The sequence below is a fragment of the Pongo abelii genome, chromosome 6, assembly GCF_028885655.2.
Source record: "Pongo abelii isolate AG06213 chromosome 6, NHGRI_mPonAbe1-v2.0_pri, whole genome shotgun sequence".
Lineage (NCBI taxonomy): Eukaryota > Metazoa > Chordata > Mammalia > Primates > Hominidae > Pongo > Pongo abelii.
In genome coordinates, this window is record NC_071991.2 from 47,148,711 (window position 1) to 47,281,849 (window position 133,139).

Consider the following 133,139-nt stretch of genomic DNA (forward strand, 5'->3'; position numbering starts at 1 on the left):
TATCAAAGTGGGTGTACACACACACACACACACACATCTCAGGGGATATTACTCCTAACATCACAGTGGGTGTGCCCCCAGTTATATCACAGTGGGTGTATACCTGGTGTTTACGCCTGGTGATATTATTCGTAATATCTTAGGTGGATATTCCTTATAATACCACAGTGGGTGTAAACCTTGTGTTATTATTCATAACATCTTCAGGGAATATTTCTCCTAATATTACAGTCAGTGTATCCCCTGAGATATTATTCGGAATATCTTAGGAAGCTATTCCTCCTAATATCACCGTGAATGTACGTACACCCTGTGATATTATTCATAATATCTTAGGAGGATATTCCTCTTAATATCACTGTAGGTGTACACCCTGTGATACTATTTGTATTATCTTAGGGGGATATTTTTCCTAATATCACAGTGGATGTATACCTGGTGATATTATTCGTAGTATATCAGGAGGCTATTTCTCCTAATATCACGATGAATGTACACCTGCTCATATTATTCGTAATATCTTACAGGGATATTACTCCTAATACCACAGTGGGTGTACAGTGGTATTGGAAGTAATTTATAACATCAGGAGGATAGTACTCCTAATATCACAGTGGGTGTACATCCAGTGATAGTATTTGTAATATATCAGGGGGATTTTACTTTTAATATAGAAGCATGTATACACACGGTGATATTATTCTTAATATCTCAGAAGGGTATTACTCCTAATATCATACTGGGTGTACACCCGGTGATATTATTCGTAATATCTGAGATGGATAATACACCTAATATCACAGGGGGTGTACACCCAGTGATATTATTTCTAATATCTTAGGGGGAAATTACTCCTAATATCACAGTGTGTGTACACCTGCGGTGTACATGCTGCAGTATTATTTGTAATATTTTGGGGGATATTTCTTCTAATATCACAGTATGTGTACAACCTGTGAAATTATAAGTAATATCTGAAAGGGATATTTCTCCTAATATCACAGCAGTTGTACACACTGTGATATTATTCGTAATATAATAGGAGGATATTCCTCCTAATATTAGAGTGGGTGTACACCCTGTAATATTATTCATAATATGTTAGAAGGATATTCCTCCTAATATCACAGTGAGTGTACACTCTGTGATATTATTTGTAATATCTTAGGAGGATATTCCTTCTAATATAACAGTGGGTGTACACTCTGTGATATTATTCTTAATATCTTAGGGGAATATTTTCCTAATATCACAATGTGGGTACACCTTGTGATATTACTCATAATATCTTACAGGAATATTCCTCCTAATATCACAATGACTATACAGCCTGTGATATTATTCTTAATATCTTAGGGAGATATTCCTCCTAATATCACAATGGGTTTACACCCTGTAATATTATTCGTAATATCTTAGGAAAATATTCCTCCTAATATCACAATGGGTGTACACCCTGTGCTATTATTTGTAATATCTTAGGGGGATATTTTTCCTAACATCACAGAGGGTGTACACTCCATGATATTATTCCTAATATCTTTGGAGGATATTCTTCCTAATATCACAGTGGGTGTACATCCTGTGATATTATTCATAATATCTTAGGGGGATATTCCTCCTAATATCACAGTGGGTGTACACTCAGTGATATTATTCATAATACCTTAGGGGAATATTCCTGGTATCACAGTGGGTGTACACCCTGTGATATTATTTCTAATATTTTGGGGGTATATTCCTCCTAATATCACAGTTGGTGTACACCTGGTGATGTTATTCGTAATATCTTAGAAGGGTATTCCTCCTAATATCACAGTGGGTTTACACCAGGTGATATTATTTGTAATATCTTAGGGGGATATTCCTCCTAATATAGCAGTGGGTGTACACCTGGTGATATTATTCCTAATATCTTAAGGGATATTACTCCTAATATCATAGTGGGTGTACACCTGGTGTGTACACCCATTGATATTATTCATAATATCTTAGAAGGCTATTACTCCTAATATCACAGTAAATGTACAATGGCGTGTACATCTGATGATATTATTCATAATATCTTAGGAAGATTTTTTTATAATATCACAGTGGATGTACACCCTGTTACATTATTCGTAATATCTTTGGGGAATGTTCTTCCTAATATCACAGTGGGTGTACACCCTGTGATATTATTCGAAATATTTTAGGGGGATTTTCCTCCTAGTATCACAGTGGGTGTAGACCCTGTAACATTATTCGAAATATTTTAGGAGGATTTTCCTCCTAATATCACAGTGGGTGTACACCCTGTGATATTATTCAAAATATTTTAGGGGGATTTTCCTCCTAATATCACAGTGGGTGTACACCCTGTGATATTATTCATAATATCTTAGAGTGATATTCCTCCTAATATCACAGTGGGTGTATGCACTGTGATATTATTCACATTATCATAGGGGGATATTTCTCCAAATATCACAGTGGGTGTACATCCTGTGATATTATTTATAATATCTCAGGAAGATATTCCTCCTAATGTCACTGTGGATGTACATCTGATGATATTATTCATGATACCTCAGGGGGATATTACTCCTAATATTATTGTGAGTGTAAACCGGTGATATTATTCATAATATGCCAGGGGGATATGACTCCTAAGATCACAGTGGGTATACACCAGGTGATATTATTCATAATATTTCAGGGGGATATGACTCCTAATTTCACTGTGGGTGTCCACCCAGTGATATTATTCATAATATCTGTGGAGGAGATTATTCCTGTTATCACAATGGGTGTACACTGGTGATATCATTCATGATATCTCAGGGAGATATTACTCCTAATATCACATTGCTGTACACCTGGCGATACTGTTTGTGATAACCCAAGAGGATATTACTCCTAATATCACAATTGTTGTACACCCGGTGATATTATTTGTAATATCTCAGGAGGATATTACTCCTAATATCACAGTAGGTGTACACCTGGTGATAACATTCGTAATATCTCAGGAGGATATTACACCTATTGTCACAGTGGGTGAATGCTCGGTGATATTATTCATAATATCTTATGGGGATATTCTTCCTAACATCGCAGGAGCTGTACATGCTGCAATATCATTTGTAATATCTTAAGGGGATATTCCTCCTCACATAACAGTGGATGTACACCCTGTGATATTATGCATCATGTCTTAGAGTGTTATTGCTCCTAATATCACAGTGGGTTTACACTCTGTGATATTATTCGTAATATCTTAGGGGGACATTACTACCAATACCTCATGGTGTGTACACCCTGTGATATTATTTGTAATATCTTAGGGAGATATTACTCCTAATATCACAGTGGGTGCACACCCTGTGAAATCATTCATAATATCTTAGAAGGATGTTACTCCTAATATTAAAGTGGGTGTACACCCTGTGTTATTATTCATAATATCTTAGGGGGATATTACTCCTAATAATACAGTTTGTGTACACCTTGTGTGTATGCCCTGTGATATTATTTGTAATGTATTAGTTGTATATTACTCCTAATATCACAGTGGGTGTACATCCTGTAATACTATTTGTAATATCTTAGAGGGATATTACTCCTAATATATCACAGTGGTTGTACACCTTGTGATATTATTTGTAATATCCTAGTGAGATATTACTCCTAATATCACCAGTGGTGTACACCCTGTGTCATTATTCATAATATATTAGGGGAATATTACTCCTAATATTCCAGTGGGTGTACACTCAGTTTGTACACCATGTGACATTATTTGTAATATCTTATAGGGATATTACTCCTAATATCACAGTGGGTGTACACCTGTTGTGCACATCCTGTGACATTACTTGGAATATCTTCTGGGGATAATGCTCCTAATATCACAGTGGGTGTATACCCTGTGATATTATTCATAATATCCTAGGGGGAATTTACTCCTAATATCACAGTGGATGCACACCCCGTGATATTTTTCATAGTATTTCAGGGGAATATTACTCCTAATATTATTTTTTATAAGGATATACTTTACCATAGTCATTTGCTAATCATGATCAGGGCAGGCAATGAGAGCAGTTTACTGGAAACAAGACTTCGCTAACCTCAACAGTCTTTAAAACCATGTGAAAAATGAGGATGTGAGAGAATACCTTTAGAATGAAGGCTCACAAGGAGGAACAATGAAAATGAAGAGCCCAGATGAACCATCCCAGCCACAAAGGAATGTTTATCTCTACAGTTAGTGGTGAAACACATTCGAGAATATTCTCATAAGTAAATGCTTCATTTTCACTCTCAATGTCTTATTTTCAGAAATGTTTCTTATTAAAATGAAACACTTAAAAGGTATTTTTCAATGCTGTTTCTCATTGTTCTTTTATATATTACCCCAAATGTTTCACATTCAGAATGAAAACGACCTGTGGCATGACTTCCTGTGAGACTTTTGTATTCTCAGCAGTAAGCATCCAATACTTATAACTATAATTTTCCATTTTCAAAGGTCCCTTCTCTCATCAACTGCCATTTGGACATATGGTTTTCTTTGAAGTCCAATCCTCTGGTGATGTAACTTCAACAATGAGGGTTGTTTTCCTCAAAAGTTTTTAATTTTCATATGTCAACCTTCTCACTTTCTGCCCTAACTTCACAGTCATCTGTAGCTGTGCTAAGACATCAAAGCATAATTTTGAGGAAGTATTGGGTGACTACACCCTAAAGATGGAAGGAACTAGCAGTTACAGGCAAACTCAGCACCAAATCATATTACTGCTCAGCTACAGGAATTCAAAAGGACAAAAATGCATAATGCAAGTGCGTTATGGCCTACATTTAGGTAACAACTGATAAAGTTCTCATTTGCTTTGGAAAAGAGTAAGTATTGTCCCCACCTGTGCCATCTGCTCCACAATCATCCAACAGTGCTTGTGGCCACAGAGATGTAAAACAACAGAGTCCAAATGTTATGGAGCCATATGCTTAATTATTTCAAAAAAAGCTCTCAATAAAAGATAAGATTTCAATTCTTATTATCAAAATCAAATATGTACCAATTCAACTCAGCTGGAAAATTTCACATGAAACCAATTTTTCAACTAATTTTAAACAACTCTACTTACATGAAATTAATTCAAAAATATAAAACCTGGGTTATAGTCCTGAATTTGGACATATTATCTGACAGTTCCTTATTTTTCAGATAAAATGTGTTCCTGGAATCTTCAGGAGAATGTATGTTCCCATAGAAACCGTGCTATATTTAGGGATTGCTCGTCTAACAAAGGACAAACTAAGAAATAAGTTAGATGTGACCAACAGTGGAGTATAAAAATAAAAATCAGCTACAATTTGGAACTGTGACCAACACATACTTTAATTGTTCACATTGATGATATTAGGATTTCAAAGTACTAAAATCTGTACATGTTGCATTTGCAACACAGCTAGAAGAATGCAGGTGTTTCATATATTTTCTTACTATACTCAGAATTCAGCACTTTTTTCTTGGGTAGTGCCAAGATTTTAAAGAAAACTAACAATTCCTTAATAGGAGAGCTTAGAAATAATTTACTCCAGAATAGTACAATTATCTTATTTAAGAGATGAAGCCACCCCAATTTGGAGTTTAGGAATTTACCACAAGGCCACAGGGCTACTTAGGGAGAAGATAAAGATGAAAACCAGGGTTTGTGTTCCAAGTCTTCATTTCCACTGCATCGTGATGTACACATGGCAAGGAATTTGAGACAGTCTCTGGCAGACATATTAACAATCTATGGCTTCATTTTCCACCTTCTTTTTGCTAGCTGGAATCTTATTTTTGAGTTGGAACTTAACCTTTAAGTAGAAGTATATTTTTAAATCCTGGAGAATTAAAATTCTTTAAATATAATTATTTTCCGCCTCTAAAATGTTAAATTAAGACATTAACATAAATGACTAGCCTAATTTCATTTTCAGAAGACAAAGTCAATCTGTCTTCGGCTGAGGCAAGTCCAAAGCAAATGCTGCTGGAGATGCCACCAACTTGCTCACTTCTCCTTTTCCATGGAAGTGCCATTTGAAATGGCCATTGCTGGGCAATCTCTGCTCCTAAAAGAATGGGTGGAGGTCACTTTTCTTCTCTAGAGTCCTTAAATTGCCACTCTGAAGTATTTTTAGGAAAGTGGTAACAAAATCTGCAACTGCCGATTTCCAAACCTATTTACACTCAAAAGTCATTAGCCAAAAACTTGAGATGCCAGGCTTGATGCCCTGTTTGATCTAAAAAATCCCAGAGTCTTAGCCAACCGAGAAACTGGGAGTAGTGTGTAGGCTCTTCACACTAGGCACCTGCATTCATAAAGTATCTCTCTTTATTCATCTTTCCTTCTCCACGTATGTGCATGTCTCACTCTGTCTCACTCTTGATTGAATGTATCCATGCTCTGGGATGCTTCCAAAGTGTTAAGATATACAATGCCCTAAAAAGGCCATCTTTGGAATTTGGAGAACCCTCCAGCTGTAGTGGATTTGAGATAGTCACGTTGGGTGGCAGAGCTGGTTAAGAAAGGAGGATGAACTGAGAATCTCAGAGCCAGGGCATTTCAGTGCTTTCCACTCAGGCTGACTCTCTGGGTTCTGTTGCTAAAGTATTTTACAGGGAAGAAACAGAACCCAGAGAGGTAGCCTGAGGAGAAACCACAAAACAGAGATTTCCCAGCAATGGTACAATAGACCTTTCTTCCATTGAGACATGAGATTTCAAATGAGAAGAGTCCAGATAGGTTATCCCATCCCTGTCTTCCACTTTGCAGATGAGAGATGAAGGCCCACAAAGGACATTCTGTCTCTCTCACTCCTCCCCCAGAGGAAGGTGATCCAAGGCAGCATTTCTTAGCATCCATAGGACCAAGAAAACAAGCATGTTAAAAAAATATATTATCTGGCATTTATTTTCTAGTCTAGATATAGTCTCAAATAATGAAATCATAGTTGGCACGCAAAAGTCTTGGATGGTCGAAAGCTGTGGATATTAGTCTTCAAATATTTATAAATGCATACCCTGCCCTATAAGAGCGCTCTCTACATCTAACAAAATGATAAATGATTTTAAGTGCAGCAAGAGAGTTGAGATTAGCCACCAAGAAGGGATCTCTAACGAATACAGAGAGAGATTTATGCTGGCCTACAACACCCTCCTTTTATATGCTTGACCATAATTCCTACCATGCCACGCTCCATCCCTTGGATTTTATTTTGCTCCTGGAGCCCACCCAGCTCTTTGTGCCTTGTGATCTTTGCACCTGTGGGTTTCTCTGCCTGGAGTGCTTTTCTCATTTCCACATGTGGGGCAGTCCCTGGTCATTCCATTCTCAGTATTAATGGCACCTACTTGGGGAAGCCTGCTTTGACTGCCACTGTGTTAGGAAACTGCTCAAGCACTATCACATTGTTCTGTTTGAATTCTTTGCATATGACTTTCCACCAGATGTTTTTATTGCCCTATTACTTGGCATGGGTTTCTTGTCTGCCTTGTGCTGAGATATTCTGCCTCCAGTATCTTAGTGGACTTAGCCACTATACTTTAAAATCAAACAAGGGACCCCCACCTGGCATTTTATAGTCTTGATCAGTGTAAACAGGGAGGGTAAACAGGTTTGAGAATTAGCAGTTGCTGATTTAGCTAACACTTTTCTAACGATATATTCCACACGGCCCTAACTATATTGTTTATTGTTATTTCCCAGTGCCCAGAATAATGCCTTGCACATATTTGTTCAAGTAATTCAATATTTTCAATGATGGTCTAATTATACATGATTTTCTGAGAATAGTCGTGGAATAATCCTTCTTTTGTAGATAGCTATTTAATCATTCTTGATTTTCAAAACTTTTCTGGGATCAGGGTTGAATGTGAGGAGAATTCACCTAAAAAAAGGCTCTATCAAATCCATCTACATTATTTTGCAGGGAAGGAACAGAACCCAGAGAGGCAGCCTGAGTAGAAAGTATTGAAATGTCCTGGCTCTGAGATTCTCAGTCCATCCTCCTTTCTTAACCAGAACTGGCACCCAAAGGGACCATCTCAAATCCACTACAGCTGGAGGTTTCTCCAATTCCAAAGATAGCCTTTTTAGGGCACTGTATATCTTTATTTTAATATTAATATATGTGTTTCTTTATTAGTATAGTAAATACAGTATCCAGTGACAGGTTTAATGGTCACTGTAATATTGAAGTCATGATTTGCATAAATGGTATTCTGAGAATTTGCCACAGTTGCAGTGTAATGTCAAATGATCTGTGATTCCTACTGGTGACAGAGTCACTGGTTTCTCTAATACAATTCTCCTTTTTTGTCTACATATATAATTGACGGAAATGACAGATTTAGTTATAGATGAGTGAAAAATAAAAGTCAGTTGTTTTCTGATCCCAGTTCACAGTTGAGGGCATTGTATATCTTAACACTTTGGAAGCATCCCAGAGCATGGGTACATTCAATCAAGAACAAGAGAGGGAGGAGCAAGATGACTAAATAAAGCCCTCAATTTATCATCCTGCCAAAGGAATATCAAATTAAACAATAATCCACACAAGAAAGTACCTTCTTAAGAAGCAAAATTCAGGTGAGCAATCACAGTATGTGGTTTTAACATCAGATCAAGGAAAGGGGAATGGAAGAGGGTAAGAAAGACAGTCTTGAAACACACCTTTCCCATCCTTCCACAGCACCATGTGGAGCATGGAGAGATAATTTGTGTGCTTGCAGGAGGGAAAGTGAGTGATTGTGGGGCTTTGCATTGGAAATCAGCGCTTCCCTGTAACAATGGAGAGCAACACCAGGCAGAATCCAGCTTGTGCCCATGGAGGGAGCATTCCAGAGGAGAATCGCTCATCTTAGTGGCCTGAACCTGAGTTTCAGCTAGCTTCACCACTGCAGGTTAAAGTGCTCGGGGTCCTAAATAAATTTGAAAGAAAGACAGTCTAGGTCACAAGGAGTGCAATTCCTGGGCAAGTCTTGTTGCTGTCCTGGGTTCAGAGCCAGTGGACTTGGAGTGCATGTGACCTAGTGAGACACCAGCTGAAATGTCAGGGCCAAGAGATTGCTTTCATCACCCCTCCCCCAACTCCAGGCATCACAGCACACAGCTCTGAGACTTCTTCCACTTGAGGGAAGAGTAAAGAGGACTTTGTCTTGTAGCTTGAATATCAACTTAGCCACAGTAAAATAAAGCACCAAGCAGAGTCCTGAAGCCCCTGTTCCAGGCCCTAGCTCCCTGGGCCAGAAAGGAATCTGCTGTCCTGAAAGGAAGGACTCAGTCCTGGCAGGATTCACCACAACCTGCTGGCTAAAGAGCCCTTGGGCCTTGCATAAACATCAGCAGTAGCTAGGCAGTAGTCAGCGTGGGCCAGGGCAGTGGTAGACACAGGGAGATACTCTTGCTTGAGGAAAGGAGAGGGAAGAGTAAAAGGACTTTGTCTTGCAACTTGGGTGTGAGTTCAGCCATAGTAAAATAAAGCACCAAGTACATTCCTTAAATTCCTGATTTCAGTCCCTAGTCCCCAGATAACATTTCTAGGTCAATCCTGGGCCAGAAGGGAACCTGTTGACCTGAAGGAAAAGACACAGGCCTAGAAGGATATACCACTTGCTGACTAAAGAGCCCATGGGCCTTGAATAAACATCAGTGATAGCTAGGCAACCGTCACCACAGGCCTTGGGTGAGACTCTACTGTGTTGGCTTCAGGTGTGACCCAGCAATGAAGGCCACAGGAGTGGTTCCATCACCCCTTCCCCAACTCCAGGCAGCTCATCACAGAGAGGGAGACTCCATTTGTTTGGGGGAAAAGTATAGAAAGTGAACCAGAGACAATGCTTGGGAATTCAGGGAATTCACCCAGATCTTACCCAAGACCACCAAAATGATGCTTTTACAAATCTGCAAGAGTCACATTGTTACTGGGCTTGGGATGTCTCCTAATGCAGATGTGGCTGCAGTGAGTAACCAAAGACTTAAATCACAACACTCAATTCCCTTTGAGTGTTTACTTGGAAAGCCTTCTCAAGAAAGACAGGTACAAACAGGCCCAGAGTGCGAAGATTAGAATAAATATCTAGCTCTTCAATGCCCAGATATCAGTGAATGTCCACAAGCCTCAAAATCATCTAAGTAAACGTGACTACACCAAACAAGCTACATAAATTACCAGTGACCGAACCCAGAGTAACCAAAATATGTGACCTTTCAGACAGAATTCAAAACAGTTGTTTTGAGGAAGCTCAATGAATTTCAACATAACACAGATAAGGAATTCAGAGTCCCATCAGATAACTTTAGTAAAGAGATTGAAATATTTTTTTTAAATCAAGCAGAAATTCTGGCATTAAAAAATCAGTTGACAAACTGCAGAATGCATTACTGTGTCTCAACAGCAGAAATGATTAAGCAGAAGGAGGAATTCGTGTGCTTAAGGATAGGCTATCTGAAAACACACAGATTAAACAAAAGAAAAAAGAGTGAAGCATGCCTACAAGCCTAGAAAATAGCCTCAGGGATCTAGAACTAGAAATTCCATTCGACCCAGCCATCCCATTACTGGGTATATACCCAAAGGACTATAAATCATGCTGCTATAAAGACACATGCACACGTATGTTTATTGCGGCATTATTCACAATAGCAAAGACTTGGAACCAACCCAAATGTCCAACAATGATAGACTGGATTAAGAAAATGTGGCACATATACACCATGGAATACTATGCAGCCATAAAAAATGATGAGTTCATGTCCTTTGTAGGGACATGGATGAAATTGGAAATCATCATTCTCAGTAAACTATCGCAAGAACAAAAAACCAAACACCGCATATTCTCACTCATAGGTGGGAATTGAACAATGAGAACACATGGACACAGGAAGGGGAACATCACACTTCGGGGACTGTTGTGGGGTGGGGGGAGGGGGGAGGGATAGCACTGGGAGATATACCTAATGCTAGATGACTAGTTAGTGGGTGCAGTGCACCAGCATGGCACATGTATACATATGTAACTTACCTGCACATTGCGCACATGTACCACAGAGCCTAAAGTATAATAATAATAATAATAATAAAGAGAGAAAGAAAGAAAATGGCCTCAGAAGGGCATATCTAAGAGTTATCGGCCTTAATAAGGAAGCAGAGAGAAAGAGATCAGGACAGTATGTTTATTCAAATGGATAATAATAGAGAACCTTCCCAAAATATACAAATATATTCATGTTTAAGTATAAGAATGGTATAAGCCACCAAGCATGTTTAACCCAAATAAGAATACCTAAAGACATTTAATAATCAAGCTCCCAAAGGTCAAAGGTAAAGAAAGATTCATAAAATCAGCAAAAGAAAGAAACAACATATAAAGGAGCTCCAATACACCTGGCAGCAGATTTCTCATTGGAAAGCTTAGAGGCCAGAAGAGAGTGGCGTGACATATTTAAAGTGCTGAAGGGAAAAAAATTTTAGCCTAGAATAGTACATCCAACAAAAATACCCTACATAAATGAAGGGGAAATAAAGACTTTCCCAGACAAACGAAAGCTGAGGGATTTCATCAACACCAGACATGCCTTACAGGAAATGCCAAGGGCAGTTCTTTAATGTGAAGGGAAAGGATTTTAACAAGCAATAAGAAATCATCTGAAGGTGCAAAACTCACTGGTAATAATGAGTACACACATACAGGATATTATATCACTGTAACTGTGGTGTATAAATTATTCATATCTTGAGTAGGAAGACCAAAAGTCACACCTATCAAAAATAGTAACTACAATGATTTTTTAATACAGAGATAGTATAATAAGATATTAATAGAAAAGCAGTAAAAAGTTATAAAGTGGTGTGAATGAAGTTAAAGCATAGAGTTTTCATTAGTTTTTGTCTTTGTTTTTGTAGTCAGAGTTAAAGTTTTATCAGCTGAGATAATGATTTATAAGACATTACGTGCAAGCCTCATGGCAACCTCAAATCAAAAAACCTGTAACAGACATAAAAAATGAAAAGCAAGAAATTAAAACATACCATCAGAGAAAATCGCTTTCAGAAAAGAGAAGACAGGAAGAAAGGAAGGAAGGAAGACAAGACCAAGAAACAACCAGAAAACAAATAGCAAAGTGGCTATACTAAAACCTTACTTATCAATTAAAAACATTGAATATAAATAGACTAAATTATATAATCAGAAGACATAGAGTGACTGAAAGGATTGAAAAAAAAAAAAAAAAAAAAACAAGACCCAGTGATCTACAAGATACTTCACCTGTAAAGAAGTACATAGACTGAAAATAAAGGGCTAGAAAGATATTCTATGCAAATAAAAATAAAAACAGAGCAGAAGTAGCTATACTTATATAAGATAAAATAGATTTCAAGACAAAACTTATAAAAGAGACAAAGGTTGTTATATAATGATAAGGGGGTCAATTCAGCAAGAGGATATTGGGTAAATATATATGCACTCACTGTTGGAACACCCAGATATATAAAGCATATATTATTAAACCTATATAGAGAGATAGATCACAATACAATAATAGCTGGAGACTTCAACACTCTCCACTTTCAGCATTGGACAGATCATTGAGACAGCAAATCAACAAAGAAACTTTGGACTTAATCCGCACTATAGACCAAATAGACATAATAGATATTTATAGAACCTTTCATCCAATGGATGCAGAACACACATTCTTCTCAGCACATATATTATACTCAAGGATAGACCATATGTTAGGCCACAAAACAAGTCTTTAAATATTAAAAAATTGAAATCATATCGAGTAACTTTTCTGAGCACAATGGAATATAACTACAATCAATAATATGAAGAACTTTGGAATCTATACAAACTCATGGAAATTAAACAATATGCTCTGAATGACCAACGCTTCAATTAATAAATTAAGAAGTAAATTTCAGCCGGGCACGGTGGCTCATGCCTGTAATCCCAGCACTTTGGGAGGCCGAGGCAGGCGGATCACCTGAGGTCGGGAATTCGAGACCAGCCTGACCAACATAAACCCTCTCTCTACTAAAAATACAAAATTAGCAGTGTGTGATGGCACATGTCTGTAATCCCAGCTACTCAGGAGACTGAGGCAGGAGAATTGCTTGAACCCAGGAAGCGGAGGTTGTGGTGTGTCGAGATCGCACCACTGCACTCCAGCCTGGGCAACAAGAACAAAACTCCATCTCAGAAAAAAAAAGGAAATTTAAAAATTTCTTGAAGCAAATTAAAATGAAACCACAATATACCAAAACCAATAGGGGTGCAGCAAAAGCAATACTAAAAGAAAAGTTTATAGCAATATGCACCTACCTCAGACAAGTAGAAATTCTTCAATAAGCAACCTAATAATCAGTAAACAACCTAATAAACAGTAAACAACTTAATGATGCATTTTAAAGAAATAGAAAAACAAGAGCAAACTAAGCCCAAAATTATTAGAAGAAAAGAAATAGTACAACACAAAAGCTCAATGAAATGAAAAGTTTTTTTTAAGATAAGCAAAATCAACAAATCTTTAGCCAGACTAAGAAAAAAAAGAGCAAAGACCCAAATAAATAAAATCAGAGATGAAAAAGGAAATATTAAAACTGATACCACAGAAATCCAAAAGTCATTAGTGACTATTCTGAATAACTATATGCCAATAAATTGGAAAAACCAAAAGAAATTGATAAATTTCTAGATACATACAATCTACCAAGATTGACCAACGAAGAAATCCAAGTTCAGAATAGAACACCAACAAGTAATGAGATTAAATCTCCTAGCAAAGAAAACTCTGGTACTTCATGGCTTCCCTGTGGAATTTTACCAAACATTTAAAGAAGAACTAACACCAATCCTACTCAAACTATTCCGAAAAATAGAGGAGAAGGGAATACATCCAAACTCATTCTATGAAGCCATTATTACCCTAATGCCAAAACCAGACAAAAACACATCAAAAAATGAGAGAGAGACAGAGAGAGAGAAATACAGGCCAGTATCTCTGATGAAAATTTATGCAAAAATTCTCAACAAAATACTAGCAAACTGAATTCATCTGAACATAAAAAAGATGCATTATAATCAAGTGGGATTTATTCCAGACATGCAAGCATGGTTTAATGTATGCAAATCAATCAATGTGATACATCATATCAAAAGAATAAAGGACAAAAATCATATAACCATTACAATTGATGCTGAAAAAACATTTGATATAATTCAACACCCCTTCATGAGAAAAATCTCTCAAAAAAACTGGATAAAGAAGAAACTACTTCAACAAAAAAAAAAGTCATGTATGACAAATCCACACCTAGTATCGTACAGCATGAGGAAAAACTAAGTCTGTCCTCGAGATCTGAAACAAGACAAAGATGCCCACTTTCACTGCTGTCATTAAGTAAAGTACTGGAAGTCTCAACTAGAGCAAAGATATGGGAGAAAGAAATAAAGTGGATCTAAATTGGAAAGGAAGAAGTCAAATTATCCTTGTTTGCAGGTAACACGATCTTATATTTGGAGAAACCTAAAGACTCCACCAGAAAAACTATTAGAACTGATAAACAAATTCAGTAATGTTTCAGGACACAAAGTTAACATACAAAAATCAGTACCATTTCTATATGCCAACATCGAACAATCTGAAAAAGAAATTAAGAATATAATCCCCGGGGAGGAGCCAAGATGGCCGAATAGGAACAGCTCCGGTCTACAGCTCCCAGCGCGAGCAACGCAGAAGACGGGTGATTTCTGCATTTCCATCTGAGGTACCGTGTTCATCTCACTAGGGAGTGCCAGACAGTGGGCGCAGGTCAGTGGGTGAGTGCACCGTGCGCCAGCCGAAGCAGGGGCGAGGCATTGCCTCACTCGGGAAGCGCAAGGGGTCAGGGAGTTCCCTTTCCAGGGGTGACAGACGGCACCTGGAAAGTCGGGCCACTCCCACCCGAATACTATGTTTTTCCGACGGGCTTAGGAAACGGTGCCCCAGGAGAGTATAGCCCGCACCTGGCTCAGAGGGTCCTACGCCCACGGAGTCTCGCTGATTGCTAGCACAGCAGTCAGAGACCAAACAGCAAGTCGGCAGTGAGGCTGGGGGAGGGGCGCCCGCCATTGCCCAGGCTCGCTTAGGTAAACAAAGCAGCCTGGAAGCTTGAACTGGGTGGAGCCCACCACAGCTCAAGGAGGCCTGCCTGCCTCTGTAGGCTCCACCTCTGGGGGCAGGGCACAGACAAACAAAAAGACAGCAGTAACCTCTGCAGACTTAAATGTCCCTGTCTGACAGCTTTGAGGAGGGCAGTGGTTCTCCCAGCATGCAGCTGGAGATCTGAGAACGGGCTGACTGCCTCCTCAAGTGGGTCCCTGACCCCTGACCTCCGAGCAGCCTAACTGGGAGGCACCCCCCAGCAGGGGCAGACTGACACCTCACACGGCCGGCCAGGTACTCCAACAGACCTGCAGCTGAGGGTCCTGTCTGTTAGAAGGAAAACTAGCAGAAAGGACATCCACACCAAAAACCCATCTGTACATCACCATCATCAAAGACCAAAAGTAGATAAAACCACAAAGATGGGGAAAAAACAGAGCAGAAAAACTGGAAACTCTAAAATGCAGAGCACCTCTCCTCCTCCAAAGGAACGCAGTTCCTCACCAGCAACGGAACAAAGCTGGACGGAGAATGACTTTGACGAGCTGAGAGAAGAAGGCTTCAGACGATCAAATTACTCCGAGCTACGGGAGGATATTCAAACCAAAGGCAAAGAAGTTGAAAACTTTGAAAAAAATTTAGAAGAATGTATAACTAGAATAACCAATACAGAGAAGTGCTTAAAGGAGCTGATGGAGCTGAAAACCAAGGCTCGAGAACTACGTGAAGAATGCAGAAGCCTCAGGAGCCGATGCGATCAAATGGAAGAAAGGGTATCAGCCCTGGAAGATGAAATGAATGAAATGAAGCGAGAAGGGAAGTTTAAAGAAAAAAGAATAAAAAGAAATGAGCAAAGCCTCCAAGAAATGTGGGACTATGTGAAAAGACCAAATCTACGTCTGATTGGTGTACCTGAAAGTGACGGGGAGAATGGAAACAAGTTGGAAAACATTCTGCAGGATATTATCCAGGAGAACTTCCCCAATCTAGCAAGGCAGGCCAACATTCAGATTCAGGAAATACAGAGAACGCCACAGAGATACTCCTCGAGAAGAGCAACTCCAAGACACATAATTGTCAGATTCACCAAAGTTGAAATGAAGGAAAAAATGTTAAGGGCAGCCAGAGAGAAAGGTCGGGTTACCATCAAAGGGAAGCCCATCAGACTAACAGCGGATCTCTCGGCAGAAACCCTACAAGCCAGAAGAGAGTGGGGGCCAATATTCAACATTCTTAAAGAAAAGAATTTTCAACCCAGAATTTCATATCCTGCCAAACTAAGCTTCATAAGTGAAGGAGAAATAAAATACTTTACAGACAAGCAAATGCTAAGAGATTTTGTCACCACCAGGCCTGCCCTAAAAGAGCTCCTGAAGGAAGCGCTAAACATGGAAAGGCACAACCGGTACCAGCCACTGCAAAATCATACCGAATTGTAAAGACCATCGAGACTAGGAAGAGACTGCATCAACTAACGAGCAAAATAACCAGCTAACGTCATAATGACAGGATCAGATTCACACATAACAATATTAACTTTAAATGTAAATGGACTAAATGCTCCAATTAAAAGACACAGACTGGCAAATTGGATAAAGACTCAAGACCCATCAGTGTGCTGTATTCAGGAAACCCATCTCACATGCAGAGACACACATAGGCTCAAAATAAAAGGATGGAGGAAGATCTACCAAGCAAATGGAAAACAAAAAAAGGCAGGGGTTGCAATCCTAGTCTCTGATAAAACAGACTTTAAACCAACAAAGATCAAAAGAGACAAAGAAGGCCATTACATAATGGTAAAGGGATTAATTCAACAAGAAGAGCTAACTATCCTAAATATATATGCACCCAATACAGGAGCACCCAGATTCATAAAGCAAGTCCTGAGTGACCTACAAAGAGACTTAGACTCCCAAACGTTAATAATGGGAGACTTTAACACCCCACTGTCAACATTAGACAGATCAACGAGACAGAAAATCAACAAGGATACCCAGGAATTGAACTCAGCTCTGCACCAAGCAGACCTAATAGACATCTACAGAACTCTCCACCCCAAATCAACAGAATATACATTTTTTTCAGCACCACACCACACCTATTCCAAAATTGACCATATACTTGGAAGTAAAGCTCTCCTCAATAAATGTAAAAGAACAGAAATTATAACAAACTATCTCTCAGATCACAGTGCAATCAAGCTAGAACTCAGGATTAAGAATCTCACTCAAAACCGCTCAACTACGTGGAAACTGAACAACCTGCTCCTGAATGACTACTGGGTACATAACGAAATGAAGGCAGAAATAAAGATGTTCTTTGAAACCAACGAGAACCAAGACACAACATACCAGAATCTCTGGGATGCATTCAAAGCAGTGTGTAGAGGGAAATTTATAGCACTAAATGCCCACAAGAGAAAGCAGGAAAGATCCAAAATTGACACCCTAACATCACAATTAAAAGAACTAGAAAAGCAAGAGCAAACACATTCAAAAGCTAGCAGAAGGCAAGAAATAACTAAAATCAGAGCAGAACTGAAGGAAATAGAGACACAAAAAACCCTTCAAAAAATAAATGAATCCAGGAGCTGGTTTTTTGAGAGGATCAACAAAATTGATAGACCACTAGCAAGATTAATAAAGAAAAAAAGAGAGAAGAATCAAATAGATGCAATAAAAAATGATAAAGGGGATATCACCACTGATCCCACAGAAATACAAACTACCATCAGAGAATATTACAAACACCTCTACGCAAATAAACTAGAAAATCTAGAAGAAATGGATAAATTCCTCAACACATACACCCTCCCAAGACTAAACCAGGAAGAAATTGAATCTCTGAATAGACCAATAACAGGATCTGAAATTGTGGCAATAATCAATAGCTTACCAACCAAAAAAAGTCCAGGACCAGATGGGTTCACAGCCGAATTCTACCAGAGGTACAAGGAGGAGCTGGTACCATTCCTTCTGAAACTATTCCAATCAATAGAAAAAGAGGGAATCCTCCCTAACTCATTTTATGAGGCCAGCATCATCCTGATACCAAAGCCTGGCAGAGATACAACAAAAAAAGAGAATTTTAGACCAATATCCTTGATGAACATTGATGCAAAAATCCTCAATAAAATACTGGCAAACAGAATCCAGCAGCACATCAAAAAGCTTATCCACCATGATCAAGTGGGCTTCATCCCTGGGATGCAAGGCTGGTTCAATATACGCAAATCAATAAATGTAATCCAGCATATAAACAGAACCAAAGTCAAAAACCACATGATTATCTCAATAGATGCAGAAAAGGCCTTTGACAAAATTCAACAACCCTTCATGCTAAAAACTCTCAATAAATTAGGTATTGATGGGACGTATCTCAAAATAATAAGAGCTATTTATGACAAACCCACAGCCAATATCATACTGAATGGGCAAAAACTGGAAGCATTCCCTTTGAAAACTGGCACAAGACAGGGATGCCCTCTCTCACCACTTCTATTCAACATAGTGTTGGAAGTTCTGGCCAGGGCAATTAGGCAAGAGAAGGAAATCAAGGGTATTCAATTAGGAAAAGAGGAAGTCAAATTGTCCCTGTTTGCAGATGACATGATAGTATATCTAGAAAACCCCATTGTCTCAGCCCAAAATCTCCTTAAGCTGATAAGCAACTTCAGCAAAGTCTCAGGATATAAAATCAATGTACAAAAATCACAAGCATTCTTATACATCAATAACAGACAAACAGAGAGCCAAATCATGAGTGAACTCCCATTCACAATTGCTTCAAAGAGAATAAAATACCTAGGAATCCAACTTACAAGGGATGTGAAGGACCTCTTCAAGGAGAACTACAAACCACTGCTCAAGGAAATAAAAGAGGATACAAACAAATGGAAGAACATTCCATGCTCATGGGTAGGAAGAATCAATATCATGAAAATGGCCATCCTTCCCAAGGTAATTTACAGATTCAATGCCATCCCCATCAAGTTACCAATGACTTTCTTCACAGAATTGGAAAAAACTACTTTAAAGTTCATATGGAACCAAAAAAGAGCCCGCATCGCCAAGTCAATCCTAAGCCAAAAGAACAAAGCTGGAGGCATCACGCTACCTGACTTCAAACTATACTACAAGGCTACAGTAACCAAAACAGCATGGTACTGGTACCAAAACAGAGATATAGATCAATGGAACAGAACAGAGCCCTCAGAAATAACGCCACATATCTACAACTATCTGATCTTTGACAAACCTGACAAAAACAAGCAATGGGGAAAGGATTCCCTATTTAATAAATGGTGCTGGGAAAACTGGCTAGCCATATGTAGAAAGCTGAAACTGGATCCCTTCCTTACACCTTATACAAAAATTAATTCAAGATGGATTAAAGACTTAAATGTTAGACCTAAAACCATAAAAACCCTAGAAGAAAACCTAGGCAATACCATTCAGGACATAGGCATGGGCAAGGACTTCATGTCTAAAACTCCAAAAGCAAGGGCAACAAAAGCCAAAATTGACAAATGGGATCTAATTAAACTAGGGAGCTTCTGCACAGCAAAGGAAACTACCATCAGAGTGAACAGGCAACCTACAAAATGGGAGAAAATTTTCGCAACCTACTCATCTGACAAAGGGCTAGTATCAAGAATCTACAATGAACTCCAACAAATTTACAAGAAAAAAACAAACAACCCCATCAAAAAGTGGGCAAGGGACATGAACAGACACTTCTCAAAAGAAGACATTTATGCAGCCAAAAAACACATGAAAAAATGCTCACCATCACTGGCCATCAGAGAAATGCAAATCAAAACCACAATGAGATACCATCTCACACCAGTTAGAATGGCAATCATTAAAAAGTCAGGAAACAACAGGTGCTGGAGAGGATGTGGAGAAATAGGAACACTTTTACACTGTTGGTGGGACTGTAAACTAGTTCAACCCTTGTGGAAGTCAGTGTGGCGATTCCTCAGGGATCTAGAACTAGAAATTCCATTTGACCCAGCCATCCCATTACTGGGTATATACCCAAAGGACTATAAATCATGCTGCTATAAAGACACATGCACACGTATGTTTATTGCGGCATTATTCACAATAGCAAAGACTTGGAACCAACCCAAATGTCCAACAATGATAGACTGGATTAAGAAAATGTGGCACATATACACCATGGAATACTATGCAGCCATAAAAAATGATGAGTTCATGTCCTTTGTAGGGACATGGATGAAATTGGAAATCATCATTCTCAGTAAACTATCGCAAGAACAAAAAACCAAACACCGCATATTCTCACTCATAGGTGGGAATTGAACAATGAGAACACATGGACACAGGAAGGGGAACATCACACTTCGGGGACTGTTGTGGGGTGGGGGGAGGGGGGAGGGATAGCATTGGGAGATATACCTAATGCTAGATGACGAGTTGGTGGGTGCAGCGCACCAGCATGGCACATGTATACATATGTAACTTACCTGCACGTTGCGCACATGTACCATAGAGCCTAAAGTATAATAATAATAATAATAATAATAATAATAATAATAAAATAAATAAATAAAAAATAAAATAAAATAAAAAATTAAAAAAAAAAAAAAAAAAAAAGAATATAATCCCATTTACAATAGCTGCAAGTAAAGTAAAATACATAGGTATAAACTTAACCAAATAAGTAATAGGTCTCTATAATGAAAATTATTTTATTATAACTATTACTAATACTCAGTAATTTATAAAGGAAAAAGGTTTGATGGGAACAATTCAACGTGGCTGGAAGAGACCTCAGGAAACTTACAATCATGGTGGAAGGGGAAGCAAACATGTCCTTCTTCACATGGTGGCAGCAAGGAGAAGAGCCAAGCAAAAGGGGAAAAGGCCCTTATAAAACTATCAGATCTTGTGAGAACTCACTTTCAGGAGGACAGCATGGAAGTAACCACTCCCATGATTCAAATACCTCCCATCAGGTCTCTCCCACAACATGTGGCGATTATGGAAACTATAATTCAACATGAGATTTGGGTGAGAACACAGCTAAACCTATCATTCCACTCCTGTCCCCTCCCAAATCTCATGTCTTCACATTTCAAAACACAATCATGCCTTCCAAACAGTCCCCCAAAGTCTTAACTCATTCCAGCATTAACTCAAAAGTGCAAGTCCAAAGTCTTATCTGAAACAAGGTAAGTCCCTTCTGCCCATGAGCCTGTAAAATCAAAAGCAAGTTAGTTGCTTCCTAGATACAATGGAGGTACTGGCATTGGGTAAATACGCCCATTCCAAATAGGAGAAATTGGCCAAAATGAAGGGGCTACAGACCCCATGCAAGTCTGAAATCAAAAAGGGCAGTCATTAAACCTTAAAGTTCCAAAATGATCTTGACTCCATGTCTCATATCCAGGTCATGCTGATGCAAGAGGTGGGCTCCCATGGTCTTGGGCAGCTCCACCCCTGTGGCTTTGCAGGATACAGCCTCCTTCCTTGCTGCTTTCACAGGCTAGCATTAAGTATCTGTGGCTCTTCCAGTTGCATGGTGCAAGCTGTCAGTGAATCTACCGTTCTGCGGTCTGGAGGACAGTGGCCCTCTTCTCACAGCTCCTCTAGGCAGAGTCCCAGTGGGGAATTTGTGTGGGGGCTCCAACCCTACAATTCCCTTCTTCACTTCCCTAGAAGAGGTTCTCCATGAGGTCTCTGCCCCTGCAGCAGACTTCTGCCTAGATACACAGGCATTTCCATACATCCTCTGAAATCTAGGCGGAGGTTCCCAAATCTCAATTATTGACTTCTGTGCACCTGCAGGCTCAACACCATGTGGAAGCTGCCAAGGCTTGGGGCTTGCACCCTCTGAAGCCACGGCCTGAGCTGTACCATGGCCCCTTTTAGCCATGGCCGGGGCAGCTGGGATGCAGGGCACCAATTCCCTAGGCTGCACACAGCAGAGGGTCCCTGGGCCTAGCCTACAAAACCATTTTTTCCTCCTAGACCTCCAGGCCTGTGATGAGAGGGGTTGCCAGAAAGGTCTCTGACATGCCCTGGAGACATTTCCCCCATTGTCTTGATGATTAACATTTGGCTTCTGGTTACTTATGCACATTTCTGCAGCTGGCTTGAATTTCTCTGCAGAATATTGGTTTTTCCTTTCTATTGCATTGTCAGGCTGCAAATTTTCCAAACTTTTATGCTCTGCTTCCTCTTGAATGCTTTTCTGTTCAGAAATTTCTTTTCCAGGTATCCTAAATCATCTCTCTAAAGTTCAAAAGTTCCACAGATCTCTAAGGGAGGAGCAAAATGCTGCCAGTCTTTTCGCATAGCAAGAGCGACCTTTACTCCAGTTTCCAACAAGTTCCTTATCTCCATCTGAAACCACCTCAGCCTGGACTTCATTGGCCATATCACTACCAGCATTTTGGTCAAAGCCATTCAATAAGTCTCTAGGAAGTTCCAACCTTTCCCACATCTCCCTGTCTCTTGAGCCCTCCAAGTCTCTAGGAAGTTCCAAACTTCCCCACATTTTCCTGTCTTCTTGCGAGCCCTCCAAACTGTTCCAATCTACCCAGTTCCAAAGTCACTTCTACATTTTTGGGTATCTTTATAGGAGCACCCCACTCTCTGCAGTACCAATTTATTATATTAGTCTGTTCTCATGCTGCTAATAAAGATATACCTGAGACTGGGAATTTATAAAGGAAAGAGGTTTAATTGACTCACAGCTCAGCATGGCTGGGGAGGCCTCAGGAAACTTACAATCATGGTGGGAGGGGAAGCAAACACATCCTTCTTCACATGGTGGTAGCAAGGAGAAGTCCCAAGCAAAAGGGGAAAATCCCCTTATAAAACAATCAGATCTTGTGAGAATTCACTCACTTTCAGGAGAACAGCATGGAGATAACTGCCTCCATGATTCAATTACCTCCCACCAAGTCCCTGTGGGGATTATGGGAACTACAATTCAAGATGATATTTGGGTGAGGACATAGCCAAACCATATCAACTATAAAAAGTTGATGCAAGAAATTAAGGAGGACATAAAAAGATGAAAAATATTCCATGTTCATGGATTGAAATAATTAATATTTTTAAATGTCCATAATACCCAAAGCAATCTACAAATGCAATGCAATCCTTATCAAAATACTGATGATATTGGCCAGGTGTGGTGGCTCATGCTTATAATCCCAGCACGTTGGGAGGCCAAGATGGGCAGATCATGAGGTCAGGAGTTTGAGACCAGCCTGACCAACATGGTGAAACCCAGTCTCTGCTAAGAAATACAAAAATTAGCCGGGCATGGTGGAACACACCTGTAATCCCAGCTGCTCAGGAGGCTGAGTCAGGAGAATCGCTTGAACCTGGGAGGCAGAGGTTGCAGTGAGCTGATATTGTGCCACTGCACTCCAGCCTGGGTGACAGAGCAAGACTCTGCCTCAAAAAAATAAAAATAAATAAATGAATACTAATGATATTCTTCACAGAAGTAGAAAAAAAAAACTAAAATTTATATAGAACTACAAAAGACCCCAAATAGCCAAAGCCATCCTGAGCAAAAAGAACAAAACTGGAGGAATCACGTACCTGATTTCAAATTATATTACAGAGAAATAATAACCAAAACAGCACAGTACTACCATTAAAATGGGCACATAGACCAATGGAATAGAATAGAGAATCAATAAATAAATCCTTACATCTACAGTGAACTCATTTTCAACAAAGGTGCCAAGAATATGCATTGGGGAAAGGACAGTCTTTTCAATAAATGGTACTGGGAAAATAGGACACTCATATTCAGAATAATGAAACTAGACCACTATCTCTTGGCACATATAAAAAACAAATCAAAATTGATTAAAGACTTAAATCTAAGACCTCAAACTATGAAACTACTAAAGGAAAATATTGGTAAAACTCTCCAGGGCGTTGGTTTGGGCACAGATTTTTTGAGTAATATCCCAAAAACATGAGTATCAAATAATGGTCAAGAGGGATCATATCAAGTTAAAAAAATAGGAAAAAATACAATAATCTAATTTAAAATGGCATTTATCAGAAGAAGACATACAAATGGCAAACAGATATAGGAAAAGGTAGTCAACATCATTGATTATCAGAGAAAATGCAAATCAAAACTACAACTGGATATCATCTCACCCCAGTTAAAATGGCTTTTATCCAAAAGACAATCAATAATGAATGCTGGTGAGGTGGTGGAGTAATGGGAACCCTGATACATTGTTGGTGAAAATGTGAATTATCATAGCCACCCTGGAGAACAGTACGGAGGTTCCTTAAAAAAAACTAAAAATAAAACTAGCATATGATCCAGCAATCCCACAGCTAAGCATATATCCAAAATAAGAAAATCAGTACATCAAAGAGATATCTGCATTCCCATGTTTATTGTGGTACTATTCACAATATCCAAGATTTGGAATCAATCTAAGTGTTCATTAACAAATTTTTTTCTATTGAGTTCCTTGAGCTCCTTTATACATTGTAGCCATTAATCACTTGTCAGACAGACAGTTTGCAAATATTTTTTCCCATTCTTTGTCTCTTCACTTTGTTGTTTCCTTTGCTGTGCATTTTTTTTAACTTGATGTGATCCCTGTTTTCCATTATTGCTTTGATACTTGTGCTTTTGGGATACGACTCAAAGAAATCTGGGATAAAGAAAATGTGGTACATATACACAATGGAGTACTATTCAGCCATAAAAAAGAATGAGATCCTGTTATTTTTATCAATATGGATGTAACTGGAGATAATTACGTTAAGTGAAATAAGCTAGGCAAATAAAGACAAATTTCACATGTCCTCCCTCATTTGTGGGAGCTAAAATTTAAAACAATTGAACCAATGAAGATAGAGAGTAGAATGATGGTTACTAGAGGCTGGAAAGGATAGTGGGGAAGTGGCAGGGTGCAGAGTGGGAATGGTCAATTGTTAATGGGTGCAAAAATATGGTTAGATAGATGGAATAAGATCTAGTACACACATACAGTCTACAGTAATTTATTGTACATTTAAAAATAAGTAAAAGCATAATTGGAATGTTTACAACACAAAGAAAGGGTAAATGCTTGAGGTGATGAATACCCCAGTTACTTTGATGTGATTATTACACATTGTATGCCTGTATCAGAATATCTTATGTATCTCATAAAAATATGCACCAACATACCCAGAAAAATTCAAAACTAAAAAGTAAATAAAATGAATGTAAGAACATTTTGTCTAATGTAGACTTTTTCTCTGATCTTCTTTTTAGTCTTAGATCCTTAAATGTTTTGTGCAAATCTTCACTCATGCCTTAGAGTACCAGTCTGATTTTCGTATAGAAGAAGCAAGTGACCTCTTTACAGGTTACTGTACAATGAGGTTTAATTTTTTTCATCTTCTTTATTCTACGTCTTTATGAAAGAAAGATACTATTTATTTCTCCAGAGCACAGGAAGGGAGCTGGCATTTTTTCTAACAAATGATATACTCTGGACTAAAGAATGACATGTAGCTCAGATCAGTAGATTAAACTCAACTGTTCACAGAAACAATTATCTTAGAATTTTGACATCCAGAGGAATGTCAATCAAGATATAATCAACAATATATCTGATTAATGTGACAAGGAGGACTCTGTAAGAATTCACAGAAAGCACTGTCTTCAGGGTATAATAATATCCAGAAATTGTATACATGTCTGTCACTCTAGTGGTTTAAAAGTTAAACTTCTAAAGCAGTATTTCTCAAATATTATTGCGCTTACAAATCATCTGGTGATCTTGCTAAAATGCAGATTCTGAGTCTGTAGGTCCAGGGAGGAGCCTCAGAGTAGGCATTTCTAACCAGCACCCAGGTGATGCAGAAGCCACTGGCCCATGGACCACATTTTATGTGGCAAGACTCTACAAAACACTGTCCGATATAATAGCCATTTGCCACATGTGGCTCTTTCAATTAATTTAAATTAAATTACATTTAACGATTTACTTCTTCAATCACTTTGGCCACATTTCAAGTGCTCAATCAGAGAGAGTTCTATTGACTATATTTACTAAAGAAAACACAATTTATCAAACAACTCCTAATCCCTGTGATCTCACCTCATCTCTCTTTTAGCTGTGGGCTGACAGCTTACATTTGGAGAAGAGCAAAAATTGGCTGGATAAGCCCTTGGATTTGGAACTGGGGGCAATGGGACAGAAGAGAACCAGGGAGAATAATTGTTAAGGAATCAAAAGAACAAGGGGATTTCAAGAAAGGCATGGTCAACAGGGTCAAATGCTGCTGGGAGGAAAAAGAAGCTAAGGCTTAAAAACTGTTCATTGACCTTGAAGAGAAGGACAGAGTAAGAGGGCAGGAGTTGGTGGAATATAGCATCAAACCAGGGTTTCTGAAGATGGAAGATTTTTGCTTGTTTACATGATAACTCTCAAAATGGCCATGAGGATATATTGGTTTTGAATGCTCAAGTCAAAATGGGCCCTGTGGTGACCTAGTTTATGCTCTGACAGTTCAAAGAACTCAAACAAATACCAATAGCTGTTAAAGATTTCAGTCTCCCATTCTAAGAAGCAGATCTCAAGCCTTCAAAGAAACTTCCCATTTCCTTCTGGCTAAGTAGAAAAATAATTACTTTGTCATGAATACACCAGTGACTACAGAACTCTTCACTCTTTTGCAGGCTCTAGTTAGGATGAGGAGCAATTTCACTAATCATTTTTTACTCAAAATCTCACCAGACCCTTAAAAATAAACCCTCTAGGCCAAGCCCTGTGGGATTTTGCCAATCAAAATCTGAAGCCTTGTTCAGAGAGTGAAAAGCAGTTTTAATTAGGAGCACAGGCCAGCCTCTTTTTAAAGGAAAGAAAACTTCTTAAAATTACATTAATTGCCCTATTATTAGGAAATTAAAAAAAAACACAAAAGTCTGTAGAACTCAGTGATGGATGAAACTGATTGCATTTTCCCACTGCAGCAGCAGAAAAGCCCACTCAAGGAGAATGGCATGCATCACGTGCTGGGGTAGATAAGGTTTAATTTCCCCCGGGCAGTGCCGCGCCTTGAACACTGAGAATATTGCTTCCTGGATTGCTCCAAATTGCTACCAGAGCATTGCATCACTGCATTACATGCTGGCAAAGGACAGCTGACAAAGTTACTCGAAAGGACTCTTGGGCAATGAGAGTTTGGCTCAAATGAGTACTGTGTGACTTCGAGCAAACCATAGAATATTTTAATTCTTTTATTTTTAAAATGAGGCAAAATATAATTTTTTCTTCTCTTAAGTGATTGTTTTTAGAGGAACAAAAAGCAAACTAAACAAGGACATCAAAGGCATCTTGATTTCTTCAGGTAGTTGAGCAGTGCTGACCCAGCTCATGCACCAAACATTAGTTGATGGCTTAGACTTTTATTTTAAGCAATTTTTAAAAATCTGAGTTTCCTTTGATGAACTCATAGAGGTCATTCATGGGGACACGGTATCAGTGGACATCTGGGAGATGACATAATTGAGTGGAGCTTAATTACAGGCACTGGAGAGAAAGATGAAGACAGAAAGGATGGGACTGAGGGAATGGACACCACCAAGGGGCTTGCCCCATTGGGGCAGTGGGGCCATCCAAGGGCAGGCTCAGATGAAATGACAGACTCAGGCAGGTTCGACCTGGTGAGGACAAGGAAGCAAGAGGAGATCCAGGTGGTGAATATATTCTAAACCCAGGCAAGTAGAGGCAATGAACCTGGTATTATGTTCATTCACGCATGAGCCCACTGTGAGAACAGTCAGAGGGTAGGCGGAACTTTCAGCTTTAACCCACTTCTGAGTCATCTGGGAGGCTTGCTGACATGACCCTTCCTGATGGACTGTGGGGAGCTGGGAGGAGACCAGGCATCCACGCTTTTGAAAGCTGCTAGATTATCCTAATACAATTGATCAGATGACCACTTCTAAAGCAATGGAAAGGAGGCCTTGTCATTCCAGGTGTCAAGGTAGCAAACAACAGGGCCAGATTTTACCTGAGGCCCACCTAAAAAGGAAGCTAGTATTCTAGAGAAGAAATAGAAGCAGAGTCATAGTTGTGTGGACCAGGCAACAGACTGATGAGCAGAAAACGATTAACTCGGGCTAGCCAGATGTGTTCACCTCATACATGTTGGCCAAAGCCCTACTACACTTCCTGCATGACTATGGTCTGTGAGATATAACCCCAGAGGCAGGGTTTAGAGGCAGTTCCAACCATAGAGAAGCCTAGAAGATAGGGATACATCACATCTAGAGTAGCCTCAGTAGTATTTATTACCAAGTGATGCCTTCAAGTTGAAGAATCTCAATACAAGAGTCTTGGATAAAATGAGAAATTTTGTATCCCACATTTCAAGAGATTCGGGGTGGATGGCTCCAGACTAGGTTATTCTTGAGCAGTCACTGATGGCAGAACTCTAGCTTGGTTTCCCTGTGGTCTCATGGCCTTATTTTCATGACTACAAAAAGATGAATGTTGCTTCAATTTTCAGGCCATCACACAACCTTCTGGAGAGGAAGACAAAGAAACTATATCTTCCAGGTGCCTCTTTTTATCAGGAGAAAAACATTTCCTGAAGCCCTCGTGCAGAACTGCCTTTACATCTCATTTGACAGAATGAATATTTGTTGATTCCTCAATCCATCTTAGAAGCATCATAGTTCACACTGTGGCTAGAGAAGAGCCTCTTTTCCCTGAGCCTACTCATCCCAGTACAGAAAAGTATTGTGGTGCAGTGAGCAAGGCAAGAATTGGCATATCTCTTTAAAGACAACACATAGTGCCTTTACCCTTTGACTCACGTGGCAAGGCTTGAAACCTCTCCAGCTCTGATGCCTTATAGTAAGATTAGTGGCTGTGTTAGATTCTTGATGTTTCATTTGAACACTGATGATTTTATGATCCTATGCTTTCTCTCAGCAACTAGTCTTCTGGATTTTTTCATTTATTATCCAGCCATCAGGACTTTTACCTAAATTCTAGATACAATGGCTAAGTGCCAAGAACACATCCGTGCAGAGTTTACTGCATGAATTCCTTATGGTCTGCCCATTATCAAATTATGGCAGTAAAGTTATGGTCAAAGAACTAAGCTCCAAATACAACTGAGAAGCCTGTAAGTCCTCCTTCCATTCATCTTCCTCTGAAAAACAGTAAAACAGTGTACATTCCCAGCACACAGCCTCCTGTGCAAGACTCTGCAGATCTTCTCTGTGTCATTGCAACCCTTGTTGTGATGCACTTAGCAATATTTCATAACTTGGATGTTTCCTCACTTTTTTAAAAAAAAGTAAATTCCTTCTTCCTACTTCTTTTCATTTTATTTTTCTCAAGGCTCATCTTAAGATATTGCACCTCTAACATATTTCCTTCTTCAAGGGAAAGTGTCTTAAGAAATGCCGTACAGAAGTAGTCTGGGTTCTGTTTTTGAAATGACGTGAAATCATGTTTTTCTATATACCCACAAGGACATTCATGCCTAACGATTTCTGTGAATAATGTAACTTAGAAACATATAGGCCAGGCACAGTGGTTCATGCCTGTAATCCCAACACTTTGGGAGGCCGAAGAGGGGGGATCACTTGAGGCCAGGAGTTCAAGACTAGCCTGGCCAACATGTCAAAACCCCATCTCTACTAAAAATACAAACAAACAAACAGACTTCTTGCTTGGTTCCATTTATGTTTCATAATTTTATTATCTGGTTTGCACTTTTAAAACTATGGCAAGAGAATAAATACTAGCAGTAAGAGTATCCTAGTTGGCTTCTGTATTCCTTCATTCCCGTTTCTTTGGCAAAGGTATATTTTTAAAAATCTCAATATCAAACAACTTATGTTTGAATATTCAAAACAAGCTTTTTTTAGGAACAATAAAAAATGTTATTGCAGAACAATTAGCCATTGTATCTAGAATTTAGGTAAAAGTCCTGATGGCTGGATAATAAATGAAAAAATCCAGAAGACTAGTTGCTGAGAGAAAGCATAGGATCATAAAATCATCAGTGTTCAAATGAAACATCAAGAATATAACACAGCCACTAATCTTACTATAAGGCATCAGAGCTAGAGAGGTTTCAAGCCTTGCCACATCTCACATGAGGGAGGATGCAGAGACAACCCTTGTCTTGCTTGGGCTTATATCTTGGACCTGCACTGCTTAAGGCAGCAGCCCCAAGTCAAATGGGGCTGAACCCTTGAAATGTGGCCATCCTAGTTGAGATGTGCTTGAAGGTAAACTACACACTGAATTTTGAAGTCTTACTATTGAAGAAAAGAAATGTAAGATATATTGTTAATATCTTTATATGGATTACAAGTTGAAGCGACAATATTTTTAATATATTAGGTTAAACAAAATGATATGCAATTTTCACCTATTTCTTTTTACTTTTTTAAAAATGTAGTTATCAGGGAAATTAAATTTTCTCACATGGCTGGCATTATATTTCTATTGTATTTAGACTTAGATGGTTAGCTCTTTTGGTCCTGAATACTAACCCTATTGAATGAGAAGGGCATAGTCTGGCCTCATGGAAGGTTTGTCTCACAATGATTTAAGGAGTTTTTGGGGGGGCATAAATTGTGATTTTTTAATTGGAAAAATAAAACAATCAGCTCACAATGGGAGTGGATTTGAGGCAAATTGTGCAAGCAGATTTTCTTTAAGTGGCTAAGCAAAGTTTAAAAAGCAAGTAACAATGGAAAAAAAAATGTTTCTGGTACAGGACCAGCAGTACAAAAATAGTGTACGAGTACCTGGATAATATACCCATTTTGCAAAGTGCAACTTTTAACTACACTATTTTAATGACTTTATTTGTTGCTTATAAAATAGTTTTATAAATCAATCAATAGCCAGGAAATTTGAGGTATATTTCCTACCTGTATTGTTTATCGTACGTGTGTTGGTTTCTAGTCCCACTTAAACTCTACAGCCCATGCCTGGCAATTAGGGACTAACTAACACTATGGATAGAGGTATATGGTTTTACCAGAATTCCTGACTGGAAAAAACAATCAGCTTTAACTGGATAGAAGTCATCAGTGCTGGTTTACATATGAAATAAATCATTTCCTTAAGTCTGACGGTGCCTTAGAAAGAAGCACTTTTCCCTGGAGACTTCACCCATGCGGAGCACAGAACAATGAACTCCAGAGCTAGCCATTGCTGGGAGATGGAATAACAGTAAGGAAAGCTGAGAGAAGCGTGGTGTCAGTCCAGGGCTATTCTCTGCAAGCAGCATAAACTTTGCCTTGGCTGACATTAAACAGATAAGGAGGTTTTGCAAGGTTATTAGTTTGTTCACAGAATAATTGGGAAGATGCAGAACTAGTTTCTGAAAATAGGCATGAACAGAGGGCAGCCAGAACCACAGCCCAAATCAAGACTCAGAACTTGATCTTAGGGTGTTCAACGCCACACTGCAGATGCTGCAGCTTCCCCTGCAGCCACTGTTGACTCTGGACACTGAGGCTGAAACTGCCACCCCCAGACTCCAGCAGCAGGTGACCCACTCGTGCTGGTGTGCTCAAAACTCTTTGCTGGCTTTAAAACTGATAGTCTGGGCTCCTGAGAACCCCCTCTGTCCTCAGCAAAGCAGGACAGTTGGTCACACTAGTCGGAATAAATTGTCCCTCATCCATGGCTCCCATGTCCAAGTGCTGGGCACGTATGTCTGATTAGACCCTGCTGGGTCACTTGTCTAAGTTCTGGCTGCCAGAGAGATGAAGAGAGAGGGTCTGGCCATCTATCTTCCCTAGTGGGCGGCTGGCCCAGCTTTCCATCACAGGCTTATGACTAAAACATAAGCAGACTACTTCTCAGTAATTTAAGTTAAATAGAGGAAACGAAACACAAAGAAAAGCAGCCAGGAGCAACAGGAACTGGTGGCTCTCCTTCTGAGGCAGCATCCTGTAGTCAAAGGAGGAGGTGCTTTGCTGGGACTCATTTTGTTCATTCGTAAGTTGGAGAAAGGACTCTAAAGGAGCTCTTGTAAGGAAAGTGCCTAGCCCACTTCACGTGCTCAAATATTTCTTTCCCCTTTCTTCTGTTTTTCACTTTCTTTTCTCACCCCTTCATTGGAATCTGATGTCACTGCTATAGAAACTAAACTGATTTACATTCTCTACCAACTAGCCATTATTAAAAATTCAAGTTATAATGTGTAGAACTCATCACTTAATAGAACTTATCAATTACTGTGTTTTATTTATTTATACTTTTGAAGTTACTTATGTCTTAGTTGCAAGTCGCGAGTTCTACATAATGCTGTGTCACTGCACATCTCTTCCCAAATCTGTGTTTGGTGACATCACTCGGATAGCTTGAAATTGGCCTGGTGGGAATTGGCAAATGCTACAAATCAGGGCTCAATTTATTTTTTATTGACTGTCTAGACTTATGGAAGTGGTAGAGAAAATGTTGATAAAGCAGATTAAACTTAGAAGTGTGTTGTATGTCTGTAGTTATTACACTGACCAGCACTGAAATGAAAAATACAGTTTTCTAGTATTCAACCACTATTATACAATTCAACAGAGAAGTTGCTCACACCATGGACAAAACAGTGAAGTTCCGAGACATGAGTCTTCATTGTTTCACTTTTGTCTTACATGAGATAAACAAGTGTGTCAACTAACTTGTTCATCAGTTGCAAACAAAGGTTGGCTATAGATAAGAGTTTGGTAAAAATTAATAAAAGCATTCTGTGGGAACTAACTGACTGTATGGAATTTATAATAAAGAACATTGTGTATATACATATATATATATACACACACATACATATACACACACACACATACATACACAGACACATAGAGTTTTTTTTTAGGGAGAAGGGAACCAGTTGTTCAAAAATTACCAGTACACCACAGTGAGCTGCCCTCTTTATACATGATCTATCTTTACAATCATATTATTATTGTTGTTTTTAATTTTTATTTTACTTTAAGTTCCTGGATAGATATGCAGAACATGCAGGTTTGTTACATGGGTATACATGTGCCATGGTGGTTTGCTGCAACTATCAACCCATCATCTAGGCTTTAAGCCCCAAATGCATTAGCTATTTGTCCTGATGATCTCCCTCTCCTCCTCCCCCTACAGGCCCCCATATTTGATGTTCCCCTCCCTGTGTCCATGTGTTCTCATTGTTCAACTCCCACTTATGAGTGAGAACATGTAGTGTTTGGTTTTCTGTTCCTGTGTTGGTTTGCTGAAGAAGATGGCTTCTGGCTTCATCTGTGTCCCTGCAAATGACACGATCTCATTTGTTTTTATGGCTGCACAGCATTCCATAGTGTATATGTACCACATTTTCTGTATCCAGTCTATCATTGACGGGCATTTGGGTTGGTTCCACGTCTTTGCTATTGTAAATAGTGTTGCATGTATCTTTATCATAGAATGATTTATATTCCTTTGGGTATATACCCAGTAATGGGATTGCTGGTTCAGACGGTATTTCTGGTTCTAGATCCCTGAAGAATTGCCACACTGTCTTCCACAATGGTTGAACTAATTTACTTTCCCACCAACAGTGTAAAAGCATTCCTATTTCTCCACAGCCTCACCAGCATCTATTGTTTCTTCTGTCAGTTCATCCATGTCATCCTCCATCCAGTTCTGTGCCGTTGCTGGAGAGGTGTTGTGATCATTTGGAGGAGAAGAGGCACTCTGGCATTTTGGGTTTTCAGGGATTTTTTGTTGATTTTTTTCTCATCTTCATGAGTTCATCTAGTTTTGATCTTTGAGGCTGTTGATCCTTGGATGAGGATTTGTGGGGACTTTTTTTGTTGATGATATTGTTGTTGCTTTCTGTTTGTTTGTTCATTTTTCAATAGTCAGCTCCCTCTTCTGTAGGGCTGCTGTGGTTTGCTGGGGGTTCACTTCAGGCCCTATTCATCTGGTTCACTCCCGTGCCTGAAGATGTCACTGGAGGAGGCTAGAGAACAGCAAAGATGGATGCCTGCTCCTTCCTCTGGGATCTGTGACCTCGAGGGGCACCAATCTGATGCCAGTAGAAATGCTACCAAATAAGGTGTCTGACAACCTCTGTTGGAGGATCTCACCCAGTTGGGTGGCATGGGATGCAGGACCCATTTAATGAAGCACTTTGGCTGTCCCTTGGTGGAGGGGGTGTGTCTCACTGTGGGGAAACCTACTCCTCTGGGCTGCCCCGATTCCTCAGAACTAGAAGAAGGAAAGACTAAGTCTGCTGGTCCACGGAGACTATGGCCACCCCTTCTACCGGCTCAGGCCCAGGGAGATTAGAGTTCTGTCCCTGATCCCCTGGCTGGAGTTGTTGGAGTTCCTGCAGGGAGGCCCCACCCAGTGAGGAGGAATGGGTCAAGGTCAGGCCTGAAGAGGCACTTTGGCCGTAGTCTGCCACAGCCAGTTTGTTAGGCTGTGGGGAATGCCTCCTGGGACCAAGCCTTCGAGCCTCCTTGGCTCCAGCAGGGGAGAAGCGTGGCCTGGAGCTATAGAGATGGCTGCTGCCCTACCCCTGCCCTGGGAGCTTAGTGTGTTAGGCAGCTAGCATTCCCAGTGTTGCCTGCCACCCGTCCTCCAAGGAGCCCAGACAGCTTAGACAGCAGGCAGCTGCAGCTGTGGTGATGGCCTCCCCTCCCCTCAAGAACTGGGCAAGCTTAGGCAGATTCTAGCTGAGTGGCTGTTGAGAATCTGCATGGTTCCATGGTTGGGACCCTACGCCACGGTGGCTTGGGCTCACGAGTGGGATCTTCTGATCTGTAGGTTTCTCAGTTCCATGGAAAAAGTGCAGTTTCCCAGGCTGGGGAGTGTGCTCACTCACCACCTCCCTTGGCTGGGGGTTGGGGTCTCCTCCACCCCATATGGCTCTCAGGTGGGTGGCCCATCACACTGCTCTTCCTTCCTCTCCATGGGTCATGCCAGCCTCCTAGTCAGTCCTGATGACAGAACCTGAACACCTGGGTTGCCAGTGGAGAATTCACACACTGTTTTGGTTCTTTTCAATCGAAGACTCTGATCAAGACTGATTCTAGTCGGCCATCTCGGCCCTGCCCCCAAGTCATATTATTTTCTAAATCAAATAAAAATACATGATTGGACAGATTTATTTTCTGAGTTGTAGAACTTTTTACATGAAAATGCTTACATACAATTAAATCACATTTAGTTTTATGTTTACTAGGTTGTCTTCACGAAAAAAATTGTCACATAAAACTAATATACAATTCTATATAAATTATAACACTTAATGCATTACCTATTTGAATAATAATAATGTACTATATTATGAAAATATAATCAGAAAGACTTAGTGTTTAGCTTTTGCTGTGTGATATTGGGCAAATTATTCTGAGTATCAGTTATCTCATCTATATATGCAATTAATGATATCACTCTCTCATCCTTTTATTCAACTCTTTTAAAATAATTTCAACTTTTATTTTAAAAAGGGGTAGGTGGGCAAGTTAGTTACGTGGGTATATGGGATGGTGCCAAGGTTAGGAGTACGAATTATCTCATCACCCAGATACTGAGTATAGTACCCAATAGGCAGCTTTCCAGTCCTTCCTTCCCTTTCCCTCTCTAGTAATCCCCAGTGTCTGTTGTTCCCATCTTTATGCCCATGAGTTCTCAGTGTTTAGCTCCCACTTATAAGTGAGAACATGCAATATTTGGTTTTCTGTTTCTGTGTTAATTCACTCAGGGTGATGACCTCCAGCTACATTCATGTTCCTGCAAAGGACATAATTTTATTCTTTTTAAAGAACGTGTAGTATTCCACGGTATATGTACCATATTTTCTTTATCCAGTTTACTGTTGATAGGTATCTAGGTTGATTCCATGTCTTTGTTATCGTGAATAGTGCTGCAGTGAACATGAATGTATGTGTCTCATTTGTAGAATGATTTATTTCCCTTGAGTATATACCCAGTAATGGGATTGCTGGGTAGAATGGTAGTTTGTTTTTTATTTCTTTGGGAAATCTCTAAACTGCTTTCCACAGTGGCTAAACTAATTTACATTCCCACCAACAGTGTATAAGCTCAACAAATATTTATTGAGTACCTACCATGTACCTCACACAGCACAGAGTGCATCGAAGAAGACATGGTCACCGTCCTCAAGGAGCAGATGATTTCATGTCATATGAATTTTTTTTAAATAACATGTAGAGTGTCAAATATGGCAGGCTCTCAGTAAAAGTTGGTTTCTTATTTCCTTCTCATTTTTTTCAGTTATCCAGGTCATGTGATCTTCAAAACTATGTATTTTTGCCCTCCCTGTGCTCTCAAAGAACCTATAACTTTTTCCTTTTGACAATCTTAATCATAAGATCACACACACACACACACACACACACACACACACACACACAAATTGGAGAACAAAAGTGTTTCTTCTGCAACTGGTCATCTGACCTAATAAACCCTAAGTATCAGAGGCAGAGAAGAGAAATTCAAAAATCAACTAAATTAAGAGCTGAAATAATACAGAGGACACTGTTTCCCTAGAAGCTGAAAGAGATGTTTTCCTTGTTCCTCTGTGAGTGAACTTAGCTGGCCCCCTGCAGTCTTCCCTGGCCAGGAATTAATTGGCTGTGTAAGTTCCCTTTCTTATTCTCAATTTCTATCTCAACGTAGAGCTATTCTGAGCTTGAGTTTTATATGAGTCTGGTTTTGCCACAAAGGAAATGAAATCAGCCCCTGGTAGAGATATCTGCACTCTTACGTTCACTGCAGCATCATTCACAATAGCCCAGTTACGGAAACAACCTAAGTATCCATCGATGGATGAATAGATAAAGACATTGTAGTATATATTTACAGCAGAATATTCATCGGCCTTATAAAAAGGAGGAGACACTGCTATTTGCTACCACATGGATGGACCTGAAGGACACTGTGCTAAGTGAAATAAATGAAATCACAGAAAGAAAAATACTACATGATCTTACTTATATGTAGAATCCAAATAAAAGTCAAATACGTAGAAACAGAGAGTTAGAATGGTGGTTATCAGGGGCTGGAAGGGAAAAGAAATGGGGAGATGTAGATCAAAGAGTCCAAATGCTATGATGTATGCTGAACAAGTCTAGAGATCTGATGTACAGCAGGGAGACTATAGTTAATAATATTGTATTGTATATTGAAAATTTGGTAAGGGGGTGAATTTTATATTAAGCATTTAAAATGAAAATGTTTACATATAATTAAATCACATTTAGTTTTATGTTTACTAGATTCATCTTAACTGAAAAAAATTGTAACATGAAAGTAATACACAATTCTACATAAATTATAACATTTAATGCTTACCTATTTGAATGAGGCATGTCTCTAGATAATGTACCATAGTACAAAAATGCAATCAGAAAGACAGTGTTTTGCTTATGCTGTATGATATTGGACAACTTATTCTAAGTATCAGTTATCTCATCTATGCATGCAATTAATGATATATCTCTCTCATCCTTTTATTCAACACTTTTAAAAATAGCTTCAGCTTTTATTTTAGATTCAGGAGTACATGTGCAGGTTTGTTACATGGGTATATAGCATGATGCCAAGGTTAGGAGTACGAATGATCCCATCACCCAGATATAAGTATAGTACCCAATAGGTAGCTTTTCAGTCCTTCTTGCCCTCTCTCCCCATTTCTAGTAGTCCCCAGAGTCTATTGTTCCTGTCTTTATTTCCATAAGTGCCCAATGTTTAGATCCGACTTATAAGTGGGAACATGCAGTATTTGGTTTTTTGTTTCTACTTTAAGTAACTTGGGATAATGGCCTCCAGTTATACCCATGTTCCTGCAAAGGACATGATTTTATTCTTTTTAAAGAACGTGTAGTATTCCATGCTATAAAAGTAAAGGTACTCCTAGATAAGTAAAGTACCTATACTTTACTTACCTGTAATAATAAATTCACTACATGTATGAACACATCATGTTGTGCACTATAAATATATACAATAAAAAATAAATCAACTGATTAGTTCATTAATGAAAACACAGTCATATTTCCTCCAGTATTCAAACTGTAATGACAATGTCCCCAAGCACGTGGTTGGAAAGTGAGATTTTATTCTGGACTTCTATCCAGGTCATGCTAAGACCCTAGTGTAGTTTATACTCCTGAATAATCAGCTCTCCTTGGTGTTTCCCTGCTGCTGCCATCTGTCTGGAGAACACAAAACCAGCTGTGCCCACAACAACTGATCTCTAATCTGCTCACTTCTGGGCAGGTGGTGCAAGCCCCGTGTTCTGCTGGGACCCAGCGAGCAGTAAGCCAGTGTGATCCCACAGCTCTGGAGCTGGGTTCTGCTTGCCCAAGAAATCACCATGGTAACCAAGGCCCAGCCATCCTTGCACAGCTGGCACTCCAGCAACCCTGTGTAATATGCTGTCTACAGCATTGATCCTTCAATGTTTCTCTGTAACGGATGAAAGTGTTTGACTCTTTAATAGTGCACTCGACCAGGGGTGTCCTACAGCAACAGCCACAGGACGAAACACCCAACTGCTCTGGGCTGTGAGACAACAGCTCTTTGAGTTTGCATACATGCAGCCATCTTCCCAGTAGAAGACAGGAGGAAAGAGTAAAATAATGGGAACTGCATCAGGAAAGGGTATGGTACAGCCACAAATTGTGTGTTGATCCAGACTTTTTCTGAGAATATCTAGGCTCTGGGGTTACACCCAAATCACTCATTTAGATCCCTCCCTGATGGTGAGTTTCCTCCTAGGGTACCCTGTTGACCTTTCTTGGTAGCTGGTTTTATTTGCCACCCTTCTAATGCATCAAACAGATTCTAGTTAATTATTGTAAACTTCAGAGATGATATTTGTGTTCTATTTCTCTTTCTTCCAGAAAGGTCCTTGCTTCTAGGAAAAAACATAAAGCAGAATCAAATCAATATGTAAGAGATACACTTTGCCTAACCATACACAGCAAGGTTTCTGTGTCCCAGGCTCCTGCTAAGCTGTACATGGATGACACATTCTTCTTTCAGAACAGTGAGTGGAGTACTTGATCTACAGCAACATCCCTAAAGCAAAAGTGTCTATTTCAGTAGGTACAAAACTTCAGGTACAAAAATATAAAGCCTGGTTATCTCCAGCCCTAGGGAGAAAACTGCTTTCAATGGAAATGTGAGCTTCTCAGCCTGCATTTAAGTTCCATCTGTTATGACATCTTTTCCATGTGTTCCAACATGTTCCCTTGAAGAGGAGAGGACAATGCAGAATTACAGCTATTTCATGGGCAATATCCTCCAGCCTCCAGCCTCTGTGTGCTTTACTGGGAGAGATGGTGTACCATGGGTGAGTACTATCCATCACAGGATAGGGAAGAATAGTTGAGAATGACTGTGCAGAACTACATGCACCTGCCTGTTCACTCACTTGATGCTGCATGTGTCACCCTTGCCTACATGGGCACAGAAAATATTTCTAACAGGTAGTTTGTCAAATATTTTGTTGTCCCCAAATTTAGTCAAATTCAGAGAATATAACTGGGCTCCTGTCTGAGATGACTGTCCAAATGTTCTTGGACATCGCTAGACTGCAGTTGAACTAGGCAAGCAGGCCCATCTCAACCTTTGCCCTCCTGATCCTGACACTTGCCTCTCTCCACTGTTTCTTCCTTAGTAACTAGCCCTCATGGACTCCTACTCAGAACCCACGTTCCAGGCACTCGCAGTGATTTTCTGTCAAAGTCAGCCTCCAGCAAGGATTAGTTTCTTCACACTGAAAGAAAAATGACTGGTCTGGCTAAGTGCTGCTCTTCCCAAAAGCCCAAAAGAATGCAAAAGGAAAAGAATGAGAATCTAAGAGCTCCCCACTCTCCAGGTTATATTTGCAGATACATCTTGTTACTATGGAGAAAAGCAAATCATCAAGACTGAGAGTTACACAAATTCTATTTCTTCCAAAACTCTGTAGCTTTAATCAAGGCGTGCTGACACTAGATGATGTCTGGTTTATGGCACCACTAAGTTAAATTAAATTAAATGATTAATTTACACTAGATTAAATATTTAACTGCTATGACCACATGGCAGACTTTGAAATAAAGATTGTTTCAGCAACAGCCCCTGCCTTCAAGGAGCTCACGATCCAGAAGACATATAAGCAAATACATAAGAGCAGAGTATATCAAGTACCTGCCAAAAGTGCACATAAGGGACTGACGACTAGAACCACAGAGCCTAGGGAGGGTGCAGCCAGGTTTGTATCCTACTAACACTCTGTAGGAGTACTGCCTTCCCTACCAATTGTCTTTTGGTTTTGACAAAAGTGATGACATCACTGTGGTAAGAGCTGATCAGCCACCTCTGAGAGCACTGGTTAAAAATCAGGTCAAGGCTGGGTGAGGTGGCTCTTGCCTGTAATCCCAGCACTTTGGGAGGCCAAGGCAGAATCACCTGAGGTCAGGAGTTTGAGACCAGCCTGACCAACTTGGAGAAACCCCATCTCTACTAAAAATACAAAATTAGCTGGGCATGGTGTTGCATGCCTGTAATCCCAGCTACTCAGGAAGCTGAGGCAAGAGAATCGCTTGAACCCAGGAAGTGGAGGGGTTGTGGTTAGCCAAGATCGCACCATTGCACTTCAGCCTGGGCAACAAGAGCAAAACTCCATCTCAAAAAAAAAGAAAAAGAAAAAGAAAATCAGGTCAAATGCTGCACTAGTGCATGGCCAGAGAACACAAGGCTCTGGCTGTGGGGCTTCCCCTGGAGTGCTCCCATCATGCGTGGCAATGCCAGGAGACTCTTCCACAAGGGGCCCAGATGATATTCTTTTACCTCACTTTTATCTGAATATCCTTATTTTAAAACTTCGGTTATTGTTCTATTTCTGAAAATATTCACTTAAGCACCTAGGAAATATTTTACTGAAAAGAAAAAAACACAAAAATGAAGAAATTGTATTGAATCTAGTTACACTTCAAAACTCAACCTTCTCTGTGAAGCTCAATTCTCTCTCCTCATTCCAACAGAGAGTAGTCATGTGATACCACCTCCTTCCAACTGAAAACCACCCTCTCTCCTTATCTGTGACTATGGTTTACTGTCATTAGACACCCAGCCCTCACAGCAAAAAATATCCCTTGGCAGATCAAATGAGATTACCTCATGATCAACATTCTTTCAATTCTGCTTTTAATTGTTCACCTAAGGTGGCCATTGCACCATGAAATTCACCTTTTCCAAGAGTGAATAGATTGCTTTCTTAAACCTTAAAATATTACCGAAGTCATACACATTTACTACTTTAAAGTCCACAGGAGTAAAGACATTCAGGAAAAAAAAAAAAAAAAGCCAATCAGAATCAACTATGAGTACAGCTAAAATCTCAATTTATATTCTTCTCGATAACTTTACATGTAAAGATAAACACACACACTGTATTTGTCATATGCTTAGTTTCCTTAATAATACATAAAGAACATTTTTTCATAGAAAGAAAAGTTCAGCAGCACCATTTTTAGGACTGCATAATAAAATAAAACACCTATGGATAATAGGCAGGGTTGCGCAGATGAAGGAATGATCAGCTCTTCTTAAAGGAATGAATTCTGTTCTGGGTTTTAAAGGACAGTCAGCAATTTGCTGGGCAAAGAGTAGATACCACTGTTGGCAGCAGAGAAACAAGACAATGGCATGTGCAAAGTCACTGAGGCAAGAAAACATGTGAAGTGCTTTGGGAGTTTTAAAGAAACTTCATAATGCTAAAACATAAGAAAGTCGTAAGTGATGACTTTCTTTCTAGAAAAGTAAGTAAGGATTTTTAGTTTGATGTAGCCCTACTTGTTTACTTTTGCTTTTGTTCCCTGAACTTTTGGTGTCATAACCCAAAAATCACTGCCAAAACCCATGTAAAGGAGCTCATCCCTCATCCCCTATCTTTTGTCCAGGAATTTTACAGCATGTCTTACACTGAAGTCTTTAATCCATTTTGAGTTGATATTCGTGTATGGCATAAGATAGGAGTTCAATTTCCTTTTTTTGCATGTGCATATCCAGTTCTCCCAATAGTGTTTATTAAAGAGACTATCCTTTCTCTGTTGAGTATCACTGGTTTCCTTATTGAAAGTGAGTAGTCCTTATATGTTTGGACTTATTTCTGGACTCACTATTTTGTTCCATTGGTCTAGATGTTTGTTTTTATGCCAGCACCATACTCTTTTGATCACTATAACTTTGCAGTATAATTTGAAATCAAGAAGTGTGATGCCTTCAGCTTTGTTCTTCTTGTTCAAGATTGCTTTGGCTATTTTGGGTCTTTTGTGTTCCATTTGAATTTTAGAATTGTTAAAAATGTCATTGCAATTTTGAATAGGAATGCGTTGAATCTACATACTGCTTTGGGTAGGATGAACATTTTAATCATATTAATTCTTCTAAACCATGGAAAGGATATATTTCCATTTATTTCTATCTAAGGATTGGGAGAATATATTTCTAAACAAGATATCTGATTAGATGTTAATATCACAAATATATAATAAATGCACATAACTCACTAACAACAACAACAACTCAAGTGGTTTAAAAATGGGCAAAGGACCCGAATAGATGTCCTTTAAAAGAAAACATACAAATGACCAACAAGTATATAAAAAGAAGCTCAACATCAGTAATCACTAGGAAAATGCAATTCCAAATCATATTACCTCACACTCCTTAGGATAGCTGTTATCAAAAAGACAAAAGATAGCAAGTGTTGATGAGGGTGTGGAAGAAAAAGAGAACCCTTGTTCACTATTGGTGGGGCAGCTATTATGGAAAACAGAATGGAGATTCCACAAAAAATTAAAACTAGAACTGCCATATGACCCAGTAATCCTTCTGTTGGATATATAGCCAAAGGAAACGAAACCAGCACATGGTAGAGGTACCTGCGCTCCCATGTTCACGGCAGCCTTACTCATAATAGCCAAGCTATGGGAACAACCTAAGTGTCATTTGGTGGATTTATGGACTAAAATGGTGGATTTATGGATTAATATTAAAACTAATATGTATATATACACACACACACACACTATACGTGTGTGCATGTACAGAATAGAATGTTATATGACCTTTAAAAAGGAGATACTGCCATTTATGACAACATGGATGAACCTGGGAGACATTAAGTAAAATAAGCCAGACACAGAAAGAAAAATATTGTATAATCGCACTTATATGTGGAATTTTAAAAAGTTAAATACATAGAAATAGGGATGGGGAGATAGTTGAAATAGGGAGATGTTGGTCAAAGGGTACAAAGTTGCCATTCTGTGGGATGAATGTTTAGAGATCGAATGACTAGCAGGAGGACTCCAGGTAATAAATCTGTACTGTATATGGAACATTTGCTAAGAGAGTAGATTTTAGGTTCTCTCTCCATAAGAAAAATAAAGGCAACTCTGTTTGTAGATGAATATGTCAATTTGCTCAACTATAGCAATCATTTCACTATGCATGTGTATAAGCAAACGTCATGCTGTACACTTTAAATACATACAATTAAAAAAAAAATCAGGCAAGGGCCAGATCAAGTTATGGAGGTCATAACGAGGAATGTGGGCTGTATCCTGCATGTCATTACTTTCTAAACTTCTTTGAGTTGCATACTGACTTTGAAAATCTAGTGAGATCTATGGATTCTAAACCCTGAAAATACATGCATACGAGGTACACACAAATATTTACAAATAATTTAGGAGAATCAGAGGCCTCTGAAGTTAAAACCAGTGAAGTATTTTAGGCAGCGAGGTGACAAAGTTACATTTGTCCCTGATTGGTTTCTAGTAATAATGCTTAACTGGGTTATATTCAGTCCCACACACATCTTTCAAATAGCTTTGTCACCTAAAACAGAAAAGTAAACATATTGTGCAATCTCTAATGGCCATGTATAACAGTGATTTGTCATTTGGGATATGTAAATTCACAAAATAAAAACTTATACACTAAGAGATCTCTTTCTCTTAAACACTAACAGACACACAAAATATAACCCTGTTCTTTAATTCTGCTATGTATATCTTGAAACTTTTGTCTTTAATTATTATCATCCTGTATAAATATTCGTAGACCTCCTAGAAGAGCACTCTTCTAAATCATGTAGATAAAAGTGGAAAAGGGATTTTGTTCCTGCTCCTGAAAGAAGTAAAACTTTAGAAAGTCTGTAATGCTTTAAATCAGAATCTTTACCCAACCTTAGCTCATAATTATCTCAATTCCTTGGCAAAGTTCAGCTGTCATTAAGAAAGAGACTTGACTTCTTTTCTAGATGGTTTCTGTTTTCCTGTAGCTTTGTTGTGATTTTTCTTTCTTTTTTTTTTTTTTTTTTTTTTTTGTAACCAGAGTTTTCCTCTGCCTGTCTTGCATAGAGACAGAGCACCAGCTTTCAGCCACAGATACCTGGGCATACCCACATCCATGGCTCTGCCAAATTTTAGTCCTGTGTCCTCAGACTAGTCACTTAACTTCCCTGACTCCTGTTCTTAGCCTTGGAATAAGTGGATGATAAGACCTATGCTTGTTGTTATGTTACTGTGAACATGTGTAAAAGTAGTACATACAGTTTTTAATAAAAGAAGACTCCTGATTCATCAATGAAACAGGAAACAGCAATAACAGCAGCAAAAACAACAATGTACCAATAAATGTGCTATGAGTAAGCCATCATCCACCTTTCCTATGCCCATACCACAGCTCTTTTTCACACTTGAACTCAGAGAATCATTACAATTCTTCTCAAGAGAGGGGTCCAGGCAGACAATACCATTCTGCTGTAACTGGTCCTCAGGTTGAAGATTCTTTGATATCCTGAGCAGCTGATTCAATCACAAAGCCTCACAACACAGGACAAGCATCAACTCCTTCCCTAAAGTGCACACCTGCTGGGGGATAGGCTCTCCTCTCTTCCTTATTACATTTAGATTATTGAAAAAGTAATTGTGGTAAGTAATTACTTTTAATGGCAAAACTGCAATTACTTTTGCACCACCCTAATACCTTTTGTTTATTTAGAAATGTTATTAATTTTTTAAATTAATCAAATTCACTGAGAGAGACTCTAATTATGATTCCCACAACAATTCTGTCAAAATTATTAAAACAAGAACATAGCCTACTAAGGCCTAAGGCACTCCTGAAGTTTATGCTCTACTGGACCAATTCACAAAGTCAAAAAGAGTCATTACAAACCCATCAGAATTACAGAATTTCCCCAAGCACATAATTTATCATCTCTGAAAGAATCATTTTTAAATCATCCAAAAGAGACCAAAAAAACCATTTTATTAATGAAAAGAAATTTTCAAAGAAACGAAACCATGATCCTTTTATCTGAATACAGGCTGTACATGCTAAGCTGCTCAGTGAAGGGCAATTCACTTAGATATCTACTCTGCTTTATGGCATTGTGCATATGGGCTGGCGCTGTTTCCACACCTCACAAATACCATCTCACTTGAGATCTGGAACCAAAATACCTCTGTCCCATATAAACAACACCATAGAACATACTCTCCTGCCCCAGTGCTAACCAAATCTGAGACAATATATTCTTCCTGTTTCTTTATTAATCAATACTGAGAACAAGCAAAACACACTTAGCTACTTGCTCCTTGAAACACTTGCTGGTAGAATATAAGACTGTAAGCCAACCCAATCACTTACTCATTAGGACTAACAGCTTGCTAACTTAATTCATTTTACCACCCTCACCCTACTGTGTCCATCAAAGCACAGTTGTTTCATAAACTCTGTCCAATCCAAACCTTAATAGACACTCTTTAAAATCTCCCAGGCTGGCCTGTGGCCCTATAAATATCCTGCCCTAATTGCTCTTTTTAAGAAACTACTTAGACTCCATCAAGAGAAGGCTCTGCTTGATCAAGAAGTCTTTCTGATGGTTTTTTGAGGAGATATCATCCAACCTGGTGAATTTTCACAGTAAGCTTCGGAGAGTTAAATGTTTTAAACTATCATCTTAGAGAAGAAGAATTTGAGGTTCTTAGATATTGAGAAACTGACTCAAACTTTATATGCTAAAAAATGGCAGATCATGGGTTCAAATCAGTGTTGAAATGCAGGAATTCATTCCTTTACCCATTTTTTTATTCTTTCAACATATATTTATTGACTGCCATTAAACCTTAGCTCACAATAGCCAGGCAAAAATAATTTCCTTCTTTATGACACTTAAACTCTAGTGGACAAAAATTTAATTAATTCTTGTTAATTAAGAACACTTAACATAATTTGTGGTAATAATAAATGCCAAAAAGAATATAAAGTAGCCAGGTGTGGTGGCTCATGCCTATAATCCCAGCACTTTGGGAGACCAAGGTGGGGAGGATCACTTAAGGTCAGGAGTTCAAGACTAGCCTGGCCAACATGGTGAAACCCCATCTCCACTAAAAATACAAAAATTAGCTGGGCGTGGTGGTGTGCCCTTGTAATCCCAGCTACTTGGGAGGCTGAGGCAGAAGAATCTCTTGAACCTAGGAGGTGGAGTTTGCAGTGATCCAAGATCACGCCACTACACTCCAGCCTGGGCAACAGTGTGAGACTCTATCTCTGGAAAAAAAAAAAAAATATATATATATATATATATATAAAAAATAGTATAAAAAGTAGGGAATGAAAAGCTACAGTTTTGGATAGAGAAATAGAGAAATCAGGACCTTCTTTGCAGAGGGGACACTGGAGCAGATGTGAATGATACAGAGGAACCAGCCATTTGAGGAAACGTTCCCATCAGAGATAACAGAAAATTCAAAGCTTATGAGGCAAAAACAAAGGAACAGAAAGAAGTTGAGTGACAGACAGGCAAGGGTCTGATCATGGCGTTTACATTTTCATCTGAGTGAGATCAAAAGCCACAGGAAAAATTTTAGTGGAGACTATCATGATTTAACATCAGTACTATAAATTAGTATAACATTGAATTTATACTTTCACGTGATGTATGGCTAATGTGCAGAGAACTGATCACAGTGCGGCAAAAGTGAAAACAGGGAGAGGGAGAATGTTGTGCTAGCCTGAGAAGGTAGTAGCAGTAGAAATGGTGAGAAGTGGTCAGATGAGAGACATGCTTTAAAGCAGAGTCATCGGTATTAGAAGATACAGCGTATGTGGTGTGGGTGTGAACAAAAGAGAGGCAGGCTATCCATCCATATATTGTCTTCAGCTCCAAATCCACCCTCTACTGCCCTGCCATGAAACTAGCACGTTTCTCCCTTACCAATGGGCAGGATGCTAAACTAATCTTCATCATTACAAGGCGCCGAAGCAGCACTTGGGGAAGAATAGGCTTTTCTCCCTGGCTCTGGTACCTGCTCTCTCGTAGCAGGCTCCTGCCTAATGCACATAATGCATGTGGCCTCCTCGTGGACAGCCATCCCTGCCCTTCAGAGAGCAGCTTCCAAAGGCATTCAGTTCTTTGGGCAGATGCCCAGCATGGCCTGAGATGTGGTTTCTCCCCTTGGACAGCTTTTCCTAATACCCCTATGAGTGGCTTTTCAGCGAGTTCCATCAGCAAAGCACCTTTGTGAACTTCTCCATCATCCAGGGGACCCACCCTTTCCTGCAAGGTCTGCATTTCAGCGCTGGGTGTGTGTGTATGTGAGGTGGGCTGGTGGGGGTAAGGAGGCGGATTCCTTACCCAGGTTTATTTTTCTTTGCATGCTTTGCCTCCGATCTGAAGATAGTGGTTGCTGGCTATATCTCCTACTCTTGTATTCTTTAGACATCTCTTTACCTCTTAGTAGCTAATCTCTCAATACTTCAATCTCCTGTTATAGCTAATGATTAAACTTTCCCTGTTTAAATCACCAAGTAGTTTCTGTCTCATAATTGGAACCTGATGGACACAAAGGGCATTGAGAATAACTTCTTGGTATTTGGTTTGAGCTAATGGGTAAAAAGTGATGCCATTTTCTGAGATGGGGAAGGCTGCTGAGGGGAGGAAATCCAGTGTTCTGCTCTGGTGAAATTAAATTGAATTTGCTTATTATTATAAGTAGAGGTTTCAAGTGTGGCTGGAATCTAGGAGGGAGGACAGAGTGAGAGATATACATTGGTGAAGATCAGCATACAGATCACATTCAAAGCCACAAAACTGGCTAAGATTTTTTAGCAAAGTGTGCAGAGAAAGGCAGGAAGGCTGCTGAGGATGAAGCCCTGTGCACTCCAACCTTTAGAAACTGGGAAGAAGAGGATGAATAGCAAAGAAATGGAAATGGAATACCTAATGAGGTAAGAGAAAACCCAAGAGCAGGAGACATTTTAGTAATTAAATGAGGAAAGTATTTCCATAAAAAGATTTCTCAACTGCATCCTACCTTACTTTGAGATTGAATGAGGTGAAGACTCAAACTTAACCATTGAATTATATAATTGGTACCATTAATTACCTTGACAAAATTGGTATGTGGAGTGGGGCATAAAGGAAACTATGGAACTGGGCCAAGGGAATAATGGAAGGTGAAGAACTGGAAACAGAATGCAGCTTTGGGAGGCCAAGGGGGGGCGAATCACCTGAGGTCAGGAGTTCAAGACCAGCCTGGCCAACATGGCGAAACCCCGTCTCTGCTAAAAATACAGAAATTAGCCAGGTGTGGTGGCTGGTGCCTGTAATTCCACCTACTCAGGAGGCTGAGGCAGGAGAATCACTTGAACCCAGGAGACAGAGGTTGCAGTGAGCCAAGATAATGCCATTGTACTCCAACCTGGGCAACAAAAGCAAAACTTCGTCTCAGAAATAAAATAAAATAAAATAATGTGGATGTTACTTTCAAGGAGCTTTCTTGTAGAAAACTTATAAAGGGAGGCAAAGCAATAGCATGGCATTTACTGGAGATGATGGGAGTGGTTCTGTTTCATTAATACTGTATCATTTATGCAGATGTGGGTAGTTCAGTAGAAAGAGAGAAAATGATGGTGCAGGAGTCTGAGGCCACAGTAGCAGAGGCAAAGTCCTGAGTGGACAAGAGAGGATGAGGTCTGTGGAATAAGTACGTATTTATATACCAACACTCAAGATTTGGTAGTTTCATAATTTTGGAGCATTTTTACTTCAAAAAATTATCTGCATTGATCTTTTAGGGTAGTATCTTATATTTAAATGTATTTAAAGATTTTGGGGTTTTAAAGCATCAGAGCAGACAAAACTTATTAATATCATGCAGTAGAGTTGCTTTGATCATTTGCATTTAGCTCAATAAATCTGAAGTGAATATGTGAACACTCATATTTTCAAGTAATTCTGCATGACTCTCCTTGGCAGGCTGGATGTTATTCTCATCATGCCCTTCTGTGAATTTACTCACAACACAATTCATGGCATACACATTTTTACTCTGTCAGGTCTTTTTAAAAACATTCAAGGCCAGGCGCTGTGGTTCACGCCTGTAATCCCAGCATTTTGGGAGGCCAAGGCAGGTGGATCACCTGAGGTCAGGAGTTCGAGACCAGCCTGGTCAACATGGTGAAACCCCGTCTCTACTAAAAATACAACAATTGGCCAGGCGTGGTGGCACACATCTGTAATCCCTGCTACTTAGGAGGCTGAGGCAGGGGAATCACTCGAACCTGGGAGGCAGAAGTTGCAGTGAGCTGAGATCGTGCCTTTGCACTCCAGCCTAGGCGACAGAGCAAGACTATGTCAAAAAAGAAAAAGAAAAAAAAAAAGAACATTCAAACAGACCAACTGGAACAAACTTCACTTTGATATGTTTAACATTATTGGTCTTTTAATATCCATAAAAGGTAGAATTAATTTTAATCATCAAATATATCAAAAGTCAGGACTTCGAGAGAAATTCAATGTGTGTTCACTTATTGATTTTTTACAAATAATTCCAATCGCATATAAAAATCTATTGTTTTAAAAACTTTGCCAGATATTTTTGGAGCAATGTGTCATCTGGGGTGACTTTACCGATAACAACAGCAGATATAGAACTCATTTTGTGTCCATGATATACTAAGACTGGCCAAAAGACATCTAAAGCCAAAGACTGGAAACTGACCAATATTGTCAAGAAAATTGTCTATGTGTGGTTCTTAGCACAATCACCATCTTGCAGATTACTTAATTATAATCTTATAAATGGTGTTTATAATATTTCTAGTACATTATGATATAATACAAATAAAGTGAATTATAAAAATATGTCTCTGAATATATCATTAAATATGTTTCACTTTAAGAAAAACTCAGTGCATCATTATTGCATTTCTTATTTCCCTGGAAAAACAAAATTTTATTATGAATCAGCACCTCTCATGTGTGGATTGAAGACTACTTGGAGGTTCACTGACATTGGGTAGAGGGGGTTTTTACACACAAAAAAAGGGCAGTTTCTTCACTCCAGAATCATTCTGGGTACACAGGGCTGACCACTTTACACAAGGGAATTAATAACTATACAAAAAAAAACTGCAACGTTAGTAGAGTTTTCCGTAATCCCTACAGCCTCTCTCTTGCCCTTGGGCACTTAGCACCAGGAACTGGTAATCAGTCTCCAATTTTTACATTTAAGTGGAAGCCTCTAAGAGCGCCTGATAATAAGGAGTTGCTGAGAAGAAGCCACTGACACAGTTGATAAGGAAAACTAAGGCCTGGTGATCTCTTACTTAGGAATACAGGAATAAGGGGAAAAAACTACACGTGGCCAATAACCTGAACTGCTCAAATGGTAGAAAGAGCACGCTTGAAAAGAATTTTCTGAATGAGACGGAAAGACATTGTAGACTGTACTGGTCAATTTTAAACCATTGATAAAATTCAAAATACATATTTTCTATAGAACAAGAGGTTAAATGTGCAATATGTTAACAGGTTGTGATAAAAATGGAGATGAGGCAGAAATTTAATTTTAGGAAAGTTTAGGAAATAAGGTTGTGAAACTAAATATGCAATAAAAATTTAAATGCAAAGCAAAATTTTGAAGATGGTTGTGAAAGGAGGAGAGAGACAATTATTTCAGAACAGATATCTGGCTCTCTTTCTAGTCTAACTAAGGAAATAGTGACATGGGAGCGGCTCTAAGCGGGGATGGAACATGAGAACAAGAGGCCAGGGAAAGCTGCCTTCCTGTTGTAAGAATCATGGAAGAAACATTTTCTAGACAGAGTGCTGAATGGATCTTATTCTAAAAGGAAAGTTAGGATCCGCCAGCAACTTGCCTCCTGAAAAGATAAGTTGGCCTTAAGATAACCAAGTGGAGTTGCTCTCCTACCTGGGGAAGACCCTGGAGTGGGAGAAGCCCCGAGATGGAGAGGAAAATCCGTCTCAAGTTCCTTTGTCTACCCAGGGGCATGCACAGTAATTGCCTGCTTAGAGAGTTCTTAGCCATGATATTTTAAACCAAAATCCAATAGACATTGCTTCCCATTTTCTGGCATTAGGCTGTGAAGGAAAATACTTAATACCTTTCTAATTGTTTTTCTTTCTTTTAGAGGTAAACATTTCTCTTGCCTGGCTTTTTTTGTACTAATTCTTTGTTCTTAAAATTCAAAGCATTCTCCAAGGGTATGTCCAGATGTGAAGTGTTTTCCATTTGCTTTCCCTATAGGTGGTCCCTTAATAGGAGGACTGAAGTCTTTCTATGTCTCAGACTAGCTTTTTTCTTTCTAATATTTTAATTTTCTCCATTAGCTCAGTTCTTGCCTATTAAAGTTTCTAAATATATGTATATATAAATGTTATATATATATAACTAAATATATATAAATGTTATATATATATAACTAAATATATATATATAAATGTTATATATATAACTCTCTATATATAAATGTTATATATATATAACTATATATATAAATGTTATATATATAACTAAATATATATATAAATGTTATATATATAACTAAATATATATATAAATGTTATATATATAACTAAATATATATATAGAAATGTTATATATATAACTAAATATATATATAGAAATGTTATATATATATAACTAAATATATATAACATGTATATATATCCTCTAATTTAAAAAATTGTTTATTGTGATAAATATGCATGACATGAAATCAATCATCTTAGCCATTCTTAAGTGTGCAGGTCAGTAGTGTGTCCCACTGTTAAGCACAATGCTATGAAAATAATGGAATTCTGAGAGGCAAAGGACAACTCAGAGAATGGGGTACCCAGCTGGCCTGTGGTAAGAAGTGTGCTGTGTTATACGGAATTGAACATCATTGGAGAGGAGGCCTAGATGTCTTTCCAGACCCTTCTGAGGGTGCCAGAGGCTGGTGTAGACTTTGGCAAGTGTCTACTCCTGACATGTAAGGTGATGCTTTCCTGAAAACAGAAGGGAAACTCTTGACTCTTCTCTAAATTCCAAGGGATTCTTTTCTTACTTGACTTAAGGATGAGCTGGAGATCTTTATCCAAAATCTCTGATCAGGTTGCCAGTGGTTACATCTTTGTAACCACACCCTGTCCTCCATGAGATCTGTGGCCCAGATCAGCAACAAAGGGCAGAAATAATTCATTGCTAATGACATAAACTATTAGGACAAACTGCAAATAAAATAAACCACGCTCTCCAGCACTTTCTTACCTCCTGTTCAAAACTGTCTTTGTTTGCTGCCTCCATTGTCCTGTCTTCCAAGAGCAGTCCTGTTTGCTCAGAACTCCTGAGCAAGACTCACACAAGCCCCACCTGCTCTCAGTTAGCCGTTCTCAGACCTGGGTCTCATTTCCCCAGCAGCTCCTGCTGGGTCTTCAGATTCCCCTGGTTTCCAATACCCATGGGTGTCCCTTGGCATGTTGCAATCTCTGGGCTTTATCCCCATAGTTCTGCCATCCCTGTGCCCCTTTACCATGGAGCTCTCAGTACCAACTATCTACAAAATGCTGTAGTTGGCCCCTATAACAAGAAGAGCTTCCTTGTTCCTACCAGTACCAATAGGTGTGAGAGTCTTTGGCCTATGTCTGTCTCATAGAGGAAAGTGGGCAAAATCTATCCAATCAAAGCTATGACAGCGTCCCAAATTCTAACTTCACACCAAAAGCCAATGACTGAGAATGGATTGGCCCAATACCCTCCTTCAGAAAAACTGATTCTTAACCCAACAATCAAGTTTTCATGGCAGCTTCATTGAGGAGGATCTGGGGAGGCAGGAGGGATTTATTAACACCTCTTGAATCACTTTACACAAAGTTCATTTCACCTACAAGTGAAACAATCTTTTTCTCCTTAATTTAAATGAAGTTGAGGAGGAAGGCAGGGGACTCAATGATCCTTTCACAAGAAAATTAAGGAATAAACAAGAGCCAAATAGTGTCCCTTTTAATGGGTGCCTGAAGAGATCTTTCTCCCCGGGCCTCAAAAATTATTATGTCTGGGTTAAAAATCTGGTAGATATTGATCAAGAGCCAATCTGAGAGTGGTGAGGCTCAAAAAAAATGTATTTTTCTTATTAAAAAAGAAAATACACATGTATATTTTCTTCACCATTTTCTAAAAGTTGCATTTAATTGCTGTAGAAACAAAAGAAGTAATTTAGAATTGAATGAAGATGAGGTAAGTATTTCAAAAACACCGAAATATTTTTCCTGTTTATAATGTTAAAATTTATAAATTTCCCTCTTATTTTGTCCCTTTGTGGTAATTCAGTGGTTCTCAGCTTTCTCAGACCCAATAGCTTGCTTTTTGGTAATACTTTTACCATTCTAAAAGGAAACTTACAGATAATTTTACCATTTCAAAATGAAATGTATATGCTTTCTACACTAAAAATGTAAACATACACATTATTTTTATGTATAATGTTCTCACTGTAATATAAATGAGTAATGAAAAGAAAAGTTATGGATAACAGTATATAATTCAGTGTGTAAATGCTCAGGCATAATCACATAAAGAGACAAAATGAGTGAGTCTGATGCTGACACCTGTATGTAATATCTCCGGAATACAATAGCTACAAATATTGCTTACAGGTATGTTGTGTCATAGTTTAATGTCATAAATGGTATTGCTACTTATAATGTCATTTCCAAAGGACTGAACAACTCTTGGTAAAGTTCAGAGGAAACCAAAGCAAAATCTTTCTTCAATCCATGATAGTTGCATTTCCAGAAAATTCAGAGAATTAAAGCTATACGAAAAAAATACTATGTGTTTATGAAAACTGGGTAAAACCTGATAGCTGCTCTGATTGTTATGAGTATATGTTTCACTTCATTAATATCTAATAGGGCGTTCAAATAGAGAGCAAGACCTGATACTTCTTTATTGTACAGACAATTATGTGCAAGGCAAGATGTCTATTCCTTGGCTCCCACCGCCAAATGCTAATACTAGTGCTCTCTTATAATGGTGATATCCAAAAGTGGCCCTAGAGGCCAATGTCACTCCCAGTGTCACATGAGGTTCATTTCTGTATTGATTAAAGACAAAGAACAGGAAAACTAAAATTTTTCTATTTATTCCATAAATACTGATGAAAAAGATATATTATGAAATATTGCATTTCTATATTTTGAGAACATTTCTAATAAGCCCTTTATTATAATATATGAAAAAAACATAGTGTTACGTTAACATTATAACAGATTAATACAGAGATTAATTCTTTTGAATTGCCTGACCTCAACATATCTAAAATCTGGAAGAGAGTATGACATAATCTACAAGGTAATGAAATTCTCATGAATACTTTTAATTTAAATATTTTTCTAAATTTTTTTTACATATTTATAGGTATTATAAATTTTCTTAAAACTATCAGGGGTCTTAGTAACTGTCTTATAAATTTTATGGCTCAAAATGAGAAAGAAAAAATGTAAAAAATAAATGGAAAAAAGGCAAGAAAGAAAAGAAATATTACCTATTTAAAAGGACATTTAAAAGAATATATAAAACAAAAATATATGGAAACAAGTCGTGTTTGAACTATGTTGCTACTTCTGCTTCCTCAGAATTAATTTCTGTGGCTCAGTAATTTTAGTGGTCACAGAAATTCACAGAGTTATTTCTTATTCATCTGAGGAATTTGTGGATCCCCAGAGTGATAATAAATTAAGAAAAACTTTTAAATCCTGAAGATATACCTTGATGAAAAAAAAGTTCCCTTAATTCATTCCGTTATTCTATTCATGTTACTAATTACTTCAGGTTTTCTGAAGCATTAAATATGAAACTGGATCAGATCCTGGGAAAATTTTAAGATAAAACATTGAAGACACTGGAAGTATGGGCAGGAGCAAAAAAAATCCAAAAAGCAAAAACCCACCAGCCTATGTATCAACCTAGCCAGTAATAGAAGTTCTTGAAATAAAATCAGTTTAACATGCCACATGTCACAAGTTATTAATAAAATTTTACAAAAAGTAATTCCGAATTTGGAAAGAAAATCCATATTATTTTATTATTATTACTTTAAACTTTTATTTTAAGTTCAGGGGTACATGTGCAGGTTTGTTACATAGGTAAACATGTGTCATGGGAGTTTGTTATACAGATTATTTCATCCCAAGTATTAAGCCTAGTTCCCATTAGTTATGTTTCCTATATTTTAAAGGATTATAATTTTATTGCTTTTGAGTACATTTATTTATCCACTCTTCAAATATTCAGAAAACCTTCTTCATGCAGCCTAATCTCACAGAGTCTAAATTAATGGTTTCTCTATATACTTCTCAAAAGTCCTCTTTTAAAAACATAGTTTTCATTTATTTAAAAATATATAATTTTAACCTGGAAACCATCATTCTCAGCAAACTAACACAGGAACAGAAAACCAAACACCACATGTTCTCACTCATAAGTAGGAGTTGAACAATGAGACACATGGACACAGGGAGGGGAACATCACACAACAGGGCCTGTCCAGGGGTGGGGGGCTAGGGGAGGGAGAGCATTAGGAGAAATACCTAATGTAGATGGGTTGACAGGTGCCGCAAACCACCATGGCACGTGTATACTTATGTAACAAACCTGCACATTCTGCACATGTACCCAAGAACTTAAGGTGTAATTTAAATACATATATAATTTTAACGGTGGAAGGGAGCTCTAAAGATTTCAGTATAACTTTCTGTCTCCCCTAAAAATCTTAATTAACTGTGGCCCAGGACATCTAGAAATTCTCTCAAAAAACAGAAGAGAAAAAAATTTTAATCCCTTCCCTTGGGAACTCATTTTAATGCCTACCAGCACATTGGTCAGGGATATTCTCTAAATTACAGTTTCATCATTATGTAGATATGTCCAGTAAGCTTTTAAATGATTTTTGGAGCAACAGTGCAATTGGTGATAATTGAGGAAGTTGATCCCCAAGTCCTTAAACGTCCTTTCACAGGACAAATCTAGAAACCCTTGTTATAACAGGAGGCCACACGTTCTTTTTCTCTTGATTTCTAGACAGGTGACTTCCTACCAGAGTTATGATACCCTAGAAAAATTTTTAACTATTCTCTCCCCTTATCAGTTTTTATCAGGGTGTGAGATGAATGGGACATCTAACCTGGTTAGCGAAGGAGAGTTTGTGTCTTTGGAGCTGGGTAGTGGCCAGGATTTACTTACCTAAGGTGAAGTGGGATGAAAAGAACTAAAGGGCTGAGTTCAGTCCAAAACCTAAGAGACCATGCTTCAAACAGAGGAACTTAGAATGAGCTAATGAAACTCTAAAACTCTTAAAACCTATGTTGCTTTCATGGGCCACACAGATATTCTGTACTGGAAAATAATGTAATATTGCAACTCCAGGTGGATTCAACATCACTGGTCTTTGTACGGCCATCACTCAGAGATGGGAGGGATCCCATAAGGACTACAATGAGGGCTCTGACATTTTATAGTCCTTTTGTTTTGGGTGGATCAAGACATGGTTTTGATCAAGTAATGAAATACCATTCTTACCTCCCCTATACCCATTTTTATTCCCAATATAAAGGAAGCATATATGAATACTGTAGTTTGTGGCTAACGGCACAAAACACAATTCCATAAGTCAATTATCTTTTGCTTAAACCAATGGCTTCCCCCAAAGACAAAGAGAAGCAAATCATAGCAGCTAATTGCTGTTACACTCAAGAAGATTTCGTTATAAAATGCAACCTCGCTGTTACAGGCATTGGAGTGCGTCACAACATTCAAGTAATAGATCCTAAAGAACTGGTAGGGAAGGAAACAAACAAGGATGACCCCTATAAAAAATAGGTTTTTCAGCTGAGCCCAGAACTCCTGGTGGGATAGTAAAGAGTGGCGTAGCTTCTGCACCATCAATATAATGATGAAGACCTGGAAGACCAACAGAATCACAGCAATGGCTATGACAAAAATGACTATCATATAGTTGATGACTTTCACATACGTGTAAGCAAGCTCTTTGTGAAATTTAAAACAGTGCTCCTCATTGTATTCCTCATGAATTCCATACCGGGAGACAACCAGGGGTACCACAATGACAATCACCAGCGTCCACATGCCAGCACTGGCAGCCACAGCATGCAATTTTCTGTAGAATTCCACTTTATCTTTGCACTTGAAGAAGATGAGGTATCTGGTGACCAGAATCACCACATAGAACAGGAACGTGAGATACATGTGGATGTGCAGCATGGCACTCACAAATCTGCAGAAGGGCAGCCCAAATATCCAAGTCTTCTTGATGAGGTAGGCCAAGCGAAATGGCACTGTCAGCAGAAAAACGCTGTGGACCACCACCAAGTTAATGACCGCCATGGTGGTCACTGACCGGGTGTTCATTTTCACCAGGAGGAAAAGAATGGAAATGACACCCACCAGCCCTCCAATGAGGACTATGAAGTAGAGGCTGATTAAGTGGTGTGTCACTATAGGATCGCAAGAGGAATTCCTGGAGGTATTGTGGCCAGGCATATTTGGGAAGTCACCTGGAGGAGACAAAGCACCAGAGTAACTGACAAGCTTTCAGAGCTTTGTTCCTATCTCTTTTATAGCACTGACAATGTGATTTTGTCATTTATCTGCTTACATGATATAAACTTTACATGCTTTAAGAATGAAGATTATGTCCTATGAATGTTTGCATACCCTAGACCTAAAACACAGTAAGCCATTGATTCTTACTCTTTAATAGGAATAAAAATCAAATCTTAATCTTCAAGTTGCCCCCCAGAGAGATGTATGTAGATAAGACAATTTACATAAAACTTCAGGAGGATTGCAGACCATCTGGAGCTGGTACTTGGATACTAGTACTACAGTAACCCTTTAAAAAGTTGTAAGATGGATAGAAAGATCGATGGATTCATGAAGTATACATTTTTTTTTTCTTATGGGCATGATTATAATTCTCTAATTCTTTCTTACTTATTAGCAAATGACCCAAGAATATTCATACTCAATTCATTTAGAAAACTGATTAATTTGACCAAAAATACCATCTAAGTCAAGACAGCAGCAAGCAGTAGGAAGGTTTACCTGAATTTCTCATTACAGTTATGTTATCTTCTAGCAGTGAGTGAGGCCTTGCTAAGCCTTCCCATGGGCCCCACTGGAAATACAGCACGTCTCCCAACTCTCTCATCTCCTACCCTCAAAGGCCTTGCAAATTCATGACAGAGCCATTGTCATTCATCCCCTGGACTCCTGAAAGATCCGATCCACAAATACTCTCAGTCCTTTCCAATTCATTCTCCATATTCTTATTCATTGCTTGCTATAAAAGATTTAGTAATCTTTTAATTTCACTAAGAAAGTCATGTCAGTTTCCTATCTAAATCCCTTCAATGGCTTCCCATCTCTCCTACGATAAAGATTGATAGCCTTACATGTCTGGAATGTTCTGGGTTACAGTGGCAAAATCTGATCCCTTGAGACAAGATTCAAGCAATAATCAAGAGATGAAATTGGCAGCCTTTAATGGATTTGATATGGGGAAATGAGGAAAAAAGAAGTGTCTTGATACTCTCAGATTTCTGACTTGAACAATTGTGTTATTAGAGATATGTCTACTGACACCAGGGAGACTAAGATTTGAGAAAGAACAGTAATTGAATTATGCACTCACTCCCTGACCTTTGCAACACATATGCAATTATTCTTATTCATTTATCGAATGTCTCTTTGTATAATGGAATATTACCCAGCAATAAAATGAACCAACTTCTGACACACACAATACTGACGAATCTCAAACACATTACACTAAATCATGTATTCTCAATGGGGTGATAGCACCTTGTGAGGGGCAAAACATTTTGAGGTGTGAAAAAAAATCTTACTCTGTATAAAGCACAGGTGTATACACAGTGAATAGACATATAGATATATCTGTGGTATCAAAATTTCATTAAGTGGGGAGAGACAATTAGGGAAAAATACTCATTAGAGGGACCATAACAAACACAAAAAGTTGAGAAACATTACTAAATAAAAGGTACCAGCCACCAAGATTATATATTGTATGATATCTTTTTCTAGAAAAAGCAAAACTAATGTGACAAAAAGCAAATCAGTTAGCCCAAGGTCTGGGTTGTGGGGGAAAGGATTAGTTTCTGTTTTATATCATGTTGGTTACCATTGTAGTTATTCATCAAAGCTCATTGAATTGTATACTTAAAATTGGTTATTTTTATTGCATATAACTTATACCTCAATGAAACTTAAAAAAAAAAGATAATAATAACTCAACCTCAGGGAGCCTTCTGCATTTGTGGGCATGGAATAAAATTTTAAGGAATTGTGACTCACTTAACTGAACATGATTTTTTTGTTGGCTCTGCAACAGCTGTCTCATGTTACACTGTGTATTTCATCCGTGGGCTGAAATCTCTCTACTTGCCTTTTATTTTTCCTTGTAGAAAAGTAGTTTTATCAAGGAGACATGAAATTATATTGTGTTCACATGTGAGTCAAGAATGAATGTGCCACCATAAGTTCTGCTCACCATTTCCTTTGGCTATTGGCCTAGTAGGATTGACTCCTAATTGATGAAAGTAAAGTAAATGGCACATCACTTGTCCCAAGTCCTCTTTCTTATTATAAACTGCCATGATCGTTGCCAGACATCAGAAACACATCTTCCATGTTTCAAGACTACACTACATCCTTGCCTGTACTTCGCCTTATTTAATTTAACCCTTACAACAGTTAATTGTGTAATGTATTATTATACTGAATTTTAGATGACAAAAATGAGCCATAGCAGGATAAGTCATTTGACCAAGGTGTCCAAAGCACACACACACTCCTGAAAACTCTTTATTATATATTATGGAGAAGCATTGTGAATCTCCTAAGTCCAAGTTTCTAAATTGTAATACAAGAAGGAAAGGAAGCCATGAAGAAATTTGGTTCTACTCACATGGCTGTATGCCAACATGTCTTGAAAGGTGCTTTTCTCTCTTTTTGGATGTCTTACTTTCCCATTCCCTTTACTTGGCTTATAGTCAATCCCATAGGTTAGTTCACGCAATATCCACCCGAACCCTTTCTGGACTACTTTTCTGTACAGACTTTTTGCATCTAGAGTGCTTGTATGTGCCTTAGTTTCTGCTAGTCTGTTGCACTATTGCAAAACTTGGAGGCAAAAGTGAACCAAATGAGGGATGTCAATGTGCAGACAGATTAGACCAGAGGTATCTAATCTTTTGGCTTCCCTGGGCCACACTGGGGAAGAAGAAGAATTTTCTTGGGCCATATAGAAAATACACTAACAATAACTAATGAGCTAAAAAAAAAAAAAAAAAAGTTAAAAATGAATCTCACAATGTTTTAAGACAGTTTACACATTTGTGTTGGACTACATTCAAAGCCATCCTGGACTGTATGTGGCCCATGGGCCGCAAGTTGTATAACCTTGGATTAGACCATTTGACGAGACAGTAGTAGGTTTATCTGGTTCCTCTGGGATTGCTGTAATAGAATCCTGGATTTCAAATACTAACATGATATATTACACATAATTTCAATCACATTTTACATTAAATGTAAATAGAGTAAACAGTCCAGTTAAAAAATAAAGGTTTTTATACTGAATTAAAGAAACAGGATCCAGCTACATGGGTTTTAAGAAAGACGTTATAAACACAGGAATTATAATAAAACTGATATATTCATTATGAAATTTCCTCTTTATTTCAAATAATGATTCTTCCTCAAGATCAACTTTTGACACACTCAAGCTTCTTTTCTTTAGTGTGTGTACTTTATATCTTTTCCCTTTTTCTTGCAATCTTTATGATTATTACATTTAAAATGTGTGTGTTGTAAATAGAAGTTTTGACTCTTCCTTAAAATGTTATAAATTCAGAGCATTTTAATTCCATTTACCCACTCCCTTATTCTCTCTTATAGTTTTCATGCTTTTTATTTCTACATATCTAATTAAACCCCACACAATATTATTGTATTGTATCATTAACATTCAATCCCTAGCCATTTATTTTTGTCCATTTAGTTTTCTTATCCATTGATTTTTATGTCTTCTTGAATTTCTGTGTTTCCATTGGGTATAATTTTCTTTCTGCTGAAGAACTCCATTTTAAATTTCTTTCAGTACAGATTTCTTAGGGATAAATTCTCTCAGCTTTCATATGTGTGTGCTGAAAATGTTTTCATTTCATCTTTATTTTTAGGATATATTTGCAAGGCATAAAAGCCGAGGTTGGCATTTCCTTTCAGTACTTTAAAGATGTTATTACATTGTCTCCTGCCTTTCATCATTGAGACTTCAGTTGTCAATATTGCCATTGCTTCTATTATGGCTGCATGTCTTTTTTTTTTTTCTTTCTTTCTTTCTTTTTAAGAAAGATTTTTTTGCACTTTTGCCTGCGTGTTGTTTTTTTTTTTTTTTCCTCTGTTTATACAGTTTGGGGTTCTTAAATTTATAGGTTCATGTCTTTTGTCACTTTTGGGAAATAATCAGTTTTACCCCACCAAATATTGCTTTGTTCCAATCTGTTATCTCCTCTTAAAGTTCAATTATAGTTATGTTAGACATTTTAACTGCTTTCCTTCCGTCTCTACTTTTTTTCTGAATTTTATATAAATTTCGTCCATCTCTTCTTCCCTTTTTCCATTTGCATATATTCTTTTTTTTTTTAAAGAATCTTGCTCTGTCACCCAGGCTGGAGTGCAATGGCATGATCTTGGCTCACTGCAACCTCCGCCTCCCAAGTTCAAGCAATTATCCTGCCTCAGCCTCCAGAGTAACTGGGATTACAGGTCTCCACCACCATGCCCGGCTAATGTTTGTATTTTTAGTAGAGATGGGTTTCACCATGTTGGTCAGGCTGGTCTCGAACTCCTGACCTCAAGTGATCCACCCGCCTCAGCCTCCCAAAGTGCTGGGATTACCAGCGTGAGCCACTGTGCCTAGCTGTAATACTTTTCTGTGGCTTTCCTCATCCATGTCCCTGCTCCATTTGCTGGGACAAGTCACCATGTGTTATGGTGACATCACAGTTATTCCCAGGAGCTGGGGCTTCTTCCCATCCCAAAACCTAGGACCCAAGCTGTTTATAGTAACATTCCTTGCCACGCTGCATGATAATAAAAGCACCTGTAGATACAGCTGCAAAACATTTAGCTAGCCAAGCACATAGAGCCAAGTCCATATCTTCCCAGCCCTGCCCAGACCTATCCATGTACTCTATGTTACTCATTCTTGACTTGTCACCTGATATCTGGTTTTGGTTCTCTGCCTTACCTGACACACTTTGGCTCACTCCCCACCAGCTCCCTGGCTCAGACTCAGCGCTCTTGATTGTTTCCCAGGCAAACCCATCTGCCTGACTTTAAAGCCTAATTTTCCCTTCTAGGAAATGCCTCTTCATGTCTCAGCTCCCCCATATATTCTTGCTACTTTCCTGTGACTACATCTCCACCTCAAGTTTTGGAATAACCTTCTCCCAATCAGAAAAGGTTTATCTGCATCTCAGGAGATTCTGCATGAACCACTGCTGTGCCAACCCTCTCCTTATGAACATCTAGCTCTTATAAAGAGTTCTGCTCTGCTCCTTTGTTACAAATCTATTACTGAGACTCCTTGGTGGTGCTGTTTACGTGCTCATTATCTTCATAACCTATTTATTGTTCCTATAGTGTAACCTTGAGGTCAAGTTCCATGATCCCACCTACCTATGATCACTTGTCCTGAAATTGAGTCCTGATAGGTTTTCCAGATGCTGCCTTTTATGTCTGCCTGAACCCAGCATGTTTCCAACTTCCAAATTCCTTTTTTATGGTGCTCTGTCCACACTTAATCAAGATATTGCACAAGACTTTCAGATGATCTGCATCAAATTGCAACATCTCCATTCTGTCCATGGACTGTAGCTAAAATTATCCTTCCGCTAAACCATGCACTCTCTCAATCTGCCTGCTGGGGGCAGACTCTCGCAACTCATCACTCTCAAGGTGAGGGGCTCTGACTCTAGCCTAGGTAATAGGTTGTTGCAAAAGTAATTGCGGTTTTTGCCATTCAAAGCAATGGCAAAAACCGCAATTACTTTTGCAACAACCTAATAACAAAAAGAGAAACAGGTTGCAGTGAGCCGAGATCACGCCACTGCACTCCAGACTGGGTGACAGAGTGAGACTCCATCTCAAAAAAAAAAAAAAAAAAAGAAAGAAAGAAAAGGAGAAGTTTGAAAGTTCTTCCTGCACGTTGTACACATGTACCCTAGAACTTAAAGTATAATAAAAATAAAAATAAAATAAATAAATAAATAAATAAAAATAAAAAATAAAAAACAAACAAAGAAACCTCTCTTCCTCTTTGCTTCTTTCTACAAGGCACTTACTCCCTTATTGTCCCCTTGAAGACCACTTCATCTCATGTAATGGGCACGCTTCTCCCAAGATGGCTCCCCAGCATCTAAAAGCAAAGCAAGAACTAGGATGGGGCCAAATGGAGGAAGACCATGAAGCAATAAACGCTTTCAAGATTCACATTTAGTAAGAAGGGACAGAAAAGGATTGGGGCACAATTTTTTCCTAGTGGGACAAAAAAATTATATATCTGTATAAGAAGTATTCCTTTGCGCCTGTAATCCCCGCAGTTTGGGAGGCCGAGGCGGGCGGATCACGAGGTCAGGAGATTGAGACCATCCTGGCTAACTCGGTGAAACCCCGTCTCTACCAAAAATACAAAAAAAAAAAAAGAAAAAAAAAAAATTAGCCGGGCGTTGTGGCGGGCGCCTCTAGTCCCAGCTACTCGGGAGACTGAGGCAGGAGAATGGCGTGAACCCGGGAGGCGGAGCTTGCAGTGAGCCGAGATCCTGCCATTGCACTGCAGCCTGGGCGACAGAGTATTCCTTTGCATATGGGATGCTGTTCTAGAGACTGATGGGAATTTTTAATTAGTTGACCTAAAATTTTCTCTCTACATTTCTTTCACAGAGACACCTCGTTCTCCATGTGCATGACTTGCTTGCAGCCATGACTACATCCAGTGCGCGACCAGCAGAGCTGGACAATCACCTCCCCACATACGCAGGTACAAGGGGGATTGCTACATACTCGTAACAGCCTGTTCTCTAATCCCTGAGAAGAGATGAGTATGCAGGATCAATAACATGATTTTATCAGTATTACATTAAAGAACTGAATTCTCCAAATTGAATTTGAAACACTAAAATCTGCAGATAATTCTCATTTGAGTTTTAATTTTAGCAGTGTCACATTTATCCTCCAGGGCATATTTCTTTGTACAGTGGTTTATTTCAACAGCAATTAATAGCAACATCAATTCAGCCAAAGTAAACATATTTGTTTGAACTTAGACCGTTAAATATTTCCTAGTCTATTAATTTATGTGTCTGTTAGAGTTGGATGCCCACAAAGAATGAAGGAAATTTCGAGCCTTTTCACAAAATGAAAGTTCAAAGCTTAACAACCTTGAAAGGAAATGTCTTCATTGCTAAAAAATTGAGCACATACAAAAATAATAAATGCTGCTCAGAAATGCTTCCAATGCCTCACTTCAGAATATTAGCTTGCTATTTAGAACAGTCCCTGAGACTGTGGGAAAGCCAAGAGAATGTCTGAGAGACACAGTGAGCTGTGAAGCAGTGGGCCTGCCAGGTATGAGACAGACAAGCCTGAGAGACAAACATCATGGCCATGGCCGGGCCCTGGGACCCTGGAACAAGCAAGCCAGCACCCGCAGTCACAAAAACAAGTGCGACTGATGGCTTTGACGTGTGTTATATACAGAACCTGCCAAGTGTGGTTAAAACAAACACTTGCAGGTAAGAAATATGCAGTCTCTGATCAAATGAAAAGCTCTGTTTTCCTGGATGCCAGCTTTAGATGATATATGTTTAGATTTCTTAATATTCAGGTTCAGGTTCTGAAATTTGTCCTGAGCTTTGGGACACAGGCACTTTGAAGAGAAAACAACTGAAGCTTACAAGGTGCCCAGGATAGACTGTTGAGACACACTTGTTATTATTATTTAAAGATCCACCTCACACTTAATTTTGTAGAAAAATATAGCACGTACCCTAGCTCAGAATTTGGGACATAGTATGTGTCAAGTACTTCTGTAATGATTCAAAGAATTCATGAAACAGAATGAGAGATCAAGAAAGTGAGGGAGGAAAAGAGAGAAGAGAAAGAAGGGGGGAAACAAAGAAAAGGAATAAGAAAAAGAAAGAAGAGAAGAAGATGAAGGGAAAATAGGAGAGTAGGTTCTGAGGGTCCCAGCTAGTGATGCTGGTGTTATACTTAGGCATTGAACTGACCGTAATATTTTCCTTGGCTCTGGTCTTTCTTTACACCTAGAAATGATTCAAATGTCTCAGTTACTTCTCAGTTGATTGTCCAATATACTTTTGCTAAGGAGTGCAGCTGATCCCAGGAAAACCTGAAAGAAGGTAAGACAGAGGTAGTTTCTGCTTCCACGGAGACAATCCATTCCAAATACAAGAAGCCAGGGAATTTTTTTTTAAACAACATTAACAACAGTTATTTGTTGATGCTACTTAGATATTTCACCTATATATTTTCATTGCGTTTTCTCTTTCCAAAATATTACCCCCACTCACACAGTCTTGCACATCTTTGAGGTGTAAACACAGACTGTGTTTTCTTTCAAGCCCTTCAGGCCCCCGGGACATTCTCAGCTGCTTTCTCAAAAAGCTTTACAGGTGACTTTCAGTCCTTCCTTTGTTGTCTTATTAATTTATCTGTTTTAATTATTTTGGTCATTTGTGGACTTGTTTTTAACTTTGAATTTCTTTCAAAACTGGCATATATTTTTTAAATAGTGGTCATGAGTTGTTAACTGAATGGGTGAAATAATGGTGAAAAAGTGCCTTGACTGGATTAAACATTTTTTGGATATGGCCACATTTGGATCTAGACCAACAACTGACATCAGGATCCCAGAAATAAACTGCAAACCCAGAGCCAGCTCTCTCAGGGGGCAGGGCTGCCTCTCTGGCTGGCTGTGGACCTCCTTGTCCCACATGAGGATCCCCTCTTTACCTCTGTGATTGACCTTGAAGGTCATCATGAAGCCTGGCCTCAAACTCTGATTTTCCCCTGCCCTGTATCATGTCTCTGCTTAAAATCCTTCTTTGGTTACTGTTAGAGAAAAGAAAAAACTCTGAGTTCCTACCATGACATGTAAGCCCTTTGCAAGCTGGCCTCAGCTTCTATTTCAAGGGACACCTCCTCTCTAACCCCCTTCTTTCAGCCTTGAGCTGTGACTCAGACTTACCTGTCATTCTTGGAATGTTCTCTTTCATACCTCCAGCTTGTTTCTTGTTTCTCTAGGCCCCAAATGTACAGCTAAACAACTAGAATGAAGTCCAAATTGCATCATCAATGATTTCACTTCTCTTTTTAAAAACTTTCCCTGGAATCACATTGTCTATGGGAGCTGTGGAAACTGACATATTAGCTGACCTGACATACCAGGCCAGGTCTTGCTGGTATTTGTAGCTGTAAACAAGCCTCTCCCCTATCCTGGTGCACCAGGATTCTCCCATCCTGCCTGCATGATTCTCTTATGATTCTGATCTGATCTCATCCCACACAGAAGAGAGCTCCTCAGGTCTGCCTGAGGCCTGGCTGGTGGCTATTCCCTTGTATCTTACCAACCCCCTTCCCAAAGCCTGGCCCACAGCCTTGCTTGGATCTCAGTGGTCATTGTCCATGGCCTGAGGACTACGTCAATGTCAAAAGTGAGATATGGAAGTGGTTTCTGTGGCTGTTTTATAAGAAACCTATGGTAGAGCCAACATCAGAGACCAGCCTACAAAATGAGAGTCCTACACAATTTGCAGAACCCTGCAAAATAACATTAAATAATCCAAATGCTCATTAGCGTGTAGACCTTAGTCACCAGAACCCCTCCCTGCACCATTTTAAAACAGACAAACAAGTATAACCTACTTTGGGATTTCTCACTTCATTTATTAAACAAGTGATATCACTCTAAGTGTCTACTGTACAGTAGGTAGCAAAGATTCTGAAATGAATAAAACACATCACCGCATTTAAATCTCCTTCTGTTTGGTAGGAAAGAAAGAGGCACATCAATTATTTACAGAAACACCTACGGGTACGTGAAAAATGCTGCAAGAATTCAGAAAGAGCAGTAGTTATTTAAGAGGTACTTGAGGATGAAGGCATCAAAATAAAGTAAAAGATGCTTGGGTACAGATATGTAGCAGTTACTGGATCTTGAAGGATGCATTGAAGTTCTAGATGTAGAGAGGAGGAAATAAAGCACTCCAGGGAAAGAGAAGATTCTGGGCAAAGGCTTGGATGCACATTAGGGGAATTACCAATAGTTTGATGTACCTGGAACATTTGACACATTAGGAGAATGTGGGTGAGAATCTGTAGATGAGGGTTTCCATATTTACGGCATGTTGCCACTCTAAGGATTTTCCATTTTATTCTGAAAATTATGAGGGATGCAGGGAATTTTAGAATACTAAATGACATCTTAATATTTCAGTTTTGAAAGCTTGTTTTGGCAACAGAATGGATAGTTGGAGAAGGGTTATTCAAGTTTAAATATTATAAAGATTGGAGCAAGATGACACCCACCTAGGAGAGCTTGCCCCCAAATTAAACAAAAATTGAAGAGTCTGGGCTTGGAAAAGAAAAGTACATGCTTCAGGTAACTTCATCCACATTCAACAGTAAAAAGACAAAGAACAATCACTGGACATTTTAGGAGAGCTAATGACACATTAAATGGATACCAAATTTCCCAGACAAAAGAACTAACAGATGGATTGGTTTGCTAAGAGGGCAAAGTGGAAAAAAGTAACTTTAAAATGTCCTTGGAGAGGAGAGAATGGTGTGAAATAAGACTCAGAGTTGTTATTTTAATTAAAATATACCAGACCACACAATCAATGAGCTTGTAAGAAGGTTGAGAAGACTCCCACAGATAGAACCAAAAAAGGTCAAGAGATGGAAGATTTAAAAGAAAAGCTAAAAAACCCCTAGAACAAAACTATTAATAGAAGTTCCAACATCATCTGGAGACAGCAAAAGAGAATGAAATGCTCAGACAAATAATTAAAGGACATTTTCTACACATAGAAAAGATAAAATCTTTATGTTGAAAGGTCCCACCCAGCGCTGAGCTAAACTACTAGAAAAGACTCATATTTAGACACATAAAGATGTTATTTCAAATCACAAAGAGCAAATTCGCATATCCACTTCGATGTGTAATAAACATCTCAAACTTAGTATATCCAAGGCTGAACTCCTGTGCCCCAGACATACACATAAACTTCTTCCTTGCAAAGTCCTCGCAGTTTCACTGGTAATACTAACTCTATTTTCTACTTGCATAAGTGAAAAATCTTACAGTTATCCCTAATTCCTCTTTTTCTCCCATAATTCACCTCCACTCCTTCAGCAACTCCTATTCCCTGTCTCTCACATTAGTCCACATAGAGTCCATGGGCCAGATTTTTTCTATAAAGGATATTACTGGTATAATTGGCCAAATATTAACACAGTCTTCAGATTAAATAATAGAATTGTATCAATGTTATTTTCCTGATCTTGACCATTGTATGTGGTTGTGTAAGAGAATATCCTGTTCTTATAAAATACACACCGCATAGTATATGGATAAAGGCAGCATGCTTTCTATTTATTATCAAATCAATCCAAAAAATTACAATATGTATGTACAAAAAGAGAAAAACCAATGTGGAAAAGATTACAATTGGGGAATCTGGGTGAAGGTTATATTGGAGCTCTTTATATCATTCTTATAACATTGTAAATGTTTTGTATAAAATTATTTCTAAATTTAAAAATTATGAAAAATTACATAAAATAAACATAGAGTTGGTCGACTCTTCATTGCCTACATTGCAACAACTGGGATTCAGCCATATTAACTCTTAATGGGATTATTACAGCAAGCCCATGAATTCTCCCGTTTTTTACTCCTAACTCCCCTATTCCCAACTCAGCAACCAGAATAATCTTTCAGAATGTAAATTAGAAGATGTCATTCTTCTTCTCTCAATCCTCCAATGGCTTCTCACCTTTCTCAGAGTCAAATCAAGATTTGGAAATGGTCTGGAAGGCCTTACAGGATGTGATCCCTCCTCCCCACTCTCTGTCCTTTGACCTCACTTCCTACAGTCAAAATGCAGTGAAACACATTTTAAACCTAAAATGCTCATGATCATACCAAATTAAAACATCCATTGGTTTCCACATGGTGGCAGTGAGGGAAATAAAACAGAGAAATTGTATGTGAATATCTCAATATTTTTTGGTGGGGAGGAGGTTAAAGGTACTGTTTAAGGGTAGAGAAACAAAAAAAAATGAATATAACTTCTTGATGAAAACTTAAGAGCAATCAATTAGTGAACCAAAGTTGCATGTATGGCTTGCAAATTATGAGAAGGAAAAATGGAACACAGTAATAGAGTAACAGAGGCAGGAAGGAAAAAAAAAACAAAGCAAACATGGTAAATAGACATATTTTAAAATAAAAGAATGAAAAGTCCGGACATCTGAAATCGCACAATTTATAATTTGTTCCTTCTTCCACCTACAAAAAGGAGAAATTTTGTCTATCACTCTGTGACTATACTAAAAACCATTGAATTGTGGTTCACCAACCATAAAGTTGTCCTTTGAAAAAAAAAATGACTTTTATAGTTGGTGAATTATATTTCAGTAAAGCCATTGTGAAAAAAAAAGAGAGAAAGAAACTGCATCTGAGCTGAGCCTTGGGGATGAGGGAGGAGGGGGAGAATTATTGACAGAGAATCAATGCTGCTGGTGACTGCCTTCATTCATTCATATCGAGGGCAGAGCAGGAAACTCCCTGGTTAGAGGGCTAGGAGGATGCCATGCCAGGAACCAGGAACCCTGGGTGCCTCACCCTGCTCAAGATCGCAGGCCTGGTCCCTCTGATGTGGCCGCTCATTCCTCCTTGCTCCCCGCTCCATCCCTGGCTTCACTTCTTTCTGCTGTACCTTGAACAGATGGGACTGCAGATTCAGCTTCTTGATTCTTGACCACTCAATACAAGGAATCAGCCCTACCCAAGCCATGTTCTTCATAGCACTAATCACTGTCATCTCACTTTTTCTTTGTCATTCTCTATGTTCACCCCTGCTTCCAAGAAGAAAAGATCCATGAGAGTGGCCATGGTGTCTCTATCTCCAAGAGAGAAGGAACCCTTGGACCAGGAATCAGAAGAAAAAATCACGAATTCTTAGTGTCAGAGTGAAACCTAGAGATTATAGCATCCAGTGCACCCATTAAACTAAGGAAGACACCGATGCCCATATAGCGACTTTTGAAAGCTAGCACAGCTTGTCACTGGCTAAATTCCAGGTTCTGTGTCTCAGTCTGGGACTATTCCTGTGACACAGCACTACTAAAGGCAGACTCCAGAGGCCCAGCGGGACAGGCGGCAGCTTCTAATCAACAGAACTATGCTTTAAGTCCAGCCCCACAGGCCCCACCTCAAGGACACCAGTTGGGAGCCAGGATGGATGTCCAGCCCCAGCTAGAAGAGGCATCACAGGTTGTTCTGAGAAAAGGTTGTCAGCAGACAAATGGCTTCCTTCCTTTGAGCTCTCCTTAGAACGAATTATACTTTGTTGTGTTTGCAGAAAACAAACAGGAACAGTCACTTTAATCACTCACTCAGGGAAACTCAAGCAGCAGTTCATCCAAAATATATTGAGAAAAGATTCTGGGATGGCAGCTCCCATATTAAGGACAAGCTCAGTGTAGCTAAAAAACCAAAACCAAAAAAATCTGTCTGAAAATATCTGAAGCAGTGTGGGAAACAATAAAAAAGAATATCAACTCTAAAGAAATTCACTGGAGAAGGTTATATGCCTAAGTAACATATAAAAATTGCCCCCTGCTTTGTTCATATTAGAACTCTCTCTCACAGTCCTCCTCCTCTGTACATCCTATTTCTGAAGTTTGAAAGGACTCTCTTGGGTTTTCTATGGTTTTTTTAATAGCAAAAAAATATGTGTATATACATTTTTTAGGCAGTTTCAAGTAAAGTTAGATCTGCAGCCTCACTCATCAAAGACATCATTTTTCACCAAAGAGCAGACTTCTGGATTTGAGCTATCTTTTCTCTCCTCACTTGAGGAGTTCACCATTGCTGCTGAATCTCTAACAGGCGAGGATGCAAGTTCTGGTTACCTACAAGGGAAGTGGGAGCTGAAACTCAGAGGCTTTGTGTCTGTGTAGAGTGAGCCACACTGCTCTGCAAGGCACCTAGGGCGTCCCTGCTGCCACCCATGTTCTCCAAAATAAGGAACTGTCAGTGAGTTCTTTCCATTCCCAGGGAGAGCCTTGCATAGATCTGTAGGTCTGCAGATATTGAAATGTGCTATGAATTCTGATCTTCGTGAATGTCCATCTCCTTACCAGAAATTTTGCTTCAAAGAAATCTTTCATTGTCCAGGAACTGTGCTTTATTCTCAGAAACTGTTAAATCTGGGGGACTGTGTTCCTGGAATTCCTGAGTGTCCAGTGCTACCACAGCCTTGTTGCCACCTTTGACACACCATCTGGCCTACTTAATCCACCCAACCTCAAAAGACAGAGAAACATGTCTATACGGACATGTAAGGGACGAGGCCTTCAGACATGCAAAACGTGGTATCCAACAATGCTGGTAACTTCCTTGCCTCCAAGCCTCCTTATGGCCCATGAAGCACTAAAACGTGACAGAGCAAGAACAGGACATCACTAAAGGAGGCTGCTTTTCACATCATCATTTCACAGGATTCACTCTGTGCTTCACCCTGTATCATAGTTTCTTCCCTCCCTCACCATGTCCACTTCAGGCATTTCACTATCTGCTTGCTCATCTTCCATGCCATTCACTTTTTTTTTTCTTCCTAGTAACTTCTAGGGTTTTATTTCTTTTTATTTTCTCGGTGTTTCTGGGATTTTTTTATATTAATAAAAAAAGAGGCAACTAAAAGGCACTAAAGAAAAATTAGGCATTTCTGGACTCAGGCCAGGCACGGTGGTTCATGCCAATACACCGAGGTGGGTGGATCACCTGAGGTTAGGAGCTCAAGATGAGCATGGCCAACACGGTGAAACCCCATCTCTACTAAAAATACAAAAATTAGCCAGGTGTGGTAGCACACTCCTGTAGTCCCAGCTACTCAGGATGCTGAGGCAAGAGAATCACTTGAACCCGGGAGACAGAGGTTGTAATGAGCCAAGATCATGCTACTGTACTCCAGCCCAGGCAACAGACTGAGACTCTGTCAAAAAAAAAAAAAAAAGAAAGAAAGAAAAGGAGGAAGGAAAGAAAGAAAGGAAAAAGAAAAATTAGAAGAACAGAATTTTTCTACTTTTTAAAATATTAGTGTATTTTCTGCTAATATCTTTCTATGCATCTGTGTTAGATTGTTAGATAGTGATAATATTGCACCTCAATTTTCAAACCATATTTTTTGCTAGTAATGTATAATACCAAAGTACTTAGCCTTGGAGTTTCTGAACTTTTTTTTTTTTTTGAGATGGAGTCTGGCTCTGTCGCCCAGGCTGGAGTGCAGTGGCATAATGTTGGCTCACTGCAACCTCCGCCTCCTGGGTTCAAACAATTCTCCTGCATCAACCTCCCAAGCAGCTGGGATTACAGGCACCTGCAATCATGCTCAGCTAATTTTTGTATTTTTAGTAGAGACGGGGTTTCACCATGTTGGCCAGGCTAGTCTCAAACTCCTGACCTCAAGTGATCCGCCCACCTTGGCCTCCCAAAGTGCTGGGATTAGAGGCATGAGCTACTGTGCCTGTTTTTTTTGTTTGTTTGTTTGTTTTGTTTTGTTTTTAAGAGAGAGAACCTCACTATAGTACTTAGGCTGGTCTCAAGCTCCTGGCCTCAAGTCATCCTCCTGCCTCAACCTCCCAAGTAGCTGGGACTGCAGATGCAAGCCAGCATGCCTGACCTGTTTCCGTGCACTTTTATACGACCGTATAACATCTCATCAAGTGGATGTCTCCAAAGTGATTTAATCAAATTTTCAATGATGTTATGTTTCTAACTTATTGTTATAAATAACTCTAGGACAATCACTTTTGTGAGTTTAGTGTTTTACATATTTTAGATTTTTCCAGAAGGTGGTGTCCAATAAAAAAGTTGGTCATATGACATGAAAGTATTTGTGGATATAGATTGATAGTGCCAAGTTGCTTTATGTTGACAGACATGAAATATTTCCTTAAAGTCAAAAGTTTATTTCTGCTTTCTAATTTAAACTATTCCTGTCAAGAAGTTTTCCAATATGTTATCCAGATGACTTCAATCAACCATCAATCTTTATTCACTGTAGGTTAAATATACTTGTAGGCAAAATTCTGAAATAAACAAGACAAAAAAGGCTGTGGTTAAAATACAACCTTCAAGTAACCCATTGCCCCCTGAGACAGACACCATACTTTCAGGCCTCAGCAGTCTAGGCTGACAGTGAGAGAAGACTCTCCCAGAAGTTCTAAAAATTGTATCTCCACTTCACACCCAAACAGAGACATGGAGAAATTGTCAACCTTTGTCTTGGAGCCCAAAATAATCTGCCAACAAGCTCAGCTGCCACGCCAACAAAAAATCTAGGGAGGACCAAGAATGGAAAATAATTTTAGGACATGTTGGGCATGTTTCTAACGGGCATTTCATCTGTAGAAGTAACCAACATCTATGGATGGAAAACACCACACCACCAAAGTGAAAGCCGTTCAGAGAAGACCTTTCTTAAATCAAAGCTACTGAGACATTAACCAGGCCAATCTGTCCAAGATCACCCTTATTCTGTCTTTAGCCCCAGGTACCTCTAGGTTTATGCCTTTTCACCAATAATGGGCACATCTATCGTAGCATAATGTATTGATAACTTTCACCACCAGGTCCTGAGTGCCTCTTCAGTTCCTGGCACTAAGATGGAAATTTCTTATATGCTACTTGTAATCCTCCCAAGAAATCCAGGACAAGGGTACTTTTATTCCAAATATTAGTTGAAGAACTGAAGCTCGGAAAAGTTAAGCAACTTTCTGGGTTCACTCAACTAACAAATGACAGCCCTGAAATTGGAGACCCAGGCTGTTGGACTCTGAAGCCTAAATGTTCTGCAGCACATCACAGGGTCACAGCAACACAGAAGTCCCTTTCCTATGAAAAAAGAGAAAAAGTGACATTTCTTCACTGCTCCATCTCTGCTCTCCTTCGGAGCTGTGGATTCCCCTAGACAATCGGTCCTTGTTTTTCAACTGTATTGTTTGTATCTCTATGACCAATTATCAGGGTATTGAAAAGCAGTTAATTAGAATACTAGAAGAGGACTTGGAGAAGTAATTAAAACAGGCCTACTCAAGTTCTCTAAAGCCAATAAATGTAAAAAAAAAAAAAAAAAAAAGAAAGAAAAAGATTCACTGAAAAAAAAAAGAAAAGCAGTTCATCAGATTGCAATGTAAGAGAAAAATAAAATTGTACTAAAAATTTAATTCCCCAAATTTAATTTATCCCAGAGAAGGTTCTGAACCCTTTTCTTAATTCCTCTTTTTTTTTTTTTTTTTTTTTTTTGAGACGGAGTCTCGCTTTTGCCCAGCCTGGAGTGCAGTGGCGCAATCTCGGCTCACTGCAAGTTCCGCCTCCCGGGTTCACGCCATTCTCCTGCCTCAGCCTCCTGAGTAGCTGGGCGTACAGGTGCTTGCCACCATGCCTGGCTAATTTTTTTGTATTTTAGTAAAGAAGGGGTTTCACCGTGTTAGCCAGGATGGTCTCGATCTCCTGACCTTGTGATCCACCTGCTTTGGCCTCCCAAAGTGCTGGGATTACAGGCGTGAGCCGTGGTGCCAGCCTAATTTCTTTTCCTTTTTGAACTCTTAAGTACTTAACTCTCTGCTTTTGTTGAAATTGGAAACTACACTCAGAGATTATTATGGTGCGCTCAACTCACATGCTCAGCTCCAGGAAGACCTAGCCCAAGGTGGGCCATGTAAAGTCACTGATGGGCACCAGGGTCTGGTATCTCTAAGTGCCTGCTGCCCTGTGCCCTGCGAACCCAGGATGAGTGCCTGGGGCAGGCCCTCTTTTGGAAGTGCCAGGCTTGAGTCATGGCACACCTTTTCTCTGCCTGCCTTCTGCCCAACTCCTGGTTCACCTCCCAGACCCTGCTGAGTCCCAAGCCTTCCTGAACCCCATCAATCTCCCCACACCCTGGAACCCTTTTCTTTCATGTCATTGCCCTGGCAGTAGTTTAGATGTTCCTCTTTGACCAGTAACCCTCCAAGACTAGTCACCCCTTCAGAGGCTGGTTCCAGGCTGGCCCTGACACTCTCTGGGGGCTGCTTTCCCCATTATTCCTGCTTCTCCCCATTTCCAAGGGCTGCCCTGGCTCCCCCATCCTTGCCTTATTTCTAATGGGATCTCTGGAAGGATTCAAGCTCCGCCTCACACTCTCATTCCCTCATCTCTTCCAATAAGCTCATTCCCTGCTGTATCTCACAGGAGTTGAAGGAATGTTTTTCAAAAAAAAATTCCTGACTGGGTGGAGAATCACTAATTTCACTCATTTCCTCAGTTTCTCACCTAATTCTCAGCCCCCTTTTTCTGGTTTTCTGCTCAGCTGCCTATGAACTGTACATTCTAAATATGGCCAAGGCAAACTCTAAGATTAGACAGTTTAGTCCCTTACAACAATAACTCATAATTCACAGACGCATGTGGCAAAGGTGAGTGTCAATATTTTTGAGGAAAGGAACTAAGTTGCTAGAATCATTTTGATCCTCCATATAAGATGGGAGAGGACCCATCTGTCAATTATTAAATACAAGATGAGATCCACGTTAGAATGGTTAGAAGAAGCTACTAACCATCAGTGCTGGATGAAGGAAGAAGAGATGCAGATATCCAAGCTTTATCGGGAAACTTCTTGCCAAATTGAAAACTTGCAAGATACAAAAACTTATCACTGAATCTGATGGTCAGACAAGATGACTAATCCCAAGAGTGTATGATCTGACAAAGCCCTGGCTTTTGCAGTCATATCTTACCACCTCTCATAACTCACACAGACTTCCACCTTAGACTCAATCAACACAACTGGCTTGTGATAGTGCTGGTTACCAAGCAGCCAAAGGCATTTCTTTCCGGGCCCGACCTTTGATTCTGGCATGGCAGAACCAACCAGAACTGTGTGGACATTTTTAAGTATAAACTGGCCATGCTCCACATCACAGCTTTCCCAGGTCACAGGAGAAAGCTGAAATCGTCTGGTGAAACTCTTCACGCACAGGCAAGAAAGCTTATTCTTCTTGCCTCCATAATGCCCTCCAACCCTATCCCTCACCCTGCAACACACACACACACACACACACACACACACACACAACTTATCAGGGAAGCCTAAAATAAAAGTGTATTACAAATGTGAACTCTGCTTAAGATACTGCATCTTCAGTTCTATGTCACTGGTGTGCATTCAAAGCCTAACAGAAGCCCTTGGTTAAGGTTCAATGAGCCAGGGAGATCTACATAGGCTCTATCACCCTTGTGATCTCAGAAGAGCAATTGTTAAGTGGATGTAGACAGGGCTCTAGTATCAGTTTCTCTCTCATTTATGCTCAGGGCAAATGTTGTTTCCTTTGCCAACCAGTGGCTTTTTCATGCATCTCCATAAATGAGGATAGCTCAATTTGTCTTAAATCAAGCTCATCAGCAGAAATGACTTTCTAACCCACATTTTCTCTAAACCTTTTTTTCTTGAATCCCTTCCTTCCTTTCTTCCTTCCTTCCTTCCTTCCTTCCCGACAGAGTCTCACTTTGTTTCCCAGGCTGGAGTGCAGTGCTTCATAGCTCACTGTAGCCTCGAACTCCTGGGATCAAGCAATCCTCCTGTCACAGCCTCTCAAGTAGCTAGAGTAGCTAGGACTACAGGCACACGCCACCATGCCTGCTAATTTTTGTAGTTATTGTACAGATGGAGTCTTGTTATGTTGCCCGGGTGGCCTTGAATGCCTGGCCTCAAGTGATCCTCTCACATCAGCCTCTCAAAGCACTGGAACTGTTTAATTTCTTTATAGCACTTATACAATGTCTATCTGTGAATCTATTTGTTAATTCTCATATGAATTGACCATTTTCTTCACTAGACTATAGTCCCCATGAGGGTGCTGAGAGTGACTATTTAGTTCATCACTAGCATGATACTAGATACCTAGTAAACACCAAATACTTTGCTGAACATTTGCTGAATTTAGGGCTTCTAATCACCCTTACTAGTTATAAACTTTTTAACAATTCTAACTTTCAATATAATTGACTTATTTCAGCCCAGAGAGAAGAAGGAATACTTTGCAAGGCAATTGGACCAGGGGATCCACTTCCTGGTACATTTATCACACAATTATATTTAACAATTATACTTATGAGCAATGTAAACAATCAGATTTAAGATATATATGTTTGCCCAAGAGATGTATAAAGATTGTTCAGTAATGAAGGAGGGACACACAGTAAAAGAAGAGCAGTCCTGCCCTCAAGGAACTTATAATTTAGTGAAGGAGACAGATGCATGTTGTAGAAATTCATGAAGGTAAAATAAGATAGTGCATCAGAGCATTGTTGTGGGAGAACAAGCCAAATTGGGAGAAGGGGGAATCTGGGAAGGCTTCATGCAGGAAGCTGGTTTTGGAGTGACACTTGAAGACAGAAAGGATTTAGTACACAACGAGGGGGGTGAGAGAAAGAAAGAGGGGGCAGAAAATGTCAGGGATGGACAGCATGAGCCACAAAAGGCAGGCACTGATATTGAAACGTTTGTTAATGAACAAAGTGGTCTTCTCCATTATGGTCTGAAATGCATCAATCAGCAAATACACAACCTCCACCTAGACTTTGACTATCTACTCCTCCTTTTTCAGAGATGTCCTCAATCCTCTTAACCTTTGGGGGGAAGGGAGATTTCAATAAGAAATATATTTGCAATTATCTTTTATTGGTTCAGTTTTAGGCCACCTACTTTAAATGTAGAAGAAAGAAACTGAGCTTTCCTTTTGTAGATTTGAAAACAGCTTTTCGTTCTTCTTCTCGCAAGCCCTCATGCATATTTTCTGAACCACATTCCCTCATAGTGTCTATTATGTATTTAGGAAATGAAGCAAATTTTCACCTTAGTAGAAGACACACATAATTAGCAAGGCCTATCTGTCCTCAGATGCACCCATGGTTTGGACATGGCTTGATTCTCTTTCGATCATATCCATCATGTAAATTTGAGGCTCTTAGATAAAGGACCTCTCACCTATCTTCCTGGGAGCCTTACATAGAGCTGAGACCTTTTAAATGCTCACAACACCCTCAGCCCCTTGGCAGGCACTTTATCCATCTCCAGTCTGTAAAGGAAAACCCTCCCCTTAATACTTAGAAACAAAGAATTTGAGTTGAAAACTTAGCTGAAAGCTCAGGTATTTTGTGTCTTCTTTTAAAGCAAAAGAGATATAAGTAAACAAATATAGTTGAAACTTTATTCAGAGATAGAAATTCTTAAGAAGGAATCAGATAAGCTGACAGAAAATATACTTTGCAATACACTGGTTTCCTGAGCAAACAGCTAACTCAACAAAGAATATAGAAGTTACCATTTTTCAGCCAACAGGAAATTATACTTTTGTCCACACACTTCTGATTTTTTGACCACACTTATTGGAAAAACTGATCCCAAGTAAAACAGTGAAATTGGGTAATTTTTGTTCTTTGGAGCCCTATATTTTCTACTAAAACCCTGGGCATTACCTCTCCTCATCTTTCTGTCTATCTTATTCCCTAACAAGTCTTACTCTCCCTATGTCCCAGTTTCTCTCAGCATCATACCACACAGAGCTAAAAAAATTCCTAAGCACCCCTTCTAGCTCTAAGAAATCTTTCACCCCCTTTGAAAATTTTCCATTATTTGTACCAAAAAGTAATTCTCCTTCTCACTCTAATAGGTAGTTGCCACTTTTATGTCACAGCATTTCAGGTTTTGATTATAGTTATTAATTTAGCTCCTCCCTCTCCATAATAAATTATAGGCAGCCTGGACAGGAACTATGTCTAATTCTTGTCAGTTTCTCCCACCGTTCTTAGCAAGCGTGCTCTCTAGATGCATTTTTGAAAGAATAAATGATGTTGTGAACAGCTGGGTTTGCCTGGCTCCCAGACTCCCATGTCTGTCTGCCTTCCTCAAAGCCTGCCACTTCCATTTCAAGATCCACGTCATTCTGAAAAGTTGACTCTGTCTCAACTCCAAGGATGGGATTCTTGACTTGGGCTATGTTAAATGGAGCAGTGCATTTCACCCCCGCCTCACCCCTCATCACAATTACTAGTTTGGGCTGCACATAAGGCTTATGGTGGTTTAATCAGAATGAATTTCAGGACTCATTTCAGGAAGGGTGGGCAAAGGCAAATTCTCTTGTTTTAGGTAGTAGAATGTGTGCATTGGCGGCCTACAAATGCTGCCACCATGTTATTAACATAACAGAGGTCAATATTTAAACTAATACCTCCTGATGCTAATACCTGCTGGCCACAGACTTTTAGGAATCTGGTAGAAGAACTGTGTTTTAATATGAAAGGAAACAAACAAAATTTCCTATCAAGTTTTGAACCCATCAAAGCCTGACAACCAAAAAAAGCTAAATTAGAGATCTATGCAGTTTGCATTATCAAAATGCCATTGTTTCTTCATCTGTAATATGGAATTAATATTGCGATAAACTATGTAAAGCACCCAGCATAAGACTGGATGCTGAACAATCACTCCATAAATATCATTTGTTTCCTTTCCTTTTCCTCCTCATCTAAAGTTTTTTTTTTTTTTAAGGAGGAAAAAAAAAAACACTATTTAAAGGAGAAAATAGACTGGGCACAGTGGTTCCCAGCACTTTGGGAGGCCGAGGTGGGAGGATTGCCCAAGGCCAGGAGTTGCAGACTGGCCTGGGCAACATAGTAAGATCCTGTCTCTACAGAAATAAATTTTAAACAAGAATTAGACACGTTTGGTGGCTCACACCTATAGTCCCAGATACTCAGGAGGCTGAGGCAGGTGAAGTGCTCGAGCCTAAGGAGTTCAAGGCTGCAGTGTGCTATGATCATGCCACTGCACTCCAGCCTGGGCAATAGAGTGAGACTCTGTCTCTAAAAAACAATCAAATAAGATAAATAATAAATAAAAAACTTTAAAAACCACTAACATATATCAATAGCCAACAATTCTTGTTAATAATAAATAAAAAACTTTAAAACCAGTAACATATTAATAGCCAACAATTCTTGTTATAACATGTTTTGCAGAATTCAGGATAAAGACAAATAATACCCAGAAAAGAAATGCCATTTTCTAACTTTCATGAAGATAAAACTAACCCAAATCAGGACTCATAGGATTTTTTGAAACTCCTAATGCTTGAGACACAGATGAATGGGAAGCCATTGCAAAGAATATAATAGCTTACATCCTGTTTCCACACATCAAAGTAACTGCCATGGCGTAACAGTGCTTGCTACACAAATGGCATATGAAAACAACATGAAGAAAAATAAACATGTTTTTGGACCATATCTTTACAGTAAAACATGTTCATTGGAAAGTGAGGACAATGGAAGGGAAGAAATTTCAATTGGCTTTCTTCAAGGTTATTTAGATAAATTGAAATTAGTTTGACTTCTTTTTGGGTTATTCTTTAACTTAAATTGTCCAAGAAGTTAGGTAAACAACCACTAGTAACAAGAGTCCCAAGTTATTCAAAAATCCTTTTATAAACCTAACACTCTAGAACCTAGTGGGCTGTATGGCTGCATAGTAACTATCCTCTGCCATCTTATTTCTATGTTATTGCAATGTGAAGAACACCCATGCTATTATTATTCCCAAACTCTTCCAGAACTGTATAAAGAAATATAGTCCTTTAGGTCCAAGTTCACTGGCTAGTTCCAGTAGCAAAACTGTAGACTCTCACACCTTTGATTACCATGATTAAACATAGTAATTTAAATAAGAGAGGAGAAAAATATACAGAGTCTGCATCCCAGTCCCTGTAAATCTCTTCACTTCAAAGTACTAGTCCCTGCAGCTTTGTAGAGGATAATAATAACAGGTGTTTCCACACTCACAGGCTCTCAAGAGAATAAAAAGAGATGGCACTAACACTTGCCACCCAAACATTCTTTACTACATCTCAGAGAAAAATCTAAAAACTCAAGTATATGGGTAAGAGGAGGGGACATGATGAAAAAAAAAAGATAAGTGAAAAATAGTAGAAAAACCATTGGCTTCATAGCCAAACCAAACTATGTGAATTCTGATCTTATTACCATTTCATCCTTAAGCAATGTATTTAATCTTCCTGAGTTCAGTTTTGTTTACATAATGGGGCTTGCTCAATCAATACTGCAGTATTGTTGTAAGGTTTAAAGAGATGACAAAGAGATATAAAGGATTTAGTGTAGATTCTTCCATTAGAAGGTTCTCAATATGTGGCAACTAAAATTACACAGGAGAGAAATAACGTCTCAGTCACGTAAATATATAACTGATGGGTATTCTGCAGAATGAACTGGAGGCTTTTTCACAGCAACTTTAAAGACATGGTATCTTTAAAGTGGCAGAACAATTGCAGATATAGAGTCCGAGAATTTTAATTGAGTAATAACATTCAAGGCAGACAAGTATAGCTTTGGAAGCATGAGGAACACAGAAAAGAATTAGAAGAATCTATACACAGAGAAGCAAAATAATTCTGAATAACACCAATCAGATTTGGATACATTGACTAAAGTGTTTTAACAGTTTATTCATAGGAAAGCATTATAAATTAACACCAGGCCAGGCACAGTGGCTCATATCTGTAATTGCAGCACTTTGAGAGGCCAAGGTAGAAGGATTGCTCGAGCCCAGGAATTTGAGACCAGCCTGGGTAACATAATGAGATCTCTAAGAAAATAAAAAATAACAATAAAAAATTAGCATCAGAACCTAATGGTATTTTATCTAAATTTTCTTATATGTATTTAACTTAACTGATAACACATGGTGTATATTTGTGTTAGGGACACTATTTGCCCAATTCTTCATGCACTGCCTATATGCACATTTCCTGACATATAACTTTGCAGTTTCTCCCACTGTAGGAGCATATTGTACTTCTGGCCCTCTTGACCCTGTGTTTGGCCAGGTGACTTACTTTGGCCCATAGACCAAAGTGGAAGTCACAATGTGCTAGCTTCTGGCTATGGCATTAAGAGTTGGTGTTTCTGTACATTCCTCTGTGCCTCTATCATTACCATGAGAAAAACATGCTGGACTAGCCCCTGGTTTTAAGAGGACGATGAAGACACATGAAGCAAGTGAAATCATCCAGGACAGCCCAGCTAGAGTCAGCAGACACCAGACATGGAAGCAGGCCCAGCCGAGCTCTGCAGAGCCACCAAACTCAGCCTTGATCAACTGGCTGACCCTCGGCCAATACACAGGTCCATAAGGATAAATGATTGCTCTTTTGTGCTATTGAGTCTTGGGATAAACTTATTAGGTGGCATTTTGCTGGCAGTAGCTAACTAAACACAATGTTCTTCAGAGGCATCTTATTTATCTTATTTTAAAAATTATTGTCCCCATCTGCTCATGCATTGCCACCAGAAGGGCAGCCACTGTTTCCCATCTTTCAGGTATCAGGTGTGCTTAAAAACAAAAGGCCTTTGATTCATGACCTGGTGTTCTTGACCTGAAGTATTACCTGGAGAAACAGAGGGGAAGGTGGTGTGAGGAGTAAATATCAGTCTAGCATCAATGGTCCAAACAAAAGCCATATTCAGTAGGCAACATTGATCACTTTATTACCCTACTTGTCTTTGTTTCTTTCATCCTCTTTATTACTTGACCCACCCAGCCCTCAGACATACACACCCTGAGTCCCTTAATTCTTGGGTCCTCCTCCCTATACCATATACCACCGATTCAGGCCTGCCCAGGAGATATGGAGGTGAATAGTCACTGTTATCAAGGGGATCACAGGTGGGAATTTGATTGCTGCTCTCTTGCTGTGTACCAAAGGCCAGCCAGTTTCTCAGTATCCCAGGGATGCCCCCACCCACTCTCCCCCTTAGGACTTCTCTCTAGAGCAGATTCTGTCTCCCTGGGATCTGCCTTTTGGATTTTCATATTTCCCTGTTAATCAAGTAAGAGGAGATGAGAAACTCAAATACCCAAGGAGAGTTACAAAGCTTCTAGCAACTTTAAAATCCTAAAGGTGCTCCCTGGACTTAGATTCCTGAATTGTTATGAAATGAAGGTATCTCCCCTGACTTTGAGGGTATCTGTCATGTATTTTTACCATACAGACAGGACTGAGTTTTCTAAACCTCCAGCCCTTTGGCTGTGACAAATTAAACCTGCAAGCCGTTACTCGAGCAAGTCAGTGTACTCTTTTGTCCGGAGTTTAAAACTTGCACCTCTGGCATAACCTAGGTATCTAGATCACTGCCTGTTCAAGAATGTCTAAACAGATGCAGTAGGAAGTACTCAGGGACAAGAGAGGGATACAGGCAGAGGCTGTGGGATTTCAGAGAAAGGTTGCCTCCAGTTAGGAGATTCACATAAAGATATCTAGCAGTGTTTGCAACAGGCTTACATTGAGATCAGTGGCTTAAATTCATCTGGAGAGGGAGAATCTTTCTTAAGGACTTGATTTTTAAAAGGAGGAGTTATCTCAAAGGAATGAACCTATGATGAAAAATTGACAACCCCCAGTAGATTCGGTGAGGCAGCTGAGTATTCTCTATCTGTCACATCAGGTAGGAAACAGTCTGGTCAACCCACAATTCACCTGCTCCTGCCCCATGACTTGATTTTTCCAGCACTTACTCCCATGTAGCTCAAAGTGAGTTCATCTGTACTTTAGCAGGACTGTAGCCAAGAAGATGCTCCTGTTAGCTGTTAATTAGGCAACATGTAGATGGATTAGTGCCACTAAATCAGTCAGTGCACTGCCAGCATCAGCATCACCAGGGCCCCACCCAGACCTATTGAAACCAGAGTCTCTGGGGTAAGGCTCAGCAATTGGGTTTTAAGAAGGCCTCCAGATGATTCCTGGTCATATTAAATTTTGAGAACCACTGATTTAGATCACCTTGAGCAAGTCACCTTTCCAGCCTTAGTGTATCTCTCTACAAAATGAAGAGATCAACTAGAATGATTTCAGTAGACCCCTGTAGCTCTGTTATTCGTGATTTTAATTTAAGTAACATCAGTCTCTCCAGTTGCTTTATTTTCTTTTTGATTCATTGATGTTTCAGAGTATAAAGGAAGATTTTGAAAGTCAGGTCACAAGGTAAGTCATCCCTATTCTCACCCAGAAGAACCTAAAACACTATCAGTTACAATAATCACACTGAGTATTTAACTAAGAAGATACAGAACTCTGATACTCAGGAGAGAAAAAATGTTGTACTGTTATATAAATAAGAAAATAGCAATTAAAATATTGTGTGTAAAATAAAAATACCCTCCTATTACTTTCTAGCTCTGTCCAGAAATAATAACCATCAGAGTCGCAATAAGCATCCCTGGCACTCAAGACTGTGGGCATTTATTTAAATACCATTTCCCACTAAAAGTACCATTTATTTATACTTATTAAAGTGAGTACAACAACAAATCAACAAATGCAAGATACAGATCTTGTTTGGAACCCAATTCAAGAAATCAACTGTAAAAATACGAGGCAATCAGGAAAATCTGAACAGTAATTGGCTATTTGGCAATTTTAAAGAATTATTTTGGGCAAGATGATAGGTTTTTCAAAAACCATCTTGTAGAGATACACACCAAAATATTGATGGATAAATGATATTACATCTGGGATTTCTGGGATTTTCTTCAAAATTATGTAGCTGCGGGGTTGGAGGGGAGACAGAGTAAATCACCCAGGGCAGCCTTGCATGGAGTCTATGTAGTTGCATGTAGCTGAGTAATGGGTACATGGGGTTTATTGCTCTCTACTGTGCTACGGATTTCAAATTTTCCATAATAACATTTTTAAATTAGTAATCTAAGAACAAAAGAGTAAGGGCAGAAAAAAAATACCCAAAAGAAAAAAATCCAAATAATAACAAAAGATAGTTCTACTTCCATTTTCTATTATGAAGAGTAAGATGACTAAACTCAATGTCTCAAAAGGAAATGTTGCCTGTGGGGCATCCTCCAGGTCATCACGTACTCTCAGTTTCTCTACTTGCAACCCATTCTTGTTTTACTCTTTGCAGAGAGAGCTTCATGAACAGAGAATCCATGCTGTCAGAGAATGCTTACTGCGGGTGTGCAGGGAACCCGGCAGGCATTTGGCAACTGTTCATGCAATGAAAAATACTCAAAGTGGAAGAAAGAGAGGCAAGTTGACAAACAACAGAATCATTTAGTCCCTTCTGCTGTGCTCCCAGCTCTTGTATGCAATATCCAAGCCTCCCTCACCCTTGAATACTTACCTTGGCCCATTGGGAGTTACTTTGCCATTGGAAGGAAACATCCAGTTAAGCTGCCTTTTACAGGGATTTCTCTTATCCATGTCTTTAATAAGTTGTGTGGGCAACGTAAAGTGACCATGCAAAGTGAAAATTAAAACAACAATATCTTTTAACCTATAAAATTGGTGAATTAAAATATTGTGACAATCTTCAATGCTGGCAAAGGCAAGATGATGTTGCTCATTAGAGCTGAAATTGGTACCACATTTCTAAAAGTCACTTTGGCCATATGTGGCAAGATCACTAATAGCAATCATGCTCTTTGGGGTGGTAATCCCTCTTCTAGGAATTATGAAGAGGAATACCAGCAATAGGTACAAAATACATATGCTATATGCAAGAGATTTGTTAACAATAAGTTAAGTAAATTATGCTCCACTCATATAATCTACTATGCCATTAAAATGATGTTTACTAAGAATATTAAATAAAATAGAAAATTTCTGTGATAAAGAAGACAACCCTGTATGCACACTATAATCTTTACCAAATAATCCAAATATATTTATTTATTGAAAGTAACTGTACCAAATATTTAAGCATTGTTGCTTTGGGCAGGTGGATCTTGAATAATTTTTATTTCTTTCTGTGTACAATGATTTCTCATTTTTCTGCAATAATAATAAGACTATTTTCATATGTTCGTCTAATATACCTTCACCATGCAAAATTATCCTATATTTCTTAGTTGCCTAATGACAAAAACAAAAGAGTCTTAGATGCACTCAAAATAGGTGCTATAGCTTGTGGATATATATATAATTTTACTTGGCTTAATTAAAAATATAGTTTAATAATACCTCCATTTCAGAGTCATTTAGAACATAAATGAGATATTACATATGAAAAAACCTTCATAAGCCTTTACATACATAGTTTGCTTTGAATGTAAAATGTTGAGAAGGCTTGAGTGAGATGTCAAACCTGAACACGCATTGTAATCTATGAAATGTTGTAAAAATGGTAGCCCCTATGATGACTTATTTAAATGGTTACTTTAAGGAAAGCATTTGAGCTTTGATACCTTATTGCTCTTCTACACTCTAGGTGGCTCTTACATAATGAAGCTAATAGTTATGCATGAAAGAACCCTGTCTGTATGAGGTCAGTATCCTATAAATGCCACCCTGATTTCCCTCTTGAGTTTCTTGGAGTTATCTGCCTCTTCCCAGAGGAAACCCCTGACTTTGCTGTATGCACAGCATGATATTATTGCTCTCAGACAGGATGCGTACTCATTTTGCCCAGGTCTTATAAGGTCAGCTTTAGCTTTCACCACTCTCTGAACATGGCACCTTATTGGGACACCACCATTCCAGTACTTCTTCTAAAGCACAGAGGAAGAAATGTGTCTTCCTAGTACAAAAAATAAATTCAAGAACAACTCTCTGCTTAATTCAAATGCAGGCTGCTTTTGGCCAGCTTTTGTGGGTTTTTTTTTTTTTTTTTTTTTTTTTTTGCCAGCAATTTGTCAAGAGGCAGTATGAAAGAAACGCTGGCAAAGACTAGAAATGCTGACAAAGACTAGAAATGCTGGCACAGACTAGATTCTGAGCTGAGCTCAATGACTAGATTAGTCATTTACCTGGATTCAACCACTTGTCCTCATCGTGCTTCAGTATGGCCACTTATAAAATTGTATCATTACATCTGTCAGGCTGCTGTGACGGTTTCAATGAGCTAACTTCTACATCCAAAGCATCTAAGAGGTCACATATTAGCTTAGAGGTCATATACACTCCAATGTTCTCTTCAATTTAGGAAATTTCTTTAGCATCTGAAAATTTCCAAGGTCAAAATATTCACACTCTGTTTTGAGAGGCAGTCTGTGGTGTTGTTAAAAATAGTTGCTGGAAAGTCCTTTATCACATTGTGCAGAAATCTGCCTCCTGAGAAAAACCCTGTCATAGCATTGCAATGTAATTGTTTTTCCTCTCTAGCTGATATTTCCTTGTCAACTGAATATTCCTATTTTCTCTCTTTGCTCCCAACCTCTATCTTCCTCTGTGTCCTGTCATCCTTTCTTATTCAGGCAAGTAACTAAAGTTTCTAGTGTAGTATATGACTATAAGCGTTGGCTCTAAAATCTTGCCTTTATTATTTACTAGCTGGGCCATCTTGGGCAATTTACTTAATGTCTCTATAATTTATTTTCCTTATCTGTAAATTGGGGTGATTACAATGTTACCTGTTTCATAAAGTTTTTGTACTATTTTACAAGCATGTGAATAATCTATATAAAACACATCATAAGACTTGGCATAGACAGTACACTTGATAAATGCTTATTGTTGATGAGAGTGATAAAGATAGTATGGTTTTCAGTACCTTCCTCAGAGGGCCAGGATATTTGGACACTGTAGTTCATCAATGACCTTCATAAATTATAATGCCACAACTAGAGTCATAAAAATGTTACAATCAGGGAAGCTCAGAGTACAGTGGGATATATACCACTTGATTTGAATATTAGCTATCCGAAATTGAGCAAGTTGTTTGACCTCTCTAAGCCTACATTGATAAAATGGGGATAATGGTAATAACGGTATCTGCTTGTAAGGTACAAACTATGTGCAAATCACCGTTCTCAGCACTAAATTTAAAAATACTTAGAATTGTCTTGGCAAGAAGTAAACATTCTATTATTATGTAGACGTTCTGGGAGGTTCAGGATGCAGCTGGCTGCCTCTAGGGTAACTTTTCTCTCATGGGCACAGTACCTGAGGTTACCCTGCCCCTGAGAAATCCCACAAGGTTCTGACTACAGCTCTGTCTGGCTCCACCGCCAGACACTTTTTAACAGGAAGGAGGTAAAGGGGAGGAGAAAAGGGTCAGGGAAGCACTGGAGGGAAAGGGAAAGAGGAAGAGGCAGTGGGAGTGGAAGAGAAGAAAACATACCAGGTGGGTGGGTGGTTGCTCTCAGGAGGGAGAAGAGGGATAGCCACCGACTCAAGAAGGGGCAGCTCTTATTTTCCTTTGTCCATGCCCAGGCTATTTGCAAGGGTCTCTGGTCAATCATTACGATTTATATGAAAAGAAAATGTATGTGAAAAAGCGTCCTACAAAATTCACGCTGTCACTTGCATATAGAGAGGCAATGGTATGGAGAACAAAGGATGTGAACTTTGGTATCAACACATTTTTCTTTTGTATAGTCACATTTTCATGACACCCATCATGAAACCTCTCCATTTGAGTACCAACTTCAGCTGAGCCTCTGCCAAGTGTGGCCTTTAATTTTTTTGGCTAGAATCCTCTTAAAAGTTATTTTTGCCACTGATTTGTGAATTCTTTAATGCTGCCAGAATAGTGGAAGGAACTATGGTGGGGGGTCAGGGAAGATATTCCCACTTCCTCCTGGTACTCACAGAAATCTGGAGGGTGGAAAAAAGTTCTCTTCACTGGGAGTGTTAAACCTCAAGCCTTCTTCTTGAATCTGGATAAATGCTTTTACAAATATTTTGCTGTTTAAAGCTCACTAAAACAACAGAGTACAACAGTGCTCTGAATTTTGGAAGTTCATCTATCCCAAATCAGTGATTCTCAATCTGGTTTTTTTGTTTGTTTAATTTTTTTTTTACTATTATTATTATACTTTAAGTTTTAGGGTACATGTGCACAATGTGCAGGTTAGTTACATATGTATACATGTGCCATGCTGGTGTGCTGCACCCATTAACTCGTCATTTAGCATTAGGTATATCTCCTAATGCTATCCCTCCCCCCTCCCCCCACCCCACAACAGTACCCAGAGTGTGATGTTCCCCTTCCTGTGTCCATGTGTTCTCATTGTTCAGTTCCCATCTATGAGTGAGAACACGCGGTGTTTGGTTTTTTGTCCTTGCGATAGTTTACTGAGAATGATGATTTCCAATTTCATCCATGTCCCTACAAAGGACATGCTCTCCAAGTATTTCTCAATCTATTGACAGACTTGAACCATCTTGTCCCTTCTATGCATCCGTAGAGTCCCTGGCCAAGAACGTTAGCGTTAGATGCCATGAATAATAACAGCTGTTACTGTGACACCTGCAGGTAGAACTGAAGAGAAGCCATTATTTTTGTGTGTGTGTAAACACCATGCAGGCCCGAGAGCTTCTGGAGAAAGAAGACCTGTAGTTCGCCAGTGGGTCTCAGGCTTCTTCTAAACCACCGTCATTGGAGCAAAGCAGCTGCCCTCTTTAGTGGTAGTTTCCAAAGATTCTCGCATTTCCTGATTTCTGGAACAGGAGCAGCAGCTTTTTCTGGTGTTTCCTCTCTCAGCCCTTTCAATGCTGTTGCAGCCTCTGATTCCCTACATTTGACCCCTTCTTGTTTCAAATACCTGGAGTGGTTTCAGTTTTCTCATGGCATCCGGATTGATGCATCAACTGTGGCTGCCCTATAGAATTGCCTGGGAAGCTTTTGCAAAATAGTGACACGTGGTTCTCACTTCTGGGAATACCGTATAGCTGTCTATATTTTTTATTGCTCTCCAAATATTTTCAATAGGCATCCCAGAATGAAAACCATTTTCTTAATTGCAAATTTGAATTTTCAGCCTCAGGCTTTGGTATCTTTTCCCTCAGACCCCCATCTCATTGTCACTTTAAATCAGGTTTACCAAGTCAGAGAACTCACTTTATTTCTTGCCCTCAATATGTTTTCTCAACATATTGAGAAGAGGCCAGCAAGCAATTTCCAATGTAAAAACCCTAGATTTGCAGATGTACTTTCCTTCAGACAATTAGCCTAAGCCAGCATCCAACTGATATATCGCAGTCCCCAGAATTTCCTTTCTCTACTGAGGTTATAGAAATGATATTATAAATGGAGAATACATTCTCTAGATGTATTTATGCTGTGATGTAAATAATTTATCAGTGATATAGGTTTTACCATTTAGTCTGGTGATCAAACCAACATTTAGAGTATTATTTTCTATGGAAGAATATTCTTCAAAAGAGCAAACACCTGAATTGTGGACTGCCCATCTGAAGTCAGTAAAAATTCCTAAAGTTGCAGATTGAGGCCTGTATTCTGTTCAGAGCTTTAATAGAATGTTTTAAATTTAACATATTTTAATTGTCTTCAATGTCAAAGTAAGCTTTCCTTGGGTTTTTAGAGAAATATCTAAATAATACCAGGGTTACATTCAACTATACATATATTTATTCATTTAATAAGTATTATTAGAGTGGCTATTGCATACTAAGTATTGGGCTTGTCACTGAGAATATAGCAATAACTCTGATGTGGAATTTGAGGCAGAGTCAGCTAGTGTTGACCTCGGTTCACAGTGGAAATTACCCTAAAATGCGAAAAATCATTTTTTAAACATCTTTTAAAAATTCATGGATGAGGTAAAAATAAGTAGAAAGTCTTAGTAGAAAAGAATAATTTCGTAATACATAAATCAAGAAAGGTAAGCGAGTAAATAAGTACTAAAAGCAGAGGCAGCTCTGAAGTTATTAATCAGTGCTGGAGACTTAGATCTTTCCTGTTAACAGACCCATATACACAGGACTACAGGGACAAAGCCTGGGCCCCGTATAAGGTGTAAAGTCAGATTGGACTCAACCACACTGATATGATTTAGCTGTGTCCCCATTCAAATCTCATCTTGAACTGTAATCCCTACAATCCCCATGTGTCATGGTAGGGACTCAGTGGGAGGTAATTGAATCATGGGGGTGGTTTCTCCCATGCTGTTCCCATGATAGTGAGTGAGTTCTCACAAGATCTGATGGTTTTATAAGCATCTGGCATTTCCCCTACTGGGTCTCATTCTCTCTCCTGCCACCGTGTGAAGAGGTGCCTTCTGCCACGATTGTAAGTCTCCTGAGGCCTCCCCAGCCATGCGGAACTGTGAGTTAATTAAACTTCTTTCGTTTATAAATTAACCAGTCTCAGGTATTTCTTCATAGCAGCATGAGAACAGACTAATACACACACAAAGCTACAACCTAAGAAAAGGAAAACACTTGGAAAAAAAAATCCACTCCAGAGAAAGACTTACTTGTCCTAGTTTTAGCTTTGGGTGGAAAAGAAAAAATATATTCTCCCCACAAAAATTCATAACCATAAGACAGCCTTGTCAGAGTTTGGACAAAGGAATCTATACTATCAGTGGGTCTCAAAAAATCCCATGTTGAAAATTTAGTTTGAAATGGCCCAGGGTTTCTGGGTATCTGGCAGAAGGTAACTGGCAATAGCAAATGCCAATGCAAACATACATATATAAGATAATGTAATATATTAAAAGTAAGTGATTTTTAAAAATGAATAGGCATTTTGAAAAATAACCAAAAAATTACTTTTGGAAAACTGTATTTTTGAAAGTGAAAAATACACTAATAGAACCAGAATGAGAAAATAAAAATTGGTGAACCATATAATAGAGATGAAAAAAATTGCTCAGAATGCAACACAAAAAGAAAATAAGAGCAAAGACACCGTGCAAGCTTCTTAGCACTTTACACATATTTCATCTTGCAATCTTTACAACAATCCTATGAAGTAGATACTATTGCTCCCTCCATTTTAGAACTGAGGGAACTGAGGCACAGAAAGCTTAAGAAACTTGCTCGAATTTATATACCAACTAAGAGTTAAAGGCATCATTTCAACCCAGAGTTTGGATTCAATTCTGTTTCTTAGCAACTATGCTATGTTCCTGTAAGAAAAATGAAAATTACAAAAAGGAAGTCACATGGAGGTTAAATTTGTTCCAGAGTAGAAGATAAAGAGAGCAAAGTAAAGGCAGTTTTTTTGAGAGATAGTAGCTGAGAAATTTCCAGAATTGATGAAAAACATCAATCATCAGATTCAGTAAGGCCAAAAGTTCTTAAGCAGGGTGAATAAAAAGAAATCATACCTAGACACAGCATAGTGAAATCACAGAACACTAAGGAAAAAGAAGCTGATATTAAAGGCAGCCAATTAGAGAAGATAGACCACTAAAAAAAATCCTCTACACAGACAAACGGCTTTTTTATTTATTTATTTATTTATTATTATTATACTTTAGGTTTTAGGGTACATGTGCGCAATGTGCAGGTTAGTCACATATGTATACATGTGCCATGCTGGTGCGCTGCACCCACTAACTCGTCATCTAGCATTAGGTATATCTCCCAGTGCTATCCCTCCCCCCTCCCCCCACCCCACAACAGTCCCCAGAGTGTGATGTTCCCCTTCCTGTGTCCATGTGTTCTCATTGTTCAATTCCCACCTATGAGTGAGAATATGTGGTGTTTGGTTTTTTGTTCTTGCGATAATTTACTGAGAATGATGATTTCCAATTTCATCCATGTCCCTACAAAGGACATGAACTCATCATTTTTTATGGCTGCATAGTATTCCATGGTGTATATGTGCCACATTTTCTTAATCCAGTTTATCATTGTTGGACATTTGGCTTGGTTCCAAGTCTTTGCTATTGTGAATAATGCCGCAATAAACATACGTGTGCATGTGTCTTTATAGCAGCATGATTTATAGTCCTTTGGGTATATACCCAGTAATGGGATGGCTGGGTCAAGTGGTATTTCTAGTTCTAGATCCCTGAGGAATCGCCACACTGCCTTCCACAATGGTTGAAGTAGTTTACAATCCCACCAACAATGTAAAAGTGTTCCTATTTCTCCACATCCTCTCCAGCACCTGTTGTTTCCTGACTTTTTAATGATTGCCATTCTAACTGGTGTGAGATGGTATCTCATTGTGGTTTTGATTTGCATTTCTCTGATGGTCAGTGATGGTGAGCATTTTTTCATGTGTTTTTTGGCTGCATAAATGTCTTCTTTTGAGAAGTGTCTGTTCATGTCCTTTGCCCACTTTTTGATGGGGTTGTTTGTTTTTTTCTTGTAAATTTGTTGGAGTTCATCATAGATTCTGGATATTAACCCTTTGTCAGATGAGTAGGTTGCGAAAATTTTCTCCCATTTTGTAGGTTGCCTGTTCACTCTGATGGTAGTTTCTTTTGCTGTGCAGAAGCTCTTTAGTTTAATTAGATCCCATTTGTCAATTTTGGCTTTTGTTGCCATTGCTTTTGGTGTTTTAGACATGAAGTCCTTGCCCATGCCTATGTCCTGAATGGTAATGCCTAGAGCAATTAGGCAGGAGAAGGAAATAATGGGTATTCAATTAGGAAAAGAGGAAGTCAAATTGTCCCTGTTTGCAGATGACAAGATTGTATATCTAGAAAACCCCATTGTCTCAGCCCCAAATCTCCTTAAGCTGATAAGCAACTTCAGCAAAGTCTCAGGATACAAAATCAATGTACAAAAATCACAAGCAGGGGGGAGGAGCCAAGATGGCCGAATAGGAACAGCTCCGGTCTACAGCTCCCAGCCCGAGCGACGCAGAAGACGGGTGATTTCTGCATTTCCATCTGAGGTACCAGGTTCATCTCACTAGGGAGTGCCAGACAGTGGGCGCAGGTCAGTGGGTGAGTGCACCATGCGCCAGCCGAAGCAGGGGCGAGGCATTGCCTCACTCAGGAAGCGCAAGGGGTCAGGGAGTTCCCTTTCCAGGGGTGACAGACTGCACCTGGAAAATCAGGCCACTCCCACCCGAATACCGTGCTTTTCCGATGGGCTTAGGAAACGGTGCCCCAGGAGAGTATAGCCTGCACCTGGCTCAGAGGGTCCTATGCCCACGGAGTCTCGCTGATTGCTAGCACAGCAGTCTGAGATCAAACAACAAGTCGGCAGCGAGGCTGGGGGAGGGGCGCCCGCCATTGCCCAGGCTCCCTTAGGTAAACAAAGCAGCCTGGAAGCTTGAACTGGGTGGAGCCCACCACAGCTCAAGGAGGCCTGCCTGCCTCTGTAGGCTCCACCTCTGGGGGCAGGGCACAGACAAACAAAAAGACAGCAGTAACCTCTGCAGACTTAAATGTCCCTGTCTGACAGCTTTGAGGAGAGCAGTGGTTCTCCCAGCACGCAGCTGGAGATCTGAGAACGGGCAGACTGCCTCCTCAAGTGGGTCCCTGACCCCTGACCCCCGAGCAGCCTAACTGGGAGGCACCCCCCAGCAGGGGCAGACTGACACCTCACACGGCCGGCCAGGTACTCCAACAGACCTGCAGCTGAGGGTCCTGTCTGTTAGAAGGAAAACTAACAGAAAGGACATCCACACCAAAAACCCATCTGTACATCACCATCATCAAAGACCAAAAGCAGATAAAACCACAAAGATGGGGAAAAAACAGAGCAGAAAAACTGGAAACTCTAAAAAGCAGAGTACCTCTCCTCCTCCAAAGGAACGCAGTTCCTCACCAGCAAAGGAACAAAGCTGGATGGAGAATGACTTTGACGAGCTGAGAGAAGAAGGCTTCAGACGATCAAATTACTCCGAGCTACGGGAGGATATTCAAACCAAAGGCAAAGAAGTTGAAAACTTTGAAAAAAATTTAGAAGAATGTATAACTAGAATAACCAATACAGAGAAGTGCTTAAAGGAGCTGATGGAGCTGAAAACCAAGGCTCGAGAACTACGTGAAGAATGCAGAAGCCTCAGGAGCCGATGCGATCAAATGGAAGAAAGGGTATCAGCCCTGGAAGATGAAATGAATGAAATGAAGTGAGAAGGGAAGTTTAGAGAAAAAAGAATAAAAAGAAACGAGCAAAGCCTCCAAGAAATGTGGGACTATGTGAAAAGACCAAATCTACGTCTGATTGGTGTACCTGAAAGTGACGGGGAGAATGGAAACAAGTTGGAAAACACTCTGCAGGATATTATCCAGGAGAACTTCCCCAATCTAGCAAGGCAGGCCAACATTCAGGTTCAGGAAATACAGAGAACGCCACAAAGATACTCCTCGAGAAGAGCAACTCCAAGACACATAATTGTCAGATTCACCAAAGTTGAAATGAAGGAAAAAATGTTAAGGGCAGCCAGAGAGAAAGGTCGGGTTACCATCAAAGGGAAGCCCATCAGACTAACAGCGGATCTCTCGGCAGAAACCCTACAAGCCAGAAGAGAGTGGGGGCCAATATTCAACATTCTTAAAGAAAAGAATTTTCAACCCAGAATTTCATATCCTGCCAAACTAAGCTTCATAAGTGAAGGAGAAATAAAATACTTTACAGACAAGCAAATGCTGAGAGATTTTGTCACCACCAGGCCTGCCCTAAAAGAGCTCCTGAAGGAAGCGCTAAACATGGAAAGGCACAACCGGTACCAGCCACTGCAAAATCATACCGAAATGTAAAGACCATCGAGACTAGGAAGAGACTGCATCAACTAACGAGCAAAATAACCAGCTAACATCATAATGACAGGATCAGATTCACACATAACAATATTAACTTTAAATGTAAATGGACTAAATGCTCCAATTAAAAGACACAGACTGGCAAATTGGATAAAGACTCAAGACCCATCAGTGTGCTGTATTCAGGAAACCCATCTCACGTGCAGAGACACACATAGGCTCAAAATAAAAGGATGGAGGAAGATCTACCAAGCAAATGGAAAACAAAAAAAGGCAGGGGTTGCAATCCTAGTCTCTCATAAAACAGACTTTAAACCAACAAAGATCAAAAGAGACAAAGAAGGCCATTACATAATGGTAAAGGGATTAATTCAACAAGAAGAGCTAACTATCCTAAATATATATGCACCCAATACAGGAGCACCCAGATTCATAAAGCAAGTCCTGAGTGACCTACAAAGAGACTTAGACTCCCACACATTAATAATGGGAGACTTTAACACCCCACTGTCAACATTAGACAGATCAACGAAACAGAAAATCAACAAGGATACCCAGGAATTGAACTCAGCTCTGCACCAAGCAGACCTAATAGACATCTACAGAACTCTCCACCCCAAATCAACAGAATATACATTTTTTTCAGCACCACACCACACCTATTCCAAAATTGACCATATACTTGGAAGTAAAGCTCTCCTCAATAAATGTAAAAGAACAGAAATTATAACAACCTATCTCTCAGATCACAGTGCAATCAAGCTAGAACTCAGGATTAAGAATCTCACTCAAAACCACTCAACTACGTGGAAACTGAACAACCTGCTCCTGAATGACTACTGGGTACATAACGAAATGAAGGCAGAAATAAAGATGTTCTTTGAAACCAACGAGAACCAAGACACAACATACCAGAATCTCTGGGATGCATTCAAAGCAGTGTGTAGAGGGAAATTTATAGCACTAAATGCCCACAAGAGAAAGCAGGAAAGATCCAAAATTGACACCCTAACATCACAATTAAAAGAACTAGAAAAGCAAGAGCAAACACATTCAAAAGCTAGCAGAAGGCAAGAAATAACTAAAATCAGAGCAGAACTGAAGGAAATAGAGACACAAAAAACCCTTCAAAAAATTAATGAATCCAGGAGCTGGTTTTTTGAAAGGATCAACAAAATTGATAGACCGCTAGCAAGATTAATAAAGAAAAAAAGAGAGAAGAATCAAATAGATGCAATAAAAAATGATAAAGGGGATATCACCACCGATCCCACAGAAATACAAACTACCATCAGAGAATATTACAAACACCTCTACGCAAATAAACTAGAAAATCTAGAAGAAATGGATAAATTCCTCAACACATACACCCTCCCAAGACTAAACCAGGAAGAAGTTGAATCTCTGAATAGACCAATAACAGGAGCTGAAATTGTGGCAATAATCAACAGCTTACCAACCAAAAAAAGTCCAGGACCAGATGGGTTCACAGCCGAATTCTACCAGAGGTACAAGGAGGAGCTGGTACCATTCCTTCTGAAACTATTCCAATCAATAGAAAAAGAGGGAATCCTCCCTAACTCATTTTATGAGGCCAGCATCATCCTGATACCAAAGCCTGGCAGAGACACAACCAAAAAAGAGAATTTTAGACCAATATCCTTGATGAACATTGATGCAAAAATCCTCAATAAAATACTGGCAAACAGAATCCAGCAGCACATCAAAAAGCTTATCCACCATGATCAAGTGGGCTTCATCCCTGGGATGCAAGGCTGGTTCAATATAAGCAAATCAATAAATGTAATCCAGCATATAAACAGAACCAAAGTCAAAAACCACATGATTATCTCAATAGATGCAGAAAAGGCCTTTGACAAAATTCAACAACCCTTCATGCTAAAAACTCTCAATAAATTAGGTATTGATGGGTCGTATCTCAAAATAATAAGAGCTATTTATGACAAACCCACAGCCAATATCATACTGAATGGGCAAAAACTGGAAGCATTCCCTTTGAAAACTGGCACAAGACAGGGATGCCCTCTCTCACCACTTCTATTCAACATAGTGTTGGAAGTTCTGGCCAGGGCAATTAGGCAAGAGAAGGAAATCAAGGGTATTCAATTAGGAAAAGAGGAAGTCAAATTGTCCCTGTTTGCAGATGACATGATTGTATATCTAGAAAACCCCATTGTCTCAGCCCAAAATCTCCTTAAGCTGATAAGCAACTTCAGCAAAGTCTCAGGATACAAAATCAATGTACAAAAATAACAAGCATTCTTATACATCAATAACAGACAAACAGAGAGCCAAATCATGAGTGAACTCCCATTCACAATTGCTTCAAAGAGAATAAAATACCTAGGAATCCAACTTACAAGGGATGTGAAGGACCTCTTCAAGGAGAACTACAAACCACTGCTCAAGGAAATAAAAGAGGATACAAACAAATGGAAGAACATTCCATGCTCATGGGTAGGAAGAATCAATATCATGAAAATGGCCATCCCTCCCAAGGTAATTTACAGATTCAATGCCATCCCCATCAAGTTACCAATGACTTTCTTCACAGAATTGGAAAAAACTACTTTAAAGTTCATATGGAACCAAAAAAGAGCCCGCATCGCCAAGTCAATCCTAAGCCAAAAGAACAAAGCTGGAGGCATCACGGTACCTGACTTCAAACTATACTACAAGGCTACAGTAACCAAAACAGCATGGTACTGGTACCAAAACAGAGATATAGATCAATGGAACAGAACAGAGCCGTCAGAAATAATGCCACATATCTACAACTATCTGATCTTTGACAAACCTGACAAAAACAAGAAATGGGGAAAGGATTCCCTATTTAATAAATGGTGCTGGGAAAACTGGCTAGCCATATGTAGAAAGCTGAAACTGGATCCCTTCCTTACACCTTATACAAAAATCAATTCAAGATGGATTAAAGACTTAAATGTTAGACCTAAAACCATAAAAACCCTAGAAGAAAACCTAGGCAATACCATTCAGGACATAGGCATGGGCAAGGACTTCATGTCTAAAACACCAAAAGCAATGGCAACAAAAGCCAAAATTGACAAATGGGATCTAATTAAACTAAAGAGCTTCTGCACAGCAAAGGAAACTACCATCAGAGTGAACAGGCAACCTACAAAATGGGAGAAAATTTTCACAACCTACTCATCTGACAAAGGGCTAATATCCAGAATCTACAATGAACTCCAACAAATTTACAAGAAAAAAACAAACAACCCCATCAAAAAGTGGGCAAAGGACATGAACAGACACTTCTCAAAAGAAGACATTTATGCAGCCAAAAAACACATGAAAAAATGCTCACCATCACTGACCATCAGAGAAATGCAAATCAAAACCACAATGAGATACCATCTCACACCAGTTAGAATGGCAATCATTAAAAAGTCAGGAAACAACAGGTGCTGGAGAGGATGTGGAGAAATAGGAACACTTTTACACTGTTGGTGGGACTGTAAACTAGTTCAACCACTGTGGAAGTCAGTGTGGCGATTCCTCAGGGATCTAGAACTAGAAATTCCATTTGACCCAGCCATCCCATTACTGGGTATATACCCAAAGGACTATAAATCATGCTGCTATAAAGACACATGCACACGTATGTTTATTGCGGCATTATTCACAATAGCAAAGACTTGGAACCAAGCCAAATGTCCAACAATGATAGACTGGATTAAGAAAATGTGGCACATATACACCATGGAATACTATGCAGCCATAAAAAATGATGAGTTCACGTCCTTTGTAGGGACATGGATGAAATTGGAAATCATCATTCTCAGTAAACTATCGCAAGAAGAAAAAACCAAACACCGCATATTCTCACTCATAGGTGGGAATTGAACAATGAGAACACATGGACACAGGAAGGGGAACATCACACTTCGGGGACTGTTGTGGGGTGGGGGGAGGGGGGAGGGATAGCATTGGGAGATATACCTAATGCTAGATGACGAGTTGGTGGGTGCAGCGCACCAGCATGGCACATGTATACATATGTAACTTACCTGCACGTTGTGCACATGTACCATAGAGCCTAAAGTATAATAATAATAATAATAATAATAACAACAATAATAATAAAAAGAAAAAAAATTTTTTTTAAAAAAAAAGAGGAAAAAAAAAAATCACAAGCCTTCTTATACACCAACAACAGACAAACAGAGAGCCAAATCATGAGTGAACTCCCATTCACAATTGCTTCAAAGAGAATAAAATACCTAGGAATCCAACTTACAAGGGATGTGAAGGACCTCTTCAAGGAGAACTACAAACCACTGCTCAAGGAAATAAAAGAGGATACAAACAAATGGAAGAACATTCCATGCTCATGGGTAGGAAGAATCAATATCGTGAAAATGGCCATACTGCCCAAGGTAATTTACAGATTCAATGCCATCCCCATCAAGCTACCAATGACTTTCTTCACAGAATTGGAAAAAACTACTTTAAAGTTCATGTGGAACCAAAAAAGAGCCCGCATCGCCAAGTCAATCCTAAGCCAAAGGAACAAAGCTGGAGGCATCACACTACCTGACTTCAAACTATACTACAAGGCTACAGTAACAAAAACAGCATGGTACTGGTACCAAAACAGAGATATAGATCTATGGAACAGAACAGAGCCCTCAGAAATAATGCCACATATCTAGAACTATCTGATCTTTGACAAACCTGAGAAAAACAAGCAATGGGGAAAGGATTCCCTATTTAATAAATGGTGCCGGGAAAACTGGCTAGCCATATGTAGAAAGCTGAAACTGGATCCCTTCCTTACACCTTATACAAAAATCAATTCAAGATGGATTAAAGACTTAAACGTTAGACCTAAAACCATAAAAACCCTAGAAGAAAACCTAGGCATTACCATTCAGGACAAACGGCTTCTTAAAAGTAGCAGTGGAAGCAGGAAGACAGTCAACTACTATCTTTAAAAAATGAGTGAAAAGAATAATCAACCTACAATGTGTACCCAGTAAAATTCTTTGAAGAATGTGAGCAAAATAAAGACCTTTTACACAAATGAAAATTGAAAGATAATACTACTGGTTTACCCTTACTAAAGGTACATATGGAAGATACATTTGAAAAACAATGAAAGTTACACAAGAAGGAAAATCAAATAATAAAGGAAGAAATGTTACTTCAAAACACTGTAAATATGTGGGTAAACATATTTTGTATGAATCAACAATATCTAATTTATCGGTTTAAAATACTAGAAAATACTAAAATACTAGGCAACAATATTATATGACTTTGGGGGGCCTTTCTGTCTATGTGTTCTGAGATATGTGTATTGTTTGAGAAGAAAGTAAGATTATTTAACTTCAGTTTTCTTAAACTAATGTGAAAATTTGTATTTGACAGCAATAAAAGAGTAAAAATAGAGTGTATATCTTCCAAACTAGTAAAGGTAAAAAATGAAGTGAAGAAGAAAAAAGTTTACTTAATTAAAAAAGAAATGAAGGAAGGAGGAAAGGAAGGAAGGAAAAAAAGAGAGAAGGGAGGGAGGGAGAAAAGGAGGGAAAAGGGAGGAAGAAAGGAGAGAAAAATAAAACCTACAAAAATATAGACAAATAGTAAACAAAAAACTAAAAGGAAGAAATAGATGTACATTTTATCAATAGATAATTTGTGTACCAAACTCTACAGTTAAAAATGAGATTTTTAAAATCAGACTTTATGTCTAAAAATTGCTTAGAAGGCCATTATTTAGACGTGTTTTAAATAAGATGACTTGGAAAGTTTTGAAAGAAAAAAATCTCAAAAAGTTATGTCTGACAAAACACAAACCAAACAAGAAAGAAATTGATATGTCTATGTCATTATTACGAAACAAGCCTTAAACCATGTAGGTTGCTGCAACAGAAATAAGTACAGCCTGTTGAAAGGGAAAAGGGAGGAGCTCCTTATTCTTCCCGGAAAGGTTAGGAAAGCATTGAAATAAGTTTGAAAGGAAAAAAGAAAATAAACATTTACCTAATGTTTTTCGAGCAGCTGCTGAATCCTAACCTGAATCTAGGAGATTTATTTGCATTCTCTCCATTTAATCCTCATGACAACTCTACAATATGAATTATTAGCTCCAGGTTAAGCAAGTTTTCTAAAGGCTTATGTGTGGTTCTGCAGAAAATTAAATCCAGTTCTGTTGAACGAGAAAACTCTCCACAGGAAAACTCAGAGCCTTAAGGATTTGTGTGTAGGGTTGACAGATAAAATGCAGGATACCCAGTTAAATTTGAAATTTAGGCAAACAACAAATGATTATTTTGTATAAATACCCCATGCAATATTTGGAACATAGTTGTACTAAAAAAAATTTACCATTTATCTGAAATTCAAATTTTACTGGGAGTCCTGTGTTTTCATTTTCTAAATCTGGCAAGTCTGCATAGGAAGTGAAATAGAACAAAAGACAGAATTGAGCTGAGATCTAGTGGTGCTTCTCAAAGGCCTTTCCTTGGGTCATGAAGCAAGTCTCCCTCCATTCCTCTCCCAACAACCCACTCGAACATTAAAGTGAGAAATATATGGATGACCATGTTTCTATTATGATTTATATTTCCTATTATTAATAGTTATTACTATTTTCATAAATGAATACACAATGAGGTACTGGAGAAAGAGACTTAGGAAAAATAATCATACATTTTCTTCTATATTCCATTTGAAGCACTTGGAAGACTTTTCTTTGCTAAATGACCATGAATCATAAGATGTGTAGTCCCCAAGTTTGCAAATGGAGCTACTAGGAGTATGTTCACTATAATAATGTCCTACCACAATGACATAGTTCCATGCACAATGGGGTATATGCTCACTTTTCAGCATAAGCTAAGGATGCAAATCCTGTCTAGACTGGAAGAATAAAGCATCCACGCTCAGGTTAATCAGACACAATTTCCTGGGGCAGGTGAGTTTACTAGGCTGGTGGTAGGAGAAAAATATAGGTTGGACTCTTCTAAAAGAGAAAATTGTTTAGTGGCGATATTAAAGTTTTGAAGATTTGAAGATCTGGCTTCAAATTTAATCTTACATATATAATATACTTGTGATAATGTTGGGATATCTTCCATATTTATCCATAGAAATATGTAGGAGCTGGGTATATGGTATAAATGAATGTATACATTATATGACTAGGAGGTTGTTTTAATTAATTTGCATGAAAAATATCATTGTGTGTTATTTGACTATAAACATAAAATCATAACAATGTACCATACCAGTTACCTATACATGTTTGTATTTGTTTTCCACATTTACAGAATAAGAGATTCTAGTTGAAAATTCCTTTTGCCTGAGATCAGTGGCACAGCATGTGGTAGAGGAGGTTCACAGTGAATCTCTCTCATGATATGCCTTACCTCATCTTTCTACCATCAAGCTACAGTGGAGACAATCTGACATGGTGGTGGTAGATGATCTTGGTTTTCAGGTGGGGTTATTATGCTATGCGTTGCCGAAAGAGGAATCCATAAAAAGGAAATTAGCATGCTGAGGCTCAATATGCAATGCCCTCCAACACTATGGTACTGAATTCTAATTTCCACAGTTAGCCTCTAATCCTAATTTTTCAAAAAAGTAAAATGTAACAAAATACACTCTGCACTAAATTCAATCTGATCACATCATTTTAGTTTGATGATTCAGAAGATGATCCAAAGATCTTCTTTTGGCCCAGAACATCAATTGAATAATTTGTAAAAATTGAGGGATAGGGTATAGTGGAAAAAGTGTGAGTTTCAGCACCAGCTCTACCACAATATCTGGATGACTGAGGACAAATTGTTCACCCTCTCCAAGCTTCGGTTTAGCAAACAAGAGTTATCATTTAAGGAATAATAAAAGCAAGGGCCAAGCATGGTGCCTGATAGACTGAAGGACAGAAAAACTATTCAATAACCACTTTGGCCTCACAAGATCCAGTTGTCACTATACAGATGGAAAAAGCAAATGGCATGAGGCACCACACTGATTCTGTCGTGTTTGGAAATAAGCGATCTTAAAAATAAATAAATAAATAAACCCCTGAAAAAACAAAACCTCACAACATTAATATTTGCTTATATTTATATTTATTACACATATTTACTTATTCAAAGCAACTTTAAATGTGTTCAATACATTTTTTAAAATCCAAGTTCACTTGGGATCTTGTTTATTTATCATCTAGATAAAAAGTTTGCAAACTATAGCCAAAGGGCCCAATTCCACCTGCCACCTGATTTTATAAATAAAGTTTTATTGGAGCATAACTACATCTATTTGTCTTTTTTTTTTTTTTGAGATGGAGTCTTGGTCTGTCACCCAGGCTGGAGCGCAGTGGCGCAATCTCGGCTCACTGCAAGCTCCGCCTCCCAGGTTCACGCCATTCTCCTGCCTCAGCCTCCCGAGTAGCTGGGACTACAGGCGCCCGCCACCACGCCCGGCTAATTTTTTGTATTTTTAGTAGAGACGGGTTTTCACCATGTTAGCCAGGATGGTCTTGATCTCCTGACCTCGTGATCCACCCGTCTCGGCCTCCCAAAGTGCTGGGATTACAGGCATGAGCCACTGCATCCGGCCCACCTATTTGTTTACATGTGATCTATGGCCACTCTTTCACTGCATTGCCAGTTGGGTAGGCCTACTAGAAACTTTATGGCCCACAGAACCACAAAGGTTTACTATCTGATACTTCAGATAGTAAACAGATCAGAAAAAAAAATTGCCAATCCCTGATTCTAAATCAAAGTATGTTGTAAGAAAAGTCAAATTGTAAGTAAGTAAGTCAAGTCTATTGTAAGTAAAGTCAAAGCCAGGCCATTTCAACAGACAGGCAGGAATTCTTTCGCATGCTCTAATGGTGCCCAAAGCACAGCTCAATAAGGTGACAGCACATCAGACTGGGAGTTTCAGTGGTTAAAAGTCAGCTAGATCTGGCTTCAAATCCCACCTTATGTAGATAAGACACTTGTGAGATTCTCAGAAGGCTCGAAGTTTATCTTGACGTAGGATACAGAAACTGCTCAACAAATATTCAATGTCTCAACACTTCTTCACCTTTCACAATTCAAATATATATCAGCTTTGCTCCTACATTTTCTTTTATTTCAGATGTGAGAAATTAAAAGAGAGCAGCTCAAGTAAGATCACTCTAAGGCCATGACAAAGTGGTACAAAACAAGTCTATTGCACAATTTTGTCTAAGCACAGACAAAAACAAGATCATTGGGCCACCCGTAAAATACCAAGTACTCCCCTTTCTGGTTAAAATTAGTGACTGACATTTCTTTACCTAATCATAAAGTTGTCCCTGCTTTCTGACAGCATCCAATACATAGCAAATCCCCACATTCCCTAGTCACCCATCCAAAACCCAAATCCTTCCACAGACTGTTTCTAATACTCTCTTACTAAGTTGCCTCAAGATTCCCCATGGCGTGTGTTTTCGCTCCCTGCAATGAGTCATAAGCCCTACAAACACGTTTTAGTGGCCTTTGGCTGAAAGTCATTGAGTGATGGAATAGTGAGACAGGATAGTTTGTTTTTATTTATAGATGTTATAAAAACTAAAAACTGTACAATGGTGGTAGGAGGGAAGAGGGTAATAATTTTGAATAATGCTCTGTCCTAGGCATTTTTCACACATTATTACTTTTGATCCTCACAATTTTTTCATTTGAGTTAGATATCACTCTCTTCCTTTTACTTACACAAATAGCTGAGGCTTCATGAAGCTGACCAAGGCCATGCATCTGGAATATGGCAGGTGTGCTTGTTTCTTTAAAGTACTCAATAGCAGAGAGAATCATCACAGTTTTTATAAAGAAAGTCTAGGCAATACGGAATAAAATTACTAGCCTGTATTTCCCCCCGTGGCATAAGCCTCCTGTATGTATCCCATGCTGCCAGGCACAGGGGCCAGGATGCACAGGGTCTCTCTGAATATCTTAGAAACTTCTCTATTCCTCCTTCTCTTAAACTTAAGCCCTCAGAGCAGCTGTTAGTTATGTCCTTGGTATTGGCACTTACTATACAAGATTAGGATACAAGATGAGAGATAACCAGGCTCCTAACCACTAGCCTTCATAATCACCTAAAGAGATTAATCAAATCCCTGGTGCCCAGAGCCTCTTCTCAGACCACTGGATTAGAATTTGTGGAGAGACTGGTGCTGGTAAGTGGTTCAGGTGATTCTGAAACAAACCCAATTTGAGAATCACTGCCTTAATGTGCCTGAGTGTCAATTTCCTTGTTGTTTATCCAAAGGCCATTTTTATATTGAGACTCAGTGAAGAGTCAACCTTCTGATCTCTCCACCTTCACTGATCTCCCTCCTTCCTAAACCACCACAGCATTCAGGGTCCACATCCGTAACTCATGCCTGAGCATGGAGGCTGCTGAGACACACTTAGAGCTTGAAGTCAAAATTCACTCTCCTGACTGGCTAGGTGACCTTGAGCCTTGATTTTTCCATTTGCATTATAAGGCTTTAAAGTTTTTAAAATAAACTTTAATTGTATTAGGACATATTCTAGAAAACTAGCTACAAAACTAGCTACCCACTCAGTCATTTGGTTAATGATATTTACTCAATGTTCTTTTTCCATTTATGCTAACAAAGATTATCTAATCACTCTGTTTTTCTGCAAATGTCTCCAAATTGGCCTGTTTTAGATCTGTTCCTGTGAAGAAAATTTGACACTTAACTTGTAATTTCTTGTAATTAAGTATCTGGGGAAAAAAACAGTAAAATAAGAATTATTACTTCTACCTCCTCTTTATAAATCATAAAGCATTTTACAAGTATAGATTTTCAGAAAGTCTTCTGATCTTGGCATTAGTTTTACATATATAAATTGTGTCCTTCTAACTAATTATAGTCTCCTGGAATGCATGGGTTATAAAAATATCTTTGAATCTCTCTCTCTCTCACTCTCTATCTATCTATGGTATTATAAAGAGTAAATTAGGCAAAATCATTTCTATTTTACTATTAAAATTTTTTCCAGAAAACTCAACTAAGAAACCTATATATGTTTGTTTCAAATTTACTGCATCTGAAATGAGTATGAAGGGTGACTGGGGAGAGGAGAGAGAGAGTAGGCGTCAAATTAATGTGACAATTGTTTAACGTTTTAAAACGTTATTGCATCTCATGCCAAAATTTTAAGCAAGGCCATCACATAGCATAAAGACTGGATCCTATTCTACAAGGAGATTACAACCAAATAATAAGATTAAACCTAAACTAAAATTATCTTTGTAAGACAGCATAGATGTGTTACATGAGTGCCATTATACTAGATGACACAGAGAAATGAGAACAATTCCATATGTGCGCATCAGTGGTCCATGTGCTGGGTTGAATAGCAAGTCGCGCTGAGGAAAATGAGGTGGTTGAATGCCAGGCATAGATCATAACATTCCAAAGAAGGGAACTGACAATATATGTTTTCAGGAGCAACAGGTGGAGGACAGTGGGCAGTAATGCATGAAAAACACATAGCAGGGTATTCTTAGACAAGATTCCAATATGGATGCTCCTAAATTTTCAAAGGGGTTTTGTCTCTAAAAACTCATTGTAAGTTGAAAATACCATTAAGTTGAAAGTATATTTAACATACCTCACCTACCAGACATCATAGCTTAGCCTCAACTACTTTAAATATGCTTAGAACACATCCATTAGCCTACAGTTGGGCAAAATCATCTAACACAAAGCTATTTTATAACAACGTTATTATAAATGATTTTTAAGCAAAAGTCAAGATTCAGAGTTTGTTTTCTACTGAGTGAATATTGCTTTCACACTATTATAAAGTTGCAAACTTATAAGTCAACCATTGTTTATATGGGGGATTGTCTGTACTTCCAAACCAGAGGTGGCTGGAGGCCAAGGTATATGGGTAACTTACTTTTTCATGTGATTCCAAGAACAGATGCAAGAGTTTATCTTTAAGCAAAAGAACAAATATTATGTAATTTCATTTATACAAGGGACCTAAAATTGTCAAATTTATAGAGACTGAAAGTAGAATAAAGATAATCAGGGGATAACCTCCACTGCCACACAGTGACAACATGACATGTTGGCTTGTCAATATACATTTTTAAATTCAAACACTACTTAAGTGTTTAAAGAGAAAGTATAGCTAAGTGACAGAAAGATGGCTGACTGGAAGCCCCTAGCACATGTCCTCACCACAAAGACAGACAAAACAATGAATAAATAACTACATTTTAATAAAAATAGCTAAAGCAGAGTGGTGGAGTTCCTTAAAGAAGTAATAGAAACCTGAGTGAACACGGAAACTTAGGATACCCACATAGAGAACAGAAGGAAACACAAGGACTCCTACATCCCATCCCCCAGCCAGGATCAGCTGGGAGCCAGGAGGAATTTCTCCCATTGTCAGAAAGGTGAGCAAGAGAACCCTAGCCAACATCATCCACACTTTGGACATCTACAGACCTTGCCAGTGAGTCTCTACAGTCCTCACAGGCATTAAGTCGAGCTGAGGGAGCTGCCTGGAGTCCACACAGCTGTGCTCCTAGCAGAGAAGGAGTGGACACAGTGCCCCACCCCCAGTGGCCTGCATGGCTACTGTGTTATGCCATTTTGGAACTGGAACTATGTTGGAGTGTGTCTTGCTCCAGGGGCATGGAGCTATGGGTGCCTCTTCATACCTGAAGTTAAGCTGCCACAGAACCACCCCCATTCTGTGGCCTGAAATCCCCAAGTTGAGCTGTGAGCAGCTGCTACACCCTTCCCTGGAGGCCAAGCAGCAGTGGAACCACTCTACCTGCTCCTCCATCTGCCCCCTTGCCTGGAGCTAAAGCTGAAGCTGTGCAATCCCTCCTAGGGAAACCTTGCTTTGGCAGAACAGCTCCGTATACATCTCCCAGTCGTGGCTGTGCCCTGCCTTCTGGGCTCTAAACTGAGGCTGCACGCTGCCTGCTGGGAAAATGGTGCCTTAGTGGAATTCCTTTATCTACCCTTCCCAGTCACTGAGCTCTACCCTTAGGATAGAGCTGTAGTTTGGATATTTGACCCTCCAAGCCTAATGTTGAAATTGGATCCACAATGTTGGAATCCAGGCCAAACAGGAGGTGCTAAGGTCATGGGGGTGGATCCCTCATGAATGGCTTGGTGCTCTCCTCATGGTAATAAGTGAATTCTTGCTCTATTAATTCCCGTGAGAATTTCCCTGAGAGCTGGTTGTTAAAAAGAGCCTGGCACCTTCCCCATCTCTCTTGCTTCCTCTCTTGCCATGTGATCTGCACACCTGCCATGTTTCTTGAACGGGCTGCAGAACCATGAGCTAAATAAACCAATCTTCTTTATAAACTACCCAGCCTCAATATTCCTTCACTGCAACACAAAGACAGGACCTGAGCTGCAGCTGCACGCTCCCTCTAGGAAAACAGTTCTTCAGCAGAACAACTCCATCCACCTCTCCAGTTGTTGCTGCGCCCTGCCCCTTGGGGCCTGAGCTCAAGTTGCACAATCTTTCCTGGGGAAATGGTGCCTTGGTGGAGTTGCTTCATCTACTTCTCCCGGTTGCTGCTGCACCCTGCCCTGAGGGGCCTAAGCCAAGGCTGTGCATTGCCTCCCAAGTAAACAGTGCCCTGGCAGAGCTGCTCCAAAAGCCCCTCCCACTCGCTGCTGCACCTGTCCCACAGGACCAGTACTGAAGTTGCACACTGCCTCGCATCCCTTCCAGTTACTACTGTGCCCTGACACAGGTTTCAGAGCTGAAGCTATGCCTGACATCCCAGGGAAACAGTGCCTTGGCTGCCCAGAGCAGTCATACCTCACCAAAGTCTAAGTTGAAGCAACAACCTGCCTCCCAGGAAATGGTGCCTTGACTGTCTGAAGTGGTCATACACTGCAGTACCTAAGCCAAAACAGTGCCCTGTGTCCCAAGGAAATGGTGCCCGGGTCATCCAGACTAGTCATACCTTCCAGGACTGGCTGAAGTGGCACATTGCCCCTTGAGAACTCTGTCTTTACAGACTTCAAGCTAAGAAGCTGCACATCTAAGGCTGAACTGACATGATACCCTACATCCAAGGGAAACAGCAGTGGCTGAGCTGAGACACCCCACCTTACAGGCAAAACAACTCTAGTATTCTGCTTCCCTGGAGTTGGACTAGCCCCCTAGAGTCTGAACTACTGAGATACCCCTCTTCCGAGGGAGTAGAGTCATTGTTGTGCTGCTTCATGCTCCCCCAGGGCCCCAACAGCTGTGCCCCACCATTCTGGGGTACTTGCTGCCACTGTACCTGCTCTCACAGAGTCTGGGATGCTGCTAAGCCCCACCATCCCAGGGTCTAGACTCACCACTACAAGGTGCTTCATCCCCTTTGTCCCAAGTTGCCACTGAGGCCTATTGGCTCAGTTTACAGAAATAGAGCCGTACGTGACTCCTCAAGCCCATATAACCAAGGCAATCCTAAGCAAAAAGAACAAAGGTGGAGGCATCATGCTACCTGGCTTCAAACTATACTACAAGGCTACAGTAACCAAAACAGCATGATACTTGTACCAAAACAGACATATAGACCAATGGAACAGAACAGAGGCCTCAGAAATAGTGCCACACATCTACAACCATCTGATCTTTGACAAACCTAACAAAAACAAGCAATGAGGAAAGGATTCCCTATTTAATAAGTGCTGTTGGGAAATCTGGCTAGCCATATGCAGAAAACTGAAACTGGACCCCTTCCTTACACCTTATACAAAAATTAACTCAAGATGGATGAAAGACTTAAATATAAAGCCTAAAACCATAAAAACCCTAGAAGAAAACCTAGGCAATACTATTCAGGACATAGGCGTGGGCAAAGCCTTCATGACTAAAACACCAAAAGCAATGGCAACAAAAACCAGAATTGACAAATAGGATCTAATTAAACTAAAGAGCTTCTGCACAGCAAAAAAAAAAAAAAAACAACTATAATCACAGTGAAAAGACAACCTTCAGAATGGGAGAAAATTTTTGCAATCTATCCATCTGACAAAGGGCTTATATCCAGAATATACAAGGAACTCAAACAAATTTACAAGAAAAAACAAACAACCCCATCAAAAAGTGGGCAAAGGATATGAACAGACACTTCTCAAAAGAAGACATGTATGTGGCCATCAAACATACGAAAAAAAGCTCATCATCACTGGTCATTAGAGAAATGCAGATCAAAACCACAATAAGATACCATCCCACGCCAGTTAGAATAGTGATCATTAAAAAGCCAGGAAACAACAGATGCTGGAGAGGATATGGAGAAATAGGTATGCTTTTACACTGTTGGTAGGAGTGTAAATTATTTCAACCATTGTGGAAGACAGTGTGGTGATTCCTCAAGGATCTAGAACCAGAAATGCCATTTGACCCAGCAATCTCATTACTGGGTATATACCCAAAGGATTATTCTACTATAAAGACACATGTACATGTATGTTTATTGCTGCACTATTCACAATAGCAAAGACTTGGATCCAATGCAAATGCTCATAAATGAGAGACTGGATAAAGAAAATGTGGCACATATACACCATGGAATACTATGCAGCCATAAAAAAGGATGAGTTCATGTTTTTTGCAGGGATATGGATGAAGCTGGAAACCATCATTCTCAGCAAACTAACAGAGGAACAGAAAACCAAACACTGCATGTTCTTACTCATAAGTGGGAGTTGAACAATGAGAACACATGGACACAGGGAGGAGAACATCACACACTGGGGGCTGTCGGGGGATGGGGAGCTAGGGGAGGGATAGCATTAGGAGAAACACCTAATATAGATAACAGGTCGATGAGTGCAGCAAACCACCATGGCACATGTATATCTATGTAACAAACTTGCACGTTCTGCACATGTATCACAGAACTTAAAGTGTAACGAAAAAAGAAAGAAAAACAGCATGCAATTCAGCCCACAAAAAAAAAAGAAGTCAAAGACAGTGAGAATTCTTAAAACAGCAATAAAAAGTGTAAAATCACTCTAAAGGTATCCCCATTAGATTAACAACACATTTCTTAAGAGAAATCTAACAGGCCAGGAGAGAATGGGATGACATATTCAAAGTGTTATAGGGGGGGAAAGACCTCCACTCAAGACTACACCCAGAAAAGCTATCTTTCAGAAATGGAGATAAAAACATCTTTCCCAGACAAACAAAAACTAAGGGAATTTACTACCACTCACCAGCCTTACCAAAAAATGCTCAAGGGAGTCCTACATCTAAAGCAAAATGACAATCATCACGAAAAAATGCAAAAGTATAAAACTAACTTGTACAGCAGATACACAAAGGAGAAACAGAAAATAATCAAACCTTATACTACAGAAAATCATCAAACCACAATACTAAACAATAAGAGAGGAAAAAAAGAACAAAGAAGGTACAAAACTACAATAAAACAATTAACAAAATAACAGGAGTAAGTCTTCACCTATAAATAATAACCTTGAATGTAAATGGATTAAATTCTCCACTTAAAAGATATAGACTGACTTGAACCTTGAACCCGGGAGGCAGAGGTTGCAGTGAGCCAAGATGGCACCACTGCACTCCAACCTGGGCGACAGAGCGAGACTCCGCCTCAAAAAAAAAAAAAAAAAAAGATATAGACTGGGTAACTAGGTTTAAAAAAAAAAAAAGGACCCAACTATATGCTGTTCACAATAAACTTACTTCACCTGTAATAATACAGATAGACTAGAAGTGAAGAGATGAAAAAAGATATTCCATGTAAACAGAAACCAAACGTGAGCAGGAGTAACTATACTTATACAGATAAAAGAGATTTTAATCAAAATTCTAAAAAGATACAAAGAAGGTCATCATATAATGATAAAAAGGATCAATTCAGAAAGAGAACATACCAATTGCAAATATATATGCCCCAACACCAGAGCACATAGATACATAAAACAAATGTTATTGAATCTAAAGGGAGAGATAGACTACAATACAGTAACATAGAAGACTTCAACACTTTGTTCTCAGCATGGCCAGATGATATAGAGAGAAAATAAATAAAGAAATATTGGATTTAAGCTGCACTTTGGATGAAATATACCTAACTGATATTTACAAAACATTTCATCTAGCAGCTGCAGAATACACTTTTTTTTTTCATCAACACATGAAACATTCTTCAGGATAGGTTACATGTTAGGCCACAAAACAATCCTCAACACATTTAAAAGAATTGAAATAATATCAAATATCTTTTCTTACCATGATGAAATAATCTAGAAATAAATAACAAGAGTGTATTAGGCTGCTCTCGTATTCCTATAAAAAACACCTGAGACTGGGTAATTTATAAGAAAAGAGGTTTATTTGGCTCATGGCTCTGCAGGCTCTACAGTAAGCATAGTGCCAGTATCTGCTTCTGGGGAGAACTCAGGAAGATTTTACTCATTGTGGAAGGCGAAGCAGGAGCAGGCACGTCACACTGTGAAAGGGGAAAGGACGGGGGAAGTGCTACACACTTAAATGAGTGGATCTTGTGAAAACCATCTCGCTATCAGGAGGACAGCACCAAGCCGTGAGGGATCTGCTCCCACGACCCAAACACCTCCCACCAGGTCTCACCTCTAAAGCTGGGAATTACATCTCAGCATGAGATTCGGAGGGGACATCCAAAGTATATTACAAGAGAAACATTCAAAACTGTAAAAATGCATGGAAATTAAAAACAAACAAAAACAAAAACAAACAAACAAAAAAAACATGCTCCTGAATGACCAATTGGTCATGAAGAAATTAAGAAGGATATCTTAAAATTTCTTGAAATAAATGAAAATAGAAACCTAAAATTCCAAAATTTATGGAGCACAGCAAAAGCAGCTTTAAGAAAGAAGTTTGTAACAATAAATGCCTACATCAAAAAAGTAGAAAGATTTCAAATAAACAATGTAACAATGTATCTCTAGGGACTAGAAAAACAAAAACAAAACAAATCCCAAATTAGAAGAAGGAAACAAATAATAACGATCGGAGCAGAAATAAATGAAATTGAAACTGAAAAAAAAAAAGAGAAATGAAACAAAAACTTAACTGTTTGAAAATATAAACAAAATTGACAAATGATTATCTAAACAAGAATAAAAGAGAAAATACCCAAATAAATACCCAAATAAATAAAATCAGAAATGAAAAGAGACTGTACAATTAATAGCACAGAAATTAAAAAAAAAAAAGGATCACTGAAGACTACCATGAACAACAAGTTGGAAAACCTAGCAAAAATGGATAAATTCATGGACACATATACCCTACCAAGACTGACTCAAGAAGAAACAGAAACTCTGAATAGACCAATTATTAATAATAAAACTGAATCCATAATTTAAAAAAAGTCTCCCATCAAAGAAAAGCCCAAGACTTCAAGACTTTGCTGCTGAACCCTACTAAACATTTAGAAAATAACTAATACTATTTCTTTTCAAACTCTTCCAGAAAATTGAAGAGAAGGAAATTCTTTTAAACTCATTCTACAAGGCCAGCATTAACCTGATTCCAAAACCAGACAAGGATACAACCAAAAAAGAAAATTATAGGCCTATATCCCTGATGAGCACAGATGCAAAAATCCTCAACAAAATACTAGTAAATGGAATCCGGCAGCACATTAAAAAGATTATTCACCATGACCAAAAGGGATTTATCCTAAGGATACAAGGATAGTTTGACATATGCAAATTGACAAATCTGATATATCACATCAATAGAATGAAAGACAAAAGCCATGTAATCATCTCAATAGATTCAGAAAAAGCATTTGATAAATTTCATCATAGCTTCATAAGATTACCAGGGGCCTGAGAGAAGGAAAGAATGGGGAGTAACTGTTTAATGAGTAAAGAGTTTTAGTTTGGGATGATGAAAAACTTCTGGAAATGAGTTGTAGTCCTGGTCGCACAACAAACTGAATGTATTTAAGCCACTAAGCTATCTGGTAAAATATTTAAAATGGTAAATTTTATATACTTTACCATAATAATAATTCTTAAAAGAAAGGGGAAAAGAATTGTCTTTACAGCAGACTCTCTTTTTAGTCAAGAAAGGAAAATTTTGATAAGCAGTTTAGTGGTGTGAATGGAAGGTAAGTGCTACTGGTAGTTTCAGAGATGCTTCCGACCTCCATGGACCACATTTCTGTTCAATGGGCCTTCCTCTTGTCAGATGATGATGACATTAACTTGTTTTTCACATCCCTAGCTGGGGCTTAACATGTGGGGAGAAGAACCTGAACTTGTGGAAGTGAAGGCAAGGAGGAGAGAGGACTTCTGGCCAGGAAGGATGAGTGGGTCTCAGTAGCACGGCCTCAGGCCAGGGCTAAAATGAATGATGGACACCTCCAGGAAGGGAAGTGCTGATACCTCTGGAAGGCATTCTCTAACTGTGAGTTTTATATCTCTTTTTACTACATTGTAATTTTATTTGTTTATTTATTTATTTATTTTCTGAGACGGAGTTTTGCTCTTGTTGCCTGGGTTGGAGTGCAATGGCACAATCTTGGCTCACTGCAACCTCTGCCTCCTGGGTTCAAGTGATTCTCCTGCCTCAGCCTCCTGAGTAGCTGGGATTACAGGCGTGTACCACCACGCCCCAGCCAATTTTTGTATTTTTAGTAGAGACGGGGGTTCACCATGTTGGCCAGGATGGTCTCGAACTCCTGACCTCAGGTGATCCACCCATCTCCCAAAGTGCTGGGATCACAGGCGTGAGCCACCGTGCCCGGCCTACTACATTGTAATTTTTAAAAGTTGACACGAAGCATTCAATATAGTTCATGGGCCAGCAAAGTACATCCCATGGGCTGGCCACTTGTTTTTGTAAATACAGTTTTTATCTGATCACAGCCAAGCTTATTTATTTATGCATTGTCTGTGGCTGCATTCACATTGCAATTGTAAGTTGTATCGTTGCAACAGAGATTGTTTGGCTCACAAAATCTAAAATATTTATGATCTGGTCCTTTAAGAAAAAGTTTGCCCCAAAAATAGCTTTGTCACAGATTTAAGTTTACTTGTGTTTGAGAGGGAATGGAAGGGGTCTTGACCACGTTTTGGAGCAAAGCCTTCCAGGGAAGTGCAGGGGTCATGTGAAAATGGAGCTCGGGACAGCAGTCAAAGCGAGAGGAGTGCGTGTTACCACTCTTGAATTTGTAGAACATGCAAGCACTGCCCAGGGAGTCTCAGAAATCCTCAGAGAGGGGACTAAGCTTCCTGCCACACCCAAGTGAGACCTTGGATCATAAGACATATTCGAGCTCCCATTAATGAAGCATGTGGTCTTTGGATTATATTTGGGACTAATCTCAATCCTTAAGGAGATCCGGGAATATGTCCTCGGTAAAACTGCCAAATGTGTGAAGAAAATGGTGCTATTTAATATAGAGTGATACTGCACAGGTTCACTGTATAATTGTATCCCAAAGCAAATAGTACATTGCTATTTCCTAACAGTTTCTGAGATGAGCGGATGACAAGAGTAGAGGTGAGAGGCACTTTTTTGAATAAGGATGTCTCAGGCATGACACCAACTATATACAAAAGCTACTCAGGTTTTTCATTACCATTTCTTAACATTTTAAATCTTAAATTTCCCTAAGAAGTAAATGAATCATATACTAGCTATTATAGATTGGATTTCCTTTAGTGGAATTGTTCCCAGAGTAAGAACAGAGCTACAATTCGATTGATCACAAGTTATTCCCCTGCCCTGGATAGCTGTGGGAAATTCCCAGGAAACAGTGCTCTGACTGACGTCATCAATTGGGCAGGCAGTGGAGCTCAGTCTGAACTTCTTTATCAGGGAGCAGAGTGGTGCCCTAAATTCTACCAGACTTGACTTTTGGATTTCCCAGAAAAGCTACCATTTATGCATGATACTCCAGCTGATACTATCTTCTACCCAGTCTCAGGACACGAGGGGCTCAGATGCTGATGGCAATGCTTTTCATTAACAAAATTTCACTCTCCACTCACGCCATCCCAGAGAGCAGGTTACTAGCAACCTTGTAAAAAGTATTTCTCTCTCCTATGTTAATAAAATTCCACAAATTTCACTCTTTTTAAAAAGTGACTTAATCATCAGGAACTGCAATATTGAGTTGGCCAATTATTTTGAAATCACAGTTACATCCAAATTTGAAAAGAGAAGCCATCTTTGGACTTAGCAACTACCGCTTTTAGACCATCTGGAGTTCCAAGCCTTCAGTATCTACGGTACGTAATCTCCATGATAATACCTTCATCATTTCATTCACTTATTCACTCATATAACCATTCCAAAGATGCTGGGTACTTATTATGGGTCAAACCCTGTTCTAAAATATAAAGGTAGCAAAGGCATAGTTCCTGCCCTTAAGGAAATTATGTTTTTAGGAAACAGACTATGCTTAGATTAAGTTTGATTATGACTGTCATGAATAATAACATTGTCATTCAAAATAAGATGGGACAATAACAAAATTTGGAAAATACTTTGGTATAACGCATGAACTAGCTTTGAAAACACTTTGCAAAGCAATGTCTCAGAAATCTTTGACCAACTGAAAATTGTTTTCAGTGTTATTACTTTGAAAGATAGCATTGACTTGCACATATTCTAACTTCTTTAAAATATTTTTAGTCTGAGTCTGAGTCAGGAAGACTGCTTGAGCCCAGGGATTTGAGACCAGCCTTGGCAACATAGTGAGACCCCTCTCTAAAGAAAAAGAAAAAAGGCAGGGAGGGTGGCTCATGCCTGCAGTCCCAGCTATTTGGAAGGCTGAAGTGAGAGGACCACTTGATTCCAGGAGGTGAAGGCTTCAGTGAGCTGTGATTGTGCCACTGCACTCCTACCTTGGAGACAGAGCAAGGCCCTGTCCCAAAAATATATTTTTTAACATAATATTTAACAATATATTTAACACATTATTTTAGTCACAACATGCTACGTCTCTTATAGTGCTAGCACAATGGCTTATACATAGTAGACATTTCACAGGCTCATTGATTTTAAATTTGGAAAGCACTTTTAGAAATTAGCTAGACCTATGGTCCTTAACTTTAATTGGATTTTGGACCACTTTGAAAATCAATCCGTGTTTTTCTTATTCAAAAAAAAAAAAACAACAAAAAAAAAACGTGCTGCCAGGCACAGTGGCTCATGTTTGTTATCCCAGTACTTTGAAAAGCCAAGGCGGGAGGATCACTTGAGCCCAGGAGTTTGAGACCAACCTGGGCAACATGAGCAAGACCCTGTCTCTATTTAAAAAAAAAATTAATTAATTAGCCAGGTGAGGTGGCAATTACCTGTAGTCTCAGCTACTGAGGAGGCTGAGATTAAAGGATCACTTGAGCCCTGGAGGTTGAGGCTGCAGTCAGTGAGCCATGATTGGGTCGCTAAACTCCAGCCTGGGCAACAGAGAGAAAGGCCCTGAAGAAAGAAAGAGAGAAAGAGAGAGAGAGATGGAGGGAGGGAGGGAGGAAGACAGGCAGGGAGGCAGGAAGGTGGGAGAGAAACACACACACGCACAAAAGGAAGAAAAGAAAAACACACTTACATCTTTGCATGCAATTTCAGAGGATTGATGTATCAATCTAAAGACCATCCAGGAACTCCCTTAGCTGAGCATCTCTTATCCAGTCTACAACTTCCATTTTATAATTGTTGAAAATCATTGCTAGAAGAATAGTTGGAAAATTGTGTCCCCTAAGCCAAAGCTGGCTCACTTCTTGTTTTTGTACAGCCTGTGAGCTACGAATGGTTTTTATAGTTTTAAATGGTTATGTAAGTACCAATATATTAGCCTCAGTTCTACCTCTTGGCTTGCAAAGCCTAAAATATTTACTATCTAGGCTTTTGTAGGAAAAGTTTGCCAACCCCTGGTCTGGAATCCTTAGACAATATTCCCCCAAATTATGCAGCCAATTACTAGAAAACAGAGGACTAGAGTTCACGCCACCTGATTCCTCATCCATTGGTCTTCCCATTACTCCTATTGACTGATTAAAATCCTAATTAATTGATATAAACCCAATAAAACAGAAAACAAAGATATGTAATTTCGGAGTACTTAATAAGTAATTTCTCAGATAAGTAATTGGGCAGTTATGTAGAACGCTGAAGTCCAGAGAATTAAGTGACCTATCAAAAGTCATATAACAAATTTGTGAAAGAAACAAAATTAAATGCCTATATTCAGGTTAGGCATTACTGACTTATTGTTTAAAAACTTTGCATTATATTTCGTTCCACATATTTGAAAAATATTACTTCTTGGAAGTAGAAAATACTGGTATAGAAAGTATTTTACTTAAAGTTAAAATTATTTGAACAGATGTTGTTCTTTTTATTTATCTTACTTAAGAAGTTATTTTCAGATCCTTCCTGTTACGTAGTACTTTAAAATTGGGATGGAAAGAATTATAAGTACCATTATTTCACATTATTTTGAATATACTTCTTTTAGAAATTTCTAAGAACCTGATTGCTTACAGATTGTTTCCTTCTATTGACTAGGGCTGCCTGAATAGTTTCAAACTCTATCTGAAAATAATGCAGTAATAGAGTTAAAGGATTTTCATAACAAAAGGAAATTAAGACATCACTTAAAAGATAAGCATTTTAATAATTATACACAAATTCAGTAGTGCCAGCTGCCCTAAAAAATTCTATGATATGTTTAGCTGGTTTTTTGAGAGAGAGATTCTGAAATCATTTTTGTTCATATTTACCAATAAAAATTAGGTTTTACTTTCAGAGCAGCATCTCCTAAGCAGTAAGAATAGAGCAATTCTTTCTATAAAGGAGGAGTTGTGGTCAGAGAGAATAAGCTTGCTTTTTAGAGCAGAACCGTTTGAAGATTCCGAATTAGGACTATGCCAACAAATCAAGTGTGCTTTATTCTATAGCACTTTCATTCACGTCTCCCCAAACCTAAGTCTTCTGCACTTACCTTGAAAATCCAGATTTCTCAGTGATGGCTACAGAGATGGGCCACATGTCTGCCTTCCAAATAGGATTCTGTTTCAAAAGCAGGGTAGCTGGGGTATTTCCATGCTCTGCATGCATTTGCAAAGGCTCCGGACAGCTCACCAAGCAAAAGGAAGTGAATGTGTTCTAAGTTCCTCAGAATATCAACAGACCATAAAACCTCAAAACCATTTGAAACACAATAGTCTTGAAAAACCAAGCTGTTAAACATGAATAGTCCAAGTTGCAAACTACAGAGAGGCCAATTGTCAAGAAATATTTATGAAGGACTGATGACTACGATGAATCAAGTTTTTAAAATGTTATTCAAACTAAATTTGTAGAGAATGGGGAACAAAGTGATATCAAAAACAAAAAGGGAAGGTAAACTGTGTATTGTTCTTCTGGTGAAGGAATATGTGTAATATATCCTTTCAGTAAGGAGAAAATTTCCAGAGTTGCTCTATACCTTACTGGTAACTTAGGGCTCTCTCACTTTTATAATTGTGTTAATTAGCTGTCACTGATAAATGACATTGACTGGGATATGGTGCTATAATTATGTCATTTAATTAGAATTAAGAGAGAAAATATTTAAAATCAGAGTGTGCTATAGGGGCAGGGGAGGGGAGTAAATTGTCACAGCTTAACTTTTTAGACTGTCAACATTATCTCCAGAAGAAGCTGCCCACACGGTCATAGAGATGCACTGCCAAGTATTGAAAAAAAAATCATCAGTTCCTCAAACTGCTTTAACTTTCCTACCATTTGATGAGCACTCTATAAATTAGGATTTTATAAACTTTCTAATTATGTAAATCGGTGGTCCCCAACCTTTTTTGGCACCAGGGAAAGGTTTCATGGAAGACATTTTTTCCACAGACAGGGGTGGGGATGTTTTCTGGATGATTCAAGCACGTTACATTTATTGCACACTTTATTTCAATTGTTATTATGTGATAATATACAATGAAATAATTATACAACTCATCATAATGTAGAATCAGTGGAAGCCCTGAGGTTGTTTTTCTGCAACTAGATGGTCCCATTTGGGGGTGATGGAAGACAGTGACAGATCATCAGACATTAGATTCTCATAAGGAACACTGCAACCTAGATCCCTAGCATGGACAATTCAACAATAAGGTTCACGCTCCCATGAGAATCTAATGCCGCTGCTGATCTAACAGGAGGTGGAGCTCAGGCAGTAATGCAAGTGATGGGGAGCAGCTGTAAATATAGACGAAACTTTGCTGGCTCACTCGTGCACTGCTCCGCTCCTTCTGTGCAGCCCAGTTCCTAACAGGCCACGAACCACTGCTGGTCTGTGGCCCAGGGGTTGAGAACTCCTGATGTAGACAGCATGATAATATTATATAGAAATTTGTCAGTTAAAAAGTACTAATTTATTAAATATCAACATTTTCAACATTCCCCTATTTTTAAAATCCATTGTGACATTTCACTATTTCAAAAAGAAATTTTAAAAGGCATCAAAATGATACTGGCCCTGGGTTCTTTCTATTTTAAGTTCCCTAAGTAGAATGATAACTTTGGTAATTTGGGGTGATTCCTGGTATTCTTTACAATGCTAAAACACTCATTATTTTAGGCGAAATTTTTGCAGTTCTGTTTTCATCAGTATTCACATTTCTTACTCCAAACATAATGTTCTAAGTGCTTCCAACTTTGTTTCTTAGTTTGAAGAGAAGGAGAAGGCCTCTGCATCAGGAAACTCATCAATTTCAGCAGATGTGCGTTCTTTCTGCCATATGAGTTAAAATGTTATCTGCTTCAAAATAACTCATGCTAGAGATATTTCAAGCTTTATTAGTTGTAGAGAAGATTGTTGCTGACAAACCCTCCTGCTGAGAGCAGCTTACAAAAATGAACAGAATGCAAAACCTATAAGTTTGAAGGCTTCAGAAAGCTGCCCAGGCAATGAGAGCTTGAAGAAATAAAATCCCCGGAAGATGGGAAGTACAAAACAGTGAACCTGATTTTCAACTCCTGAGTACTTTTTACTCAAGGCACTGCTGATTTGAAACTGGACACTGAGAGGTGAAGAAACAGGTGAAATAGAGTGACTAAGATGCTCAGAAGTAAAGGAAATCTAGTTTAAGAAGCAAACAGAGACCACCAAGGAGGTGGTGCCTTTATAATTACCTCAAATTTTCAGTTAGGACTCCTGAAGGGCTACACCCTAGGAGACAGCATGTGCTAGAAATATTGTACCATCACAAAGTGGGAGCCCAATTTCAAATCACCTAAATTGCTTAATTAGGTAGACAATCACTGAATAGATTAGGAGATTTGCCATCATCATAATGACCTCCTCACACACATCAAGCAAAAGTAAATACTCTCTGGAGGACGATAACACTAACCAGATCAATAAATTGACTCTCAAACTTTTTAAACACAATGTCCAAATTTCAGTAACTATTAAGAGGCATGTCTGAAGATAAGTCTAGAAAAACAGACCATGAAAATAAACAGAAAATAGAAACAAATGCACAAGGGCATTCAGAATTGATTGGCTTTAAAATAGCTGGAATTAATTGTTTGAAGAGAGTACACAAAATATAGAAAATTTACACTAGAGAATTTTTTTAATCAAATAGAAATTCTGAAACTGAAAAATAAAATAACTAAATTTACTTAACTGATGAAGACTAATAGAAGATTAGACACAGAGGATGACGGAATTGAAATACAGGTCAGTAGAAAATACCAGATTGGGCTGGGCATGGTGGCTCACACCTGTAATCCCAGCACTTTGGGAGGTCAAGGCAGGTGGATCACCTGAAGTCAAGAGTTCAAGACCAGCCTGGCCAACATGGTGAAACCCCGTCTTTACTAAAAATACAAAAATTAGTTGGACATGGTGGTGGGTGCCTGTAATCCCAGCTACTAGGGAGGCCAAGGCAGGAGAATCGCTTGATCCCAGGAGGTAGAGGTTGCAGTGAGCTGAGATCACGCCATTGCACTCCAGCCTGGGCGACAAACATGAAACTCAGTCTCAAAAAAAAAAAGAAAAAGAAAAAAAGAAATACCAGATTGAATAATGGCAACAAAAAAAGATAAAAATTATATAAAATCACACAAAAGTCATGAAAGACATAGGGCAAAGTTTTAACATGCCTATAATGTTGCTCTGGAAAGAAACAAGAGGAAGAATTTGGAAGAAACAATATTTTAAAGGGCAATACATTTTTTTAAAAATCGTAATAAAAAAAGACGTAGACTCAAGAAGCACTATGAATCCCAAAGAGGTTAGAAACAACAACAAAAACTCCACCAAGGTCCAATATATGAAATAAAAAGCTTAAGAAAGAAATTTTAAAATTATGTTACACGAGAAGCTGAGATGAGAGGATTGCTTTCAGCCAGGAGTTTGAGACCAGCCTAAGCAACATAGTGAGACGTCCATCTCTAAAGGAAAAGCAAAAACAAAACTTAAAATCTGTTTGGAGGCAAAAAAACTTTTAAGTGAGCAACAGTAAGATTGAAGATAGACTTTTCAACAACAGCAATGGAACCCAAAGGAAATGGAACAACATCTTCAAAATTATAAAAGAAAATAACTGCTAATTTAGAGTTCTTTATGCAATAAAAATATCCATCATCTTGATGACAAAATAATATTTTCAGACAAACTGAAACTATGATGATTTGTAACCCACCAACATGAACTAAGGGAAATGCTAAAAGGAGTGATTCCAAAAGTGCAAAGGCAATCCCAGGTGAGAGCCAGAACTGCACAAAGAAACCAAGAGCAATAGAAAGAACAAATGTGTGGGTAAACCTACATACATATCGAAGATTTACAATAACAATAGTAATCACCTAACAGGATTTAAAATATAGGTAGAGTCAAAATTCATTACAATAATAGCATAACGCATGGAAGAGATATAAATTGAATTCAAGTGTTCTAAAATCTTTGCGTCTTCTTGAAGGTGGTAAAAGTACTAATTAATATTGGACTTTAATCAGTCGAGAATGCTCACCATCATCTTTGGAATAGTCACTAAAAAATAACAACAAAATTAGCAAGATAAAGCAGGAAAAAATGGAATGAAGAAATATTATCCAAAAAATGCCAAAAAGTACAGAAAAGACATATAGAATGGATAGATAAGTAGAAAACAAAGAGTAAGAGGGCAAATTTAAAACCCCAAATTTGATGATAATAATATGTAAATGCACTGAGCACTTAGCAGATTAGACTTTAAGGCAAGAAACATTATTGGCAACAAAGAGAGGTAATTTCATAATAAAAGTGTCAATCTTTCTAAAACATTACAATTCTGAATTTGTTGCAATTTTAGTCTCAAACATGTGAAGCAAAACAATGACATGACAAAAGGGAAAATGGACAAATTTATTATCATAGTAGAAGATTTTAACAAACCTCTCTGTGATACAACAAGCAGACAAAAATTCAATGTGAATATAGTACATTTGAACAATGCAATCAATAAACTTGACCTAATTCATGTACCTTCTACTCAGCAAATGCAGAATTCACATCATATGAACAATCTCAATTAACCCAATGGTAGATATAAAGCAAATATAACAAATATAATAAGACTGAAACTATACAGAGTATATTTTCTGATAATAGGCACAATTAGGCTAGAAATCAGTAACAAAAAGATAATGTTAAAACCTTTATATGTTTGAAGAGTACACAATATACTTCTAAATAAATCACAAGCTAAAATGTGAGTACAAAGGAAAATTAGGAAATACTGTTAACTGAATGATAATGAAAATTCAACTTATAAAAACTTTAATATTACAATTAAGGTCATATTTAAATGCATACAGTAGAGGTGGAAAGGTGAAATGAATGAAACTCAAGGTAAGCAGCAAGAAAGAAGAAAAATCAAGCAGAAGTCAATGAAAGATAAAAGAAATATATAAAAGAGAAAATAAATCTACAAGTTCATTCTTTTAAAGACTAATAAATTCAATGAATCTCCAGAAAAATAGAGAAAAAAAGAAAGAGGGCACAAAATCCAAGTATCAAGATTTTTTTAAAGAAGGGGCTTAACTACACATCCCTCAGGTAATAAAATGCTAACAAAAAGATATAACAGTTTCAGAGCAATTATTTCAATAAAATGGTGAAATAATTTAAAAAGCCATAATTTATATACTGAACTGCCACATGAAGAAATATATAATACAAATAGTTAATATCTAGTAAAAGAAATGAAATCTGTAACTACAACTCTTTGAAAACAAACTTCCAGGCCTAATGATTTTATGTGAATTATTCTAAACATTTAGAAATAACATCAATTTTACATATATTATTCCAGAGCACAGAAAAAAAGAAAGATTTTCTAACTCGTTTTTTGAGGTTATCATAACTTTGATAGCAAAATCCAGTGAGGAAATTATAATAAAAGGCCTAAGCAACGTCTACTCTGATTTATATAGACACAAAACTCCTACACAAAATATTAGCAAATAAAATCTAGTGATACACATAAATCATAGCTGGGCATGGTGGCTCAAGATGCCAGCATTTTGAGAGGCCAAAGCAAGAGCCCAGGAGTTCAACACTAAAGTGAGCTATGATCAAGTCACTGCACTACAGCCTGAGCAACAGAATGAGACCTGCCTCAGAAAGAAAACACACACACACACACACACACACTAAGGCATGGCATTATGGTCAGGCGAGAATTATTCCAAGCAGACAACACATGTAAAAATCAGTGAGTGCAATTCACCACCTAGGCAAAATAGAGGAGAAAAATCATAGGATCATCTCAAATAGAGGCAGAAAAATCGCAATAAAATTCAACATCCATCCATGATTTTTTAAAAGGCACCTACAAATGAAGAATAGACGGATACATGTAAAATCCTACAGCAAATGACCTGCTTTAATGGGAAAATATTGAATGCTTTCCTCCTGATAGCAAGTATAAGTCAAGGATGCCATCTGTTGCCGCTCTTACTAAAGATGTTTTATTGGATCCTAACAGAATGCAGTGAGGCAAAAGAATTAATAAAAGGTATAATATTGTAAAGAAAGAAATAACACAATCTTTATTTGCAAGGGCCATTATTTTATACATATAAAATACAAAGACTCCACAGATAGACTTATAGAATAAATTTGTTAACTATTGCAAAGCCAAAAGTTACGTATTAATTTTCAAAAATCAATTGCATTTCACACTTGCAACAAAGAAGCAAATAATACAATTTTTAAAAATAATACCATTTAAATTAGCATCAAAATGAAAAAAATTAAATACCTAGGAATAAATTTAACAGTAGATAAGCAAGTCTTCAGTGTAGAATAATATAAAATATTGAGAGAAATTAACAAAGATCTCAGTGGGTGGAAGACTATGCATTACTTTCACATAAAAAGATTCAATATTGTGAAGACGGCAGTGCTTCCCCAAAACTACCTATATTCAATATATTCCTAATAAAAATCCAAATAAATGATTTTGTGAAAATTAACAAGTAAATCCAAAAATTTATATGGCAATGTAAAGCACCTTAAATGTCCAAGACAATGGAAGAAAATAAAAATATTTGAAAGACTAAATTACCAGATACCAAGATTTATTTTAAAGCTAAAATTATTAAAACAGCATGGTATTAGCACAATCATAAAGAAGTATAGTATAGAGTCCAGCAAATGATCCACACGCATATATGAACACTTATTTACAAAAATGGTGGCAATGTAAAGCAGTGGGGAAGAAGAAAAGAAGAAAGAGGGAAAGAGAGAAAGGGAGAGAGGGAGGGAGAGAAGGAAGGAAGGAAGGAAGGAAAGAAGGAAGGAAGGAAGGAAGGAAGGAAGGATGGAAGTCTTTTTAATAAATGATGTTGGGTCGATTAAACATTCAAATCAGGGGGAAAAATGAATCTTCAGTTTCTACCTCACATTATTTGCAAAAAATCAGTTCCAGATAGATTGTTAACCTAAATGTAAAAAGTGAGACAATAAGGCTTCTAGAAGATAACAAAGATTATCTTCTTGACCTTGGAGTATAGGAAAATTTTTTTAAGAATACAAAACCCACTAATCACTAAAAAGGACACTGAGTCAAACTACTTTAAAATAAGACTTTATACTCATCAAAGATATCATCAAGACAGTAAAAAGAGAAACCATGAAATGAAAGCAGATATTTGTAGTTCATATAACTGACCAAAGACTCATATCAAATATTTATAAATGAGAAAAAAGATAGATAATATAATAAAATTAGTACATACAAAATACCTGGATAAGCAATTTGCAAAATCATAAGTACAGGCAATATTACTCATCTAAATTAGTCACTTGGTAAATGATAATTAAAAACAGCCATGGAATACCACTAAATATATACCAAATGGCTTAAATTAAAAAGACCACAATACCAAGTATTGAGGAGGATGTGGAGCAAATAGAATTTGCATATGCTGCTAGTGGTACAGCTAAAGCTTTACTTCTCAAGCTCAACATTCCTTTGTCTCATGATCCAGCAATTTCATTATTAGATACGTACCCAACAGAAAATGCATATGTATATGTGCCAAAAATACTACAAGAATGTTCATAACAGAAAAAAGCAAAGTAGTCAAAATCTGGAAATAATCCTTGATGTGGCTCAACAATAAAATGTATTCTTTTAAAAAAAAAATATGGATGTGTAGTTGCTCTTTAACAATGAAAATGAATGAAATAATGTTACATGCAAAAACACAGATGCATTTCACAAACATAGTATTGAGAAAAGAAGCCAAAAACAAAGAATTCGCTGTGTGGTTATGTTTACATGAAGTTTAAATACAGGGAAAACTGATCTGTGATGTTGCAAGTCCTGCCAGTGGTTACCACTGCAGGCTTGGGAGGAGTGTGAGCAATTAGGGGAAGAAGGGGTACTTCCGTGCTATCTCTTGCTCTGGGTGGCGAGCACGCAAATGTGCTGACATTGTGATAATTCATCTGGTTGCACTTCTGTGATTTGTGCATTTTGCTGTGTAAACAATATACTTAAATAATAAAAGTTCATTTTTAAATGTTCCCCACTAAAAATTTAGTGGTACAGGTGATTTGACACTAATTATTTTCATAGTTCTATTATTATTATCATTATTATTTTATGATGGAGTTTTCACTCTTGTTGCCCGGGCTGGAGTGCGATGGCACGATCTGGGCTCACTGCAACCTCCACCTCCTGGATTCAAGTGAATCTCCTGCCTCAGTCTCCCTAGTAGCTAGGATTACAGGCGCGTGCCACTACACCTGGCTAATTTTTGTATTTTTAGCAAAGACGGGTTTTCACCATCTTAGCCAGGCTGGTCTCGAACTCCTGACCTCGTGATCCACCTGCCTCAGCCCACGGTTCTATTATTTCTAAATAATGATTCAGCCAGCATCCTGTTTTCTCACATGAAACTTCACATTAAATGTCCTCCTCTCTGAATTACCTGCATGCTACAGCTCATTTTCCCGGGAACAATGCTAAAACATCCTCTTCCTCACTTTGAAATATATTTGTCCAGTGCTTTATCTCATTGAAATAAATGCCAGAACAATTAGTTCCAAATCCATATTTAGAGCTCATTTAGAACAAATTTGCATATGGCATTTGTGAGCTTCCAGCTCTCACCTATTAAATCAACGTACAAAGTAAACTCTGGTTGAACTCTGCTGCAGATCTTCAAAATTATCTGAATCACCTAAAAAGGATGATTTCCATTATTGGGACTCCACACAAAAAAGAGGGTGGTGATAACATGCCAAATATTTAAAGAGCAAAGGAGGGATCTGTGAAGCACAGAATCTCAGTGTTCAGAACTACTCACTGATACCGGAGACACCCCTCCAAGTACCATCCAGTCTCTAGTTGTTCATCTTCTGACAGCTCTGGCATTTAAAGTTATTTATTACTTACAAACTGAAATGTTTCCTTACACTAACGACTCACATTTTAAATTCCCATCTTATAGCCAAGGAGAAAAAAAGTGTAATCCCTTTTCTCCATGACAGCCCTGCAAGTACTGAATGATGATTTTCTTGTCCTGTCTGAGTCTTCCCTTCTCCATGTCTGGAGCTGTGATCTTTTAAAGCAGTACTCGCATGATGTGGTTTTGAGTTCCTCCATTCTCCCAGCCATTCTATTTACAACATCCTTCAGTTTCCGTAAGTTCCTCTTTCTTAAAGTGTTTATCCAAAACTGCACCAAATGCCTTCAGTGTGCTCCGACCTGTGAAATAAAATTTCTCTCCTCTTATGTGCTGCTTTAAGAACTGCCTTCAAGCACAACTTCCACCATCCTATGATTTGGGACCCAGGAGAAGGACCTTTTATTAATCATTATTAAACTTTAGTTTGCTCCTGCCTTCTTCAGGACTTTTTAGATCCTAAGTCTGACCACTCACCTCATTCAAGATGTGAAAAAATGTCCAAAACAACAGACCTGAGGTACAAGTCCTCCACCAGCTACCTGATAGCCTCCAGTTGGGCACCAGTTCATTAACAAGTGTCCTTTGCCTGGAGGTATTCTCCAAATATCATACAGCCTGTGTTTCCGTAAGGTCAACATAGCCAGCAGCGGCCTTGCCAAATGCCTCGCTGAAAACCACATACCTGTGACTAATGAACATTGTCCACCTTCATTCTGATAACCTGTCCAAAATATCCCTGTTGCAACTGAGCTTTCCAGCCATGTGAATTAGGATGTAGATGCTGCATTACAGTAGTACAAAGATATTTGGAAGTTCATCTGCAATCAATTTCTCCCCTTCATCTAGTAAACTGGGTGTCTGTAGAAAGACCATATAGACTTTTGAGCGTCATTTTGCTAATTACAACAGTGGGGTAATTGCCTATATCTCTATTATAGACTTTTTGAAAATTTGTTTGTTTTACAATTTGTGTGACATTTGTTTAAAGCAGTATTTTCTCTTTAAAGTGTTCAACAAATTTCAAACTTCACACTTCAGAATGATCTGAAACAAAGGCCACCAAACATCCCCACTAGTGCAGAGGCAAAGGTTCTTACCATTTAATGCATTCAGATACTATACTTAGTTATAAAAACCTTTGTCACCTGTAAAGAAATATTGTGAAAAAAAATGATATGATGAAAATAATGAAGATGATGATGATGATGATGACGATGATATCCTGGCTTCCACCCTGAAGTCTACACCTGGAAGACTTCTGTTGAAATAACTTACATCACTTGCTTGGCTTCTCAGAGTATGAGAAATTGTATTTATACTCATGTCAGGGTATTACAAGGTTATTTTAGGGCAGTTGCTAGGGTGACAAACATATTTTATGGGAAATATGAATGCACCTCAAATTTGTACTTCATCTCAGCAAAGGACTAGATTCAAGTCCTGTGTAATTCTCAGGAAACAGAGTTACAGAGTATCATTTTTAAAGCAGAATGTGTTTTTCCAGAAACAGAGCAGCAGGCCCTGCTCTGTGGGAGACAATACCCCTATAAATAGAGAAGAAATCTAATGGTATTTTGTCTTAGGCAGGAAGGCTTTAGAATATCAGGGTAGAATTTCAATTTTTAATGTATTTATTCATCAATAAGTTTCAAACACACACATGTACACATATCAAATAGATCTAGTAACTGAATCACCAAACAAGAGCTTTTATTCCAAGCTAAGCCTGGTCAGCTCCCAGTTATGAGCTTCAGGCATCACCATGTTTAGTGGAATAGTCTCCGACCTTTTCTTTTGACCATAAACCTTAACTTCTTGCCTCATTGCCTACATTAGTCAGGGTTTTCTAGAGGGACAGAACTAATAGGATAGATGTATATATGAAGGGGAGTTTATTAAGGAGTACTGACTCACACGGTCACAAGGTAAGGTCCCACAATAGGCCGTCTGCAAGCTGAGGAGCATGGAAGCCAGTCCGAGTCCCAAAACCTCAAAAGTAGAGAAGCCCACAATGCAGCCTTCAGTCTGTGGTCAAAGGTCCAAGAGTCCCAAAGCTGAAGAGTTTGGAGTCCGATGTTCAAGGACAGGAAGCATCTAGCATGGGAGAAAGATGGAGGCCGGAAGACTCAACCAGTCTAGTCTTTCCATGTTCTTCTGCTTGCTTTTATTCTGGCCATGCTGGCAGCTGATTAGATGGTGCCCACCCAGATTGAGGGTGGGTCTGCCTCTCCCAGTCCACTGACTCAAATGTTAATCTCCTTTGACAACACCCTTACAGACCCACCAAGGAACAATACTTTGCATCCTTCAGTCCAATCAAGTTGACACTCAATGTTAATCATCACATTGCCAAGTCTACATTTACTCAGCTCTTGACAGTTTAGCCTTAATTGCTTTTAGTGGCCCTGGGCTGCACCCTGGACTTGAAGGTAGATTTAGCTTCTTCAGTTCCAGGCACTCTCTCTACCTGATGGAGTCCCGGCTTGGAACTCATCATCAATGATAGTTTTAACACTCACTCATTCCCTGAGAGGTTCAAAGAGAATGGCCAGCTCTTGCTTGAGAAAGATAAGAAACAGTTACACTGTGTCTTTACCTTAGTGGCTTTAAAAGAGTTTTACTCTCTTTAAAAAAAAAAAAAAAAAAAAAAATCTGTGGCTTACTGTTTACTTAACATCCTTCTCTTAATCCTTTATTTTGGTCCCTGAATCTTCAGAGTGTATTTCCTCCAAGGATGACTTTATCAATTCATTCAAAAATGCTTATTACACCAGGCATTGTACTTAACAGCGTAGGTCCAGAAGCTGCCTGTTAGTTTGATTCTGCCTTTGCTAGGGAACGTGTCATCTGCTCGTGAAATGTCACTCAACAGCCTCCTTGCATTTGCCAGCACTCCACTAGACACAGTCTCTTTGCCTTTGAATTCCTTCACCTTTATGCACCAGTCTCCCTCTCACACACTCTCACTTTCACTACCATTTCAACTTGCACATCGAAACCTTAAATTATCTACCATAATAAACTCAATTGTTTAGATTCGATATCCATATTTTGTATACAGTTCAACAGAAAGGTGGGTCTATGAAATTAGGAACTATGATTTATCTATTACCCTATATTATCCTAATTTCATAGGGAATATCTGTATTATCCTAATTTCACAGGGAATTTCCTATGAAATTAGGAACGATGATTTATCTATTACTGCTTCACCAGCACTTAGCACAGTAGCACCAAACACACTGTATGTGCTCAAATGTTTGCTTAGTGGGCGGATGGACAGATGCTTACTTTGTGCCAGGCAGACAGTAAGAATTTGATAATTTTTTAATATTATCCCCACAACAATTTTATGAGGGTAGGAATCATCAGTTTCGTTTTATAGATAGGGAAGCAAACTAGAAATATTGAAGTAATTTGCTCAAGGCCATTATTAACAAATACTATTATTACTTGGTATTATGTTAGTCAGATTTGCATTTATGATATTTATAATCCTATTGCTAGCGTTTATTGGATACTTATGCCTTCAACAAATATTTTCTTCCTATTATCTTACAGAGTCCTCAGGCAACCCTGTAAGATAGTACAATTATTAGATTCATTGTGTGTATTCTCTACGTGCAGGACAATCTAAATCAGAGCTGTTAAATGCGATCTTTTCACTTATTCACACTTGTCTCTCCATGGCCAACCCAGGAAATGGAGCATACAAAAAAAACTTC

The 133,139-nt window shown here is 38.7% G+C and overlaps 1 protein-coding gene across 5 annotated transcripts; it reads right to left on the reverse strand.

Annotated features, from left to right (window-relative positions):
• Positions 1-54,668: 54,668 nt before the first annotated feature.
• LOC100450487 (probable G-protein coupled receptor 141) lies at positions 54,669-121,526 on the reverse strand. 5 transcript variants are annotated; one of them, XM_054559304.2, is made up of 4 exons: positions 120,452-121,514; positions 65,936-66,057; positions 63,992-64,065; positions 54,669-58,114 (listed from the first exon to the last, which is right to left on the reverse strand). In XM_054559304.2, exon 4 carries the CDS (start codon positions 58,098-58,100, stop codon positions 57,183-57,185), a length of 918 nt encoding a protein of 305 aa, XP_054415279.1. In that variant the 5' UTR covers positions 58,101-58,114; positions 63,992-64,065; positions 65,936-66,057; positions 120,452-121,514; the 3' UTR covers positions 54,669-57,182. The 5 variants fall into 5 exon arrangements, 4 of the variants coding, with proteins under 4 accessions (XP_054415279.1, XP_054415278.1, XP_054415280.1 ...); XM_054559303.2 differs by lacking the exon at positions 63,992-64,065 and having other exon boundaries at positions 120,452-121,510; XM_054559305.2 differs by lacking the exons at positions 63,992-64,065; positions 65,936-66,057 and having other exon boundaries at positions 120,452-121,512.
• Between the last annotated feature and the right edge of the window lie 11,613 nt (positions 121,527-133,139).

Bases quoted from the DNA above. Each gene is read 5' to 3' on its own strand.
- LOC100450487 (XM_054559302.2), bottom strand. From the start codon at position 58,770: ATGAGAGAGTTGGGAGACGTGCTGTATTTCCAGTGGGGCCCATGGGAA. The intron at 58,115-58,664 runs GTAAACCTTCCT...TGTCTCCTCCAG, and splicing joins AACTGTAATGAGAAATTCAG to GTGACTTCCCAAATATGCCT.